Source organism: Tachyglossus aculeatus, chromosome 14 (genome assembly GCF_015852505.1).
Source record: "Tachyglossus aculeatus isolate mTacAcu1 chromosome 14, mTacAcu1.pri, whole genome shotgun sequence".
Lineage (NCBI taxonomy): Eukaryota > Metazoa > Chordata > Mammalia > Monotremata > Tachyglossidae > Tachyglossus > Tachyglossus aculeatus.
Window position 1 is genome coordinate 13,532,476 of NC_052079.1, and position 144,179 is coordinate 13,676,654.

The 144,179-nt window shown below is 48.0% G+C and overlaps 2 protein-coding genes, 1 long non-coding RNA gene and 1 other non-coding gene across 4 annotated transcripts; 1 reads left to right on the forward strand and 3 right to left on the reverse strand.

Annotated features, from left to right (window-relative positions):
- Positions 1-5,699: 5,699 nt before the first annotated feature.
- Positions 5,700-72,213, reverse strand: LOC119936526. The gene is made up of 3 exons (XR_005453794.1): positions 72,129-72,213; positions 63,485-63,583; positions 5,700-5,783 (listed from the first exon to the last, which is right to left on the reverse strand). It is a non-coding gene; the product is annotated as an uncharacterized LOC119936526 (long non-coding RNA).
- A 3,903-nt stretch (positions 72,214-76,116) lies between these two features.
- Positions 76,117-78,680, forward strand: LOC119937288 (protein FAM170B-like). Its single transcript, XM_038756976.1, has 2 exons — positions 76,117-76,170; positions 77,874-78,680. The coding sequence occupies exon 2, from the start codon at positions 77,934-77,936 to the stop codon at positions 78,678-78,680; it is 747 nt and encodes a 248-aa protein (XP_038612904.1). The 5' UTR covers positions 76,117-76,170; positions 77,874-77,933.
- Positions 78,681-116,974: 38,294 nt separating this feature from the next.
- TRNAY-GUA lies at positions 116,975-117,063 on the reverse strand. Its single transcript is given in 2 exon segments — positions 116,975-117,010; positions 117,027-117,063. It is a non-coding gene; the product is annotated as a tRNA-Tyr (tRNA).
- Positions 117,064-130,614: 13,551 nt separating this feature from the next.
- Positions 130,615-140,008, reverse strand: SPTSSA (serine palmitoyltransferase small subunit A). Its single transcript, XM_038756945.1, has 2 exons — positions 139,888-140,008; positions 130,615-131,825 (listed from the first exon to the last, which is right to left on the reverse strand). Exons 1-2 carry the CDS (start codon positions 139,988-139,990, stop codon positions 131,722-131,724), a joined length of 207 nt encoding a protein of 68 aa, XP_038612873.1. The 5' UTR covers positions 139,991-140,008; the 3' UTR covers positions 130,615-131,721.
- Positions 140,009-144,179: the final 4,171 nt, after the last annotated feature.

The following is a 144,179-nucleotide window of genomic DNA, read 5'->3' on the forward strand; positions in this document are numbered from 1 at the left end:
TCGTGACGTCACAGCGCCCTCCCCGCGGCCGCGCCCCCTCTGTGGACCACGCCGCGAGATTGTGATTGTTGCGTCACTGTGCCCACGCCCCCTCTGAGGGTCACGCTCCGGGGCGTGACGTCACCACGACCGCTCTCCCTGCGGCCACTCCCCCTCTGTGGATCACGTCACAAGATTGTGATTGCTACGTCACTGTCCCACGCCCCCTGTGCGACACGCCCCTGCTCGTGATGTCACCGCGCCCTCCCCGAGGCCACGCCCCCGAGATTGGTACATCGCTGTGCTCGCGCCCCTCTGTGGGACACGCCCCCGGGTCGTGACATCACAGCGCCCTCCCCGCGGCCGCGCCCCCTCTGTGGACCACGCCGCGAGATTGTGATTGTTACGTCACGGTGCCCACGCCCCCTGTGTGGGTCACGCCCCGGGTCGTGACGTCACCGCGACCACTCTCCCCGCGGCCACGCCCCCTTTATGGACCACGCCCCCGAGATTCGTACATCGCTGTGCTCGCGCCCCTCTGTGGGACACGCCCCCGGGTCGTGACGTCGCCACGCCCTCCCTGCGGCCACGCCCCCTCTGTGGACCACGCCGCGAGGTTGTGATTGTGACGTCACTGTGCTCACGCCCCCTGATCGTGACGTCACCGCGCCCTCCCCGAGGCCACGCCTCCGAGATTGGTACATCGCTGTGCTCGCGCCCCTCTGTGGGACACGCCCCGCGTTGTGACGTCACATCTCCCGCCCTTCGGCCACGCCCCCTCTGTGTATCACGCCACGAGATTGTTACGTCACTATGCCCACGCCCCTCTGTGGGCCACGCCCCGGGACCGTGCCTTCACCGTGCCCTCCCTGCAGCCACGCCCCCTCCGCGGACCACGCCACGAGATTGTGATTGTTACGTCACTGTGCCCACGCCCCCTCTGCGGACCACGCCCTGGTCGTGACGTCACCGCGTCCGCCCCGGCGGCCACGCCCCCTTCTTGGGCCACCCCCCCTAGATTGTTGCGTCACGGTGACCACGCCTCCTTTGTGTGTCACGCCCCCGGATCATGACGTCACCACGTCCGCCCTCCCCGCGGCCACGCCCCCACTGTGGACCATGCCACGGGATTGTTACGTCACTGTGTCCACGCCCCCTCTGTGGGTCACGCCCCCGGATCGTGACGTCACGACGGCTACACCCCTTTTGTGGGCCACGCCCCGAGATTGTTACATCACTGTGCCCACGCCCGCCCTCCCCGCGGCCACGCCCCCTCTGTGGGCCACGCCTCGGATCATCGCTTCATTGATAATAATAAATAATAATGATGGCATTTATTCATTCATTCAATCGTATTTATTGAGCTCTTACTGTGTGCAGAGCACTGTACTAAGCGCTTGGGAAGTACAAGTCGACAACATGTAGAGACGGTCCCTACCCAACAACAGGCTCACAGTCTAGAAGGGGGAGACAGACGACAAAACAAAGCACGGAGACAGGTGTCAAAACCGTCAGAATAAGTAGAATTACAGCTATATGCACATCATTAACAAAATAAATATAGTAGTAATAATAATAATAATAATGGCAGTTATTAAGTGCTTACTATGTTTAAAGAACTGTTCTAAGCACTGGAGAGGTGATCAGGTTGTCCCACGTGGGGCTCACAGTCTTAATCCCCATTTTCCAGATGAGGGAACTGAGGCACAGAAAAGTGAAGTGGCTTGCCCAAAGTCACACAGCTAAGTGGCAGAGGCGGGATTTGAACCCATGATCTCTGACTCCAAAGGCCATGCTCCTTCCACTGAGCCACGCTGCTTAAATATGTACAAGTAAAATAGAGAAATTAGACTCGTCGGTGTCCTGCAAACAGTGGACCCCGGATTTTAGAAGGAGTCTGGGAGTCGCAGAATTCACAGAGGGTTCACCTCTGCATCCTCATTTTCTCACAGAGATCCCATGATTTGAATAATTATTTTCCTGCCATATGTACATAAATGATAAAGCGGTTTGTGTTCTTCCTGTGCATTAGCTCCCCCCTATCCCCCCGCCTTACTTCCTTACCCTCCCCACAGCAACTGTATATATGCATATATGTTTGTACGTATTTATTACTCTATTTTATTTGTACATATTTATTCTATTTATTTTATTTTGTTAACATGTTTTGTTCTCTGTCTCCCCCTTCTAGACTGTGAGCCCGCTGTTGGGTAGGGACCGTCTCTATATGTTGCCAACTTGGACTTCCCAAGCGCTTAGTACAGTGCTCTGCACACAGTAAGCGCTCAATAAATACGATTGATTGATTGATTGATGCTGCCAACTTGTACTTCCCAAGTGCTCTGCACACAGTAAGCGCTCAATAAATACGATTGAATGAATGAATGAATGAATGAGCTAGTCTAGGGGCTTTGTCATCATCAGTGGCATATTCAGAGCACTTAACGTGAGCAGAGCACTGTACTAACTACCCTACAGAGAGTTGGTAGATGAATTTCCCTCCGACAAAGAGCTTTGTCGGGAGACGATGGAGAGTGTTGGTTGTGGTGTGGGGAGCTTGGGAGAGAGCACGTTGGAGTGGGAGAGAAAGAGAGAAATTGGACCTCAGAGCCTCTGTGCCAGTGACATGTTTATGTACTCATGTCGTCCCTATGCATTCCAAACTTGCCCCCCTCCATTACCGTTGCATTTTTCTTAACTGATGTTTTTATTTTTTTGTTTTACAGCTCTAGCACTGCTGGCTCCCATCGGGAACGCTGCCACTCCGTCACATCACCCCCAATCCAGCCACTTCTGTCGCTGAGGGTCCCTGCCTTCCAGGGCTGCTGCTGGGCGTGGGAGGAGGGAGAAAGACAGGAGTGGAAGTGGAGAGAGGGACTAGGGGAGAAGTCTGAGACTTTCCTCCCTGTCCCCAACCTCCCGCTGCGACCAATCTTCCTACTTGTTCTCCCCCATCCCATCCCAATCTGTCTCCAGCCCCCCAACTTTGCAGCCCCGGGAGGTGAAAATCAGTAGGCTCAGAAGGAGCCGGGGAAGCGGAAGGGCAGTGCCAGGAGCAGCGTGGTCTCTGTGGGCCCGGTGGCGTTGGACCTGTAGAAAAAGCAGTGAGGGATGTTGGAGGAGATGGGGGTGAGCTTGGGGTGCAGACGGGAGGAAGGGACAGACCTAGATTTATTGGCCCTCTCTGCTTCACTTCATTTCTGAGTTTGCCTCCTCCTTTATCAGCTAGGTAACAAGATCTCCACAGAGCAGTCGGCCTGATCAGTGCTGGCAAGTGGTGACAAGCCTATTCTGCCACCCACTCCCACCCTGTTGGGGGCCGTCTGGCCTGAGGAGCTGGCCAGTTTGGGTCAGAAGGAGTCAGGGGGGATCACCAGGCCACTGGGGTGGACTCCTCAGCAGTAGATGGGGGGCGGGTGAGTATTATAAGTCAATCGTCTCGTTGAAAATTGATCTCTGGGGCCATCGCCCCTCCGCATTGTGTGTTTTATTAAAGAAGATTTATTTGTTTCAAGGATTTAGTTTTTTATGGTATTTATTAAGCGCTTACTCTGTGCCAAGCACTGTACTAAGCACTGGATTGGGTTGGATGCAGTCCTTGTCCCACACAGGGCTCACAGTCTTACTCTCCATTTTACAGATGAGGTAACTGAGGCCCAGAAAAGTTAAGTAACTTGTCCAAAGACACGAAGCAGACAAGTGACAGAGCCGGGATTAGAACCCAGGTCCTTCTCACTCCCCAGGCCCATGCTCTACCCACTAGGCCATGCTGTTTCTCTTGATTGTGGCATTTAAGTGCTTACTTTGTACTGAGCATTGCGGAATAATAATAATAAGATACCAGACAATCAAATCGGATCCAGTCCTTGTCCCACATGAGGCCCACAGCCTAAGTAGAAGGGAGAACAGGTATTTCATCCCCATTTTACAGATAAAGAAACTGAGGCACATTAGACACTAAGTGACCTGCCCAAGGTCGCCCAGCAGGCAAATGGCAGAGCCCACCTGGATTTGAATGCAGGCCTCTTATTCCCAGGCCCGTGCCCTTTCTGATAGGCTACATTCCTTCCCCACGGGGCTGATACCCCTGCCAAGTGTCTATATTAGTCTTGCAGAATTCTTCTAATGGCCATGCAGACCTGACTAGATTCACTCTCATTCCCACGGATGGGATTTCTACGGCACGTAAGCCCCATCTTCAGCGATTCTGGGAGGGACGGGACGGTGGGGGAGCAGGGAAGCGGGGGCTGTTACTTCACAGAAATTCAGATTTCAGCTCTAGAATAAGTGAACGTTGCAGACGTGTTCAAGGGCTGGGCCCATTGTCTGTGCCTTCAGAACAGGAGTAATTAGCTTTCGCATGGCCCTGGATTTATAGTGACAACTTAAAGAGCAGCTCTTCTCTCCCTGCCTTAAATTTAACTGGAGAGAAGCCAAAAAGGGGCATAAATCACTTGTTTGATAACACCAAGGGTTAGTTTCTGACCTACAAACAAGTAGTTCCTTTCTCCAATCCCTTGTGGTTGCCCAGGCCTTTCCAGAAGACTAGCACCACGCAGACCCCGGAAGCCTGGTCAACCCAAAGCCTGGAACTCTGTGAAAAGTCTTAGGTTAACTGTTGGCCCCTGCCAACCCCCCATCCCTGTCGTCCCCCGCCCCCAACAACCTCACACCACAGAAACAGCAGCTCATTTTCATGGACTAGTCCAGGGCTTCCTGCTGTGAGGGGCTCTGAGAAAGGAGGACTCACTAGAGAAAGTCCCCTTCCCCTGGGGGAGTATGGCTGCCTGCCCCTCCCGGGCCAGATCCGATGGGGAGGGCAGAAGGAGCCAGCCAACTTTCAGACCCCATTCCCCTCCGGTCTTTTTTGAGCGTGCACAGACATTGGCACAATCCACTCTGAAAACTCAGAGGCATTAGATATATCCTTGAATTCCAGGGGAACTGATGGGCTGTTTCCCAGGTCGACTCGAGTGCGGGGACAGAAAGGTTCTCAGAACACTCCGCCGATGAGATTTTTTCCACCTCAAAGGTCGAGGCAGATCATGAAACTACAACAGCACCACATTTTAAAACGTGAGTTATAAAGGAGGCACTTTAGCATCGTATTTGAAATATCCTTTGCCAGCTTCCCCGCTAATCAAACTTGGAATAAAAGTGGTCAAAAGTCAGATTAGCTCCTCGTTCATGGGTGGAAGACAAGCCCAAATTGGATTTGCCAGAGAAAACCCCATCCCAAACACTGTATGACTGCTAATCTCAGTCCAGGAAATGAAGACCTTATAGTTGAGGAATGCAGTGGTGATATTTATTATAATAATGGTATTTATGAAGTGCTTACTATGTGCCTAGAACTGGGATAAATGCCAAATAAGCAGATCAGACCGAGTTCCTGTCCCACAACGAGACTCACAGATTAAGGGGGAGGGAGAACAGGTATTTAACCCAATTTTACAGATGAGGACACTGAGGCACAACGCTGTTAAGGTAGGAGACAAGTGGTAGGAATGGGACTAAAACTCCCAACTCCCAGGCCCACGCACTTTCCACTAGGCCATTGGATTGCCTCCTCATGAACAGGGAATTTCAGGACTGCACTGGAAGTCCACTGGTGGGGGAGGGCGGGGCGGAGGGTGTTCTAAGATCCTGGGTTTTGTTCAGCGTCCAGTTGTTTTGCTGCTGTCCCCATTAGGATGCTTCATGGAAATCACTAACCTGCGGCAAGTAGGTGTGGGCTATGTGGACTTTTCTTCTGGCCAGGGTGAAATCTGTCTCCAACAGGCACCCTTTTACCCAACGGGACACTGCAAAGGTAATGGAGGGGAGAGGAGGTCACTTTGGCACTTCTTATACACACGATCATAATTCTGTTCTACCCAGCCATCCAACCATCTGTTTTCAATCAATCAGCTTCCTTGAAACCCAGAGTCCAGCCTGGGCGGGTTGTAAATACCAGTTAACTTGAGATCTGTTTACAGAGTGTCATTCTGCTCCTGTGGTTCTGTAGGCTCCTGAGAATTCCAGTTTCCAGGGTAGTCTTTGGGGTGGGGAAGGGCACGTCAGAAGGTGCAGCCGTCTACAGAAACTTCTTCAGTACCATTGGTTCAGCCTACGCCTACTTAATCCCCAGTTTGCTCTGGGATGCAGCAGGCAAAACATTTGGCTCGTGATGTGAAATCAGACCGCCACCCATTGGGGAAAGATAAACTTCCTCTTCCAGAGCAGCTGGAACGTTTTCGCTTTAATTCTAGGTTTAGATTTCTTCGGAACTCGTAAAAGCGTTTGCCACTTAATCCGACATGCTATCCGGTCTCTGTGGGGAGAACCGCCTAATGGAAGGTAAAAAAACAGCGGCTAAGAGATTTGTTTTTAACAAGTCTACCGGCCCTGACAAAATGACCCTTTTGCTGCCAAAAAAGCTGATTGAAAATCCTGCTCTCAGCTTACCTGGCCTGAGGGGACATGAGGGTTCAAAGTCAGGTTGGAAGGGGGTGACAAAGAAGCCAGAAAAGAGGGGAAGGGGTGCAGACAGGAAGTAGGGCTTTAGAAACATAAAAACCATGGCCTCCCTCAATCGAACGATCCATAGTATTTATTTAGTGAGTTTTTAGTGTGTGCATAGCACTGTACTAAAGTAGTAAAGGAGCGTTTACTATTCCTACTCCTATTCCAATGCACTGTAACTCGATCTTGTCTATCTTACCACTGAACCTTTACCCACATCCTGTCTTTGACCTGGGACTCCCTCTTCACATCTGACAGACTATCACTCTCCCCACCTTCAAAGCCTTATTAAAATCATATCCCCTCCAAGAGGCCTTCCCCAACTAAACCCTCATTTCTTCTAATTCCTCTCCAATTCTGCCTAAGCTACGCACTTGGGTACTTGATCTCCAACCCATCCTCAGCTCCGCAGCATTTACAGACACATCCGTAATTTATTTATTGGCATTAATGTCTGTTTCCTCTGTGGACTGTAAAGTCCTTCTGGGCAGAGAATGTGTCTTCCAACTCTGTTATATTGTAGTCTCTCCCAAGCCAACTGTACTCTCCCATTGCTGAATGGGCTGTTGGGGTTTGGGTACCAGCCTGTGGTAGGGCGTGCGGATGGAAAATAAAATACCCATCAGGGCGCAGCCAGGATCAGGTTCACCCATATCAATCAATCAATCACTGGATAGTATTTATTGAGCCCTTATTGTAATTAGAGCACCGTATTAAGTGCTTGGGAGAGTTCAATGCAAAAGTTTTTGGGGGTTTTTTTAATGGTATTTCCATTAGCACATCCGCCAAGCTAGCTCTCTTCCTCCCTTCAAAGCCCTACTGAGAGCTCACCTCCTCCAGGAGGTCTTCCCAGACTGAGCCCTCTCCTTCCTCTCTCCCCCCACCCCCCCGCCTTACCTCCTTCCCCTCCCCACAGCACCTGTATATATGTTTGTACATATATATTTTACATGTACATATTTACTATTCCATTTATTTTATTTTGTTAATATGTTTTGTTTTGTTGTCCGTCTCCCCCTTCTAGACTGTGAGCCCTCTGTTGGGTAGGGACCGTCTCTATATGTTGCCAACTCGTACTCCCCAAGCGCTTAGTACAGTGCTCTGCACATAGTAAGCGCTCAATAAATACGATTGATTGATTGATTGATTAGTCCAGTTCTCTGCACACAGTAAGCGCTCAATAAATACGATTGAATGAATGAATGACTGTGTCAGGAGTGTTTTAAGCTTGGACACAGTCCCTGTCCCACATGGGGCTCATGTTCTTAATTCCTATTTTACAGATAAGGGAATTGAGGCACAGAGAAGTGAAGTGCCCCGCGCAAGGTCGCACAGTAGAAGGGTGGCAGAGCTGGGATTAGAATGCAGGTCCTTCAGACTCACAGGTTCATGCTCTACCCACTAAGTTGGTAGACATTATCCCTGCCCACTGCGAGTTTACAATCTAGCGTCTCATTTTCAGGAGCACTCTCCTCTCAGCCCAGCCTGATTCTCCCACCATCTGTAAATTCTCTGTTTCTGTCTCTCCCATTAGAGTTTAAGCACTTATGTACATATCTGTAATTTATTTATTTGTAGTAGTGCCTTCCCCCTCCTCCCTGGGCCCCCCGGTCTAGACTGTAAGCTCATCGTGGGCAGGGAATGTGTCTGTTCATTGTTGTATTGTACTCTCCTAAGCATTTAGTACAGAGTCCTGCGCACAATAAGTGCTCAATAAATCCGATTGAATGAATAATGAATGAATAAGCTCCTTGAGTACAGGGACCGTGTCTTTTTGCCTTGGGTACACTCTCAGGTGCTTAGGAGAGTGTTCTGCAAGAGGAGTGGAGTGGGTGTGAGTGGTTGGGGGAAAGAGTGGGAGAGGCCATGGAGCCTGAGTGGGACAGGGAGCAGGAGGAGTTTTATTCTTAATTAGGTGATTTTTGTGGTGTGCCAGTTCTAAAGCAGTTTTGTAGACACACACAATATTGCTGGTATTTTTGAAGTGCTCACTATGTACCAAACCCTGGGACAGGTACAAAGTAATAGGATCGGACACAGTCCCTGCCCCAGACAGGATTCACAGTCTTAAAAACAGGAGGAACCAGGTATTTTATCCCTTTTTTTCATGTGAGGAAATTGAAGCACATAAAAATGAAGTGACTTGACCAAGGTCGTTCACCGGGCAAATGGCAGAGACAAGAGTAGAACCCAGGTCTCCTGACTCTAAACTCTGAGCTCTTTCCACTAGGCCAAGCTGCTTCTACACATCTGTTTTAGGGCGCCTAAAATGAGCACAAGTAGCCTGGTGCTACAGCTGTGGTTTAGTCCCGGTCTCCACCCTTGTCTTTTAAATAAATCTTTGGTCACCTCCTTTTGATTCCTTTTTTGGACATCCTCTATTTCCTGACCCCTCCATATCCATGCTGAAGATTTCAGTTGTGATGAAGCCATGAATTCGGGTGTGTGCGTGTCTGTGTCTGTTTTGTTTTGTTGTCTGTCTCCCCCTTCTAGACTGTGAGCCCGTTGTTGGGTAGGGACCGTCTCTATACGTTGCCAACTTGGACTTCCCAAGCACTTAGTACAGTACTCTGCACACAGTAAGCGCTTAATAAATACTATTGAATGAATTGAATGAATGAATGAACGAAGAAGTGGGAGGGGAGAGAAAGGGGAAGGGAAGGAGCATGGCTCATGGCAGGGAGAAGACCAAAGACCATGTTGGAACCAGGGAGGGGATGTTGACACAGCCACTCTGTCGAGTCACTGCCCGCCCACCCCTATGATAAAGTGGCTGCCTGTCTCGGAAAAGAGCATGTATAAGGCGTCAGCACCAACCCCTTTGCCTCCCTGCAGGCCAGATGGATTGGGGAAACTGAGACAGCAGAGCAGTCGTGCAGTCCACGGGCCACACAGTCAGCCTGTAGCTAAACTGTAAGCTCCTTGAGGGCAAATATCATACTTGTCTACTATAGCAAGCAATTTGGACGGCGCTCTGCCCAGAGCAAGTATTTAATAAATGCCACGGATTGATGGAATGTTTCCAGTGACAAGAGCTTGGCCTGCTGCCAGGGCCAGCTCCCTTCGACTGTGAGTCCCGTGTGAGACAGAGACTGTGTCTGATCTGATCATTTCGTATCTTGGCAGTGCTTAATACATAGCAAATGCTTAATTAATAACATAATTAACAAATCAAATGTTATACCGTTACTGAGTGTATAAGCATGGCCCCGGGGGGGAATCTCCACCCTGAGAGGGCGTCAATCCAACTCCTGTGCAAGCTTTCGTTCTGCTTCTCAAGCTGGCGCCCAGAACTCCAAGCAGCCCTTCCGACCCAGGGCCGGACACATTCCCTGCCCACAGCAAGCTTACAGTCTGGAGGAGGAGACAGACATTAAAATAAAAAAAGAAATGACACCTACGTACATAAGTGGTGTGGGGCTGGGATGGGGGATAAATAAAGGGAGCAAGTCAGAGCGATGCAGAAGGGAAAGGGAGAAGAGGAAAGGGGGGCTTGGTCAGGGAAGGTCTCTTGGAGGAGATGTGCCTTCAATCAATCAATCAATCAATCAATCATATTTATTGAGTGCTTACTGTGTGCAGAGCACTGTACTAAGCGCTTGGGAAGTACAAGTTGGCAACATATAGAGACGGTCCCTACCCAACAGTGGGCTCACAGTCTAGAAGGGGGAGACAGAGAACAAAACCAAACATATTAACAAAATAAAATAGACTAGATATGTACAAGTAAAATAAATAAATAAATAGAATAATAAATATGTACAAACATATATACACATATACAGGTGCTGTGGGGAAGGGAAGGAGGTAAGACGGGGTATGGAGAGGGGGATGGGGGAGAGGAAGGAGGGGGCTCAGTCTGGGAAGACCTCCTGGAGGAGGTGAGCTTGTATAGGGGATGAGCTCTCAGTCCAGAAACACCTGCCAGCTGAATCCTGTTCAACAAGCAGATGGCTGTGTTCTCGATTTTCCTATCATCAAGTCAATGCTATTAAGTTACTTATCAAATTTGATTTTTACATGCTGCTGCTATCCTGGGGAACCATGCCACCTATGGTGATATTTTGAGGTTCGTGGAAGGCACGCCCATTGCTTTTGATGACCTGGACAATTCAAATGACAAATTGGGAGCTGTTCAAACATAACTGGTCATTTCTGGCTTTCTTCTTGAGAACATGGGCTCTGGAAGACTAGCACCGACTCTGCTCAATGTCTTTTGCAGCACTTAAGCCCCTGCAGGCTGTCAGAAGGTGATGACAAATATTTTCTCCCTGCTTTCCTGAGCTAGCTCAACGGTTTTGACGTTCAGCAGGCCTTGAATCACTCATGCAGGAGCTGTTCTACACGAATTATTATGCTCTGAAAGTCCGTGCCATCATCAGTATTGTCATCAACAGCACTGACTGAGCATCTACTGAGAGCAGACCACTGTACTGGGTGCCTATTATGCGCAGATAATGTCTTTTTTTATGGTATTTGTTAAGTGCTTATTATGTACTAAGTGCTGGGGTAGCCACAATATATACAGTCAGCAGAATGCCTGTCCCACAGAATGGGTTATTCATTCATTCGATCATATTTACTGAGCACTTACTATGTGCAGAACACTGTACTAAGCGCTTGGAAAGTACAATTCAGCTACAAAGAGAGACAATCCCAGCCCACAACGGGTTCACAGTCTAGAAGGGGGGAGACAGACATCAAAACAAATAAACAGGCATCAGTAGAAAAAATATGGAACGCTCCATGAATTTGCGTGTCATTAATCCCCATTATTCAGATGAGTAAACTGAGGCCCAGAAGAGTTAAGGGAATTGACTAAGGTCACAGAGCAGGTAAGTGTCAGAGCTCGGACTACAAACCAGGGCTCCCCACTCCCAGTCCTATGTTCTTTCTACTAGGCCCCCCTGCTTCTCTAGAAGCTGGTCTGTTCAGCTCTAGGAAGCGCCTGCAGTTCTGTGACCAATTCTTGTCTGTCTTCCTCTGCCCTTGAAGATCTCCACGACAATCGCTCTGGAATTTAGAAATCATCTGGGAGATGTCTGGTCTCTAAATTTAGGGAACGTAAAGCTAATAGCCTTGGTATGTGAGGCTGTTGGGTGGGGGCAAAAAATGTTTGGACCAGGGTGGGGGTCCCTTCCCCCAATTCCACAGCCGAAGTCTGAATTACATGTTTCTCACCAGTCTGGGAACAGCTGTCCGACAGGGAAGGATAACATTGCAGCCTGGCCTCCTTAGCAAAGAAGCCAAAGCCAGGGACTGGGGGCCCATATTCTTTCCTCTAGGCCACTCTGCTTCACCTCCCTCATCAACCAATCAATAAATGGTATTTTTTGTTCACCGTGTTCAGAGTTCCTCCCTCCCAGCTCAGGCCAGAATTTTTGGGAGATGATTTGGGAGCCAAATTGGCCCCACTGATCCCGTTTTCATAGTTAGGGTTGGGCCATCCATCCATCCAACCAACACTCCTGGCTCTCCCTCCTCCCTCCCACCCTCATTTTCCCTCCCATGATCCGAGACCCCAGATGACCAGATCCACTCCTACCCCCTGGAGCTTGCTGGCATTTTCTGCCACTACAATGTCCAGAGGTCGAGACTCCAATTAGGTGTATCGCCGGCTGGGCCAAGAAAAATAGTAATGGTATTTGTTAAGCGCTTACAATGTGCCAGGTACTTTACTAAGCGCTGGGGTGGACGCAAGCAAATTGAGTTGGATACAGGAAAACAAAGAACCCAGGGCCTGGGGTCGTTGTTTTCTTCCCAGGACCCATACTTCAGGTCGTTGCTTGAATACAGACTCCCCCTGAGGGGATGTGTGCAAGCTTGTTGAGGGCAGGGAATGTGTCTGTTATTTTGTACTCTCCGAAATGCTTAGTACAGTGCTCTGAGCTCAGTAAGTGCTCAGAAAATTCGATTGACTGACGGAGAAGGTGGTATGTCACCAGGCTGGAGGAAGGGCAGCTGCCCCAGGGCCCACCCCAAGCAGGGATGAGCCTGACTGAGGACACCAGGGAGGACTACTTACCCTCCTTGGTCCCCAAGCATGGAAAGAGCACAGGTCTGGAAGAGGCTGCAGAGGATGTTGGAAGACCATGGCTCCATGCTAGATTCCTTGATCTGAACCTGAATGCCCTTGGTCATGCCTCTCTGACTCCCAAACTGATTAGCTTGTATCTGCCCCAGAGCTTAGAACAGTGCTTGACACTTAGTGCTTAACAACTAGTTGTGGACAGCGAATGCGTCTGTTTATTGTTACACTGTACTCTCCCAAGCACTTGGTAAAGTTCTTTGTACACAGTAAGCACTCAATAAATATGACTGAATGAATGATTGATCGAATGAATGGTTCCTGGCCAGAGGGACATTAATCAATTGATCGATGGCATTTATTGAGTGCTTACTATGTGCAGAGCACTGTAGTAAGCACTTGGGAGAGTTCAATACAACAGAATTAGCAGAGACGTTCCCTGTCCATAATGAGTTTACAGTCTAGAGGGTGAGACAGACATTAATATAAGTAAAGAATCTATAATACATCATCATTATAATTATCATTATGTGCCCATAATAATAATTATACCATAATAATTATTTAATTATAAATAATTATAATTATCATTATGTGCCCATAATTTAATTATATAATTATACCATAATAATAAATACCATAATAAATCTATGGTATTTATTGAGTGCTTACTATAGGCAGAGCACTGTATTAAGTGCTTGAGAGACTACAGTACAGTACAGTAGTAGACATGCACTGTGCTAAGCGCTAGGGTACATACAAGAGAATTGTAACAGACACAGTCCCTGCCCCACATGGGGCTCACAGCCTAAGTATGAGGGAGTCCAGTTATTGAATTCCCGTTTTACAGATGAGGAAACTGAGGCCCAGAGAAGTTACAATAACTTGTCCAAGTCCGTACAGCAGGCAAGTTGTGGAGCCAGGATTAAAACCCAAGTCTTCTGACTCCAAGGCCCATATTCTTTCCTCTAGGCCACTCTGCTTCACCTCCCTCATCAACCAATCAATAAATGGTATTTTTTGTTTACTGTGTTCAGAGTTCCTCCCTCCCAGCTCAGGCCAGAATTTTTGGGAGATGATTTGGGAGCCAAATTGGCCCCACTGATCCCATTTTCATGGTTAGGGTTGGGCCATCCATCCATCCAACCAACACTCCTGGCTCTCCCTCCTCCCTCCCGCCCTCATTTTCCCTCCCACGATCCGAGACCCCAGATGACCAGATCCACTCCTACCCCCTGGAGCTTGCTGGCATTTTCTGCCACTACAATGTCCAGAGGTCGAGACTCCAATTAGGTGTATCGCCGGCTGGGCCAAGAAAAATAGTAATGGTATTTGTTAAGCGCTTACAATGTGCCAGGTACTTTACTAAGCGCTGGGGTGGATGCAAGCAAATTGAGTTGGATACAGTCCCTGTCCCATGTGGGGCTCTCCATTTTACAGATGAGGTAACTGAGGCCCAGAGAAGCAAAGTGACTTGCCCAAGGTCACACAGCAGACAAGTGGCAGAACCGTGATTACAACCCATGACCATGAAGAAGTGCTTCTTCTTGTTTGTTCCGAACCTACCTCCCTCAAGCACCAACGGATCCTTCTGCATTCTGGTGTTGTGGGATTGGGACAACATTTCCATTTTCGCATCTGAACAACCTGCCTTTTCTCAGCCTGTGTCTTTCCAAACAATGGAGCCCTGACCGTCAGCCTACTTTCAACCAGAAGCTACTTCATGCTCTTGAACCTCCTTTTCTTGCAGCCCCTCAGCCCGGCTCTGAATGGCTCTTTAGGACACGATTTCTCCTCCTCTGGACCTCAGTTTCTCCTGCGGGTAAACAGTCCTGTGGATGCAGCCTTATTCAGAGAGAGTTTTGAGATGGTCTTTTAAAACTTCCAAGGTTCGTAGCAACACCATGCTCACCAGTGGGGGCTCAGTATAATTCTCCACACACCAAGGTGCCCAGTACAGTGTTCTGTACAAAGAAGATGTTCGGTACAGTGCTCGGCACACAGTTGGGGCCCAGCCACCCCTACTGATATCAGCACAGGACATCCAAATGAGAGGTTTTGCTTCGAAGAGACCTTCAGTGGGTCATGGATGGCTTGAGCGCTAACAGGACGTGATTACACGAGCCTCGTGTCCAATCTACAACCTGGCAAGGCTGACTCAGGGGCGGATGGCTGTTTGGCTGTTGTTGCAGCAAAACCTGCAAGGCTGGAGATGAGGAGATAGCGAGAGGCGGGTGGGAAGGGGCTGCATTATCTCTGCCCATTTGTTCCATGCGGGAGGAAGCTCTCGGGTCTGGCCGATAAGATGTGACAGTCCTGGCCAGCTCCATGGGGGTGACGGGGGTGGGAGCCGTGCTATCGCTTCAGTTCTGCTTGAAGTTTCCTCCTGACGGTTTTCTCCCCACAAAGAGCTAAAGTGGGGGGGGGAGGTCCCACCCACCCGCCTGCCAGCTGGACAGCCCACTAGGGGTCTGGGAAGGGAAGAATGTATGGAGAAAGGCTGGGCTGGAATCTAGCTTGACTGCCGGCCTCATGGGCTAACAATTCTCTTCCTGACCTCCCCCAATCTGGCTTCCATCCCCTTCATTCCACAAAACTGCCCTCTCAGAGATCACAAATGATCTCCTTCTTTCCAAATCTAATAGCCTCTATTCCATCTTAATCCTCCTCCACCTCTCAGCTACCCGCGACACTGTCGACCACCCCTTTTACTGGACACATTATCCAACCTCGGCTTCACTGACTCTGTCCTCTCCTAGTTCTCCTCCTATCTCTCCAGCTGCTCATTCTCAATCTCTTTTGTGCCCCCGCCTCCCACCCACTAACTGTGGGGGTCCCTGAAGGTTCAGTCAGTTCTGGGTCCCCTTCTATTCTCCATCTACATCCACTCTCCTGGAGAACTCATTCGCTCCCAAGGTTTCAACTACCACCTCTATGAGTATGATTGCCAAATCTACATCTCCAACCCTGATCTCTCTCCCTCTCTGCAGTCTTGCGTTTCCTCCTGCCTTCAAGACATCTCTACTTGGATGTCCCGCCATCACCTCAAACTTAAAATGTCCAAAACAGAACCCCTTATCTTCCCACCCAAACCCTGTCCTCCCTGTGACTTTCTCATCACTGTAGACAGCACCACCATCCCTCTTGTCTCACAAACCCATAACCTTGGTGTTATTTTTGACTCCTCTCTCTCGTTCAGCCCACACATTCAGTCTGTCACTAAATCTTGTCGGTTCAACCTAAACAACATCGCTAAAATCCATTCTTTCCGCTCCATCCAAACTACGACCATGTTAATCCAAGCACTTACTCTATCCCGCTTTGATTACTGTATCAGCCTCCTTGTTGACCTCCCTGCCTCCTGCCTCTCCCCACTCCAGTCCATACTTCACTCTGCTGCCTGGATCATTTTTCTACAAAAACCTTCAGTCTGTGCTTCTCAAGAACCTCCAGGGGTTGCCCATCCACCCCCACATCTAACGGAAACTCCTTACAATCAGCTTTAAAGCACTCAATCACCTTGCCCCCTCCTACCTCACTTCGCTACTCTCCTACTACATGCCACATCCCACAATTCGATCCTCTAGCCAACCTACTCAACGTACCTCAATCTCGTCTATCTCACTGCTGACCTCTCACCCACATCCCACCTCTGGCCTGGAAGACCCTCCCTTTTCATATCCAAAAGACAATGACTTTCCCCACCTTCAAAGTCTTACTGAAGGCACATCTCCTCCAAGAGGCCTTCCCTGACTAAGCCCTCATCTCCCTTTTGTGTCGCCCTTTAGTCACCAGCCCCTCAGCACTTATGCACATATCTATGATTTATTTATATTAATGTCTATCTCCTTCTACAGACTGTAAGCTCACAGTGGGCAGGGGATGTATGTGTTATATTGCTGTGTTATACTCTTCTAAGCAGTTAGTACAATGTCCTGCACACTATAAGTGCTCAATAAATACAATTGATCGATTGACTGATTGGATGAGGGTCAGCTCCCTACCAGGTTCAGGAACACCAAATACAGACGTGCTGTCACCGGGGTAAGGGCAACCCAGACAAACACCCCTCAGACAAGCCCATTCATTCATTCAATCATATTTATTCATTCATTCATTACATTGGATTTATTGAGCACTTACTGTGTGCAGAGCACTGTACTAAGCGCTTGGGAAGTACAAATCGGCAACATAGAGCGACGGTCCCTACCCAACAACGGGCTCACAGTCTAGAAGGGGGAGACAGACAACAAAATAAAACAAGTAGACAGGTGTCAATACCATCAGCATAAACAGAATTATAGCCAAGTACACATCATTAATAAAATTAATAAAGTAATAAATATGTGCAAATAAAATAGAGTGATAAATATGTACAAATATACACAAGTGCTGTGGGGAGGGGAAGGAGGGAGGGCAAAGAGCGGGCTGCCTGGGTCCTTGGTGGTGCCAGAGGGAGACAGCTGGGTGTGGGCTGAGCTTCTCCACACCTGCTGGCTCCCATATTGGATTTGGCTTTTGGAATCATCTGTCTCTCTCTCTCTCTCCGCCTCACTGCCCCCAGGCTTCACTCCTCACCCCTTCCCCTATATAATTAGGAACCAGGAGGTGGCTGAGGCCTTTGCCAAACGCTTATCAGTGTCCCATACACCGGAAGAAAAATCAGGAAGTGTGTGGGGATGAAGCCCCTGTTCAGCCAGCTTCGTGCCCCCAGCTTCACCGGAGTCCTGCTTGGGTCATCATCATCAATCGTATTTATTGAGCGCTTACTATGTGCAGAGCACTGTACTAAGCGCTTGGGAAGTACAAATTGGCAACACATAGAGACAGTCCCTACCCAACAGTGGGCTCACAGTCTAAAAGGGGGAGACAGAGAACAAAACCAAACATACCAACAAAATAAAATAAATAGGATAGATATGTACAAGTAAAATAAATAAATAAATAGAGTAATAAATACGTACAACCATATATACATATATACAGGTGCTGTGGGGAAGGGAAGGAGGTAAGATGGGGGAATGGAGAGGGGGACGAGGGGGAGAGGAAGGAAGGGGCTCAGTCTGGGAAGGCCTCCTGGAGGTCCTGCCTGGCTCTGAGCAAGAAGTGAATCAGGCAGAGTCCGATCCAGGTCCGGCCACTTCAGGAGACAATCTGGGGTTGGCGCCGACTCAGGCCCATCCTGTTAGGACTGGAGACTTTAGAGATCCCAGAGCAGAGTCCTGATCTCCAGAGGGGGCCAGAGATGACTTTAGCCGTTATCTCCCCAACCCTCCACCAACACTCACACACACAGCCTGGTCTGGAATCTACCTGCACCCCACCGCCCTTTACATCGCCCTGTGGCTTAGTAAATGACAATGGCCCATAAACCATTCTTTGCCAAGGACCACTGATGCAATGGTGGAGTCACCTGGGATGGGTGAATGCTAAAAGGCTCTGCCCAAGACACTCTTCCAGAAAGAAATGAGGACTGGGGCCCACTCCAGAAGTGGCTGGAGAACTAGGTACAAAGATGGAGAGTAGTGTCTGGACACTTGAGCCCACGACAGCTCCTTCGGGGTCAGGTCTGCCAGTGAGTTTTCAGGCCTCTGAGGTACAACCCCCCACCCCAGCAATGGGGAAACTAACCTGGCAGAAGGCAAATTTGAGGGCTGCATAATGACCAGGCCAACCTTGACTCCTGCAGCCTGAGCTCAGCCAAAGGCCTCCAGCTTTGATCTCTTTACACATCTCACCACACACCCAAGGGGACAGACCTGAGCTTCACCCATCCGTGCTAATGCTAACCTACTCACTGTACTTCCATCTGGTCTATCTCACCACCGACGTCTAGCCCGCGTCCTGCCCCTGGCTTGGAATGCTCTTCCTCTTCATATCTGACCGAGGATCGCTTTCACCACCTTCAAAGCTCTACTGAAGGCACATCTCCTCCAAGAGGCCTGTCCTAAGCTCTCATTTCCTCTCCCACTCCCTCCTGCATCACCCTTACACTTGGATTTGCATCCTTAATTCACCCCTTCCGCAGCCCCACGCCGCCTACGTACATATGCATAATTTATCGATTTATATTAATGTCTGTCACGCTCTCTAGACTATAAACTCACTGTGGGCAGGGAAGGTGCCTACCAACTCTGTTACACTGTGCTCTCTCCCAAGTGCTTAGAGCAGTGCTCTGCACACAGAAAGTGCTCACTGATGGTTGATTGAAGCACTAAAGGTGCTTATATTTCTAATAATAATAACAACGATGGCATTTATTAAGCACTTACTATGTGCCAAGCACTGTTCTAAACACCCGATAGCTCCACAATACTAATGATATTGATGATGATGATGACCCCACAGTCTTTAAGACTGTGAGCCCACTGTTGGGTAGGGACTGTCTCTATATGTTGCCAATTTGTACTTCCCAAGCGCTTAGTACAGTGCTCTGCACATAGTAAGTGCTCAATAAATACGATTGATGATGATAATGAAGCTGATGATGATTATCTAGGCCACCCTACAGCAGGTGCAGCAATATCGTACTCTTATCTGCTACCTCCCATGTTCCACAGAGTGAAATTGTGTGGGTTGTCAGGATTCTAGGTCCTTGATGATGACGATAACAGTAATAATAATCATAATAATTGTTAAGTGCTTACTATGTGCCAACCACAGTACTAAGTGCTGGGGTAGATACCAGGCAACGAGGTCAGACACAGTCTCTGTTCCCCATGGGGCTTACACAACCTAAGCAGGAGCAGGTATTTTAATCCCCATTTTACAGATGAGTTAGCTGAGGCAGAGAGAAGTTAGGTGACTTGCCTAAGGTCACACAGCAGACAAGTGGCAGACTCGGGATTAGAAACCAAGTCCTCTTACTCCCAGGCCCCGGTTCATTCTCGTTGTTGCTGATCCTGTTTGGCCATTTATTATGGCACAGCTCATAGGTGATGTTCACAGAGCAGTCAAGGATTCAGCATTGGGGCCCAGGCCTCTCTAAGTCTGCTGGCTCGGTCCCTGAACCTTCTTGATTTCATTTTCTACCCTCTGGCTCTCTGGGCATAACTGGATATCGCTCCGCTATCGGAGCAGCCTCGGACTTCTTGGGCTTCTTCAGGCTCGTTGTCAGTCCAGAGAACCCGGCTGTGTCTTCTGTGTTTCCTAACCGCCTTCCAGCAGCGGGCAGCCCGCTGAGTGGGGAGACCAGCACGGGCAGGGCCTCCCCTGTGCCTGTGGGATTCACCATTCCCCAAGCAGTCAAAGGTGGGCTGACTTCCCCAAAGGTTAAAGCTGAGGCTGTTTCGCTTCCCCACGCCTGCCCCGGCCTCTGACCAAGTTCCTGATTCTCACGGGGCGCTTCGTCCCCATGGGCTGGAACTACAGTCACCCTCATGGCCTGTGCAGAGGAGGATGGGTGGACGCTGTGTCACGCTGGGCTGGCTCGGAGAGGCTCTTCAGAGAGGAAGAGGCGAGCCCTACTGCTCTTGGGATCAGCTGTGTGTGTGGGTGTGTGTATGTCTGTGTAAGCCCTGCTCCACGGACAATGAGCAAGTGTTTCTGAAACACCATCCCCACCCCCACCAAAGAGGGACTAAGGATTCGGTACCAATTTTTGGTTCCACCTTGCTGCCTCTCCGTGCCTCTCCAGACCCTGAGGCTAGGCTGGTGACTGCCCAAAAGCCTTCCCCCGTGCCAGGTTTCTGAGGGCTGGGGACTAGGCCAGTTAGGGGTGAGGAACAGCCATGGGATCAGGGAGGAGCCAGGGAGCTAAAGCAAATGGGGTGCAGATCAGCCCGACTAGTCACAGGCCCTGAGTTCTAATTCTGCTCTACCACTTGCCTGCTGTGTGACCTTGGGCAAATAATAATAATAATGATAATAATGTTGTTGGTAATTGTTAAGTGCTTACTACGTGCCAAGCACTCTTCTAAGAGCTGGGGTAGACACAAGGTCATCAGGACTGTGAGCCACGTAGGGCTCACAGTCTTAATCCCCATTTCACAGACGAGGTAACTGAGGCCCAGAGAAGTTAAGTGACTTGCCCAAAGTCACACAGCTGACAAGTGGCGGAGCCGGGATTAGAACCCACGACCTCTGACTACCAAGCCCGGGCTCTTTCCACTAAGCCACGCTGCTTCCCTGTGCCTTCACTTAACTGCTCTGGGCCTCAGTTCCCTCAATAGGGACTCAATATCTGTTCTTCTTCCTACCTTGACCAGGAGCTCCATGTGACACAGGGACTATGTCTGACTTCTAGACTGCGAGCCCACTGTTGGGTAGGGACCGTCTCTATATGTTGCCAACTTGGACTTCCCAAGCGCTTAGTACAGTGCTCTGCACACAGTAAGCGCTCAATAAATACGATTGAATGAATGAATAAATGACTTGATTATCTTGTATCTACCTCAGTACTTAGTACAGGACTTAGAGAGACTCAGAGAGACCCAGCAAGACTCAGGCTCCAAGGGTGGCTGCCACTTCTGCCACCCCCTAGAATGCCAGCCCAAAGCCACTGCACTGTCCAACCCCCAAGGCTACACACTACACTCACATCACATTTGTTCATTCCTCCCTATCCACCCTCCCCTCTGCATCTACTATGGACCTGCCGTGTAACTCTTAAGCACTTGATACTCACCCTAGCCCAATGACACTACTACTACTAATAAAGTTGGTATTTGTTAAGCACTTACTATTTGCCAAGCACTGGTTCTAAGCACTGGGGTAGATACAAGGTAATCAGGTTGTCCCCTGTGGGGATCACAGTCTTCATCCCTATTTTAGAGATGAGGTAACTGAGGTACAGGGAAGTTAAGTGACTTGCCTAAGATCACACAGTTAAGTGGCGGAGCTGGGATTAGAACCCATGACCTCTGACTCCCAAGCCCGGGCTCTTTCCACTAAGCCACGCTGCTTGTTAAGCACTTACTATGGGCCAAGCACTGTTCTAAGAGCTGAGGGAAATACAAGGTAATCAGGTTGACTTAAATGGAGCTCACAATCTTAATCCCCATTCCACAGATGAGGTAACTGAGGCATAGAGAATTTAAGTGGCTTGCCCAAGGTCACATAGTGGACAAGTGGCAGAGCCAGGATTAGAACCTATGTCCTCTGACTCCCAAACCCATGTTCTTTCCTCTAAGCCATGCTGCTTCTCTGTAACTCATATACTGTTTGGTTTAGTACATATACTCTGTTACTCATGTAACTATTCTTATACTCTACTATTTCTCCTAGCCCTAATCTATTTTAACGTCTGTCTCCCTCTGTAGACTGTAAACCCCATGTTGGCAGACAGTGCTCTGCACACAGTAAGCATTCAATAAATGCCGCTGACTGACTGATTGATTCATTCATTCATTTACTCATAATTTGCTTTTGTGGTTGCCAGTTGTATCTAGGTTTTCCCTTTTTCACAGCCTTTGTCTGTATATGATCTGTCTCCCTCTCTTGACTATAAGTTCCTCGAAGGCAGGGACTACATCTTCTAATCCTGGTCCTGCCACTTACCCGCTGTGTGACTTCGGGCAATCACTTAATTCTTCTGTGCCTCAGTTCTCTTATCTGAAAAATCGGGATTTAATACCTGCTCTCCCTTCAACTTAGAATGTGAGCCCCATGTGAGAATGGATTATTTTGAATCTAACCCAACGCTTAGTACGGTGATTGGAACATAGTAAATGCTTAACGAATACCACAATTATGATGATGATGATGATGATGATTATCACATTTTTCTTGCACAGTCCCAAGCATCCAGTACAGCACACTGCACACAGCCATGCCCAATAGACTGATCTGCATAGAGGTGGAATCCAGTACAGTGCTTTTCACAGATGGTGCCCAAGACAGCATTCTGCATCTACTACGCACACAATAGAACACTTTACATATAGTAGACCCCCAGTACTAACGTCTGAAAATACTAGGTGCCCAGTAAATTGCCAGGCACCCAGTAGGCACCCAGTACAGCTCTCTTCACAGTCAGTGCTCAAGAAATAAAGTGCCCATCCCTGTTTTCCTACTCCTTACACTGAGGGGTAGGGATGAGTTAGGCAGGGCCAGATCCAGGAGAACCAGTGGACTGTATGGCTGGCTCTAGAAAGGAGTCAAGTTGCCCCAGTGCTTCCAGTTCAGGTGGTGTAGCAGGGGCTGCACAGTCCGGTGGTTCCAACCTTCATGCCCATTTTGCTTGCCATCCAAGACCCCTGCTCTTAGGCCTCTTGCCTAGGACATTAAAGCCCCTGAGCCAGCAAGACAGCAAACACCTACCTGATCGAGACAGACCAGGACAAAATCAGGCTGTGGACATACAGGAAATTAGGCAGTGGCCCCAGTCATGTCTAAAAGGTCTTCCCCTCCCTCGCCACTTGATAGCCAGCTCTCTTGCCTCCCAGTTCTCCTTTCCCTGGCCCTGTCCAGGGTCCTCGGTGCTCCTCTGCCCTCCCGGGAAAGCCCACAGCTAGGTCACAGACCTCGTAATTGATGGAAAGCTTTCCTCTTTTCCTCCGCTGTTCTCCTGCAATATTTTCGGGGTTCCCAAGGGACTTTATGTTGATGACAGAAATCTGCGGGGATCTGACTCCAGCAGGAGGAAGGGGTGAGGGCTGGGCCAGAGGCAATGTGGTGGGCTACAAAAAACCCGCAAGTCCTCTGGGCTTCCATCTTCAGGGAAATCTACCTCTCCAGTGTTGTAAAGGGCAGCAAGGTGAGGCCAGCAGTGCCCCAGCGGTGCCCAAATGGCTCATGCTCACCAGAGACCAGCCTGCCTCCTGACTACCTAGTTTCATCTTTTCTTCCCTGGGAATCAAAGGAGCATGACCCCAAATGTCTGGAGAAAAGCCGTGGATGTACCTGGCATGGCCCCGGCTTTGGGAACCATCCTGGGAAACTCAGTGGCAAGTGGGTCCTGGAGCCCTTAATCTCCCCAGGAGCTAGTTCCTGGAGTGTGGACGTGTGAAACTGCCATCCTTCTGCTCACTGTTACCTAACAGCCACCACTGGTCCCACCCGCCTCTTCCCCCTGCAAGTTCCAGTTTCACACCGGGCAGCACTTGGCCCTGAAGAGAAAGGAGGAAGTGTTAACCTGGGACATGATTTCCCAACTGTGTGGGAGTTTCTTTCTTCACAGGCATTTTGTAACGTCTCATGGTAAAGGAGGCCAGGCTGCGGCCCTGAACTTAGTTCCTCCGGTCTGGGGTGGAGGCCCCTTGGGTGATAGGTCTGGGATGGTAGATTTGGGTGTGCTGGGTTTGGGGTGCTAGGCCTTGTGGATGGTAGATTTGGGGATGATGGGCCTGGGATGGTAATAGGGCTGTGGGGTACTGGGCCTGGGATACTATCCCTGGGGTGGTAGACCTGGAGACTTGGGGGCTGGGGCGCTGGGTCATTTCAGTAAGGTCATCACCCCAAAAAGATCCATATTTTCCAGTCAGCATCCTCAGGGAGGGGCTGCTCTGGGCCTGGAGCGGGTTCTGTGGCTGACCCCACTGCGACGGGACTGGAAAACCCCATCGGGGTACACAGGTGCTAATCCTGGCACTGACTCTCCAGAGCTGGCTCCGACCCTGGGTTCTGAGTCAAGGTAGTCGAACGCTGGGGACAGACCCCCCTTCCTCCCCGAAGTGTGCTAGTTGACAGTGCTAGGCACACAGTAAGCGCTCGATAAATATGACTGACTGATTGATTGATTGATTGAGGGATGACTGACCCCTTGGGCTAAGGGCCCTTCTTCCTGGCACCGTCTTATGTGGTCTCAGCTGCCCTACTCTGCTTCCTTGTCTATAGGGAGAGCAGCTGAATGGGTAAACACTATCCTGCACGGTTGACAGCTGCTTGATGTGAACAGTACCCTCCTCCAGCTCTGCCTGACAACCTGGAGTGAAGTCCATCCCCCACAGCACAGGAGTTGGACCTGCAGTGAAGTCCATCCCCCACAGCACAGGAGTTGGCAGAAAAGGTGGTTTGTATTTTATTCTTATTATTAATAATAAGAATTGTAGCAAGCATTGGGAAAGATACAATACACTCTGATCAGATCCGATGCAGTCCCTCTCCTACACTGAGCTCGCATTCTAAAGGGAAGAGAGAATAGGTTTTGAATCCTAATTTTACAGAAGAGAAAACTAAGGCACAGAGAAAAGCTTGCCCAAGATCACACAGCAGGCAAGTGGCAGAGCCAGAATGAGAACCCAGGGGTTCTGACTCCCAATCCCGTGAATTTTCCGCTAGGCATTTTCCCCTCACGCTGCTTCTCGTGAGTGGGAATGAATGGGGAGAAAGGCGGTGGTCTTCAGTGTAAGCAAATGCAAGGAAATGAGTCTCGGAAAAAATAATCCAAACTTCAACTACAAAGGGTCAGGCGTGATTTAGAAAAGAAGTCTTGGATCATGATGGTATGGATTTTCAAACTGCTGCTCAGGACATGGTGGCAACCTAAAAGCCAACAAAATACTTGGCCCCATTAGGAACAAACAGCATCACATAATATTGCTAAGACAGAAACCAGGAGGTGCCCACAGGTGGAATGTCATGAGCTGTTCTAGTTTTCATCTGTTTTAGGAAGGACATAAAACAGCTGGATAAAGTGCAGAGAAGGGCAACAAAGATGATCAGGGAAGGTCTCTAGACCAGGTTCCAATTTAGGGTGCAGGTGACCCAGAACTGCTGAAGTGATGAGGGTGGGACAGTCAATTAGGGAAGGCCTCGGGAAGGAGATGACATTTTGGAAGGGCTTGGAAGATGGGGAGAGCAGTGGTCTGCCAGATGTGAGGGGGGAGGGAGGAAGAGAAATGAGAAAGATAGTGTGATGAGGAAATTGGTATGTGTAGCATATTGCTAAGACAACCTCTCTCCAATAATCTGAAGCTCTGCCCCCAGGGAGGCCCCCACCCCCTTCTCCACTCCCTGTCAAGCTGCAGCTTAGGTCTCACTCTGCCCCGCAGCTGCTGAGCGCAACCCCCGAGCAGAGGCAAGACGGTTGCCACGCACTCCCTGCAGAGCAGCATCGGTAGTGAGACAGCAATCATGGGACCAACTAGGGATTCCAACCTCGTGGTCCTCCGGGGAAGGGGAAGAGAGCCTGGTCTCCATCACCCTCTGAGACGCTGGACTGAAATGAGAAGAAAAAATAAGAACTTGGTCCTCAAGAGCATTTTAGATTTAGGCCTTGAGGGGCAGGGGTGGAACGGTGTTCCAAATCAAAACAGACGAGGGCCCTGGAGAAAGCTCTCAACACCTGTGCAGAACTCACTTTTGACAAATTCAGGGAATCAGGCCATGCTAAAGCAAGCCACAATTCTGGGCCAGGTGGCAGAAATTGCTAAGGTTTGGGTTCGGCTGTCCCAAGTGGGAGCAGAGCTGCGCCCAAAGTGCTTGATTCCACTGATTTTTGTGTTTGAAAAGTAGAATTTTCTGGAAGGGTCTTTTCTAAGCGTGTCCCATGACATCTGGCCGGTTGCCATTTGTGGGGGAAAGGATGGGGGTGGGAAAGCAGGGGGAGGTGTATTTTGGTACCCAGAGGCTGAAAATGTCCTGCTCCTAAAGAAGGAACCTAGAGCTGGTTCTTTTCACCGACACAATGGCTGCCCCATCCCTGATTGCAAAGGCATCGGATTTTACCATCCATTGTAGTCCCACGCTGACTGCCCAGAGCAGCCCATGTTGTCCAGAAAAACCCTGAAAGAACTTCTGGGAAAGGGACAGTTTGCCCATCGCATTCCCCCAAGCCCAACCCGCTTGTGCCATGGTGGGGGGGAAAATTGACCATGAATTGTTGAGTTTCCATTCTCTCTTGCTATTTTATTAGCACACAAATCTGCCTTCGTCGAGGTGGATAAAAACTGCCCTGACTGATTTGGAATTGCAGCGATGGCCAATTCTTTGCTAGAAGAAGCATTAACCATGACCGAAAATGTGAATAGCTGGGGTCTGAGCCGTTTGCATGCTTTCTGTTGCTAGGGGAAGCCTCGCTCGGTCTCGGAGGGAGGCAGGACAGGCTCTCACATGTGTTGACTGCCGAAAAGGGAGGGAGTGGAAAACGAGGGCCCGCACAACATGGGGGAGATGCCAGTCCCCATCCTGCTGACCCAGAAATGCCAGTCAGCGGCACGGAATTCTCTCCGAAGTTCCAACTGCTCTAAAATCCCCTGGCTCCTGCCTATCCTCAAGCAGATCTGGGACACACAGAGCACAGGGAACAAAAGTGAGAAGCAGCGTGGTCTAGTAGAAAGAACACGGGTTTGGGAGTCAGAGGACCTGGATTCTAACTCTGCCACTTGCCTTCTGGGTGACCTGGGGTAAGTCACTTAACTTCTCTGTGCCTCAGTTACCTCATCTGTAAAATGGGGATTAAAGCTGGGAACTCCACGTGGAACGTGGACTTTGTCCAACCTGATTAGCTTATATCTACTCTGGCTCTTAGCACAGATACTTTAAAAGTATAATTTTTAAGAAAAAGACGAAGAAGAGGCAAAGGGTCAAGTTGGTGGAAAGGAACTTGGTTTGAGAAAGTTCCTTGGACCTGAAATACCCCGCTGCGACTTTAAAGGCACAATCCAAGCTTGCTTAGGTGCCACTGTTTTCATCCCGCAGGTGCCCATCCAATGCCCCGTGCCCACTCGCGATCTGTGTTAGCGCTGCTTCCTTAGAGTGACCCAGAATCTAATGCATTCCCTTATCTCCAGGGCTGGTTATAGTTTTCCCTCCACAGGAAGGTGATTTACACTTAGAAAACTCCTGGGCTGCTCAAGATTGATTTGAGATCATTGTTTTTCCTTCTGTTTTTTTCATAATGAGATATTAAAAAAATCATTTGGCCCCTGACTAGCATCAATTGAATTCCGAGGCCAAATGATGTTTATTAATATTGCATTATGAAAAAAAATCCAAGGAGAGCTAGCTGATTGTTTAGAAATAATTGATTAATTGTGGTATTTGTTAAGCACTTGCTATGTTCCAAGTACTGTACTAAGTGCTGGGGTGGATACAGATAAACCAGGTTGGCACAGTCCCTGTCCCACAGAGGGCTCACAGTCTTAATCCCCATTTCACATATGAGGTAACTGAGGTACAGAGAAGTGAAGCGACTTGCCCAGGGTCACACAGCAGACAAGTGGAGGAGTCAGGATTAGAACCCAGGTCCTTCTGATTCCCAGGCCCGTGAGAAGGACCATTTCTAAAAGGACTAGAAGGAAAAATGATGCTCACCCTCCTCTGCAAACCGAAGCAGTGAAGGACGCTACCATCCTCCAAAACTGAAACCAAGTTCAGGGTGGGGTGGGGTGATGCGCATGTAGAAGTGTTACCCCTCATCATGTGGGGTCCCTGAGGGCAAGAAGTGGAAAAGAGCATGGGATGTGAAACCTGATCCATGAGTCCTGGGATGAAAGAGACGATTTCCTGGTAAACAGAATGAGAGGACGGTTGCGGAGCAGGAGAGGCTGACTTGTGTGTCAATTATCATGCTACTTTCGTGCCCCAAGTCTTCTGCATGTTGGTGTCTGCTTGCCAAAGCACTAATAAAAGGAACGTGAGAAACCGCGTCAACCTTTGAAGTTCTGCTGCAATTGCAGGGATGTTCTGAAAATCGTTTCCCAGTTGCAGCACTGAAAGGCATGGAGCGTTTTAAGTGGCTGGCCCTCCGTGAAGGCTCCCATACAGAATAGAATCCAAGGTGATTGTCAGTTTCTTAATAATAATAATCGTAAATTGCCCTTAGATGGGTTTTCCAAACTAGGTATCCATGAATGGGCCATTGGCTTTGATCCACCCAGCAAGCTGTGAATATTTTCCATCACAGGGTTTTATGAGGGGAAGTGCTTCCCTAGCAACCTGCATCAGTGAGAGTCAGAGGACAAGGGTTCTAATCCTAGCTCCACCACTTGCCTTCTGGGCGACCTCAGGCAAGTCTCTTAACTGCTCCATGCCTGAATTTCCTGTGGGTGGAAATCAGAGAAAAGCAAACTACAAATAAACTCCCTGGGCCAGAGCAATAGAAGTCTTAGAGAAACTGCAGGGAAATTGGGGGAACTGACGGGAGATATTTCAGACCCAGGATCCTTCATTCAGGGATGATGGCAATAGTTGACTAAGGTGACAGACAGTGAGGTTTCCCTGGGGGCCCACATTTTCTTTTAATGGTATTTGTTAACTGCTTACTTTGTGCCAGACACTGCACTAAACGCTAGAGTAGATAAGAGCTAATGACATTGAACACAGTCAATGGCCCACATTGGGCTCACAGTCACAGTCACAGTCATTTTAACAGATGAGGTGACCGAGGTAGCTGAGGCACAGAGAAGTTAAGTGGCTTTCCCAAGGGTGCACAGCAGGCAAGTGGTGGAGCTAGGATTAGAACCCAGGTCTTTCTGCTCGATCCCTTAGGCCATGCTGCTTCTCATACATGCAGACTCATTAGTTCTGACCAGCTACACTTACAGAGAAGAGATGGGCAATCCTCGGAGCTAGAGATGTTCGATCACTCAATCAATCAATGGTATTTACTGAGCACTTACTGTCCGCAGAGCGCTTCATGAAGGGCTTGGGAGAAAGCCGTAGATTTAGTAGATTCAAACAGCCCAGCTCTGAAGACAGACACCAAAATCAACTTCAGGAAGGAGAAGCAACTGAATTTAAAGATAGGAATGTAAATGCTGTGGGGGTTGGGGGGTGGGGTGAGTATCTACGTGCTCCAGTACATGGGTGACACAGTAGGGAGGGAAATAGGGTGGGGAGATGAGAGATTAGTCAGGGAAGGCTTCCTGGAGGAAAGGTGACTTTAGAAAGGTTTTGAAGATGCCAAATGTGTTGGGGGAGTGAGTTCCAGGACACTACAGTTTTAATAAGCTCTTGAGAGTCGGCTGAACCCATGAAATATTTAGGGTTCACAGTACTCATCAATACATCAGTTTGGACATGTATTGTGTAAAAAACTCTTCCACCCAAATTCCCCTTCCCTATAATCAATCAATTAATCAATCAATGGTATTCACTGAGCACCAACCATGTACTGAACATTGTACTAGGTGCTTGGGAAAAGTTCAACCAGAGCAAAAAGATACAGTCTGCCCTGGAAGAGCTTCCAATCTAACGGGGAAGACTTGCAGACATAAATTATCTACAAATAATGGGAGCAGGAAGAAGAACAAGGGTATAATATGTTCAAGCATGCATGTATTAGAATGAACTAGAAATATGATCAAAAGTACCACTGAATAGACATATGTTGCCAATTTGTACTTCCCAAGCGCTTAGTACAGTGCTCTGCACACAGTAAGCACTCAATAAATACGATTGATGATATGTACTGAAAATGGGTATAGATACACGTGTGCTAAGGGTGGCTGTAAGGTTGATGTGAAACAGCTTCAGGAGTTAATTGGGGGGAAGGCTTTTTGGAGGAGGTGGGATTTTAGGAGAATTTTGAAAATGGGGAGCTCTGTGGTCAGGGTCATTTGAACAGGTAGGAACAGTGTGAGCAAGAAGTCAACAACAGGGCCCTGTCAGAAACTGATCGATGTAGGAGCAGCTGATGAAGACAGCCGATACACAAGATCAAGACAGGACCCGGAAACCAGTGGTAAGGAGATTCTGCTTGAGGAGAGGGAGATGGGACACCACTGGAGTTCTTGAGGGGTGGACCACTGAACCACTGTAGCTGAACCACTGTAGGAAGATGATCCGGACAGCAGTGGGTACCTAAGACCGAAGAGACGGGGAGACCAGGGAGGAGGCTGACACTTCGGTAGTCATACTGAGATGACAGGGCTTGAATGAGGGTGGTGGCTGCTTGGGTGGAGAGGGAAGGGTGGCTCTGGGAAATATTGTGATGGAAGACCAGAAGGATTTGGCAGTTGATCGCCTGTGGGTGTTGAAAGGCCAAGATTTGTTGAGTTCAATTTGAGCATGTGGGTGGAAAGGAGGGTGGGGATTTTAGTGAGGATGAGGATCGGAAAGGGCAGGCTTCAAAATGTTAAGAGACTGGAAAACCACCGTTTGGGGTCTTTTCAGCCCTGCTCGGAAACTTTCAAAACCCTATGTGGATGATCACCCTCTGGCCTCTGGGGAATTGGGTACCCGAGGTCCAGGATGGTCACAAATGTTTCTGGGACAGAGAAGATGAGATAAGAGAGTGGGGAGGAGGAGTGGGCTAAGGAGGGAAGATGGAGAACTTCAATTTCAGAAATGATGGTGGGATCTCAAATGGAGATGTCCCAGTAGCAAGAGGAAGTGCTAAATTGAATAGCTGGAGAGAGGCTGGGGCTAAATACCATTTGGGAGTCATCGCGTGGAGGTGGGAGCTGAAGCCACTCTGCAGACATGCTAAAACACTCACTGCCACCATTCCCCTGGGCTGGGACTGCAGGACTCAGTGTGGGGTTGGAGAAGCTCAGTGGATGACCAATTTGGTACCTGATGTGATCGGCCAAAGACATGTGGAACCCCCTGTAGACCTCCCTACTGACTTGTTTGCTGTCTGCCTAGCCCGGAGTGGTTTTTGTTTTCACTTGGCTGACTTGTAGTGCTCTGAGCAAGGCCTGTGGACCAGAAAGGAAATGATAAAGTCAGGCAGGTCCCAGGCCCAAATCTGGGGCTACTGGCCCAGCCCAAAGACTGGCCACCTGCCCTGCTCTCTCTGGCTGACACTGATGGTTTGGGGTGGAGGGGTGCCCTAGGCAGCTCACGCCAAATGTCCTGGGCTCTGGCTCCATTTCCTTGGCTGAGAAACAGAGATAATAACGCTTCCTGGCCCCAGGGAGAGTTGGCAAGATGAAATCCCATCTGTATAGGGCTGGGGAGCCACTGGGTAAAGAAAAGGAGTGCTGAGCGCAGGCGCACAGTGGGATGGCTGCATGATTATACGCTAGCAAGGAGCAGGAAGGAGAAGGAAAACCCCTCCCCCTTAGGATAACCCCCAGGAACATCAAAGGCCGTGCTGGGGTGGAGGAACCAGTCCGCTCACAGGCAGAGAGCAGAGCGAGCCACCTGCCCACCTGATAACTGGAACAAGGCCCCAGCTGTCCCAGACGGAGTTTGCTCCTTCACCACAGATAATAATAATAATAATCCTCATTTTCCAGATGAGGTAACTGAGGCACAGAGAAGTGAAGTGACTTGCCCAAAGTCACACAGCTGACAAGCGGTGGAGCTGGGATTTGAACCCATGACCTCTGACTCCCAAGCATGGCGTCTGTTGCCTTTCTGGGCCCAGCTGTTTGATCAGGCCCATTGTGATCTCTTGGATCCCAAGGATCTCTCCTGAGTCGGCCCAGACTGACCTAATTGGGCTTCCCCAGCCTGATCACTGTGGCCACCCTGTCACCACCATTTCCTGGGCAACAGGGTATGAAGCACGTCAAGTCCCTTAGGCTGAGCCCTGTGTATCCGTTCTGTGTCTGCTCTTATCTTATGGTATCAAAAGTACCTCACAAATGGGAAGCAGCATGGTCCTGGGAGTCAGAAGACCTGGGTTCTAATCCCAGCTCTGCCACTGGTCTGCTGTGTGGCCTTGACTTCCCTGTACCTCAGTTTCCTTATTTGTAAAATGGGGATTAAATTCTAGTTCGTCCGACTGTGAGCATCATGTGGGACAGGGACTGTGCCCGGTCTGAGACACACTCCCTTCAGGCCCCTCATCACACTATTACTGATGGTTGTGGAGGGGGGGGGCCAGGCCTACATACAGGACCACAGCCACCCTGTCCCTGGATCTCTACTGTCTCCTGCCAGGGCTCTCCTGCCATGGTTACTTTCACTTGCCCTCCACTTCGTGCCACTATGGGGGGCTTCAACACCCTTCCTCTCGGTGCCCACAAGAACTGCAGGCAGATCAACCTTGGCTTATTTGGGCCTGGATAACTCCATGCTACTTCAGCCTGAGGCACACACAAACACACACACGCACACATATTGTGTGTGCATGCCCCCCGTTTTGAACCTTTGGCCCTGTTCCCCCAGGTGGTTGGTCAGCCTGCAGGAGATGTGGACAGCTGCAGGAAGGTCCTGGGCCTGGGGCAGCCCGGCGGGTCAAGTGGGCCTGGTGGAGTTCACGGCTGTGAGGCCACTGGCTCTTACTCCTCCTCCAAAAGAGAGAGCGGGAGTTCAGTGGCTGCAGAGGTACGAGAACTGGATTTCCTGTTTTCCAGCCCTTGGGTCTGCAGAGATGACATCTCAGCAGTGCAGCCTGGAAAGAAGTACTTTTGAGAAGCTTGTCTTGGTGGCCAAGTGTCCCCAGTGCTCATGAAGCGAGCGGCCAGCCTCCCATTCCACGTTTGATTTGACCGGGCATTCATGGCCTGCCCTGTCCTCATGTCTAATGCTGGGGCTCCTCTAGAGCAGCGGCCACTGCGGTGGGAGAGCTGGGGCAGGGGCTGGGGAGGGGAATCACAGGGGAAGCTCAGTCCCCACTCCTGGCTGGGTCCACGAAGGATCCCAGCAGGCCCCACCCCTTCCCAGCCTCCAGGAAAGCTCGGAGCCCAAACAGAAGTGGGTGGTAAGCTGACCTCCCTGGAATTCCCAGAGAACTGCCCCACCCTGGCGCCGGATCCCAAGCTTCTCAGATCTGGTGACACCTCCTGCGTTTTCTGCTCTGCCCAGATGGAAGGCCCAGAGCTGCGGGGGCACTGGGGAGAGGGGGGAGCAAAGAGCAGGCTGCCCACAAACAAGGCTGGAGCCTTCTGCTCTTCCTCTGGGCAGGCGGCAGCAGCCCAGAGTCCCGGTGGATGCCTTGGGAGGCTCAGCCTGGGAAACTCAGCATAATCAGTACGACCCGGATCAAACCCTAATCACCTTGCACTCCAACCCTCCTCTATCCCTTCCCCCAAAATACCTTCCTACCCAGCGCTGGAAGCCCCTCCCCTCCAACCCTCCTCATTCTTGCCTGTCCCCACTGTCTGGTTCCACGCTCAGCCTCTCCCTTCATATCAGACAGACCATAGCTCTTCTCCCCACCTCCAAAGCCCTAATCTCCCTTCTCCCCAGGTTCTACTCCCACCAACTGCCACTTCGATATCACAACAAGAATTCTCAGCCTCCTGGAGCGTGAATTTATAAACATCTCCTGTGTTCTTTCTCCCCGCATCTGCAATTTATTTTAGGGTCTGCCTCCCCAACTAGAAGTAAGCTCTAGGTCACTGGCTTTCCAAGTGGATCTGGGAGGGGGTCAGAGTGAGGCTCCCTTCTTGCTGACAGTCACAAATGGAACTACCCAGCCCAGAGGGTGCCCTTTTCCAAGGCAAAGTGGAGGTGGCAGAGTTGGGGTGCTTGGGCTCTTTCCATTAGGCCATGCTATCTACAAGCCAGGTCCCCAACCCCTTGGGGCCTGCTACTTCTGGGCCCTCTGGGTTTCCCTAGACTGTAAGTTTACAGGATATGTTGTATTCTCCCAAGCACAAAATCCAGAGCTCTGCATAAAGCAGGTGCTCCACATATATTAGGATTACTACGGGTAAGGAAAATGAGGAGTAAGCTCTCTTAGGGAGCTGGAAGCTTGGCTTTGGGTTCCACGGTCTGCCCAGCCCCAGAGGCCAGAAGGGCTAGCAGAGAGAGTTGGGGTCTTGGGCTTCCAGGAAGGCCTAAGGCTGGGCAACCCTCATCCTGCCTCCCACCAGCACTGGAGACCAACCTCTTCCACCCCATCACTGCTGGGTGGATTGATTGATTGATTGATTAATGGCATTTATTAAGCGCTTACTATGTGCAAAGCACTGTTCTAAGCGCTGGGGGGGGAATATAAGGTGATCAGGTTGCCCCACGTGGGGCTCACAGTCTTAATCCCCATTTTCCAGATGAGGTAACAGGCCCAGAGAAGTTAAGCGACTTGCCCAAAGTCACACAGCTGACAAGTGGCGGAGCCGGGATTTGAACCCACGACCTGTGACTCCAAAGTCCCCACTCTTTCCACTGAGCCACAGCACACGATGGGCAGAAGACCCCGTCCAATACAATAATAAATATTTTATGATGTTACTATTAATAATAATAATAATAATAATGACATTTGTTAAGCACTTACTACGTGCCAAACACTGTACTAAGCACTGCATAGATATAAGATAATCAAGTCCCACATAGGGCTCCCAGTCTAAACAGGAGGGAGAACAGGGATTGAATCCCTATTTTACAGATAAGGGAATTGAAGCACAAGAAGTTAAGTGACTTGCCCAAGGTCATGCAGCAAGTACATGGCAGAGCCGGGATTAGAACCCAGGTCCTCTGTCTCCCAGGTCCACAGGGATGATGAGGACAGGCAGAGATTTCTCCAAGAGGGCAGCTGGCAAGGGGCCCGCGGACTGCCCTGTCCCAAGCCATTTTCAACTTATGTCTTTGGCACCGCGCAGTTTTGCCTCACTCTGTATGTAGTCTGGATGATTTTTTGGTTCTTGGAGCCCAACCTCTGCAGATCAGACTGAGCCACATGGGACAGGGTGATAGCAGGTCAGAACCGAGTTCCGGGTTGTGAACCCAGAGTTTCGCCCAGTGCTTTGCACTCCGGAGGGACCCCACAGGGTCTACCAATTGACTGTTTGATTCAGCGACTGGGGTGACGCCCTGTCCCCAGCTTGGGGCTCTGCCCATCGGACACCGTCTGTGAGTGCCACAGGCAAGGCCATCAGCCTGATTAGCTCAATTACGATCCGGGAGAATCTTGCCGGGCCAAGAAAGCCAGCAAACGTGCCCTGCAGCAGCTTCCGGGAGAGAAGATCCTTCCCTGCTCGGGCTGTGGCTTCACAGGGAGGCTGGGCTCCACTAGCCGGGCAGAGAGGGGAGGTATGAGGGCCTACGTGAGTCTGAGCACACACTCCCAAGCAAACACGCGCCTCTATTCATCCAGTGTCAGCCTGATAAAGGAACGCTGCGGGCTTGGGGACTGGGCTCCCGGCCTACCAGCAGGCTGCCAAGCTGTTCCTGGCCCCAGGGGCGGGGAGGTCGGGGGAGGGCGGGGGGAGACAGGGAAGGGGGGGAGCCCTGGGGCCCCACACAAGGGCGGTCATTCTTCTCTAGGCCTGCCGCCTCAGTTGACGAGGGCTGGGGACCCTGGGACTGCTTCCAGGAAGCTGGGACTATGCTGGAACACGACTGCGAGGCAGTCAACAATCTCTTGGATCGCTTGTGGCAGTGAGGTCGGCCGGCCTGGGCCTGGCCCGTGCCCCCGCTCTCCCCTCGCAGGTGTCCCAGAGGAGCTGGAGTCCAATCGGAGGGCACCTGGCACCTCCTCAGGGCACCTCCGCAGCTCCAACCTAGTTGCCTTCCCACCACTGAGCTGGCTCTGCTGGAACCATGGGGAAGAGGGGAAGGAGGCCAGGTCAAATCCCCTTCGCCAGTGCTTCCGGGGGGCCTCCCTGCCAGGGCCCTAAGTTGGCCGGGGCGGGGGGGTGGGGCAGGGAGAGGGGGGCACTGGAGCTGAGGGCCGTGGCTCTCTGCCCAGCTGGAGCGCGAGTTCTTCCCCCAGTTTCCCAGTTTCCATGGGGAATGGGTAGAGAAGTAAAACAGCTAGGAAGGGAGTGAAGGCCAAGTTCCATTTTCCCACTCCCTCAGGGGTAGGGAAAGGGAGAAGGGACATTTCCCCCTCCCAATGCCCCTCCTCCCCCAACAGGGCCAGGTCCAAGTGGCCTAGTGGAAACACCACAGGACTGGGAGTCAGGAGCCCTGGGTTCTCATTCCAGCTCCACCATTTGCCTTGGCCAAGCCATTTAATTTCCCTGTGCCTCACTTTCCTCATCTGTAAAATGGGGATCTAATACCAGTTCTCCCTCCCCCTTAGGCTGCGAGACCTATATCGGGCTAGGACTGTGTCTGTTTTGATAAGCTAGTTTCTACTTGAAGCTTAGAACAGTGCTTGACATATAGCAAGTGCTCAACAAATACTTCTCTTCCTCTTCTTCTCCTCCTTCCTCTGTCTCTTCTTCTTACTATTATGAGGGCCAGAAGGGGATGTCAAGGTTAAAGAAAGGGAGAACGGGGACACCAATCTAGGGAGCAAAGCAACAGCTTCGGGCTCCTTCCAGACCCAAACCCAAGGATGAGTCACACCTGCCATCCCTGCAATCCTTTCCCAGACCTGCCCAGCTCAGTGCCCCGGTCCTCCCAAAGCCTGGTTCACACGGAGAAAGGCGGGGGCTTGGATGAAAGGCGGCCCCAGGGAGGCCACTGTCCTGCAGGTCAAAAATGGGTGGGGAAGGGTCCCAGTTCTGGAGGCCTGGCCCACTGCATCGGGGCATTAGAAATGAGCCTGTTCAGGCTGAGCCCCTAACCACCCCCTTCCCTGCCCATTCTCTCCCCTGGGGAACAGCTTGCTTCAATCCTGGGGAGGAACCACCCAACATGCCAAACGCAGCTCCAGGGAGTCAGTGCCCAGTGCTAGGGCCTGTGTGCCCAGCTGGAGTTCTCCAGTCCCAGCGACAGGGCAATAAGTAGTCTCAGGAGACTCTCCGGGTGTTGTTGAAGGGGGATTTTCTCGCTGAGCTTGACATTACAGCATTCAAGGGCCATGCCTCAAAGTCAAAGGTACCTGTGGGAAAATCTCTCTCCAGTCAACTAGGGTTTAACCCCTAGACAGATCAATCAATCAATCAATCGTATTTATTGAGCGCTTACTGTGTGCAGAGCACTGTACTAAGTGCTTGGGAAGTACAAGTCGGCAACACATAGAGACAGTCCCTACCCAACAGTGGGCTCACAGTCTAGAAGGGGGAAATTTAGGAAAAGATCCTGAATTTGACTCCAGCAATGCCATCCTATATGCTGCCCCATCAACCCATTCCCCTGTCCTTGAATGGGGTCCCTATCTTGAAATCTATCCCAGAAGGCACTGGTTGACATATTGGCATGGGAGGTTTTTTGTTTGTGGTTTCTTTGTTGTTGTTTTTCAGTGGTATTTATCAAGTGTTTACTATATGCCGGGCACTGTACTAAGCCCTGGAGTAGATACAAGCTAATCAGGTTGGACATAGTCCATGGCCCACCTGGGGTTTACAGTCTTAATCCCCATTTTAGATATGAGGTAACTGAGGCAGAGAGAAGTTAAGTGACTGCCCCAAGGTCACACAGCACATATAAGTAGCAAAGCCAGAATTAGAACACCGGTCCTCTGATTCCCAGACCCGTACTCTATCCAATAGGCAACACTGCACGTCGGGAGTTATGGGTGGGTGCTTCACTGATGTCAGAAGACTCTTCCACATCGCACGAGGACCCTATGGCCAGATGGATGCCAGAGGGAGGCTGAGGAACAGAGACGGTGAAGGAGTAAGCAAAAACCTAAGGATCCATAAATTAAAACGTGATTGCAACCGGCAACAGTGAAAGCCATTTTTCTCCCTCCTGCCATGCCACATCCTCACCTCCCCCCCCACTCCCCAACCACCCACCCTCTCTCTTGCTCTCTTTGGGAACAGATTAAGGACAAGGGTATGAGACAGGATGACAAGAAAATGAAAAGATAGCTAGGGGATGGTGGGCGTTTATGATGGCAGTTCTCCTAGTTGCCTAAATAAGAAATGATAAAAAAAAACCCAGATTGCTCCATGGAAAGTAGGAGGAGAAGAGGGTTGTTAGGGGGTGGTGAACTGAGATCATTAGAGGGAAAACGGAAGAGGAACCTATTTCCAGAAGGAAAAGGAAACATTAAGGACTCCTACCAGCTGAGAAGAATACAACAACAGGCTCAGGCGATGACAATCTGGAAACAACAGGACACAGGAAGATGAGTGAGGATGTCCCATACTGGGCTGCAGCACCAGCAAAGCGTGAAGAATAAGGGTAGCACACAAAGGAGGACCAGCTACATCAGCGACAGTAGAAGACAGCAGAAAAGGCTAATTCATTAAAACTGTTTAAAATACTTAAATTGTTTATTCATTTTTGAATACCTGCTATATGTGACTAGATCGCTAATAGAGTGATAGAAATATCTTGGTGACACAATCCAATTGAATTTCATTCATCATTTTTTCAGTGGGCCTATTGCAGCTACAAAAATATCAATGTTTTCTGCCATTGGCACAGGTTTGGTTACTACACTCTAGACTGTAAACTGTTGTGGGCAAGGAATGTGACTGCCAACTCTGTTGTACTGTACTTTCCCAAGCACTTAGAACAGTGCTCTGCACACAGTAAGTGCTCAACAAATACCATGGATGATTGGTGATACATTTAAGTGAGTGGTAGCCCATTCAGACTTGGAAAAGCAGCAGGACCTATTGAGAAGAGCTCAGGATTAGGTTCTAATCCCAGCTTTGCCACTTGACTGCTGTGTGACTTTTGACAAGTTCCTTATCTTCATCTGTAACATGGAGATTCAAGACCTGCTCTCCCTTCCAAAAACTAAACGTTAAACTCTTTCTCCATTGAGTTTAGATATCTCAAGTGTTGGACTTAAGTATGTATAGACCATTGATGTCCACTCTAACTTGCTTTTCTGCATCTGCTGAGACTTAATGTCAAAATACCACAACTTTGGTGTCTTCAATAAACAATTTCCAACTGTCCAACTCTTTAAGTTGACAATTCCTTCCAAGAGCCCTCCACATGTTTGTTTTTTCAGTAAAGACTTTATTTGACTCATTTCTACTGTCAGATTTGGACTTTACCTTCCAAGGTACGGAAGCAGCGTCCTAATGGAAAGAACCCAGGCCTGGAAATCAGAGGACCTGGCTTTGAATCCCAGCTCCGCCACTTACTTGTCTGCTGTGTGACCTTGGGCAAGTCACTTAACTTTTCTGTGCCTCAGTTATCTTACCTGTCAAATGGGGATTAACACTGTGACAGGGACTGTGTAAAACCTGATTATTTTTATTTATTCCAGCACTTAGTACAGTGCCTGGCACATAGTAAGCTCTTAACAAATACCATAAAAAGCGCTAAAAATGTCAAATGCCTTCTGTTAACATAGTTTTGTCTTTGGAACACTTGGGTTTACAATGACCTGGATTCCATTTTTGTCTACTGCTACACCATCCAGAAACAATTTTTTTCCCCTAAACATGAAATTTCTTTCAATCTACATTTTCACTTTACTTTGATTCAACTTTGTGCCACCTTCCACTTGAATCAATTTTGGTTCAACTGGATTATCGTATTCGTCTGGCAATGTCCCATAAATCCATATACTGCTGGCATCACCCAGTTGGGTTTAAAATCTAAATTATCCACTAGATTGTAAACTCCTTGAGGTCAGGGACCTTGTCTACTAACTATTGTACTCTCCGAAGTGCTCAGTACCGTGCTTGGCACAGAAGAACTCCTTCTAATTTTTCCCTTCATGGTAATGGTACAATCCTTGCATTAAATATACAATACATATCACCAATTGATTGAATGATTGATTGATTAATAGTCATGGAGATTGGGAATGCTCTCTTTTTCAAGCGCGATTATATAGTTGCTGTGTAGGGCAGAGATCACATCTACCAACTCTATCGTACTGTACTGTATTGTAATGTTTACTACAGTGCTCAATTCACTGATTGATTGATTGATTGATTGATACCTCTGATTGATTGCCTGATAGCTTTATTGAGCCTTCTAAAGTCCCTGCTTTGCTAGCCTACCTTCAACATCTGTGGTACCTTTATCTGGCTATAAATGCCCTCTTTTAATGAAGTCAAGGGTTAAACATATTTGGCACCCCTAAGTTGCCACTGAATTTTCCTTAACAACAATGTTCTACACTGGACAGCGTCCTTCTTGTCTTTAGATCACTTGGGAATATTACAAGAAAAAACAAAAAAATCCCAGGTTGCAATATCCTTTCTACTGTGTGATCTAAGAATTACCTCTGAACTTGCATAGTGTGCTAATTTAATTTTTAACATGGAGAAAATCCACTGTGGAGAATGGAGATTGGCAACAGCCTGTAGTCACCAGCACCGCCTTCCGCCTGCCAAATAAAAATTTGCCTCGGTTGCGTTCGAGGTCGAAATGACGGCATTTCCCGTATTACATCACCACCTGACAGTGGACACGATCGTCGCAGCCGTGTGAGCTAGCGATGCCGATGTCCGAGACCCTCTGAGCTGGCGCTAGCCTCCTGGGCCAACGAAGCAGCCTGAGGTCGAGCTCACAGAGCAGGAATACCCGGACAGGCCCCCCGACGGGGTCCCACTGGGACGAGGAACCTCAGCTCCGAGTCCGGACGTGAGTGGCCGGCAGGAACTCCTCTGAGACACTGACTATCAGGCAGCCATCGAGGCTGTGGGGATGACAAGGGCCCCACCAAGATCGGGTTGATGGCGATGACTCAGATTAAAGTACTACTTACAGCTGCAGAGCCAAAAATGCAACATCAACCCCGTTCAGCTTCTCATAACCACAACAAATTGGAGCCAGCAAACCCCAGGGGCCAGGTGGACCCACACTTGGGGCTAAGGAACACACCTGAACTGGTACCTGTCCACCAACCCAAGGACTTTTCCACCACCTAAAGGGGCCCGGTGACCCCAGAAGCTAGTCAAGCAGTCTGTCAGGCAATTGTATTTATTGAGCACTTACTGTGCGCAGAGCACTGTACTAAGTGCTTGGGAGAGTACGGTATAACAATATAGCAGACACATTCCCTGTCCACAACCAGCTTTTGGCCTCGAGGCTAGACTAGATGTTAGGTGCATCCTCTCTCATCCCAGACAGAGAGGGAATCTCACCAAGGAGACGTGACAAGCTCCCTGTTCCCACTCCCCTCATCTTCACCAAACCAAGGGCCTCCTCCTTCCTCCATGGCCCACTAAAAAGCCAACTCCTCCAGGAGTCTTTCCCTGACTAACCTCCCTGACACCATCCCATCAGTGGCCCTGGAGACTTTTAAGCCTCAGTGAGAGACACCCTCACCCCCATCCCGGTTTTGTGGGATTTGTTGAACAGTTATCTGTCCACTCTGGTGCCTCCTTTCTTGATTTTGTAAAATTTGATCATTTTCCACCTTAACCTTTGCATGTCTAGATGGAAGATAGCTATTTTTTTCAGTCTGTCTTCATTCAGAAGCTCCCCATGTCCATGAGCATGTTAGTTGCCCTTCTTTCTACCTTCTTCTCCTAAATTCTGTTTTGGGCAACTCTGCTTCTGATTTAATAATGATGGTATCATTAAGCATTTACTCTGTGCCAAGTCTTGTTCTAAGCGCTAGGTAAAATACAAGATAATCAGTTCAGACACAATGCCCATCCCACTTGGGGCTCACAGTTGAAGAGGGAGGGAGAATAGGTATTGTACTACTGAGGAAACTGAGGCTCAGAGAGGTGAAGCGACTTGCCCTAGGTCACCCAACAGGCAAATGGCAGAGATGACACTAGAACCCGTATTTCCAGATTCCCAGTCCTGCGTTCTTTTTCCAGGAGGCCAGGCTGTCTAAAGGAGCAGTTGACAATGACTCCAAGACCTATGAATATGATTTTCCCTTTCTGAATTCAGATAGTCTTTCCTCCAACTGGTATAAAAGTGAGACATACCACTCTAAAATTCCCAGGATTTTGCCACTGCAACCAAATGAAAGATGCTGTGATGGCAATCTGCTAGTTCTTTGCAACAGTAGCCACTTGTAACAGTAGGTTACACACTCATTCTAGGTGTTTCAACAACTTCCCCCAATGAGCCTCTTCAGATTATAGGGCAGTATTATCAGGTCTGGTTATTTGGTCCAAAACATCCTGTGTGACTATCATAATTTGATTCAGTTTCTTTAACTTGCCACTTAACAATTTTAACCTGATTGGCATGTAATTATTATGTCTTCTTTTTTCTCCTTTTTAAAGATGGGAGCAGCATTTGCCCTTTTCAAATCCCCTGGGACCTCTCAAAAAAACTAGTAACTAATAATAATAATAATAATAATAATAGTTGTGGTACTTGTTAAGCTCATACTATGTGCCAAGCACAGTGCTGAACTCAGGGATAGAAACACTCAGAGGAGACACAGTCCCCATGCCACATGGTGCTCACAGTCTTAGGGAGAAGGAGACCATGTATTTTATCCCCATTTCACAGATGAGGAACTGAGACACAGAGAAGTTAAGTGAATTGCCCAAGGTCATATAGCAGACAAATGGCTGACCATCCATCAATTCCTAAACGCTCCAGCATCTGTGACAATAGATCCTGCTGATGAATTTAGGTTGTTTCTTCTTTCTTCTTTTTTTTTTTTTAATGCCTTGTTCCTTCCTCTACTATAGTTTTTCAGCTTTCTTACCTTGAGTGGGGCTTTCCCTGCAGGTTGCTCATGTTTAATCTTCAATAAGATAGAAATGAAAAACATTGAAAAGCACTTGCCTATTCACAGTTATCAGCTTTCTCTTCCTGTCTACGAAAGAGTGATTTCCTTTGCTTTTCCTATTTTACATACTGTAACTGAAGAATGTTAGTCACCTTTTACTTTTCTTGCTTTGTCCTTGCATAATTGGGCTATTCTTTGGTTCTCTTCTTTAATGATTCGGACTTTTTTTCAATTGATCTTTCATGAGGTTTTGGTTGTTAGATAAAAAGTACCCCTGAAAAGAAATGTTCTCATTGGGCCGTGATCATGACATTTCTTCTCATGCCGTTCCTACTGCCTGAAATTCCCTCCCTCTCTAAATCTGAGAGGCCCTAGTTCTCCCCATCTTCAAAGCCCCCCTGAAATCGTATTTTTAAAAAAGGTATATATTTTTAATCATATTTTTTTAAAATGGTATATACTAAGTGCATAGTCCATGTCCCAACTACTCACAGTCTTAATCCCCATTTTAGAGATGAAGCAACTGAGGTAACTGTTTGCCCACACAGCAAACAAGTGGCAGAGCCAGGATTAGAACCCAGGTCCTTCTGGCTCCTAGGCCCATGTTCTATCCACTGGGCCATGCTGCTTCTACAAGAATAACAATAATTGTTGCATTTTTTAAGCACTTACTATATGCTAACCATTGGGGTAGATACAAGACAAGATTTCTATCTAAATCCAAGGGAGAAGGATTTAATCCCCATTTTACAGATGAAGAAACTGAGGCACAGGGAAGTGCAGTGACTTGCCCAGGGTCATACAGCAGACAAGTGGCCAAGCTGGGATTAGAATCCAGGTCCTCTTAGTCCCAGGCCAGTGCCCTTCGGTGCCCTCTGAGTTGCATAGACCAGGCTGCTTCACCAGAACGGCCTCAGCCTTCGGCTCTGGTTAAGAGCCCACACAGAGTGACTGACACAGGGTGCAACTCCAGAGGGGGCAGAGTGGGAGCAGAAACACGGAACTAATAATAATGATGATGATGGTATTTGTTAAGCGCTTACTATGTGCTGAGCACTGTTCTAAAGGAAGAGGGTCCTGGGATTCCTCTCCAAGACGGCAGCAGCAGGGTTCTGTGACACGTGAGAGGGAAGAAATCCATCCACAAGCGGCGGAGGAGTCAGGGTCTTGGGACCAAGCTGGCCGGGGTGGTGGTGGGAAGGGGGAAGGCTGTGATGGACCTCCACAAAATGCTGCATCCGACCTCACGTAATGGACTAGGTACCCAGTGTCTGAAGCCGGTCCTGGGTCTGACCGGGCTTCACCGGAGCCCGGAGCTGGGCAGGTCCTGACCCCAAGTCGCTGGGTGTGGAAATAACAAATCCTCCGCCCCCCGGGTGGTGGGTGTGGCAGACCAGCAGCAGAGGGGTTAAACCGAACCCACATGGAGGAGCTGACTGAGAACCTGATGTGGCTGCGGCTAAGGAACGCTCTCACCCACCGACTCCGTCACCCCCTCACCCCACTGAGGCAGCTGAGGCAATCCTAGCTCTGCGGATTAACGGTCCCGATAAAGCCGCCCTCATAAAGCCATAAAGGGGATCAAAATCTGAGCTGGCACTGCTGCCTCATGGCCTGCAGATGGAGGCCAGGCTGGTGGGGAGGAAGTCGGGCCTCCATCCTCCCCCGCAGGAGTCGAGGGAGCCTGAGCCGAGCGGCAGCCCCACCTGCTCCAGGCCCGAGCCTGGGGGACGGAGGGGCCCCTCCGTCCCCGTCCTACCGGCAAGCCCGGGCCCACCCTCGCAGTGCACGTAGTGCTCTCCATGAGTCAGCAGCTCAGCCCTGGCTGCCAGCGGACCCAAGAGGTACTCAGGCCAGCCGGAGCCTCGTGCACACATCAGCCTGCAACTAGGGCCATTTATCAGACCAGCGATGAACACCCTTCTCTGGGGTCACCTCTACCGCCTCCCAGATGCTCCCTGTGCTGCCCAGCTCACCCTCCTCCTCCACCCATGGAGTCCAGGGTTTGGGAAGGAAACCTGGGCAGTGGGGTGGCCACTGCCAACCCTCCCGATTACCAGTCTCCCGGGATGTCTTATGTGTCACGCCAGGTATGCAGTATAACATCATGGGCCAGGCCACCTGAACCCAGAGGTTTCTCTGGGAGGACTCTGCCCTCCTTGCAGCTACTTCCAGAACCACTGGTTCACTGAGCCAAAATCTTTCTGAACTCAGGCACCACCTCCTAGCCGGAGAGCTCGGTAGTAGGGGCGGAGAGGAGGGATGCTTGGCGCTGAATTACAGGGGCCTGGACATGAAGGCATCTGGTGCCGAATCAACACTGGGCAGCAGACAGACAAGCTGAAGGACCACTCTGCCAGGAGTCTCCCCGTCACACTGTCCTTTCAGGCCCCACTGGAGCTGGAATCAAAGAGTGGCCAACAAGGCCCCAGGCCAGGCCTCCTGCCTGACTCCGAGGGGTCACCGATGCCGAGGACCAGGCTGCCTGCCTCAGAATGGTAGTGCTCCACTCCCGCTTCACTGGTCTCACCACTGCTGAGGGGTATGGCTGCCCGCCCTGTCCCGAGCGGGGCCAAAGTGTGGGCCAAGCTGGGGGTGAGCATGAGGATACCACAAACACCAACTCCCACGGATGCCAACCCCCTTTGGACACTAACTTCAACAGATACCAACTCCCACAGGTGCCAACACCCTCGGACACTAACTTCCCCAAACGCCAACTCTCAAGAGACTCTCCTAACTGCACCACACTCTTCACTCCCCTATATCTGGCCCAAGATTCACTCTTTTCCCCTGCACCTGGAACTCCCCTCTCCTCAAATAAACCAGACCCCAGATCCCCCATCTTCTTAGCCCTCCTAAAAACCCTCCTCCCGAAGGGTTTAGCCCTTCTCTGGCTAAAATCCACCTTCCTGGTTAGTCCTTGCCATCATGGATCTTAACAAAGAAATAAAGCAAGAACTAGTCTCCTTTATTCCTCCTTTATTTCCTTGATTAATTTTGTTTTTATCATTTGAATCTGTGCTTTCACTGTAGTGTCCAATTTGGGGATTTGCACCTTTCATTCACACCACCCTCGCTCCCACAACACTTACGCACATATCCATAATTTATTTATTAACGTCTGTCTCCCCCTCTAGACTGTAAGCACTTTGTAGGCAGGGAATGTTCCTACTAATTCTGTTGTACTGTAATCTCCCAACCACTTAGCACAGAGGTCTGCACACAGTAAACACTCAATAAATACGACTGATTGGTTATTATTTTTTTATGGTATTTGTTAAGGGCTTACTATGTGCCAGGCACTGTTCTAAGCACAGAAGGAGATAAAAGGTAATCAGGTTGGACAGTCCATCCACATGGGACTCGCAGTCTTAATCCCCATTTTACGGATGAGGAAACTGAGGCACAAAGAAGTGAAGTGACTTGCCCAAGATCACACAGCAGAGAAGTGGCCAATGCTCTACCCATTAGGCTACGCTGCTTCTCAATTGATTGATTGATCTGGACCTGCCCCAGTTGTCATATTGGGCTTCTAGACCAGTTCTACCAAAGCTACTTGGACATCCTACTGAACAAGCACGGCAAGACACAATCTCAGGCGGCGAGGTCCCGGAACGCTTGTCGGGCCACGGCAGTGAAGCCACACTCCTCAAATCACATCTATGCTGGGCAGGAACAGGAGGAAAATGGAGGGTGGGTTAGCCTGTTAGGCCCCCTGGCTAACCCACCCAATAATTATAATTAATAATCATATATGTAATAATAATCATTAATAATCATTATATGTATATATGTTTGTACATATTTATTACTCTATTTATTTATTTATTTATTTATTTTGCTTGTACATATCTATATTATTTATTTTATTTTGTTAGCATGTTTGGTTTTGTTCTCTGTCTCCCCCTTAAGACTGTGAGCCCACTGTTGGGTAGGGACTGTCTCTATATGTTGCCAACTTGTACTTCCCAAGTGCTTAGTACAGTGCTCTGCACACAGTAAGTGCTCAATAAATACGATTGATTGATTGATTGATTGAGGGTGGCAGGATACCCAAACGCGGCACTAAAGCATAGAGCCCATAACGGCTCTAGATCGTAAACTCATTTGGTATAAGGAACACCTCTACCAACTCCGTTATAACTATACTCTCCCAAACGCTTAATACAGTGCTCTGCACACAGTAAGTGCTCGATAAATACCATTGATTGATTGATTACAGTGAGCTACAACTGGGTAAGCCTAAAAGGCATTCATAGGCACAACAAAGCAACCCATTGAACGTTGGGGCCTAGCCGGGAAGAGACGGGAGACAGCAATAGAAGGCAGTCCAATTTCCCGGGCAGCAATCAAAAATGAGTGACTGGAAGCAAAGGCTTCCAGAATATCAGGACCCCAAAAGCGAGGAGCCAAAACAGCACCGGACATGTTGGTTAACAATTGCGATAGCATATCAGGAGGACCAACTTTCCAAGGACAAACAATGCGGAAGAGGCTGTCAGTCATCACTGGTCTTATCAGCCAAGCCCACCTCCCCTCCTCCTGGCCCTGCCCCGACACAAAGATAAAAAACCTTGCCAATAGCTTCATCTTGGAATTTGAAGGACAGCTAGATGGGTGTGTGTGCTAGTACACTCCCATATTTTGATAATGTTCACTGACCTTTACTCCCTTCAATCAATCAACAATATATATTGAGTGTTTCCTCTATGCTGAGCACAATAAAAGAGCTTGGGAGAGGACAAAAGACTTAGTAGATTCAATCCCTGCCATCAAGGAGCTTTCAGTCTAAGAGTGGGAGACAGACCCCACATAAATTACAGGTAACCGGGAGCAGAACCTCTCAGACCCCTCAGCACAAGTGAGATACCTTCTTTACCAGATTCAATATTTCCCAGAACCTCTTCACTACCATTTTTGTTTTTCCACTTACAGTGCTGACTTTTCAGGCAGTATTTCCCCTGTGTCTGGAAGGGGAGAAGGAGGAGGAGGAGGGAAAAGATGGAGGAGAAGAAAGAGGTGAAGAAGGAAGAGGAGAAGGAAAGACCCAAACGGATGAAGAGGAAATGAACTGAGCTAAATCACACAGGAAGCCAAAGAGGAGGCTTGGGACAGGGGCCCCGTTTCAAGTCCAAGGCTTTCTCCAGGATTTTCTCATTTTTGAGTGCATTTCAGTCTCCCATGTGGGAAGAGGGAGAACTGCCCAACCCCAATCAATCAATCAATCAATCAATCATATTTATTGAGTGCTTACTATGTGCAGAGCACTGTACTAAGCGCTTGGGAAGTACAAATTGGCAACATATAGAGACAGTACCTACCCAACATTGGGCTCACGGTCTAAAAGGGGGAGACAGAGAAAAAAAAACACCAAACATACTAACAAAATAAAATAAATAGAATAGATATGTACAAGTAAAATAAATAAATAAATAGAGTAATAAATATGTACAAGCATATATACATATATACAGGTGCTGTGGGGAAGGGAAGAAGGTAAGATGGGGGGATGGAGAGGGGGACGAGGGGGAGAGGAAGGAAGGGGCTCAGTCTGGGAAGGCCTCCTGGAGGAGGTGAGCTCTCAGCAGGGCCTTGAAGGGAGGAAGAGAGCTAGCTTGGCGGATGGGCAGAGGGAGGGCATTCCAGGCCCGGGGGAGGACATGAGCCGGGGGTCGATGGCGGGACAGGCGAGAACGAGGTACGGTGAGGAGATTAGCGGCGGAGGAGCGGAGGGTGCGGGCTGGGCTGGAGAAGGAGAGAAGGGAGGTGAGGTAGGAGGGGGCGGGCGAGGTGATGGACAGCCTTGAAGCCCAGGGTGAGGAGTTTCTACCTGATGCGCAGATTGATTGGTAGCCACTGGAGATTATTGAGGAGGGGAGTAATATGCCCAGAGCGTTTCTGGACAAAGATAATCCGGGCAGCAGCATGAAGTATGGATTGAACCCCAAGAGATTCAGTGCGGGGCAGGGTATCTGGGGAGTGTCCAAGCATGGCAAAGGCCGGCCCATGTAGCCTAAGAGCATTCGGGGTGGGGCTAAGGGAGACCTGGGCAGGATGCGTGTACACAAGTCACACATTGGGCAGCTCCTCTCACCAGCAGCCCACCCTCACAAGGCTGAAGGAGTCTCTCCAAGGGGCAGAGGCAGAGATAGAGTCTCCTCTAGAGCTGCAAAGGGAAAACTCAAGAGCTCGGGTCCCAACTCCCATCCCACTGACCTTGCCACCAGGCCACGCTGTTTCTCAACTCCTGCCTGCTCCCTGGACTCACCCAGCTTGGAAGACCCGGGGTTCAAGGGCCAGGAAGGGAGAGAGGAGGGTCAGGGAAAAGTTGAGAGTGCCAGCCACCTCCCCAGAGGCCAGAATGACAAAGCACCCTTTACTGCAGGATGCCTGACAGCAAATGCAGCATAGGGGAGAATGCAAGGGTCTCAGTGACGAAAATCCTTCCTTCATGTCAGCCTCCTTGCCTGCCCCTCCCTGCCTGCTTGTCTGCCTGGGACCTGGATAAACCCGGAATTCGCTGACATCAAGTGCCTAATGAGCCTGAGGAGGAGGACCTGTGAGTCCCCATCCCAGCCTGCACGCACTCCCGCTTTACAAACCCAGTTATACAGACATACACAGACACAGGATCAAAAACACACACACACACACACACACACACACACACACACACAGATACACATACAGGTACCTGCATGCAACACAACACAGGCCCAGGCATACAGGCACATGCAGGGCCCATAACAGCCAAACACGCTCATGTGCACATAAACACACAGGTATAATAATAATAATGATGATGGTATTTGTTAAGCACTTACTATGTGCAAAGCACTGTTCTAAGCGCTGGGGGGGATACAAGGTGATCAGGTTGTCCCACGTGCAGCTCACAGTCTTCATCCCCTTTTGACAGATGAGGTAACTGAGGCCCAGAGAAGTTAAGTGGCTTGCCCAAGGTCACACAACTAACAATTGGCAGAGCCGGAATTCGAACCCATGACCTCTGACTCCCAAGCCCGCGCTCTTTCAACTGAGCCACACTACCCACAGGGCCAGAAAGAGACACACTCATACACACATATCCAAAGACACACATGAGGTCAGACACGCACACATGTCCACAGGGTTGGAAAGACAGACAGACACACACACACACACACACACACAGATACACATACAGGTACCTGCATGCAGCACAACACAGGCCCAGACAAACAGGTACACAAAGGCACACACAGGGCCCAAAACAGCCACACACACTCACACACATATAAACACACAGATATAATAATAATAATGGTGATGATGGTATTTGTTAAGTGCCTACTATGTGCAAAGCAGTGTTCTAAGCGCTGGTGCGGGGGGGGATACAAAGTGATCAGGTTGTCCCACGTGCAGCTCACAGTCTTCATCCCCATTTGACAGATGAGGTAACTGAGGCCCAGAGAAGTTAAGTGGCTTGCCCAAGGTCACACAGCTAACAATTGGCAGAGCCGGGATTCGAACCCATGACCTCTGACTCCCAAGCCTGCGTTCTTTCCACTGAGCCACGCTACCCACAAGGCCAGAAAGAGACACACTCACACACACATATCCAAAGACACACATGAGGTCAGACACGTACACACGTCCACAGGGTTGGAAAGACAGACACACACACACATGCACACGTGCACACGCACACAGAGACAGACACATGCAGGATCAGAAATACACGCACACTCACACATACACAGGATCAGAAATACACGCACGCACACAGCTCCATTTCCTTCTCTTATCTTCGAAAGCGGTGGCAGCAGCAGTAGCCAAAATGGTTCGAACAGCTGGTTCCCGCCGGAGGTTTCCGTTGTGGATGTTGTTCCAGTCGGAAACCCCCAGATCAACAGCACGTGGCCTAGTGGAAAGGGCCCGGCCCTGGGACTCGGAGGACCAGGGTTCTCGTCCCGGCTCCTCCACTTGTCTGCTGGATGACCTCAGGCAAAGTCTCTTAGCTTCTCTGAAGCAGCGTGGCTCAGTGGAAAGAGCCCGGGCTTTGGAGTCAGAGGTCATGGGTTCAAATCCCAGCTCTGCCCCTTGTCAGCTCTGTGACTTTGGGCCAGTCACTTCACTTCTCTGCGCCTCGGTTACCTCATCTGGAAAATGGGGATTAAGACTGTGAGCCCCACGTGGGACAATCCATCCAATCGTTCCCCTCTCCATCCCCCCATCTTACCTCCTTCCCTTCCCCACAGCACCTGTATATATGTTTGTACATATTTATTGCTCTATTTATTTATTTATTTATTTATTTTACTTGTACATATCTATTCTATTTATTTTATTTTGTTAATATGTTTGGTTTTGTTCTCTGTGTCCCCCTTCTAGACTGTGAGCCCACTGTTGGGTAGGGACTGTCTCTATATGTTGCCAACTTGTACTTCCCAAGCGCTTAGTACAGTGCTCTGCACACAGTAAGCACTCAATAAATACGATTGATTGATTGACTGATTGATTAACAATCTGATCACCCTGTATCCTCCCCAGCACTTAGAACAGTGCTTTGCACATAGTATGTGCCTAACAAATGCCATCATTATTATTATTATTATTATTATTTGCACATAGTAAGTGCTTAATAAATGCCATTATTATTATTATTATTATTATTATTATTCTCTGTGCCTCAGTTACCTCATCTGTAAAATGGGAATTGAAACTGTGAGAACCACGTGGGATGTGGTCTGTGTCCAACCCGTTTAGCTTGTATCTACCCCAGCGCTCAGTAGAGTGCCTGACACATAGAACGCCCTTAACAAATAACATTTTTTTTAAAAGTTGGAGAGGTAGCACTACAACTGTGGAGCAGGTGCCTTCATCCATTCAGCAATATTGACTGAGAACCTACTGTGCCAACAGCACCACACTGGTGGTCCACGGTGAACAGGGCACAGAACTGAAAGCCGAGGAAAGGTGGAGAATAATCCAGGCCCAGGCTCTGACCCACAGTGTCATGGTCCCAGAACAGGGGCCAGAGGGAACTAGTGTTTGAGCCGTAAAGAAAAACGGAAATGATAAGGCCGCAGGACAGGCTCATTAAAGAAGAAGGGGCAACAATAAACCCCAGGAGAGCAGCAGCAGAAGTGGCAGCGGGAGGAGGAAGGCCTCTTGAAGGAGGTAGACCTTTGGTAAGGCTTGCAAGGTGGGAGAGTAGTTCATTCATTCATTCAATCAATCATATTTATTGAGTGCTTACTGTGTGCAGAGCACTGGACTAAGCGCTTGGGAAGTACAAGTTGGCAACATATAGAGACGATCCCTACCCAACAGTGGGCTCACAGTCTAGAAGGGGGAAGTTGTCTGTCAGAAGGCAGCGTGGCCCGGTGGAAAGAGCCCGGGCTTTGGAGTCAGAGGGCAGCGGTTCAAATCCCGGCTTCCCCACTTGTCAGCTGTGTGACTGTGGGCAAGTCACTTTACTTCTCTGGGCCTCAGTTACCTCATCTGTAAAATGGGGATTAAGACTGTGAGCCCCCCATGGGACAACCTGAACACCTTATAACCTTCCCAATGCTTAGAACAGTGCTTTGCACATAGTAAGCACTTACTAAATGCCATTATTATTATTATTATTATATGAAAAGGGAGAGCATCCCAGGACAGAGGAAGGACACGGGTGAGAGGTCAGTGGCGAGATAGATGAGATCGAGGTACAGTCAGTACGTTGGCATTTGAGTAGTTAAATGTATAGGCTGGGTTGTAGTGGGAGAGTAGTGAGATGAGGAAGGAGGGGGCAAGGTGCTTTAAAGTGCTTTAAAGCCCATGATAAGGAGTTTCTGTTTGATGCAGAGGTGGATGGGCAATCACTGATGATGATGATGATGGCATTTATTAAGCGCTTACTATGTGCAAAGTACTGTTCTAAGCGCTGGGGAGGATACAAGGTGATCAGGTTGTCCCACGTGGGGCTCACAGTCTTAATCCCCATTTTACAGACGGGGTAACTGAGGCACAGAGAAGCTAAGTGGCTTGCCCAAGGTCACACAGCTGACAATTGGCGGAGCCGGGATTTGAACCCATGACCTTTGACTCCCAAGCCTGGGCTCTTTCCACTGAGCCATGCTGCTTCTCAACTGGAGGTTCTTGAGGAGTGGGGCAACATGGAGTCAGTGTTAGAAAAATGAACCGGGCAGCAGAGTGTAGTATGGACTGGAGTGGGGAGAGACAGGAGGCAGGAAGGTCAGCAAGAAGGCCGATATAGTAATCAAGGCAGGACAGGATAAGTGCCTAACATAGTAGCAGTTTGAATGGAGAGGAAAGGGCGGATTTTAGGGATGTTGGTAAGGTTGAACCAACAGGATTTAGTGATAGATGACTGAATATGTGGGTTGAATGAGAGACAGGAGTCAAGGATAAAGCCAAGGTTATGGGCTTGTGAGGCCGAAAGGATAGTGTTGCTGTCTACAGTGATGGAAAAGTCAGGGGGAGGTCAGGGTTTGGGTGGGAAGATGAGGAGTTCCGTTTTGGACATTTTAAGTTTGAGGTAGAGATGTCCAAGTAGAGACGTCTTGAAGGCAGGAGGAAACGCAAGATTGCAGAGAGGACAAGAGATCAGGGCTGGAGATGTAGATTTGGGAATCATCAGCATAGAGGTGGGAGTTGAAGCCATGGGAGTGAATGAGTTCTCCAAGGGAGTGGGTGTAGATGGAGAATAGAAGGGGATTCAGAACTGAACCTTGAGGGACCCCCAAAGCTAGGGGGTGGGAGGTAGAGGAGAAGCCAGGCCTCAGTGACTGACTGCTGCTGGAGGAAGAGATGGCTGATAAAACCACACATGTTTAACCTAAGCGATACTCCCTATCCCTGCCCAGAACACACTTTTGTGCAAAAACACCAATGGCTCCTTCCAAAACAGATCAAAGAGGCGTGCATGACTCACGCCTTAAATAAACACTGACTCCACATGGCAGTAATTCAGCTATTTATATTTCTAGCTTGATTAACCAGGGGCATTCCTGTAATAAGATCAGAAGCACGGGCTGTTTGCTGGGAAAAGCAGAAACGCCAGGGCTTCTGGTCAGGGCAGTCTCCTAACAGGCTGGCCGGTTGGCACAAGCACCCAGCATCAAGCTAATTAGCTTCTGTACCGGATTTCATAAAGGGAGGAGCTGAAACTCAGGTTAGCCTCCGAACGGTCAGGAGGGAAGGGACGTGATTCCAGTCATCTCCATTCCAGCAATTAACCGATCAAATCTGTACTATTTTTTTGAGTGGTTTCTCAGTGCTAAACAGTCTAATAAGCGCTTGGAAGAGATCAGTAGGGTGAGTAGACACTATCTCTGCCCTCAAGGAGCTATTTAGCAGGGGAGATAGACACTACAATAAATGATGGGCAGGGAAAACAACCAGGGTAAAAGGATATAGAAGTGCTGTGAGGATGAAGCTGGAGTGGATATTTAAGTGCTTAGGTGATACAGACTCAAGTGCATAAGTGTCGCAGTAAGGAGGGATATGGGGTTATGGGATGAAAAATGAATCTAAGAAGGCTTCCTGGAGGAGAAGTGGTTTCAGGAAGGCTTTAGAGATGGGGAGAGCAGTGACCTGCTGGAGGAATCAGTGGAAACACGAATGAGAGATAAGGTGGTCTTATTGGAAATGGGAACGTTGCACCAACAACCGACTGATTTTAGGAAAGGGCTGATCTCAGGAAAGAGGAGGAGGAGAATGAGGAGGAGGAAGAGCAACAGTTGAGTGGCAAGAGTGGGTGCCTTCTTCCGAAATGCCAGTTCCAAGAGGTGAAATTGTCTGCAGACGTCCACCTGCCCATTCGCATACCACCCTGACAGATGGGCTGGCAGGCAGACCGAGCTCAGGTGGGTCAAGGCCAGGGATGGGCAAGCTGGGATACACGCGATTTCATGGCCTGTGTCTTCCCACTCTGCTAGCTAAGCTCTTGGGAGAGTACAAGAGTTGGTAGGCATGTTCCCTGCCCACAATGAGCTTACAGTCTACAGGGGAGACAGACATTAATATAAATGAATAATTCGTAATATATAATTAAAACTATGTACGTAAGTGCTTTGGGGATGAGGGCGAGGCAATTACAAAAAGTCCAAAGGTCACAGATCCAAGTGCCTAGATGATGCAGAAGGGAGAGAGAGTTGGGGAAAAGCTCACTGTGGGCAGAGAATGCGTCTACCGACTCTGTTGAAGTATACTCTCCCAAGCGCTTAGTACAGTGCTCTGCAAACAAAAAACACTCAATAAATACCGATGAAGATGGCGATGATGAAAAAAAGAGGGTAAATCAGGGAAAGGCTACAGACTGGCTCGTCCTAGGGTGGAGAGCTGAGAACGGGAAGCCTCCCCAGAAGCTGTGTGGTAAATGGTGGGTAAGCTAGCAATGAGCAGCTATGCTGCTTGTCCTGTTATCTGTCCTGGATTTGTGAGGATACAAAGATCCCTCTGTATCAATCAACCGTTTTTACTGATCGCTTACTGGGTGTTTACTGAGTGCTTGGGAGAGGACAATATAAGAATATAACAGACACATTCCCTGCCCACAACAAGCTCACAGGCTAGACTTGGAGGAGCTGAAAGCACCAGTCACTTGAGCCTGACAGCAGAACAGTTCACAGCTAAAAACCACCAACCCACTCATTTTACTTCGATCTCGTCTATCTCGCCACATAGCCCTCGCCCACGTCCTGTCTCTGGCCTGGAACTCCCTCCCCTTCATATCTGACAGATGATCCCCCTCCCCACCTTCAAAGTCTCACTGAAGATGCATCTCCTCCAAAAGGCCTTCCCTGACTAAACCCTCATTTCCTCAATTCCCTCTCCCTTCTCCCTTCCACCTTTTATCACCCCGCCCTCAGCCCCATAGCACTATCTGAAGTGCGTGAAAAGACTAAAATAGAACATGATGGTCTATAGATTTCAGCACAACTCTGCACTAAAAAAGCACCAGGCCTGGAGAGATTGAAACTCAGTGTAAAAGATCAAGTCAGAGGACCTGGGCTCTAATCCCGGCTCTGCCACTTCGCTGCATGATCTTGTGAAGCCACTTCACTTCCTGTGCCTCAGTTCCCTCATCTGCAAAATGGGAATTAAATACCTCTTCTCCCTCCTACTTAAGACTGTGAGCCCTATGTGGGACTTAATGATCTTGTATCTACCCTAGAACTTAGTACAATACTTGGCATATAGTAAATGCTTAATAAATACCACGATTTTTAAAATTATTATTATTATAATAAATATAAAAATGAATGGAAACAGTCCAAGCTGGAGTATAACACTAACATATTAATGAAATAAAAGTGGAGCTTTTGCCAAAATAAATACTCCACATCAACTTGACAATAAGGTTAAAAATTAAAATTAAACCAGAATTGAATACCTTTTGGTCATTGGTCATTCTGGAAAGACTGATCCAAGTCTGGGTTCTTAACTAAGACAGAAATTACAAAATGCATTCTTAGTAAAGGAACTCAGGGGGCAATTTAGGGACTGCAAACATGTTTAACATTCAGAGTAAATTAAATGAACGGGTAACATGCCTTGGATGGGGAGACCGAATGAAGATAGCTACCAATGGTACTGGAAGGCCCAAGAAAGGCTCAAAACAGCTATAAACTTGAATTTAGGAGTGAGATTACATTCTGGTATATCATGCTCCCAGAAATGTGCCACTAACTTTAAGGGAAGAATTCCAAACTGAACTTACAAGAAATAAAAGAGAAAGTAGACAGACCTCCAGAGATGGAACGGTCATTAGTGACCGCATATGTGTATTTATATAGGGCTGTCTGAGTTTGAAGATGAATGGATGGTGAGATTTTTATCAGTATGGGTGGGTGCGGCTGATAAGAGCAATGAGTGATGGAAGGTGTATTGTGTGCCCACCCATAGAGATCGCTCCCTGCTGTATTTGTTACCCAGGGTGCCTGGCACCATTTCGTTTCTTGATATCCCAGCCTTGCCAAGCCTCAGTCACCAGGAGAGCTTGTTCGATGGCTGCCCACCAAGCTGATCGGTCTGCTGTTGCTGTCTCACAGCTGATCCTCACCCTGCCCCATCGTTCGAGGTTTGGCTACTTTGGCTCTTTAAAGTGTTTCTTCTGTCCACCCGCACTCCTCATTTTGGCTCCCTAAGGAGCACATATCAATCAATCATTGGTATTCCTTGAGCGCTTATTGTGTACAGAGCACTTTATTGAACACTTGGGAAAATGCAATATAATCGGTAGACACATTCGCTGCCCACAAAGAATTAACAGTCTAGCAGGGAAGACAGACATTAAAGTAAATTATGGATATGTACAATAGTGCTATCGTCCTGAGAAGGGGGAAATACTACATGCTTAAAGGGTACACACATCCCTCCCAGAGAAGCTGTGCTAAGCTCCTCAAGAGCGGGGATTGTATCTAAACCATATCGAACTCTCCCGGGAGTTCTGCCCACAGTGAGCACTCAGTAAATAGCCCTGATGGATTGACTGAGGAGATCACATCCCTCGGATGCTGGTGGTCTGACCACATTCCAGGACCTCACTACCGGGGGTGCCGTCTTGCCGCTTGATATGGCATCCATCCCATGGGTGGCATTACTGGAACTGCTCTACAGGTAGATATGGCATTCGCAGTTGCCCTGGCTTTTACAACCACAAAGAAGGTTAGATGATTTAATGTTCTGAACACTTTCACTTTGGTTTGAATTCCAGAAGGCATTGGGCTTCTGTTACTTGGTCAAAGAAGCCACAAAACTTGCCCCTCTTGGATTTTTTTTTAATGGTATTTGTTAAGCATTTACAGTGTGCCAGGCACTGTACTAAGTGCTGGGGAAGATACAAGCTAATCAGGTTGGACACAGTCCATGTCACATATGGGGATCACGGTCTTATTCACCATAGTACAGTACTTGGAAAATAATAATTAATAATAATAATACTTATGGTATTTGTTAAGCACTTACTATGTGTCAGGCTCTGTTCGAAGTAATCAGTCAATCAATCAATCATATTTATTGAGCGCTTACTGTGTGCAGAGCACTGTACTAAGCACTTGGGAAGTACAAGTTGGCAACATATAGAGACAGTCCCTACCCAACAGTGGGCTCACAGTCTAGAAGGGGGAGACAGAGAACAAAACCAAACATATTAACAATATAAAATAAATATGTACAAGTACAATAAATAAATAAATAAATAGAGTAATAAATATGTACAAACATATATACATATATACAGGTGCTGTGGGGAAGGGAAGGAGGTAAGACGGGGGGATGGAGAGGGGAACGAGGGGAAGAGGAAGGAGGGGGCTCAGTCTGGGAAGGCCTCCTGGAGGAGGTGAGCTCTCAGTAGGGCCTTGAAGGGAGGAAGAGAGCTAGCTTGGCGGATGGGCAGAGGGAGGGCATTCCAGGTCAGGGGGATGACGTGGGCAGGGGGTCGATACAAGTTAATCAGGTTGGACACAGTCTCTGTCCTATATGAGGCCCACACTCTTAAACCCCATTATTTACATGAGGTAACTGAGGTCCAGAAAAGTTAAGTGACTTACCCAAGGTCATGCAGCAGGCATTTGGCTGGGCCAGGATAAAAATAATAATAATAATCATGGTATCAGAACCCAGGTCCTTCTGGCTCCTAGGCCCATGCTTTATCCACTAAACCACGCTGTAATAATAACAATAATAATAATCCCTAGCTGGAATATAGTGGTTGGCAGTGTGGATCCATGGCCTATGTAAGTACTGTCATTTATTTTTCTGTATACCCTTGCTTCCTGCCTACAAAATTTCTCTGGGGCGGGGGTTGGAAACCTAGGGCTTATGAGCCAGAACTGGCTCTTGGAATCAAATGAGGCTCTTGAGCATAGACACCCCACCCACAGACTCAGTACCATGAGGGTGACACCACTAGCTTTAGCCCCACAGGAGAAGGCTGGGCAGGAAGTCGCCGGGCCAGAAAGAGGCCGAAGGGAAGCCAAGTTGGCGGGCTGGCAGGGGAGCTCAAGCTGCTCGTGCCCCTTCTTTAGAACCTCCTCCTGCCCACTAGATGCCACCTGGCATCAGAAAGCAGCAGCAGCAGTGTGGAGGCAGGGCGGGCATACCGGGCACAGCAGGAGGCAGCTCTAGTCCAACATACCTGGGGCGGGCCAGAGCAACACTTCTCCTGGTTTCCCAACGGGAACAGGGTTGAGCCGGGGCATGGCAAGAGTTCAGAAGGTCATGATTCCCCCACATGGTTAGCCTGTGAGCTCATTATTCTGTGCTTATCGGAGGATCTGATAGAAACGGACTTTGCCACCTATGGACTTCCAGAGGCGTTGGGGCCAGTGAGCCTTGGAGGCAGATAGTGCTGAAGAAACACTCTGGGTTCTACTGAATATCTCTTCTACTTAAGCTCATTGTGGGCAGGGAATATGTTTTACTGTTATAATTTACTCTCCCAAGCCCTAATGACAGTGTTCTGCATACAGTAGGTGCTCAAGAAATATTACTGATTGACCGAATGACTGATTCCTACCCGCCTTGAAAATCCTTGCTGACTGCAAATGTAATGGCCCATCCACCAGCCTCCGTCCCCATGGTCCAGACTGACCCTACCCAGACCCCCTCACCTCTGAGCCTGACTCCAGGTCATGGTAACCCTGGAGAATTTCCACACATCAGACAGGGGTCAAGCCCAGGGGCAGGGCTGGAATCCGGGATGGCCTCCCTACTTCATATCCCCTTCCTGCAGGTTGAGCAGCCGCTCTGCAGAGCGGCAAAAAGGCTGTTTTCTGTCTCCACTCATTCCTTTTAGTTTAATCAATGACAATAATAATAATTGTGGTATTTGTTAAGCAAGCATTGACTATGTGCCAGGCACCGAACTAAGCGCTGGGGTAGATAAAAGCTAATTGGGTCTCACAAGGGATTACAGTCTTAATCCCCATTTTACAGATTCATTCATTCAATCATATTTATTGAGCACTTACTGTGTGGTATAGATGAGGTAACTGAGGCCCAGAGAAGTGAAATGACTTGCCAAGGTCACACACCAGGCAAGTGGTGGAGCAGGGATTAGAACCCAGGTCCTCCTGACTCCCAAGCACATGCTCTAACCACTAGGCCACATTAAGACTGCAAGCTCCTTTCAACAGGGTCCAGCCAGGCCTCGGCATCCTGTAGGTGCCCAGAAGAGTGTGTGCACATAGTAGGTGCCCAACACAATTCCCAGAGCGAGAGACAGACAGCAATAGAGAGACACAGAGGGAGAATGGGGGGCCGTGAAAATGAGAGAGATAGGGAAACAAGAGAAGTGAGAAGAGACACACTTACAAAGAGAAACAGAGAAAAAGAGATCCTGTCCAAGACGGAAGAAAAAGATAGACAGAGATAGGAGAAAGACTCATAGAGTCAGAAAGAGAAAGTAAAACAGAGAGAGAAGCACATAGAGAGAGTGAAAGAGAGAGTGAAAGACTGAGGGAGAGAGCAGAGAGAGAGGGTGAGGGAGAGAGAGGAAGAGAGGACGAGAAAAGGTGAGAAAGAGAGAGAAGCAACAAGAAGCAGTATGGCTTAGTGGATAGAGCACCAACCTGTAAGTCAGAATGACCTCTGTTCTAATCTTAGGTCTGCCACTTGTCTACTCTGTTTGAAGTTGTGCAACTCACTTAAGTTTTCTGGGCCTCCATCACATCATCTTTAAAATAGGGATTAAGACTGTGAGTCCAACGTGGGAAGCGGACTGTGTCCAACCTGATCAACTTGTATCAGTTGATCGATCAATCAGTGGTACTTATTGAGCACTTACAATGTGCAGGACATTGTACTAAGCGCTTGGGAGAGTAAAATACAACAGAATCAGCAGATACATTCCCTGCCCATAACATATCCACCCCAGTGCTTAGGACAGTGTTGGCACATAATAAGTGCCTGAAAAACACCATATATGTTTTTAATGGAGAGAAAGGCAGTTTCTCTCCATTAAGTCAGGGTTGGCTTTTCATCTCTCAAATATTGGTGGCCATTTTCACCAGTTACATCAGTTTTCTGCAGAGCAGGTTACCAGGGCAAAGGTGATTTCTGACTTAAGTTTTCAAAGTCTGTATGTGCTTTTTGGTGGGAGGAACATTTTAGAGCACACATATGGAACACCAAGGAGCTGGCACCAGCCCTCAAAGATGCCAGTGTCATCATCATCTTTAAGAAGAAAGGCAAGGGAGCAGAAAACAGTAGCTAGTATCACATCTCTCTGCTTTCTGTTGCGGGCAATATCTAACTACATTCCTTGTGGACCGATTACTGAAGGATGTTGCTAATTGTGAAATCCCAAAACCACAGCTGGCATCAGTCCACAGCAAATACAATCCCGTCAGCAGCAGGAGAAGGTCAGGGAGCAATGCCCAGATTGCTAGTCTGTATCTGCAGGCTTTACAAAAAATACTGGACATCAGAAGATCTGAGCTCTGGCACCTACACAGTCACTCCAGAAAGTTCATCAAGATTCAGAGGTCGCATCACGATGGTATAACTGGTTGTGTAAGAGTTGACAATGCCACCATTACTAACAGGGCAAAGCGAAGCAACTTGGTCGCCTGACCCTATTCTTCACCAAGATGTTGGAGAATGAAAGAAGGGATGCTTGCGGTTTGCTAGAATATTTTTCCAGTCTCCCAGGGAAACTTCCAGTTCAACAAGCTTTGCATGATTCTGAAAATCCTCAGAGCGCTAAATATGGACGGCTGCATCCTAGAGGCACTCATTCAAGGAATCAGGACCCGGGTTCTAATCCTGGCTCCACCACTTTACTATTCTGTGACCTTGGTCAAGTCACTTCACTTATCTGTGCCTCAGTTACCTCATCTTTAAAATGGGGATTAAGACTGTTAGCCCCATGTGGGTCATGGACTGTGTCCAACCTGATTAGTTTTTATCTATCCCAGCACTTTACAGTGACAAACACATAGTAAGCGCTTAACAAATGCCACAAAAAATCATGCAAGTCATTATACATTACTCTGCAGAGTTGTCCAATGTTTTACGTCATTTATTTTAACGGTAATCATCAAGTGATAACTCTCCTCCTCCCCATCCCCCCGGCCCTACCTCCTTCCCCTCCCCACAGCACTTGTAAATATATTTGTACAGAATTATTACTCTATTTATTTTACCTGTACATATTTACTATTCTATTTATTTTGTTAATGATGTGCATTTAGCTTTAATTCTATTTGTTCTGACGACTTTGACACCTGTCTACGTGTTTTGTTGCCTGTCTCCCCCTTCTAGACCGTGAGCCCGTTGTTGGGTAGGGACCGTCTCTATATATTGCCAACTTGTCCTTCTCAAGCACTTACTACAGTGCTCTGCACACAGAAAGCGCTCAATAAATATGATTGAATGTGCCAGAGGCTGTACTAAGTGCTGCAGTAGATACAGGAAAATCAGGTTGGACACAGTCTAGGTCTCACGGGGCTCACGAACTCAATCCCCTTGGCTCACAGTAAGCGCTTAACAAATACAATAATAATAATAAGGATGAGGTAACCGAGGCCCAGAGAAGTGAAGTGACTGGCCCAGGGTCACACAGCAGACAAGTGGCAGAGCCTGGATTAACACCCATGACTTTGTTACCTCCAGGCTCGTACTCTATCCACTGTGCCATGCTGCTTGCCAGCTAAGTAAAGGGGGAAAGAGGTGGCTGTGAGAGAAGCCCATGAGACCATGAGGTGCCCGATGTTACACACTCAAACATAAGTAGCAGAACAAAGCGTGTTCGTGTGTGTGTGTGTGCACACATGCATGCACGTGAGTCTGAACAACGTAGCCGGGATTCTCGCTCCCACATCAAAGATTTCAGCCACACCACAGACAAATTTCACCACAGCTGGCATCACCTTTCACCCGAAAGGACAACCGTTCAGAGAGGAGGAAGGAACTGCTAATTCCTGATGCCTCCCACTGCTAATTGTATAGGGGGACTCGCTTACACGTTCAATCTTACAACACTTCTCCCGGAACTTGGACCCCAGTGACATTTTCTCTCCCTCCTATTTATGTCCTCTGCAGGGCCATTTTAAGACTAGAGTTAAGTCCCTGGCTGGAGGCCACATCAAAGCCCTTGGTTATTATCTGGAAAATGAGAACAGCCTTTTCCATTGGCCACTCTCCTAGGGCCAGGTGAATGAAAGGGCATTTCAACACGTCGCTGGTGAAACCGGTCAGCTACCGGACCCGGGACTCTGCTCGGAATGACCTCGCCGCATGCTGAGAATGATAGCTCCATCCCCCTTGTCTGCTGGCTGTGTGACTTTGGGCAAGTCACTTAACTTCCCTGTGCCTCAGTTCCTTCATTTGAGAATAGAGGATCAATACCTGTTTCCCCCTACTCTCAGGTTGGGAGCCCCAAGTCAGTCAGACTGTGTCTGGTCTGATTGGGGATATCAGCCCCAGTACAACAATAATTAAATTGTTATCATTATCATTATTATTACATCCAGGCCCCCATTTCCTCCACTAGCAGGGCTTATCTTCATCTCCCATTATCCTCATATTGAACATCACTGCTGGACTGTTACTAACCCTGGCCCCTGCTTGCTGCCAGAGGGGTGGGAATTTTCCACCCTGCTAGTGTAAATGGCATCCCTGTGAGCTAGGGAGAAGCAGGTAGCATTATCCCCATTCTACAGGTGAGGAAATAGAGACCCCAAGAGGGGATGTGATGTGCCCAAGCTTCCACAGCTGTCCAGGGGTAGAACTGGGGTCTACACCTCAGGTCTCCCGGCTCCAAGCACCCCACCCTTTCCATTAGAACATACCTGACCAGCTGCATGGTGGAAGGAACGATGACTTCATCATTCCATTATCATTTCCTCTTGCTGTTCCCAACCTGGTGAATACACGGGCAGCGGCTTGTTCTGAAATGTTAGGACACAGTTCCAACCTTCTGAGAACAACTAATCAATTAATGATATTTACTGAGCACTTGCTCTGTGCAGAGCACTGTACTAAGAGCTTGGGAGAGTACTGTACAACAGAGTTGATAGACGTTCCTTGCCCTCAAGGAGCTGACAATCTACAGAGGGAGGGAGACATTAATGTAAATAAATTAATTTCAGGTATGTAAATAATAATAATAATAATAATGGTGCTTGTTAGCACTTACTATGTACCAAACACTGTTCTAAGCGCTGAGGTAGATACAAGTGAGTCAGGTTGAACATAGTCCTTGTCCCACAAATCTTCATTATACAGATGAGGTAACTGAGGCCCAGAGAAGAGAAATGATTTGCTCAAGGTCATTCATTCATTTATTCATTCATTCAATCATATTTACTGAGTGCTTACTGTGTGCAGAGCACTGTACTAAGCACTTGGGAAGTACAAGTCGGCAACACGTAGAAACGGTCCTTACCCAACAACAGCCTCACAGTCTGAAAAGGGGAGACAGACAACAAAACAAAACATGTAGACAGGTGTCAAAATAGGCAGAACAATTAGAATTAAAGGTCACACAACACACACGTGGCAGAGCTTGGATTAGAACCCATGTCCTTCTGACCCCCAGGCCCAAGCTCTGTCCACTAAGCCACACTGCTTCTCCCAGTACATAATTGTTTCTCCAAGTACCTAAGTGCTGTGAGGCTGAGGCAGGTGAATATCAAGTCCTTAAAGGGCACAAGGGAGAAAATGCCTCAGTTCCAGCCGAGAACCGTCCAGACAAGTCCCGAAGGAAGTGCCTTAGCCTGTCTTCCGGCCCACCACAAAGCAACCCCAGACTAAGGCCACACAGGGAAGATGCTCCAGGAAGCAAACTCATCTTGGCCAAAGCTGAGTTGGCTGCAAAGGAAGGGCAGATCCCGAGTCTGGCCTGAGTAGCCTCGACCAGGCCTTGCAGGATAACCATTTGTGAAACTGGGTCTGTGCAAAGCAAACCAGTCATGGGCCAACTCCAAGAGGCCAAGGCTGGGGCAGGGTCTGGGGGCCGAAGGATGACCCGGGCCGGCCCAAAGTCGGCAACTCCCCACCTGTTGGCACTGGCAAACTCAGGCCCGGGTGTTTGTTCAGAAACGACCCCTGGGGAAAAATGCCCTTCGAGCAGAATTTCCATTTCTCAGTGGGGTCGAAGGCAGGCTAGGCTGGGAGCTCCGAGGCGGAGGGGAGCAATCTGCTGAAGATGCTATGTTCCATGGCCACCCAGGTGGAAATGTAATCAGCATAATGAGGATAATGAGAGTGTACATTAGTTGCTTGCATCTAAGCATTAGAAGCGATACTTTCAGATCAGACACCAACCCTGTTGCACACGGAGTTCATGGTCTAAGTGGGAGGGAAGACAGGTATTTTATCTCCATTTTAAAGATGAGGAAACTGAAGCACAGAGAAGTTGTGACTTTCCCAAGGTCTCACAGCTGGCAAGTGGCAGAGCCAGGATTTGTACCATGATCTCCTGGCTCCCAGACCAATGCTGCCTCTTTCCATTGGAGGAGGGTGTGGTAATGATTGATAAATTAATGGTATTTTTTGGGCACCTAGACTATGAGCCCCTTGTAGACAGGGACTGAGTCCAACCTGATTATCTTGTACCTGCCACAGCACTTAGTACAGTCCTTGACACTTAGTAAACACTCAATGCCACCGTTATTATTACGGAGTGCAGGGCACTGTACTAAGCCCTTGGGAGAAAACACCAGAAGCCCAAGGCACAGTCCCTGACAAAGATGGACTTATGATCTACAATCTAACGGGGCAGTCCATCGGACACAAGTCACTTACAAAGAGTGGGAAGAAGAGGAAGAACAAGGATAGATGCCCAACCATCTCAGAATGAAATGGTTGAATAAATAATTGAAAATACAATGAAATATACATCTACATAAGTACTGAGGGTGGGTATAGAGACACAAGGGCTAAGGGTGACAGTTGGGTTGACACAATTTGGGGTATGGGAAATTAATCAGGGAATGCTTCTTGGAGAAGGTGGGAGTTTTTTTGGAGGGTTCTGAAGGTGAGAAGAGGGAATGATTGTGGTGCAGGAGTTGAGCAGGAATATTGGTTTGTGAAATGGTCCTGGTGTATTTGTGCTCCAAGGTGGCTAACAAAAATTTTCTGCATTTCCCAAGACTCTGTCCCAGGTGCATGGCACCGTTATCTCCGGATCTTCAAAATAAAGTCATGATCCCTGACTGCCCCCTGCACCCTGACTAACCCCTTCTCCTTAGAAGCAGCCAGGCTGGACCACAAAACTTCCCTAGAGTCCTGAATTGAGCACAAGGGGACTTAAAGGCAGATGGGGCTGGAGCCCAGGCCTTGGAGGAGGTCTCTGATCTGTATATTTGATTTCTCGCAAGTGTGTCCTCAATGTTCAGGCCACCTGCCACTCACCTAAATAAATTACTGGGGCAGTGGCCGAGTGGAAAGATCACACCCTCGGGAGTTGGAGGACCTGGGTTCTAGTCACAGCTCTGCCATTGTCTGCTGTGTGACCTAGTCACTGTCTGTGCCTCAGTTACCTCATCTGTAAAATGGAGATTCGATACTTATTCTCTCGCCTCTTTAGACTGTGAGCCCCACGTGGGACAGTGACCATGTGTTCAACCTGGTTATCTTGTCTCTACCCTAGTGCTTAGCACAGAACATAGCACATAGTAAGTGCTAAACAGATATTACAGTTATTATTATTACTATTATTCCATGTGTCGGGGGCAGGCCAGTTTTGGGGACTGGGGACCTCAACAAGAAATACAGTCTCTCCCCTCTATTACCCTGATGCCTCTCCCACCACCGGCCTGCTACTTCCACACAGTGGCCCAGTGGAGCCTGGGTTGTGCTGTTGGCTGATGATAACCATTCCAACACTTCCAATCAAAAGACAGTGCCATGTTTCCCTCCACCAGTGTGCTGCCAGCCTCCCTCCTGGAATCAAAACCTTCCTCCCTGAGGGAACAATTATTTTTCTTCCCGAAACCGAGGATTGGGACACACCCGAACGAGCCTGGGAAACGCCTAGAACCCTCTGAGCCAATCTAGTGTGGAAAGACAGGTATTATAGGCCTGGGTTCTTATCCCAGCTCCGCCACTTGTCTGTTGTGAGACTTTGGGCAAGTCACTTCACTTCTCTGTGCCTCAGTTCCCTCATCTGCAAAAGGAAGATTTAATACCTGTTCTCCTTCCTACTTAGATAGTGAACCCCATGTGGGACCTGATTATCTTATATCTACTCCAGCACTTAGTACAGTGCTTGACACACAGTAAGCACTTAACAAATATAATAATAATAACAACAATAGCATGGCTTTATTTTGCAATTGCTATGTGTTAAGTGGTGGGGCTAGATTTGTGGTTATGGGATTGGACAGAGTCCCTGTCCCATGTAAGGGTCACAGTCTATCATATCCCCATTGTACAAATGAACAAAGTGAGACCCAAAAAGATTAAGTGATTTGTCTAAGGTCACATAGAAGTCTAGTGGCAGAGCTGGGACACCTTACAAATAGGAGGAAGTGTCAAGGAGTACAACATGGATGAACTAGATGTACAAAAGTGCAATGGGAAGTAGTGAGTATGAAAGCACTCAGATGACACTAGAGAGGATGGGAACTGGGGAGGAGAAAAATCAGGGGGAAAGGTTTCCTGAAGGAGGTGGGTTCTTAGCAGGGCTCTGAAGATGGGGAGAGCTGTGGTCTGTCAGATTTTGAAATGGGAAGGGGTTGTAGGCTGAAGGGAGGGTGTGGGTGTAGGGTCAGAGATGGGAGAGATGAAAGAGGGGCAGAAATGACTTTGGGGGCAAGGAGGAGGCTGACCTCCATCCCCCATGGAGTTGGGGTTGAGGAACTGTGAGAAGGGGACACAGAAGTGACTGGGTCAGTTCCAGGTCAAGGATCAAGAGGAGTTTGCCCAAGATGGAGCAGGGTTTCACAGGCTGCATCTAGATGAGGTTTCTGGGTGAGGTATGGGATTGGGCTGATGGAGCGTGATGCTGGGGATGGCTGGCTTGGGACAGTGATGAGAATGAATGTGGGTGGGGGGGGGGAGACAGAGAATGGGGATGGGGGGGTGGCGGGAATGAGGTCACAGTGACATCCTGGATCCCGAGTGGCTGCAGAGTCGGCTGGATAAATCACAGATGATGGTCAAGGATGGCTACAAGAGCACATAGATGGCACATCTCCAATAATAATAATAATAATAATAATAACAATGGCATTTGTTAAGCGCTTACTATGTGCAAAGCACTGTTCTGAGTGCTGGGCCTCCCCTCACTAAGCCCTCCTTTCTTTTCCCCCTACCTTCTGTTTCACCCTGCCTTACTCCCTTCATAACTTGTACTTCCCAAGTGCTTAATACAGTGCTCTGCACACAGTAAGCGCTCAATAAATACGATTGATGATGATGATGATCTCCCTTCCCAGCTCCACAGCACTTATGAACATATCTGTCATGTATTTATTTCTATTAATGCCTGTCTCCCCTTCTAGACTGTAAGCTCATTGTGGGCAGGGAATGTGTCTGTTTTATTGTTATACTGTACTCTCCCAAGTGTTCCCCCAAGCACACAGTAAGTGCTCAATAAATACGATCGACTGAGTGACTGAGGGTTGAGGTTAGGGAATGATCCGTTCCTACCATAAGGGTGGGGTCCAGGAAAGTAGCCATCAACCGCTTCCTCCAAGCGTCATGGTGCCCGATTGCCAGGCCGATTGGCCGGATGGGTGGCGGGTAGCAGGACTGGCCCAGGATGGGGTTGTGTGTGAACTGATGAAAGGAGTCTACAGCTCTCACCCAAGATGGGCTTCAGCTGAAGAGATTCCTCCATGAGATTCTCCTCCATCCCCGGGTATTGAATGCCCCCACGTTGCTCTCGGAAACCAACTCGGTGTAAGTAGAACCTGGCTCTGCCCCAGGCCTGGAGTGAAGAAACAGTTTGGGGTCCTCGGGCCAGCAAGAAAAAGCCAGAGAGACAAAATGCCCAAAGCATCATCGGCGCTTTTTTCTACCTCTGTGTTCTGACAACATGTGGTTTCCATCATTTGCATTCTTTTCTGGCTCTGTGGGGCAGCTCAGGTTTTCATTCAAAACAAACAGTTCCAGGAAAACTTGCGAAGAGAAATATATCTCATCCTCCTTCGTACTTGGAGACGGAGCCACGGAAGAGGAAGTTGACTAGGGATGTATTTACGTGTATGTGCTTAGTTGGGAGGTACTGTGGGTCCCATATTGGCCTTTTCTTGTGCGTGCTTGCCACGTCCCCTCCCAGCCCCACCCCTGGAACACACGTACACAAAATGTCCCTTACTGGGCTCTCATTTCTGTGTTTGCTGACACCTAGGGCTGTTTTCACTTTTGCCTCCTCGCCTCCCAATCCTCTCAGAGAAGAATAAAAGTTCAATTTAAAGCCAGATAATAAATCAAAGGGGGTGCACTGCCTGTCCTCAGTTTTCAACCAGGGCCGGGGCTCCCCCATTATCAGGGACGACTCCTCAGCAGCAGAGAGGACACACAGACACCTGGCTGGGCATTCTTCCAACTACACGGAAGCAGGCCCAACAGGAAGGTGGACGGGCTTAAAAACCGCAGAGTAACGCGCTAAGCCACAGGGTGAAAAGTGAGCTGAGAGGGAGGACCGACCGGAACAGGTGAAATCAGAAAGCCCCATGCACTGAACTGCTCGTGTGAAGATTATGCAGGTAGCTAAAGCTAATGAAAGTCAGAAAGGCCTAGGATTAGGATGTCTATGCTGGGGTTTCTGGGTTCATTGGTGGGGTGCCTGTAACAACCCTCTCCCATTGGGGCCGTAATATGATGTTGGAGGCAGGAATGAAGCAAGGTGGGGATGGGAGAATGAGAAAACCTGGACAGACAGGACTGTATCTGATCAGGAAGTCAAGAAATAACTTCAGGAGCTACTCAACAATTAAGGCCAGGGCTCTGACTTCGATCAGACCCTCTGGGATGTAGGCCAGGAATTGGTCACTTACTTGTTTGGTGCTTCCTGGGCATTTATTTCAGTGTATTGCACCAGTGGGAGCTCAATCAATGTTTTAATTACCACCACCGCTACTACTTAAGACAACTGGGAGAGCCACGGCTAGGTGTTTCCTGAAAATAGCACCCCAGTCAGAAGAAACGCCTTTATTTATTATGTCTGGAATGCCTATTGCCACATAATGCAGCAAAAGTGTAGCTCAATTTCAGGCTTCCCAGACATCTGCAAATTAATAATGTCCAGTTGGCAATAAGAGCAACTCTCATTGGATTAGAAACATAGATATAGAGAGATGGCAAGAATCCTGCAGGAAGATTTATCAGTAATAGGTAGAGTAATGATATTTACTAGAATCAGCCTGGCCTAGTGGAAAGAGCACAGGCCTGGGGGTCAGAGGACCTGGGTTCTAATCCTGGCTCCACCACTTGTCTGCTGTGTGACCTTAGGTAAGTCACTTATATCAATCAATCAATCGTATTTATTGAGCACTTACTGTGTGCAGAGCACTGTACTAAGCACTTAAATTATCTGTGCCTCAGTTACCTCATCTGCAAAATGGAGATTAAGACTGTATGTCCTATGTAGAACCTGATTATCTTCTATCTGCCCCAGTGCTTAGTACACTGCCTGGCACATAGTAAGCACTTAACAAATATCACAATTATTGTTATTATTGGTTATCTTGTATCTACCCCCAGTGCTTAGTATAGTGCTTGGCACATAAGTGCTCAACAAATACCACAATTATTATTTATTGAGTAAAATTCACTGTGGTACGAGCTTGAGAAGCTACAACAGAAATAACAGAAGCAGAAGGCACATTCCATGCCCACAAGCAGCCACCATGTTGTCACTGATCTCTGTGGCAAAACTATTAGACTCATAACATGAACCCAAATACATTCATTCAGTCGTATTTATTGAGCACTTACTGTGTGCAAAGCACTGTACTAAGCACTTGGAATGACCAACACGGGAAATTCTTCAGCATTATAAATGAAGAAAATCTCATCGACCTTGAAATGATGAAGCACTGACAGGGAGAGGGGAAGGATGTGGAGCTGGGTTCAGTAGATAGGGCCGGGAGGCGGTGAAAGGGATTTAGCATCTGCTGTGGGGATGGATGCTGAAGAATCCAGGTGGAGTAGGTGGAGGGGGCAGATTCCAGGGGTAAGTCTGAAGGTGAGGAGGTTATGTCGGAAGGAGTCCTCCGAGGAGGCAGGGAGGGACTCAGACCCAGGCCTTGCTCCCCGGTTTGACGATGGGGAAAGAGGCACCGTAAGAGGTGAGAGATTTTCCCAGGGAGTCAGGGGAAGAGCTGGGGCTCAGACACAGAATACTTGATAAGTCAATCAATGATATTTATTGAGTGCTTATTGTGGGCAGGGCATTATACTGAGTGCCTGGGAGAATCCAAATTAACAGTTGGGAAGCCCAATTCCCCGACAGTCACAGTCCACAACCTTGATCCTTTTGGGCAGGGAATGCATTTCCCAACTAACTCTGTTATATTATTCTCCCCACAAGTGCAGACTACAGTGCTCTGCACAAGTACATGCCCAATAAATATAAATTATTGATTGATTGACTGTACAGGTTCATAGCTTTGATTGACCTCCTCCCCGCCACCCAGGGCTCTTTCTGGTCAAAGGTGCCACCCAGGCCAAACAACTCCCGCCATTCTCAGTTCTCTGGATGTGATGCAGCCTTTCGAGGGGCCTGACCCTACAGTGAGTCTCACAGGTGACCAGGGATATATTTTTCTTCGCAAAGTCCCACGGGGTCCCCCACCCCTGACTCACTCCACCTTCACCTCCCACCTCCAATAGGCTGCCTTTCTCACCAACCACCCCAGCTGGTATCTCAATGGCTCTGGCTGGCAGGGTCGCCGCCTGCCCACTGACGGAGCAGAAACCTGACTCCATGCCAGCCCCAAACCGAGGGTTTCGCCGACGATGGGAACAACCTCCAAGCCCACGTTTCCGTGCCAGCGCGTGTGTACGTGAGTCCCGGCTCCCACGCCTGCTATTTCCAGCCTGAGCAGCTGCCAAGCCTCTGGGAGCCGTGCTGGCAGAGGGAGCTGTGGCCTTGCCCGGCTGGTCAGACAGGCAAGGTGGAGAGAGTGCGCATGAGGGTCAGAGGGACGGGCCGTTCGGCGATCGGGCAGGGGTTATGGCTTTCTGTGGCCTGCCCCACTTCCCTGTGCCTCTGCCCCCCTCCACTCTCTTTTGAGAATTCCCACACGAGACTGCCACATGTCCCTCTGAGGCACAAATTTGGGGCTCCACCCTTTGGGTGACCCCAAAGCGGCACGATTTCCTCAGTGGTGCTAAGTGACCTCCTCGCGTTTGGTCCAGGACCAGTCCAGGAGGTACAAGCTCTGCTTCCAGCCTCCCGTGTGGCCTCGAGCGTTTCCCTCCCGGAAGTGGGAAAGAACTGGAAAGCCACTGGGTTAGAGACGTCAAGAAGAGACCCACCTACTGCTCCCTCGTCTTCTGCAGCCGACAAGCTCAGGTGGGAGCTCCCCAGCTAACCTGCCCCTGACTGGGCGAACCAAGACCCTGCTCGGGAGACTCTGCCCAGTGACCCCGGCTGGGAGGCGCCTCGACTCAGTTGACCAATCCACCCCTGCTCCACTCCAAGCCTGAGTGAGGTCACAAGGCTCAGAACAGCTCTTGCTTGCCAGCAGAACCCTGAGACTCTTGTTCGGCCATGCAGAAACCCTGCTCCGAGGGAGTGGGAACCTCCCAAACCATTTATCCCCCTAGACTGTAAGCTCACTGTGGGCAAGTAACGTGTCTACCAACTCTGTTATAGTGTACATTCCAAGCGCTTAGTACAGCGCTCTGCACACAGAAAACGCTCAGTAAATACCACTGGAGGCCCTGGACGATACCGGACAAGGAGGTGCCTGTGACATCAATCCATCAATGTTACCTACTGAGCCGGCGCAGAGCACTGTACTAAGTGCTTGGGAGAGCACAATGTAACAGAATTAGCAGACCCACATCTGGAACATGTCAAGGCTGCCCATGTCCAGAACATGTCAACAGTGGGGACCATGAACTCCCCGCCACTTTGCGCTGGCCTCCCCAGTCCCTCTGACTAAGGGTGCCACCTCCAGACCATGGAACTTGGTGGATGAGCCAAGGCAGAGGGAAACTGGAAATGAAAATAAAAATACCAGACCTAAAGAAGACTGGTGCCTTACCCATACACGACAGGGGAAAGACCAGCTGAAAAATGGGCTGGAATAATAATAATAATAATGGTATTTATTAAGGGCTTATTATGTGCCAAGCACTGTTCTAAGCACTGGATAAACCTGGGGGACTGGCCACTCTAGGGCTTTCATGGGTGGAGCATGTGAGCAGGTACACGTGAGGCTGCGTTCATGGGAAAGAGCACACATGCCGAGAAGTGTATGCGCATGGCTGTGGCATGCGTGCGTGCATTTGTGTGTGAGTGCGTGTGTGCGTATGGGAGTGAATATGTGCGTACGTGCCCGGGCAGGACTGGGTTGGGTTGCCCTTGGCGAAGGCGACTGGGCTGCCCCCGCCCGCGGGCAGCTCCTTCCCTGCACCTTGAGTCTAGCCGGGTGCCCGCCCAGGGTTTCCCATGAGATTTCTGGCTCGTAGGCCCCCAGAGCTTAGGAAACTCCCTGAGCATTTCAGGCCCACGCCCGGGACTCTTTGCAAGGGAACCTGAGAGCAATCAATGTTCCTTCCAATTAAAATCAGGTCCAATTTGCTCAGAGCACTCGACAGAGATTTAACTCCAGGATCCTCCCTGGAACCCATTTTACAGATGAGGAAACTGAGGGGCGTGAAGGATCACTCACAAGTCAGTGGGCTCAAAGGGGAGTGGATGCAGGTGACCTGTACCCCGGCTAAGGTCGGCCCCTCTCCCAAGCAGCAGGCCGCCTCTCGGCATCTCCATGCACGCTGCAGAGGGCTCAGGTTTCACGATGGATTAATTTTTCAAAATAACCCCTTGGGAAGAGGAGGGAGTTTGAGCTGCTGCACCAGCCTTGGCAGATGCCCAGACTGCACCCTAACCTTTGATTGGCACCCCCATCATCATCATCAATCGTATTTATTGAGCGCTTACTATGTGCAGAGCACTGTACTAAGCGCTTGGAAAGTACAAATTGGCAACATATAGAGACAGTCCCTACCCAACAGTGGGCTCACAGTCTAACAGGTACAGCATTTACAGCTAGAATGCCTAAGGCTTTCCCTGGGGTTTGATCCGCGGGACAGTCCAGAAATTGGGAGAACTGTCTTGCAGCAGAGGAAATCCACGGAGGCTTAAGTCAGCCAACGAAGAAACAGAGGCTGGCTCATTCATCCAGAACCCCTCCCAGAGGACGGGGCTGACCACCTCCGAGCAGTCCTTAGGGCCATGACCTCGCAACTCAGCTCTGTGGTGCTATTGAGGCCAACAGCTCATGATTGTTGCCAACTTGTACTTCCCAAGTGCTTAGTACAGTGCTCTGCACACAGTAAGCGCTCAATAAATATGATTGATTGATTGATTGTACAGAAGGTGGAGGCTCTGACCCCTGGGCCGTGGCAGGTCTGCTTCTGGCTCAGGATCCCTCTAGCCCAGCCTCCCTCCAGCCAGGCCTTGGGAAGTGGGGCTCTTGATACTCAAGGCTAGAATGCCAGCCATCATGGTCCCATCACATCGCACGCTCAATAAATACAACTCAGTGATCGATGGATCGATTGATTTGGGGCTGATGGCCTACCAGTATTGGGCAGTTTGTCCTTTCTGGACCTCCTTGTCATCTCCCACTCACCTAGATCCATCCATGAGCTTTTTCACTGGCCTCCCTGCCTCCAGCCTCTCCTCCCGCTTCGTCCCACACTCCATGCTGCAGCCTGAATCATCCTCCCAAAATATCACTTTGTCATTCATTCATATTTATTGAGCACTTACTTTGTGCACAGCACTGTACTAAGCGCTGGGGAGAGTACAATATAATAATAAACAGACACATTCCCTGTCTACAACAAGCTTACAGTCTAGAGACAAACATTAATATAAATAAGTAAATTACTTGGGCACCTGCCTTTCCCTTCTTCAGTGACCTTCAATGGTTACTCATTTCCCTCTGCATCAGGTAGAAACTCCTGACCATCGGCTATGGGGCTGTCTTCCTCATCACCACATTTTCAAGGCACAAAAGCTCACTGTATCATGGGATACACCTGTGGGCAAACAAATACCGGGAAGCTAAGGATTGGAATGAAACCTCTACGTGTCGGGGGTGGAGTTGGGCTGATGCGAGCAGGCTGAGCAAGCTGACAGAACATCACTAGTGCACTCTACCAAAGGCCCTGTCTCCATTCCTTCACTTTCATCCACTCAGCCCCTCACCGCTCTGGTGACCGCTTTCACCGGGAACATTTTCAGATTGTCACTACAGGGCTCCCCTCCTTCCAAGTCGTGAGTCTCCAGTCCTGCTTAGACAAGCAAAGGGGCCTAGTAGAGACAGCCCAGCCCGGAGAGTCAGGAGACCTGGATTCTAATCCTGGTTCCATCACTTGCCTGCTGAGTGACCTCGGCCAAGTCACTTATCTTCTCTGGCCTCCTTTTCCTCATCTGGGATTCAATAATCGTTCTCCCTTCTATTTAGTATTTCTATTTAGTCAGAAAGCCCCAATGTGGGACTGGGTTTGTGTCCAATCCAACTATCATGTGTCTACCCCAGGGCTTGGCATAAAGCCAGAGCTTAACAAATACCTCACTCATTATTTCACTTGTCCTCTCCTGAGCTAACTTTGTTAGATATTTAAATGCACCTCACACCTATTTGTCTTCTAAGTGAATATTTTTCTCCCTACTCAGGTCCTGGGAAGGAGCACTTAGAAAGAGACTAGATTTGCTTGTAAGACGGAGCAGAAACTTGGAGTGTTTTCGGTGGATCATGAGCCTTTGTCCGTTCAGCCATTGGTTTTCCTTATAGGGCAGCAATGTGCGCAACAGATTGTTCCATTTCAAAGTTGAATGGTACCTAAGCCCGGAAAACAGTTACTCTCTGGCCATTCCTGGGATGGCTCAGTGCAGAATTGAGCCTCTGTTCATCTGGGGCCATTTTCCCATGAGCTGTTGTAGCTAAAAAGAGGTGAACTCTAGGCGGGAATGAAAACCTCCTGCACCTGTCCCCGGGCTAGACGCATGCTTCCACAGCCCACCAACAGGATCACAGAACATTATGATGTCACTGAGGTCAGAGTCCGGTTGCCCCGAGGACCAAGCTATCACAGCTGCTTCACGTCACAGTTATTGAGCTCCCAAATGGCTTTGTCCATCTGGAGGTTCTCTGCTGACTGAAAGATTGGAGATTGGATTTGTCGGACCAAGGATAGGATCCAAATAGTGTCCCCAAGACAAATTCTCACCGGTGTTCAATCCGGTCTGGACCCGACCCCATTGCTGGGGCGGGAGATAGTAAGGTCCCTGACCCAGTGACCTAGGAGCTCGACGACCAGTCCTGGAACCTGCATATAGGTATGGGAGAAGGAGCCTCATTCCCTCACCTTCCTCCACCCCAACTCCTCTCCCCTCTTTCCCGCCATCCTCTTTAAAAAAAAAGGTACCTGCTAAGCACTTACTCTGTGCCAGGCACTGTACTAAGTGCAGGGGTAGATACAAGATATTCAGGTTGGACATAGGCCATGTCCCACCTGCGGCTCAAAGCCTTAATCCCCATTTTATAGATGAGATAATTGAGGCCCAGAGAAGTTATGTGACTTGCCCAAGGCCAAGACACAGCTCCTTCCATTTTGCTCTCTCACTGCCCCCTCTCCCTTCTGGCCTGGGGCCACTGTGCCCCATGAACTGTTGTAGCCAAAAGGAGATGGACACTGGGCCAGTAGAGAAAAAGAGGTGAACATTGGGTCAGCAGAGAGACCTGCTGCCCTGTCCCCAGGCTATACGTATGCTGCTGGAATCCATCAATGGGATCACAGAACTTGATCCCATGACCTCGTTCTGGTCCTACCCCTATTTTAGCCCTGCCCTCTGCCCCAGTCCCCTTGAGCTGGAACTGGAAGTTTCATCCCTCAGGGCCACGATGGAAAGTGGTACTTCAGCAGAGGCCCGGAAGGGGTAGGATTTTGAGAAATGCATCCTCAAGGGCTCACTCCCCTTGAGCAGGTCAGGAGTGGGAAGGGGAGTTCTCATCCTGGGATGTGTCTGGATCCACTGATTGTGTCGGCCAAGACTGACTGTGGGGTTCAGGTTGGCTCACCGGACTGTGAAAAAAAAATGGCCTGGATCCTGTCCTTTTGGCAGAGGGATGGAAATGATCCATTAGAGGAACAATTCTGCAAAATCCAGGACCTTGGCTTTTGGGAAATGTATGTCCCAGGCAGGAGATGCTGCAAGATTTCTCATCCTCTTCTGTCCTTTAATCTCAGTTCCCCCTGCAATGGAGCCAAAACTCGGTCACCACCGGGTTCTACGATCATTATGGTATTTGTAAGACAAGTTCAGTTACTATGTGCCAAGCCCAGGGCTAAATTCAATATAGACACCCCTGTCCCACATGGGGCTTGCAGCCTGAGTGGCAGGAAGAAAAGGCATTGAATCCCCATTGTACAGATACGGAAACAGAGGCACTGAGAAGTTAAGTGACTTGCCCAGTGTTACCTGGTAGGCAAAAGGCCAAGCTACGATTATAACTAGGTCTCTTGTCTCCCAGCCCTGGCTCTTTCCATGCTGCTTCGGTGTCAGCAGCAGGAATTTCAAGGGGAAGCAAAAGCCCAGGATGGCCACAACTCACCCGTTCAACTTGCTATTTCTGACTCCCCGTCTGTCCTGTCCATGACAGAGTGTGTGATGGATGAGAAATCTTGCTCAGTGGGACCCTCAGGCTCCCAGGGCAGTGGCTCTGCAGGAGGCAGCGAAAGACACTGTCCCTAAGTCTGAGATGGAAAGGCATGGGGACACCGGGGTGGGGGGCCCAGATCCAAATGGGTTCCAAGAGTCTTGCCACGGGACCAGGAACAGATCAAGCACCGTAAGCACCTTTCGGGGGACGGTCCAGAGAGTCCCTGCTCTTGATCATAATCTCCTCTACCCATGAGGCAGTGGGTGAGAAAGGGTGGGAAAGGACCCCTTCCCCACCCGAGCTTGTCTTTTTGGGCAGGAGATGAGTGGTGGGAAGGGGAGAACGAGGTAGACACGGGTGTTTTCCCTCTGTGCTTCAGGTTTGGAGAGCGGTAAGGAGTCGTTCATCTGTCCTGGTGTCCCCGGAGTAGGGCTGCGAGATGACCCCCATGACCTTGGAGGAAGAGCAGGCCCAGGAGGCTAGGAGTGAGGCTCCTTCTCTTACCTATTACTACACCTGCCCCTCCAACTCCTTCTCCCACTCTGATTACCACACTGGCTTCTTGACCCAGCCCCTTCACGCATCTGGGGAGAAGACGGAGGAAGAGGCGGAACAAGAAACGAGGTACGCTTACTACACCTGCGTGAAGACCGTGACCGGCGTGGCCATCGCCTGGGAGACCAAGGCTGGATTCTGCCCGGTCCGCAATAGGCCTCAAGTGTTCGAGATGGAATTCACCGCGAGGAAGAGAGCTAGGAAGGAGAACGACAAGGAGAAAAGCCCCAAGAGGAGAAAAATGAGCAGAAACTCGAGCAACAACAGTGACGAGCCCTGGCTGGATTCCCCCTGGGAAGATCACGAGGCTGACACACCCGAACCCCTGCGAGACACCGAGGAGAGACGGGACGCTCCCGAACCGCTGGACATGCCCACAACATCTGAGGCCTGCGAGGAGAACCGGAAGACCCCAGAGTGGCTCTCGACCAACGCTAGAGGCTTCCGCTGCATGGCCTGCTGCAGGGTATTTCCCTCCATGAAAGCCTTCAGGCAGCATGTCATGCACGGAGAAAAAGAGGGCTTCACCTGCCACATTTTCCACAAGAAGATGAGGGAAAGCAGAAGGGTTTCACAACGGTCCTCACGTAAGGTCTGGAACCTCTGTGGCTGCCGATTAAGGAAAAAATAAGATGCAAGGCCACCTGATGTCCCCAGGCTTCAGGCCGAGAAACCACTGAGGGTGGCGGGTGACCTGGGATGGGGTGTTGAAGGCTTTTCCATTCTATGGCAGCCTTAGTCAACCCATCTTAGCTACACACAGCAGCCCAGACCCCAAGTCGCATCACCACATGCCATGCTTGTGGGTCCAAAGGAAAGAGCGTTGCTCTCACAATCTTCAGGCCTGGCTTCTTCCTAGGCCTGGCTCTGCCTCCTGGGGCTCTACCATCAGTGGTAGTGGCGTCCGTCCAAACCAATCTCTTGAGCCTCACCCATGATGGGTGGGCCTGGCAGGAGTCCCACACAACAGCTGGCCAACGTGGGCAACCAAGACCGGCCGGGACCTGGGCGCATCCGTTGTTTCTGATGGAAGGCTCCATCCCTCTGTCCATACGGGGAGCATCCGCTGCTCGGAGAAAATCAGGGACCCGCACTTCAGAGAGGAGGTCATCCCTCATGTCCAAAGGCTGACTGGCTCTCAGAGGGCCAGCTCCACCAGCCCTGAAACTGAAACAGCACTAATGCAAGGCCAGGTGTAGCACCAGTGGCAGAAGAAAGTTGCAGTTGAGAGAAGAGAAGTAGAAGATGAAAGGAAAGAGAGCAGAATGGGTGGGAGGAGAACAGAGGAAGGAATAGCCCACAGACTGTCTGTAGCAGCTACTTTCCACCTCTTCTCTTCCGAAGTTGGATAGAGCAAAATGGACAGAGCTGGACTCGCTCCTGATGCGAACCAAGGGTAGACAGGTAGGTGGATGGGCCCTTGGGGAGAGGGAGAAGGGAGGAATCAAGAAGGGGCTTGGGAAATCTGCAGACTAGTTCCTCAATCTCTAAATAACCAGATATGCCTTTTTTACTGTAGACAGCCTTACCATACTCTCTGTCTCACAAGCCCATAACCTTGGACTCATCTCTCTCATTCAACCCACATACTCAATCAGTCACCAAATCCTGTAAGTTCTACATTCACATCACTAACATCCACCCGTTCCTCCCCATCCAAACTGTTACACTGATCCAAGCACTTATCCTGTCCTGCCTCGACTACTGTCTCCTTGATGACCTCCCTCACCTCTTCCCACTCCAGTTCATACCTCAGTTTGCTGCCTGAATTATTTTTCTAAAAAACAGTTCAATCCATGTCTCCCTACTGCTCAAGAACCTCCTGTGGTTGCTCATCCACTTCCACATCAAACGGATTGACTTTAAAGCACTCAATCACCTTGCCTCCCCCATCTTACCTCCCTGATTTCCCACTACAACACAGCTCACACACTTCGCTAGTGCTTGCCACATAGTAAGTGCTTAACAAATACCATCACTATTATTCTCCAATGCCAACCTACACCTGTACCTCACTCTCTGTCTCACTACCGAACCCTGCCTCTGGCCTGGAACCTCCCCCTTCATTTCTGACACCATCACTCTCGCCATTTTTAAGCCCTTATTAAAATCACATCTCCTTCAAGAAGTCTTCCCTGACTAAGCCCTCTTTTCCCTTACTCCTTCTCCCTTCCTACATTGCCTTCGTACTTCAATTTGCACCCTTTATTCACCCCACCCTCAGCCCCACAGCACTGATATACGTATCCATAGTTTATTTATTTACATTAACGTCTGTCTCCCTGTCTTGGACTGTAAACTCCTTGTGAGCAGGAATTGTGGCTGCCAACCTCATTATAGTGGATTCGCCCAAGCACTTAGTACAGTGCTCTGCACACGGTAAGCGCTCACCAAATACCACTGATAGATTTTCATTTGGATTTCAGGACTCTGAATCCCATTCGCTTCCCCACCTACTTACCCTAGTAAGAAGGAGACTAGATCAGTGACACATAAACACAAGAAGAGCAGCATGGCCTAATAGGAGCAGCATGGCCTAGTGGCAGGAGCACAAGCTTGGGAGTCAGAGGTCATGGGTTCAAATCCCGGTTTCACCACTAGTCTGCTGTGTGACCTTGGGCAAATCACTTAGCTTCTCTGTGTCTCAGTTACCTCAACTGTAAAATCGGGATTGAAACTGTAAGCCCTACGTGGGACAATCTGATTACCTTGTATTTATCCCAGTGCTTAGAACAGTGCTTGGCACATGGTAAGTGCTTAACAAATACTATTATTATTATTATTTATTATTATTTATTTTACTAAGAAGACAGAAGACAAAAGAAAGAGAAATGGGAACTGAAGAGGAGAGGACCAATGAAAATTGGAAAAGTGGGAGAGAAGAAAAATGGAAGTGAAGATTCCTGAGACGAAATGAAGAGAATAGAAGATATGAGAAAAAAGGAAAAAGCCAAGAATTCAGGAGACAGAAAGAAGGATATGACTAGAAGAGAAAACAGAAAAACAGAGAGACTGAAGGCAAGAAGATGGGAGTTGAGAAAGTAGACAAGAGACATGGAGGAGATTGAAGACAAGAGAGAAAATGGAAGAGAAAATAGGCAAGGAAAAAAGAAAATAAAAGACAGTAACAGAAAGGATCAAATAAGAGAAAATGATAGAAAGATAGAAGGTGACAGATAAGCTGGAAGATTGAACTGAATAGAGAAGATGAAAGATGAAAGCCAAGAGAGAATTTAGAAAAGAGATAGCAGAAAAAAAGATAACCGACTAATAGATTGTAGAGGAAATAGAAGATAGCAGAGAAGACACAAGAGGAAACAGAGGAGAAAGGAAAACATGTAAATTAAAATTCTACTTTGTTGCAAATGACTAATACTGCTAATGTTTCACAGGACAGCACCCTGTAGGGGAGGAAGAAGAGGAGAGGGGGGTGGAGCTCAGAACTGGAAGGGAGGGGGGTCTGCAGGAGGCTTGGTCCCTGGAGTGCCTCTGTCATGATCACTCATCCAGAATTCACCTGCCAGTGTAGTGCTGGGTGGAGGATGTTCCTGACTGGCCTTCTGAATTCCTTCCTTGGGCCTTGCCCAAGGCAGCTCAAGGAGGTGAGCCAGTGCCAATCAATCAATCAATCAATCAATCATATTTATTGAGCGCTTACTGTGTGCAGAGCACTGTACTAAGCGCTTGGGAAGTACAAGCTGGCAACATATAGAGACAGTCCCTACCCAACAGTGGGCTCACAGTCTAGAAGGGGGAGACAGAGAACAAAACCAAACATACTAACAAAATAAAATAAATAGAATAGATAGGTACAAGTAAAATAAATAGAGTAATAAATATGAACAGTACTTTGGGGGCTGGGGGAAGGGGATGAGAGGGCTGGGAAGAGATCCCCTTGATTTCCCCATTTTAGGGGAAATGGCCCCAGACTCCAGCCAGGCAGCCCAGATGAGCCCCACCAATTAGTGGTGGAGAAGGGGGCTGGGGACAGGAGGGGGACTAACAGGAAGGCAAAGCAGCTGGGTGAATGTAAATGGGCAGGAGAAATCAATCTGGGCCTGACAGACCAGGAGAAAGGCAGGTTGACCTGGGCGGGGGGGGGGGTACGGGGAACGACATGACCGTGACTGTGGATGTGACTGTTGGACTCAGCCACCAGAAACCCAGAATGCTGCTCTTCTAGCCACAGTCCCCTACTGTATTTATTTCTTTATTTTGTGCTTGTCTTTTATGTTGTTTGCGTGTTCTTCTTGTTTTATCTTTCCTCAGGCGCCTGTCACCAGTCCCGTTTCCCCATTTATTCTTTGTTTTATTCTTAGAATGTGAACCTCTCGAGGGTCAGGAACCATATGTAATTCTCACCCATACATTCATTCCCAGCAATTAGTACAGTGCATTGTACATACTAAGCACTTGATAAATACTACTGTGGCTATTACTACCTCTCCCAAGCTTTTAGAACAGGGCTCTGCCCAGGGTAAGTGCTCATAAATACCATTGATTAATTAACTGGCGAATATGTGCGAGTGTGCGTCTTTTTCTTTATGTCTGTGTTTGCCTGTGTTTCTGGGTGTGTGTTCACACATCTGTATGTCAGACTGTGACTGTGTCTGTGCCTGTGAACTGGGCTGGGCAGGGCTAGGGAGAGAGAATGTAGAAAATATGAGGGAGGTTTTTCTCCTAACTGGGAAGGTGAAAGGGGGTATGAAGGTAACAGTGTGAGGGTGAGAAGCTTGTATATTGGGCTGTGTTTGGAGAGAAGTTACAGGCATCCCCTCCACCGTCAGCTATTAGGAAACCCTCATTGCCTCTTTAAACCTTCCCTCAGCCCTCGCAACCAGAAGGTTGTGGCTCCTGGCCCCTGGCCTTACCCTCTCTCCCACCCCAGCCTCCAACCTTTTCCGCTCTCAGGCTCTAACTCTCTTTTTAATTCTCCAAAATAGGGGCCCCTCCTGTCCTGATCCTTCAAGGCTGAGGTGAGGTGAGGCCCATGAAGGGAGCTGGTTCAGGGAGAGTGTGCCTGTATGCATGTGTGGCTGTGGTGGTTTCCTCCCAGCTGTGTTTCCTGTGGGAGGGATTCAGAGAAGAGGTCCCAGGACCCCCAGGCGGAGGCTTGGACTGAGGAGGAGTGAAAAATTCAATTGAGATGTGTCACAAAGAGAAATGTTATCCTATCGGGGATTTAGTCATGAATTAGGCAGAAGAGATGGATTACTTTGCAAAAGTACTACCCTGATATGTGCATTTTTGCACGAATGCACTGAGGAATGGAGAAATGTAAGAAAGGAACAAGAGAAAAGAAGACACAAAAATAATGATCTAGAAAAAACATTTAAACAACACGTAGGCCTTTGTTATAAAGAGGAAGCTGCTGGGATGGTATCCCTTTGGAAAGGACACTTCCTTAGAGGGAAAGGAATTGCTAACATTTCTGTCTCTGCCACAGTGAGTTATACTGGATTTAACCAATTAGCTGTAGTTAGTAATAAATAATTTATTTTATTTTACATTCTTGGGGTTTAGAAATCGTTAACTCAAAACACAGATTTAGATTAAATAATTTGAAAATGTGTCCCAAGATGTTCCAGAAAAGTTTGGGGAGCAGAACACAGTTCTTGAATGACCCCTTTCCCTACTTATTCAATCACTAAATCAATCAGTCCAACCCTCTGGCACTTAGGTAAGGATTTTAACTGGGTTGTTCTCACTTACCTGTGATTTATTTTAATATCTGTCCCCCCCAGCTAGACTGTAAGTGCCTTGAGGGCAAGGATCTTGTCTACTAAATCTACTGGAGTCTCCCAAGTGCTTAGTGCTGGGCCCTGCACAGCCTAAGCACTCAACAAATAACAATAAATACCATTCCGAACAAATGAGAAAGGAAACACTTCTTTCCCCAGTAAGTGATAAGTACATGAAATCCTTTTCCGCTGAAATTGTGCAAATGGAAACACCTGCAGGGTCCAGAGGGATTTGGATAGATCCACGAATGAATGGGGGTGAGGAGGGGGGTTGTCCATCCTAAAGGAATGACAGGGGTGGAGAGGGGAGAATTAGGGGTATTGTATGGTCCATCCCTAGGGCTGAAACCATCACCCAGTTCATTCATTCATTCAATCGTATTTATTGAGCATTTACTGTGTGCAGCACACTATATTAAGTGATTGGGAAAGTACAATACAGCAATAAAGAGAGACAATCTCAGCCCACAATGAGCTAGGATCCTTGCCCGTGATCTGACGCACCCTTCCCTGATGCTGCTGGGGCTATTTTGTGTCCAGATCAGTGGCCACCCCTCAAGAGTGTGACAGCAGGAGTGGTTATTGTGTGCCCTCTGTTATTCCTTTTTGGCTCAGTGGTTAGCTTGCCCCAGCCTGGGGTTTGCTAAGATTCCTACAACAATCTGGCCCCCTAGAAGAATCAATTAATCAACCAGTGACATTTACTGAACACTTGCTGTGTGCAGAGGACTGTACTAAGCACTTGGGGGAGTCCAATGTAACAGAGTTAGTAGACATACTTCATTCCCTCAAGCAGCTTTCAGACTAGAGAAAGGGCTTCTGGACTCTTTCTATAGAAGCACAGAGTCTGTGTGAGCTGACTGGGGTCTCCCACCCCTACTGGCCCCCGGGAGGGAGTATAAGTCGAGACACATCCCTGGCAGGGAGGGCAACTCGGATTTTCCTGATCCCGGAAAAGGCTCAGCAATGACCTTGGGTAACGGTTCCCTCAGATTTTCCAAGGCCCCTTCGCACTCTTAGACTGTGAACCGCTTCAGGGCCAGGGACTGAGTCTACTTCTCCCCTGTACCTTTTCCCAGCACCAGATTTTGCACCCAGGAGATGCTGAAAAAAACCTATTACTACTACTTGGTTTGGGCAAATATCCATGCCACAGACAGATGGGAGAAGTCAGGTCTCTGAGAGCTGCTTCACTCATTCCTGGGGGGACAATGGGTTGGTGTGGGAATGGGAGGGGAGGGGAGAGGGAGGGACAGGGAAGGATGGGGAGAAGGAACAGAAGCAATATCTTGTTCACCTGTACTGGGCCATAAGCATGGGAAATGACCAGCGGAAAGCATTCTGTTGGGCGACATGAAAGAGAATTGAATCAATAAGTGAGGAGGATACAGGAAGCCCCATTTTGAGAAGTTCTGGCCTGGGGACCCCTGAATCTTGGCCAACAGTATCTGCCCCCAGGTCTCTTGGGCCCCTGTAAGAAGCTCCAACAGCGATAGCAGTAAGAGTATTTATTAAGCACTTACTGGGTGCAGAGCACCATACTAAGTAATAATAATAATGATGGCATTTGTTAAGCGCGTACTATGTGCAAAGCACAGTTCTAAGCGCTGGGGAGGATACAAGGTGATCAGGTTGTCCCACGTGGGGCTCACAGTCTTCATTCCCATTTTACAGATGAGGGAACTGAGGCCCAGAGAAGTTAAGTGACTTGCCCAAAGTCACACAGCTGACAAGTGGCGGAGTGGGGAAATACTGGGAAATAATTTATAGGTGAGAATTAGGGTCCCTAACTTCCAAGGGGACTGCAATCTAAGAAGAAGAGGGTGGGCAACGGACACGTAAAGTGGAAAATAAAACTATAAAACCATAAAATCATCATCATAACTCTGTTTCCAGACTCCGACGGAAGGAAAGTCCGCCAGGTGAACTGAGTCTTAAACGACATTGGTGGATGTGAAGGGCCAGCAGCGCTGGGCCCCACAGGCCAATTGGACGAGGGATGTGTTTTCTCTTGGTTTTGTCATTAGTCACTGGGGTCTGGATAATAAGCCTTCCGCTCCAGCCTTCTCCCTACACCCCAGGGTCAGTGAGAGGCCCCAGATTTCCTTTCCCTGCCCTTCTGCCTTAAGGAAGGATTTGGATGGACTGTTAAGAGCCCCAGGTCAAACCCATTAACACTGCCAGGAATGTTTTTTCCAAGCTGTGAGCACCAAGGGCAGGGACGGCTTAGTAGGGTTCATCTGAGGTTGGCGAGAGTGTTTAGTGTTTGGTGACCTCTCGTCCTTCCTTTATGAGCCCGGATAGGCCAGATTTAATTAAGCAGAAATGGCATGAGATGAGTGTGCAGGGAAGTGGTGCAGAAGACTAGAGCTGCCTAAGATGCACCAGCTCAAGGAAGACTTTCGCAGTCGGAGCCCTCTGAGGGCAGATTCAGCTTGGGCTTGGAACAGTGATCTCCGGGAAACTTAGTCCCCCCCGCCATGAAACGGCTCCCTGGGGAGAGATGGCCAACCATCAACCAACCCAACCATCGATAGTATTCGTTGGGCACCACCGTGTGCGGAGCCTTGGACTAAACACTGAAGTGGGTACCAAAGGGTGAGAAGACACAATCCCTGCCCTCACTGGGTTTGCAGTCTAGCGGGGACAGCACACTTAAATAAGTTACCGATGGAAGGGGCGATAGCGTACAGAAGAGCTGGGATTAAGAGTGTGAGCCCAATGTGGGACAGGGACTGTGTCTAATCTGATCAATTTGTATCTACCCTAATGTTTAGAACATTCATTCAATCAATCATATTTATTATTAATAATAATAACGATGATGTTGGTATTTGTTAAGCGCTTACTATGTGCCAAGCACTGTTCTAAGCAGTGGGGTAGATACAAGGTGATCAGGTTGTCCCACGGGGGGCTCACAGTCTTACTCCCCATTTTCTGGATGAGGTAACTGAGGCACAGAGAAGTTAAGCGACTTGTCCAAAATCACACAGCTAAGAATTGGCAGAGCCGGGGTTTGAACCCATGACCTCTGACTCCAAAGCCCGTGCTCTTTCCACTGAGCCACACTGTGCAGAGCACTGTACAAAGCGTTTGGGAAGTAAAAATCGGCAACATATAGAGACGGTCCCTACCCAACAACGGGCTCACAGTCTAGAACAGTGCTTGGCACATAGTAAGCACCTAAAAAGTACTGTAATAATAATTATTACTATCATTCCGATTGATTCATTGGGAATTTCTCCAGAAAGGGGATGTGATCTCGAGCTTTGAGGATGGAGAGAGCTGTGCCCACCACCTTCTCTGACCCTGGCACTTCCCTGGGTTTTCTCTCTGAGCACTAGCTCAAGCTATCCGGAGGAAGCACGAGCTCGCTCGGGGCCTGGAAACTCCCAGCACACCAGGAAACCCTGCAGCCCCAAGCGTCCAGGCCTCTGATGGTCCAGCCTTCTCGAGCTGGAATTCCGCCAAGACTTCACTCCTGGCTGGCCAGGGTCACCGACTCGTGACTTCTCCAGAAGCGGTGAGGAGTGAGGGCTCATTGTTCCCTTGCAGGAGTTGAAGGGCCCGTGAGAGCAGGAAACACAAATCCATGTCCCCTGGGCCCGTGAAAAGGTCTCTGACGCACCTGCCCAGGCTCCGGCTTAAAACTTCCATTCCCGCTCAGCCTGGCTGCCCCACTTCTGACCCCATCCCCTCACGTCTCTCACAGGGGGCTGGCCCAGGCAGCGGACGTTACCATTCCCGGAGGGCGTGGGACTCGGAGAGAAGGGCCCCTTCCCAAAGGAGCGGGGGGCCAGGGATGTAGATCCCACACCCAACAGCTGGTCAAGCCTGCCTGGCAAGGGGCAAGATTGCTCGACCACCAGCTCTTCTGCTGACGGTTCACGGGTATGGGATGGGCATTTCCAGGTATTCAAGTAGACTCCAGAGAGAGGTCAGTTTGAGGGATGAGCCGAACCTCAAAACCATGTCACCCCAGAAGGCCAAGACCATCCATAACTGTGGGTACCACCGGGGCGGCTGGGATCGGGGCCTCTGACCAGGCTTTTCTTTAGCCCCGGTCTAGGAATCCTGTGGGGGAAATGGTATTGCTTTGAAAGACATTCAGTGGGCCTGCAGAAACGCTTCCCTATGCCCACATCCGTGCTTAGGATGGCCACTGAGAGCAGTAAAATATCAGACCCAGAGATTCCCCTGTGCATCCAATGTGTTTTACCGGGCACACGGACTGGCAAAGTAACATCATATGGGCCATCTCGTAGAAATACATTGAGCTCACCTCAAGCCAGAGGACTCTCTAGCGGGCTTCCGACGCCCGTCACTTACACCAGAGCCTTTGTGTTCCCCTCTCAGGCCGAGGCCTAGTGGAAAGAGCAGGGGCCCAGGAGTCAGCAGGTCTGGGTTCTGATTCCGGCTATGCCACTTGCCCGTTGTGTGACTTGGAGCAAGTCACTTGACTTCTCTGAGTCTCCGTTTCTTCATCTGTAAAATGGGGATAAGATCCCTGCTCTCCCTCTCCCTTAAACTGTATACACCCCAGGGCTTAATGCAAGGACCTGGAACATAGTAAGCCCTGAACAAATACCACAGTCACTGTTGTTTTCCATCATCGATGGGAATCCCCTACCTAGCGTGTGCCTCTGCCAATCAGTCTGGGATAGGGAACTTGGGGAGGGCCGGGACCCTGTCTCCATGGGCTGGTCTTTGAACTACATCAACCCAGGGCCAGTTGGCTTCGACAGGCCAAATACCAGAGCTTAGATCTCCACTGTCCCCATTGACATCTGACCCACTCCTGGGACCATGAGCTTCCTCAGCAGAGCAGAGAGTCGAGCAGTTCCTGCTTTCACTGCTTCAGTTCTCGGTTTATTCCTTATTTAGGGCAGAAGAGGGTGAACTTCCCAGAAGTAAATTCTCTGTGAAGGAATTAAAACCCAGCCTGTTTTCTCAACTCTGGCCAATAAAAGCATCGCCTTTCAAAATCTCTAATGGCAAACTGAATTTCTTCCTGGACTTGTGCCTTGCCCTTCGACACTTCTGTTCCCTGGTTATAAATTCCTCCTCAGTGTTAACACCACATACAACCAGTCTGTGATTTCTCTCCTTCTGCCTCACTGGTGAGATAGATCCCTATTCACTTAAGTGCACAAGGGGGTAAAGGGTCTCAGAGGCTTGAACATACCTAAGGGCTAAGGGCTCGTTTAAATAGCTCTCCTCATGCTCCACTACCTCTGCTGAGGGGAGTAAATATCTGCTAAAGGGGAAGACTGTGTCCTAGTTACAGCACAGTGCAGAGTGCAGACCGCAGCCCCGTACGACAGAATCAGATTTTGACTGCAATCTTGAGGTCAGGCAGCAAACGACACTGAAAAGCAGCCCTTGGAGTGGCCAAGAGAAGCAGAGAAATGACTTGAATCCAAGTGCAGCCTCTCTCACTGGACATTGACGGAAATACCAATTTCTTTTAGAAATTGGAAGCAACTGAATTATTTCCACAGTTTTACGAAAGCTTTTAAATTTCCAGTGGATAAATTGGGTTTTCTTTCCCCTCACTGAGCCGAGATTCTTCAGCCCTCTGGGAAATGAGGAGCCGTAGATAAACGGAGCAGCATTACTGACAATCTAAGGGCTCTTTTCAATAACTACTCAAACCCACACCTGGCCTGTATCCAACACTGCCCAGTAATGAATGTCCAAACCTTTCCAAGAAATAGGGAAGGCATTTGATTGACAGAAGCTTGGCCTGGAACTTTGAAAAACGCCGGGCCCCATTACAGGGAGAGTTCTTCATTGGCGGGGAATATGTCTCTTCTTTTTGCTAGACATTCCCAAACACTTTATACAGTGTGTGGCACCTGATGGGTGCTCAATAAACACAGTTATTACTAAATTGCTGCTACTACTACTACCGCAGCATTTCAGGCCTTAGCAACATCTCCAGCAGTTGTGTACTTATTTTTATCCATCCTTTGCACGTACATAAACATCATCATCATCAATCGTATTTATAGAGCGCTTACTGTGTGCACAGCACTGTACTAAGCGCTTGGCAAGTACAGTTGGCAACATATAGAGACAGTCCCTACCCAACAGTGGGCTCACAGTCTAAAAGGGGGAGAGAGAACAAAACCAAACATACTAACAAAATAAAATAAATAGAATAGATATGTACAAGTAAAATAAATATGTTTATTGAATATGTTTATAAAATAAACATGTTTATTCAACTGTACATTCACAGCAGTGTGGCCTAGTAGAAAGAGCATGGGTCTGGGTTCTAATCCTGACTCCACCGCCTATTTGCTGGGTGACCTGGGGCAAATCACTCATCTTCCCTGTGCCTCAGTTCCCTCATCTGCAAAATGGGGATTCAATACCTGTCCCCCCTCTTACTTACACTGTGGGTCCTGATTATCTCCTATCTGTCCCAGTGTCTAGTGCAGTGCTTGGCATTCAGATTCAATTCCAACTTCTCTGCCAGAGAACTGAGAAACTGAGAACTGTGGCCTCACTGGACAGAGGGAAACGAGGCTTTTGGTCCTCAACCTTGCCTGGCCTCTGTGCCCGGGGGCTTTTCCACCCTCCCTCGTTCTGTTTGTGGATCGATTTCATAGTTCAGTTCATCTACCTCACCGCCGACCTCTCGCCCACGTCCTGCCTCTGGCCTGGAATACCCTCCCTCTTCACATCCAACAGACAATTACTTTCCCCACCTTTGAAGCCTTATTGAAAGTACATCTCCTCCCAGAAGCCTTCCCTCCCTAAGCACTCATTTCCTCTTCTCCCAATCCCTTCTGTGTTGCCCTTGTACCTGCATTTGCTAGCTTTATTCACCCCTCCCTCAGCCCCACGACACTCATGTCCACATCCGTAATTTACTTATATTAATGTCTGTCTACCCCTCTAGACTGTAAACTCCTTGTGAGCAGGGAATGTGTCTACCAACTCAGTTATATTGTTATATTGTACTCTCCCAAGCACTTAGTACGGTGCTCTGCACACAGTAAGCATTAAATATGATCGATTGTTGTCTGAACTTCACTGGGGGCAGGAGAAGCATAAGTGGCCAGGGGGGTCCATTTCCCACCTGCCATCCCTAATAACTCAAATAGGGCGGTAAAGAAAATGGTCTGTAAACTGGCAGTAAAATCCAAATAAATAATAAAACCCATCAGTATAAAATAACATTGTAAAAATATTCTTCACCTTCATGGTTCAACTGTTGGGGGATAAGTGTGGGTGTGTGATATGGATAATAATAATAATAATGGCATTTATTAAGCACTTACTATGTGCAAAGCACTGTAGAGAAGCAGTGTGGCTCAGTGGAAAGAGCCCGGGCTTTGGAGTCAGAGGTCATGGGTTCAACTCCCGGCTCTGCCAACTGTCAGCTGTGTGACTTTGGGCAAGTCACTTCACTTCTCTGGGCCTCAATTACCTCATCTGTAAAATGGGGATTAAGGCTGTGAGCCCCCCATGGGACAACCTGATCACCTTGCATCCTCCCCAGCACTTAGAACAGTGCTTTGCACATAGTAAGCGCCTAACAAATGCCATCATTATTATTATTATTATCTGTAAAATGGGGATTAAGACTGTGAGCCCCCTTTGGGACAACCTGATCACCTTGTAACCTCCCCAGCGCTTAGAACAGTGCTTTGCACCTAGTAAGCGCTTAATAAATGCCATTATTATTATTATTATATGGATGCCTACAGACTCACAGCTGCACAGTGACTGGGGGAGGAAAGCCAGGCTGGTGGATTGAGTTTGAGCCCTCCTCTGTCTGGGAAAGTTATGCATAACCTGATCCATGAAAACATGTTTATTCACTCCAGGCCTGGGGCCTGAGAGTCCCAGCCCATCCTCCAGATCCCCATCTCCCCAGACCTCCCCACTAGGACCCTCCCGCTCTCTCGACCTCTCCCCAGGATCCCCCAGCTCCTCGGCCTCCCCCCGGATGCCCCCGTCCTCCGGGGGTCAGCTCTCATATTAGGGGCTACTCCAGGGGCCAGGGTCTCGGGGGAACTGATATCCTCCGAGCCCAGCAGCCTCAGCCCACATGTGAGCAGGGAGCGGCCCCACGTTTCCCTGAAAGTGATGATTCCCTGGAACAGGACGCAGGGGGTGCTTGGGTGGGGGCCGTGTCCGGCCCATTGTTCGGGCCAGGTGGATGAGGAGAGGGACTGGGGCTTCCCCAACTTCCCTCCCCACCCTTGCTGGCTTGGGCTGATCTCTGTCCCAGCACGGAGGCCTCAAGCCCTCTGGACCAGAGACTCCCACAGCCACCCCCTGGGAGGGACACGGACAGGGACAGACGGTTCACGGTATCCAAGTTCACCCACTCAGAAACCAACCCAGCCAGAGTCTTGGAATGGAAAAGGGGTGCCATACCCTCTGGACCCCTTCCTGGTGCCAATCAATCTGCGCATCAGGCAGAAACTCCTCACCCTGGGCTTCCAGGCCGTCCATCCATCCCCTCGCCCCCTCCTACCTCACCTCCCTTCTCTCCTTCTCCAGCCCAGCCCGCACCCTCCACTCCTCCGCCGCTAATCTCCTCACTGTACCTCGTTCTCGCCTGTCCCGCCATCGACCCCCGGCCCACGTCATCCCCCGGGCCTGGAATGCCCTCCCTCTGCCCATCCGCCAAGCTCGCTCTCTTCTTCCCTTCAAGGCCCTACTGAGAGCTCACCTCCTCCAGGAGGCCTTCCCAAACTGAGCCCCTTCCTTCCTCTCCCCCTCGTCCCCCTCTCCATCCCCCCCCAATCTTACCTCCTTCCCTTCCCCACAGCACCTGTACATATGTATATATGTAACATATTTGTTACTCTATTTATTTATTTTACTTGTACATATCTATTCTATTTATTTTATTTTGTTAGTATGTTTGGTTTTGTTCTCCATCTCCCCCTTTTAGACTGTGAGCCCACTGTTGGGTAGGGACTGTCTCTATATGTTGCCAACTTGTATTTCCCAAGCGCTTAGTACAGTGCTCTGCACACAGTAAGCGCTCAATAAATACGATTGATGATGATGATGATGGTGCCTGGCACATAATAATAATAATAATAATAATGGCATTTGTTCATTCATTCAATCATATGTACTGAGAGCTTACTGTGTGCAGAGCACTGTAGAAGTACAACACAGCAGTAAAGAGAGACAATCCCTTCCCACAACTACATTTGTCAAGCACTTATTATGTGCCAGGCACTGTACTAAGTGCTGGGGTAGATACAAGCAAATCGGGCTAGACCCAGTCCCTGTCCCACATGGAGCTCACAGTCTCAATCCCCATTCTACAGATGAGGGAACTGAGGCACAGAAGAAGTGAAGTGATTGCCCATGGCCACACGGCAGACAAGTGGCAGAACCGGAATTAGATCCCATGACCTTGGGATTCCCAGGCCCGTGCTCTATAGCGTGGCTCAGTGGAAAAGAGCCCGGGCTTTGGAGTCAGAGGTCGTGGGTTCAAATCCCAGCTCCACCAATTAGCTGTGTGACTTTGGGCAAGTCACTTAACTTCTCTGGGCCTCAGTTACCTCATCTGTAAAATGGGGATTAAGACTGTGAGTCCCCCGTGAGACAACCTGATCACTTCGTAACCTCCCCAGCGCTTAGAACAGTGCTTTGCACGTAGTAAGCGCTTAATAAATGCCATTATTATTATTATTATTATTACACCATTCATTCATTCATTCATTCAATCGTATTTATTTGTACATATCTATTCTATTTATTTTATTTTGTTAATATGTTTGGTTTTGTTCTCTGTCTCCCCCTTCTAGACTGTGAGCCCACTGTTGGGTAGGGACTGTCTCTATACGTTGCCAACTTGGACTTCCCAAGCACTCAGTACAGTGCTCAGCACACAGTAAGCTCTCAATAAATACGATTGATTGATTGATCACTGTGCGCAGAGCTTGGGAAGTACCAGTTGGCAACGTAACCTGGTTGGCAACACCAGGTAAGTGCTTAACAAATACCATTATTGCTATTATTATTGTTGTTGCTCTTGTTATTATTATTATAGACTTTTATTATATTTATTTTTATTATTATTTATATTAATATATAATATAAATTATTTATTACAGACTATTATTATAGACTTTTACACTGTGAGCTGTTGCTATTATTATTATAGACTTTTAGACTGTGAGCCCACTGTTGGGTAGGGACTGTCTCTATATGTTGCCAACTTGCACTTGCCAAGCGCTTAGTCCAGTGCTCTGCACACAGTAAGCGCTCAATAAATACGATTGATGATGATTATCCCACCCGGTGGTACCCTCAAGTCCCCTGCTTGGCACCCATCTGGGGTGCCCTCCCACCCCCTTTCGGGCCCTCACCCATCCTGTGGCATCCCCTATCCCCCGCCTGGCATACACCCTCAAACACTCCCTGGGGTAATCTGAGGGAGCCCAGCAAGCACCCAATCCAACCACATCTGGTCTTCAAGAGCCCCGGTGTCACAACCTGCAAATGTACCTGCTCATTATCATTTTCTATGCCTGAGGGAGCTACCCGCCAGAACTCCTGCGGACATTCCCTGCTTGCTTTGGCAGGTACAGGACGGTTGCCAGTGGTTCAAGCAAATTTATTTAGTCTGGCTTCGTCTCTTAAGGGCTGCCCATTCGAATCTACTTTCTGTAACTCACTGTCATCTCTTCAGTTTTGTCCTCCTCTCTGGCAGACCACTTCCTCGCACTGTCCAGGCCCTTCTGAAGTCACCTCTCCTCCGGGAGGCCTTCCCTGATTAATCTCTCATCTCCTCTAGACTATAAGCTTGTTGTGGGGCAGGGAGCGTGGCTCTGTTATGTTGTATTCTACCAAGCACTTAGCACAGTGTTCTGCCCGCAATAGCCACTCAATAAATACTATTGATTGATCTCCCTACTCTATTTCCCCCATCCGTAACACTTCGACATTGCTGCATTACCTAAGAATTTGGATACTCACATACAAACACACACATACACACACACACACATACACAAACACACACACCCTGCAGCACCTAGGCACATGTCTTTCCACTCTTTTGCTTCCTTTATTTATAATTTCTTTTATAAATTATATAAATATTCTTGATTGTATCGCTAGACTGTGAGCCCACTGTTGGGTAGGGACTGTCTCTACATGTTGCCAACTTGGACTTCCCAAGCGCTTAGTACAGTGCTCTGCACACAGTAAGCGCTCAATAAATACGATTGATTGATTGATTGATTGAGCCCAATGTGGGATAGGGACTGTATCCTACCTAACTGACTTGCATCTACCCCACAGCTTAGAACAGTGTTTGATGCATAGTAAGCACTTAACTAATAATAACAATAGCAGTAATAATAATAATAATGGTATTTGCTAAGTGCTTACTATGTGCCAGGCACCGTACTGAGCGCTGGGGTGGATTCAAGCAAATCGGGTTGGACGCAGTCTCTGTCCCACATGGGGCTCACAATCCCCATTTCAATAATAATAATGGTATTTATTAAGCGTTTACTATGTGCAAAGCACTGTTCTAAGCGCTGGGGAGGTTACAAAGTGATCAGGTTGTCCCAAGGGGTTCACAGTATTAATCCCCATTTTACAGATGAGGTAACGGAGGCCCAGAGAAGTTAAGTGACTTGCCCAAAGTCACACAGCTGGCAAGTGGCGGAGCTAGGATTTGAACCCCCGACCTCCGACTCCAAAGCCCGGGCTCTTTCCACTGAGCCACGCTGCTTCTCCTCATTTTACAGATGAGGTAACTGAGGCACAGAAAAGTGAAGTGACTTGCCCAAGGTCACACGGCAGACAAGCGGCGAAGCTGGGATGAGAACCCAGAACCCGTGATTCCCAGGCCCGTGCTCTGTCCACGATGCCATGCTGCTTCACATACATCATTAAAAAAACAACAAATATCATTAAAAAAAAAAAATTGAACTGAGGTTTGTGTCAGAGAGGAGTAATAAGCAGTCCCTTACCTGAAGTAGGGTCCTTTTCCATCGCTCTGGGCACTGGCCCATAGTTCTAGGGAAAGGGAGAGATGAGAGGAGAGGGTCATTTCAGCAAGATTGTTCAATCTGGAGGCATGTAGTGTGGAGATAAGCTTTCTGTGGGCAGGGAATTGTCTACCAACTCTTACATTTCACTCTCCCAAGTGCTTAGTGCAGTACTAGACTGGGAAACAGGAGTCCTGGAAACCACTGACCTGCTGGGTGACTCTGCCCTCTCTGGACTTCAGCTTCCCCCATGGAAAATAGGGAGAATACCAGCCACTTCCCCCCCATCCACCAGGAGTGGGATGATGGAGTGGGATGAGATCACTGATGGGAAAATTAAAGTGCTAATCCCAGCACGATTCATATTTATGTTGATTATCTCCATGCCCCCTTCTTTCCATCACAAGATACGGAGGAAAATAGAGGGGAAAGTGTCCTCCCATTCTCATTTGGGAAGGGAAATCACAGAGTCCTGGAAACGAGTCATCTCTCTACCACTGGCCTGCTGGGTGACTCTGCCCTCTCTGGACTTCAGCTTCCCCCATGGAAAATAGGGAGAATACCAGCCACCTCCCCCCCATCCGCCAGGAGTGGGATGACGGAGTGGGATGAGATCACTGATGGGAAAATTAAAGTGCTAATCCCAGCACGATTCATATTTATGTTGATTATCTCCACGCCCCCTTCTTTCCATCACAAGATATGGAGGAAAATAGAGGGGAAAGTGTCCTCCCATTCTCATTTGGGAAGGGAAATCACGGAGTCCTGGAAACTAGTCTTCTCTCTACCACCGGCCTGCTGGGTGACTCTGCCCTCTCTGGACTTCAGCTTCCCCCATGGAAAATAGGGAGAATACCAGCCACTTCCCCCCACCCACCAGGAGTGGGATGAGATCACTGATGGGAAAATTAAAGTGCTAATCCCAGCACGATTCATATTTATGTTGATTATCTCCACGCCCCCTTCTTTCCATCACAAGATATGGAGGAAAATAGGGGGGAAAGTGTCCTCCCATTCTCATTTGGGAAGGGAAATCATGTGGAAATGATCTAAGGTCTGAAGTCACGTCCCCCACGTTGGGACAGCTGCCACTCTTCCCCCGCCCCCCACCCCACCAACTGGGAGATGGGAGAGAGAGAGGGAGAGATGGAGAGAGCACAGGTGTCTCCCGGAGAGCCTGGTGGCCCCAGATGGGAGAAACGATTGGGAGAACAGGAAATGTGGCTTTGCTCAGCTGCCACACGCGGTGACAGATTGATCACTGTGCTGTTTTCATGGAAGCCCCAAGGTCACGATTCAAAGGATGGAAACCATTGTTCACAAAGGCACGTGGACAAACGCAAGCCCTCCTCGCCGGCCCGTTTAAATTTATCCCAGAACAAAGCTGTCGGCGAAGAACTGGCCAGCGTCCCCTCCACCCCTGCTCCGAGTTCCAACTTCACAGCCACTAATACCCCCCCAAACGGGGGCTGGAAAGATGCCCGCTTCCCCACCCACCATCTCCTACACTCTCAGGAGAACCATTAAAATGCCCATGTGCAAGGATGCATGGAAACCAGTGCCCGCTTGGTATTTCCAGCGTTCAAATATGCAAACCAGGGACCCCAGAGGAAGTTGTGTTCCCAGCTCCTGTCCAGGATCGGACTACCCCGGGAGAGTATTTGGAAGCGGCATGGAGGATAGGGCACAGGCCTGGGAGTTGAAAGGTCATGATTTCTAACCCCAGCTCTGCCACCTAATAATAATAATAATGATGGCATTTATTAAGCGCTTACTATGTGCGGAGACTGTGAGCCCACTGTTGAGTAGGGACTGTCTCTATATGTTGCCAACTTGTACTTCCCAAGCTCTTAGTTCAGTGCTCTGCACACAGTAAGCGCTCAATAAATACGATTGATGATGATGATGACGAAGCGCTGGGGAGGTGACAAGGAGGTCAGGTTGTCCCACAGGGGGCTCACAGTCTTAATCCCCATTTTACAGATGAAGGAATTGAGGCACAGAGAAGTTAAGTGACTTGCCCAAAGTCACACAGCTGACAGTTGGCAGAGCTGGGATTCAAACCCATGACCCCTGACTCCAAAGCCCGTGCTCTTTCCACTGAGCCACGCTGCTTCTATAATCTGCTGTGTGATCCTGGGCAAGTCACTTCACTTCAACGTGCCTCAGTTACCACATCCATAAAATGGGGATTGAGACTGTGAGCCCCACATGGGACAGGGGCAGTGTCCAACTAGATTTGCTTGAATCCACCTCAGCACTTAGTACAGTGCCTGTCACATTATAGGCGCTTAACAAATACCATTATTATTATTATTGCTAGCTCTCTTCCTCCTTTCAAGGCCCTACTGAGAGCTCACCTCCTCCAGGAGGCCTTCCCACACTGAGCCCCTTCCTTCCTTTCCCCCCTTGTCCCCCTCTCCATCCCCCCCATCTTACCTCCTTCCCTTCCCCACAGCACCTGTATATATGTATATATGTTTGTACGTATTTATTACTCTATGTATTTACTTATTTATTTTACTTGTACACATCTATTCTATTTATTTTATTTTGTTAGTACGTTTGATTTCGTTCTCTGTCTCCCCCTTCTAGACTGTGAGCCCACTGTTGGGTAGGGACCGTCTCTATATGTTGCCAACTTGTACTTCCCAAGTGCTTAGTACAGTGCTCTGCACACAGTAAGCACTCAATAAATACGATTGATTGATTGATTATAATTACTTCTATACTGTGAGCCCACTGTTGGGTAGGGACCGTCTCTATATGTTGCCAACTTGGACTTCCCAAGCGCTTAGTACAGTGCTCTGCACACAGTAAGCGCTCAATAAATACGATTGATTGATTGATTGATTGACTATTATTACTTCTAGACTGTGAGCCCACTGTTGGGTAGGGACCATCTCTATATGTTGCCAACTTGTACTTCCCAAGCGCTTAGTACAGTGCTCTGCACACAGTAAGTGCTCAATAAATACAATTAAATGACTGAATGAATTATTATCATCATCATCAATCATCATCAATCGTATTTATTGAGCGCTTACTATGTGCAGAGCACTGTACTAAGCGCTTGGGAAGTATAAATTGGCAACATATATTAATGTTATTATATAATGGACTGTGAACTCCACATGGGACATGTGTGTCCAACCTGATTAACTTGTATTTACCCCAGTGCTTAGTACAGTGTCCGGTAATAATAAGCACTTAACAAATAATATTTTACAAAAAACTAGGAAAGGAGGATAATCGGGTTTGGTCCTTATGGACTTTTAGACTGTGAGCCCACTGTTGGGTAGGGACTGTTTCTATATGTTGCCAACTTGTACTTCCCAAGCGCTTAGTACAGTGCTCTGCACACAGTAAGCGCTCAATAAATAAGATTGATTGATTGATAGTAGGGAAGATGGACTCCACTCCCTGCCTCCTGGGGTGTCCCAGCCTCCGGAACCAGGACACCTGACCACACTCCCGCCCGTCTTGGTTGGGCTCCTCCAGCCCAGGTACGACCAGCATCCGTTGACAATTAACCCAGAAAAGGAAGTCAAGGCACCCCTTTGGCCCAGGAACCACCCGACCTTGGATGACCCCATCATTCTGTTCCACGGGATCAACTTGAAAAACAAACGATTGTATAGGCACCTGGCTCATTATGCATCACAAATTAAATCTCCATTTATCTCTGTGCTCCAAACGGCGCCTATCCATCGCCTTCACTTAAAAACACATTGCCCTTCTTTCCAGTCTTGTTAATTTCCAGATGCTAATTAAATTTATACTCATAAAAGTATCTGTTTAGCATGCATGACTAGTCCATCCTTCAGTATCCATTATCCATTCCACATTCCAACATGTTTACCTACTATTTATGTCATTCGTGTCTGTTGCCTCTGATTTGAAGGTATGGGCTGGGGATTCAGCCCGGACCACTTTTTATCTGACCTCTTGAGTTCTCTTCAAGTTGTCTCTTGTAGTAATAATAATAATGTTGGTATTTGTTAAGTGCTTATTGTATGCCCACCACTGTAAGGAAGCACTGGGGTAGATACAAGATATTCAGGTCCCTGTCCCACATGGGGCTCGCCCCCTTCTAGACTGTGAGCCCACTGTTGGGTAGGGACCGTCTCTATATGTTGCCAACTTGGACTTCCCAAGCGCTTAGTGCAGTGCTCTGCACACAGTAAGTGCTCAATAAATACGATTGAATGAATGAATGAATAAATGGGAGAGAGATTGAATCCCCATTTTACAGATGAAGAAACTGAGGCACAGAGAAGTTAAGTGATTCACCCAAGAGTATAGAGCAGGCAAACAGCGATGCCAGGATTAGAAGTCAGGCTGTCTGATTCCCGGCCCGTGCTCCTTCCACTAGGCCGTGCTGCTTCTTCTGAAAAGCGTTTTGGTAAGCCATTTTCTTTCAAATTAATCCATAATGGAATGATAGCCCAATAGAAGCACTAAAATATGGAGCATATGGAGTCCAGCCTCAACTCTTGTGCGCATATATGTATTCAACTGTACATTCCACTTATTTCTTCTTAACTCATTTCTTGTGAATATTTCTATGACCACTGTGAAGGTCCCTAATGAATGCCGCGGATGAATATTAAAGCCACACCCCGCTTTCCATCCGGCCTTGACACCCTCTGGGCAGAGAGGGTGCCCGGTGGAATGATGTGGGCAGGGCACACGGGAGGCGATGTACCAGCTTCAGACGCTGTGAATAAGCACACAGCGGGGCACAGAAGTACTTTATGTCCTGGGACCGAGTAAAGAGGGCCGCTACCCTTGGGGAGTTTCCTGTCTAACAAGACAGAAGAAGGGGCACTGTGGAAGCACAGAGTGCTCTGTGTTCATCCCTTTCTTTTCAGGCCATCCCTCCTGGGCTCTTTAGCCTCTGGGCCCTGTCGATTGCCCCGTAACAGGAGAACTACAAGTACTGCTGAGGGTGCAAACTTCCCGAACTTCAGGCCTAGTGAATTTCACCACAGACAACTTTGCCCACATTCTCCCTCTGGCCTGGAACTATCTTCCCCTTCACCCAAGAGACCACCACTCTCTCCACCTTCAAAGCCTTATTCAATTCACATCTCCTCCAAGAGGCCTTTCGTCTATTTATTCTTACCATTTTGACACCCGTCCACATGTTTTGTTTTGTTGTCTGTCTCCCCCTTCTATCAATCAATCAATCAATCAATCGTATTTATTGAGCGCTTACTATGTGCAGAGCACTGTACTAAGCGCTTGGGAAGTACAAATTGGCATCACATAGAGACAGTCCCTACCCAACAGTGGGCTCACAGTCTAAAAGGGGGAGACAGAGAACAGAACCAAACATACCAACAAAATAAAATAAGTAGGATAGAAATGTACAAGTAAAATAAATAAATAAATAAATAAATAAATAGAGTAATAAATATGTACAACCATACAACTTCTAGACTGTGAGCCTGTTGTTGGGTAGGGACCCTCTCTATATGTTGCTAACTTGTACTTCCCAAGCGCTTAGTCCAGTGCTCTGCACACAGTAAGCGCTCAGTAAATACAATTGAATGAATGAATGAATAGAGCACAGGCCTGAGAGTCAGACAGACTGAGTTCTAATCCCAACTCCGCCACTTGTCTGCTATGTGACCTTGGGCAAGTCACTTAACTTCTCTGTGCCTCAGTTCCCTCATCTGCAAAATAAGATTAAGGCTGCGAGCCCTATGTGGGCCAGGAACTGTGTCCAACCCGATTGTCTTGTAGCTACAGTGCCTAGCACATAATAAGCGCTTAACAAATACCACAATTTAAATTATTATCTTAAGCGAACAAAAGTAACTCCGGTGACTAAATTTCCTGGGAGTCGTAGGATACCACAGGGTGGAATGAGGCAGGTCTTTAGGCCTGGACTCCATTTTGCCTGGCCAAGCCACCATTTACTCAAGGTGGGAACATCACGTATCCTCCCCTACTTTGTTCATCCTGTCCAGATGTCTGCCTTATCGGGGAGCTTGGCGGGTCGAAGTGAAGACGGAACGGAGCTTTTCCTCCCTTAGCGAGGTCAGGACCCCTGGTCGGCTTATCAGTGGGATTTTCCCACCTGGCCTCTATAATGAGGACGGAAAGGCAGAGCCCAGCAATAACCCCAAGTAGAAATTTACTGCTGCCTGTCTTAGAGTACATATCATGTATCATGCTCTGCAATCATGTGCAAAGCTTGGATGTTGTTTCTAAACCCCTGGCGTCTCCCGTTTGTCCTAATGGCTTTGGTCTGCCAACATCATCTCCAATAGGCTGGAGATTTTGCCTGGAAGGAGATCGGTGGCTCCCACAGAAATAAAATGGAATAAGATCCATAAAATGCGCCAACCCTGAGGACCTTCTCATGGACTTGGGGCTAGGGCGGGGAAAAATCGCATTCAAAGAGAAAAACTAGAAAAGTTGGTTTGTTAGGGTATTTGTAGTTATTAGTTATTAATAATAAAAAAGATGGTGCTTATTAAGTGCTACTGTGGGCCAAGATAATCACATCAGATGCAGATGTGGGACTCATTATCGAAAATGAAGGCAACTGAGGCCCAAAGAGGTGAAGTGGCTCTCCCAGAGTCACACAGCAGGCAAGGGACCAAGCAGGGACTACAATCCGGGGCTTCTGACTTCCATTTCCGTGCTCTTTCCATGAGGCCAGGCTGTCTCCCTCCTAATTAGATTGCGGTTGGGGGTCTTCCTCCGGGTGGTTTCTACTGCTCCTTGGAATGTGGGCATGGAGGGAGTCTGTGGAGTGTCAATGGGAAGGGGGTTGAAGAGGGGAGTGGCAGAGGGGTGGATGGGGGCTTCAGTTTTGCTACGTTTATGGAAGGCTCCAACAGTTGGAGACCAAGTAGTGGTGGGGCCGAATCAGTGTGAAGGTCCAATCAATCAATCAATCAATCGTATTTATTGAGCGCTTACTGTGTGCAGAGCACTGTACTAAGCACTTGGGAAGTACAAGTTGGCAACATATAGAGACGGTCCCTACCCGACAGTGGGCTCACAGTCTAAAAGGGGGAGACAGAGAACAAAACCAAACATACTAACAAAATAAAATAAATAGAATAGATATGTACAAGTAAAATAAATAAATAAATAGAGTAATAAATATGTACAAACATATATACATATATACAGGTCCAGCCCAAAGTTCCCCAATTTGGGAATGCTCATTTGTGGCCCCTCAGGAAGATTCATGTGTATATCCGTGATTTATTTATTTATATTAATGTCTGTCTCCCCCTTTAGACCGTAAGCTCGTTCCGAGCAGCGAACGCGTCTACCAATTCTGTAATACTGCATTCTCCCAAGAGCTTAGTACAGTGCTCTGCACACAGGAAGTGCTCAATAAATGTGATGGATTGATTGATCATATGAACCAGCGTGGCCTTGTGGAAAAGACTGTGGAAAAGACTTTTAGACTGTGAGCCCACTGCTGGGTAGGGACTGTCTCTATATGTTACCAACTTGTACTTCCCAAGCGCTTAGTACGGTGTTCTGCATACAGTAAGCGCTCAATAAATACAATTGATGATGATGATGATGAAAAGATCCCAGGCCTGAGAGTCAGAGGACTTGGCTCCTATTCCCTGGCTCTGCCACTTGTCTGCTGCATGACCTTGGGCAAATCACTCAAATTCTCTGTGTTTCTTTCCTCGTCTGTAAAATGGGGATTAAATCCTACTCCTTCTTACTTAGACTGTGAGCCCCATGTGGTACAGGGATCATGTCCAACCTGAATATCTTGTATGTACCCCAGTGCGTAGTGCAGTCCTAAACACATGGTAAACACCTGACACACACAAACACTTCCACAAAGAGTAACAGCTGCACATCAGAAAGCGCTCCCCAACCCCACCCCAGCATTATCAATCAATCAATCAATCGCATTTATTGAGCGCTTACTGTGTGCGGAGCACTGTTCTAAGCGCTTGGGAAGTCCAAGTTGGCAACATATAGAGGCGGTCCCTACCCAACAGTGGGCTCACAGTCTAGAAGTGAAGACTTCTGCGCAGTTGATCCCCATCTTTGTGGCCTTTCACAGAAAACCTGAGTTCTAATCCGACCTCTGCCATTGGCCTGCTGTGTGATCTTAGACAAGCCCCTTAATAACCTCTCTGGGCTCCGGTTTCCTCCTTTGCCAAATGGAGAAAATATTCCTTTACTCGGCTTACTTCACAGAGATGCTGAGAGGATAAAATGAGAAGATGAATGTGAAAGCACTGTGCAGAAATAAAAGCGCTGGACAAATTCCAGAAATTATTGTTGTTGTCGCTCATAAGCGGGGGCCCAATCAAACCCAGTCCCCAAAGCCCCTCCCTGAGAGCTTTTCCAATACAGTAAAGCTCTGCCCAGTGGGGCAGGAAAAATCTCTGGTGAGGAATAATTGGAGGGAAAATAGAAACTGGAACCTTTAGCTAGATGGGAAAAATGGCTCTCCTTCTCCAGCTCCCTGCCCGAATCCCTGCCCTCAAGCTTGAAGGATTCCAAGCATAAATGGCTCCACTGCATCAACTTTGGAAATATGGATCGCGGGATTCTGCAAAAAACATTTATTACTCTGAACTGTGACTCGGACACTGTTGCATTTCTAAGCTTATAGATTTTCTTTCAGCTAAACAAAGGTTGTAAGTCACGGTGACAGTTGTAATGTGTGTAATACCAAAGAACCAGATTCTATTACACACATATTTTTGCTAGAGGTTTACGATGGTAAAAAATATTTCTTCTTTTTTCCAATACCTTTCCGTACCTGTTGTGTAAATATATTGGAACCTATAACCCCCAAGTCAATTTCCCGATGAAATGTGCACGCTGGAGGCAGTTTGTCCTGTCGAAGGAAGCAGCAGCAGTAGAAGGGAACGCTGCCTCCCAACTAATTATATTCCAGCCCAATATTGAATTGTAATAAAAGATGAATGAGAGAAAGTCTGTGTCATTGTGAGAAATGAGGAAGGTTACGGAAAGCTGGTCCCGGAAAGGATTTATCAAGTGGGAGGTTGCAGGCGTCAGGCTGAAGATCAGGAGACTTATCTGCAAGGTTGTTTTATGAGAAAATAGGGCCATCTGCATAGGAAAGAATTCCTGGAGATTGTTACCGCTTGTAATGGGACAGAATGAGACCGTGTGGGAGGTTTTCAAAACAAATTCAGGGAAATAATCCCTCAGACTTTAACTGTAAATTTGTTGTGGGCAGGGAATGTGTCTGTTATATCGTACTCTCCCAAGTGCTTACTTCAGGACTCTGCACACAGTAAGTGTTCGGGAGCATGCATGTGTGCATGCATGCGTGCATGCGTGTAAAAAACTAGGGGGAAGAAAGGACAGGACAGGCTTTGCTTTTATTTCCACAGTGGGAAGATGGAAGGCTAAGCTGAGAGCAGTGTGAATGCCCAAGCTACAGGAAACAATCAACCAGTGAACGCTATTTATTGTAAGCCCACTGTTGGGTAGGAACCGTCTCTATAGGTTGCCAACTTGTACTTCCCAAGCGCTTAGTACAGTGCTCCGCACACAATAAGCGCTCAATAAATACGATTGAATGAATGAATGGATTTCCACAGTGGGAAGATGGAAGGCTAAACTGAGAGCAGTATGAATGCCCAAGCTACAGGAAACAATCAATCAGTGAATGGTATTTATTGTGAGCCCACTGTTGGGTAGGGACCGTCTCTATAGGTTGCCAACTTGTACTTCCCAAGCGCTTAGTACAGTGCTCCGCACACAGTAAGTGCTCAATAAATACGATAGAATGAACGAATGAATTTCCATAGCGAGAAGATGGAAGGCTAAGCTGAGAGCAGTATGAATGCCCAAGCTACAGGAAACAATCAACCAGTGAACGTTATTTATTGTAAGCCCACTGTTGGGTAGGAACCGTCTCTATAGGTTGCCAACTTGTACTTCCCAAGCGCTTAGTACAGTGCTCTGCACACAATAAGCGCTCAATAAATACGATTGAATGAATGAATGAATTTCCACAATGGGAAGATGGAAGGCTAAACTGAGAGCAGTATGAATGCCCAAGCTACAGGAAACAATCAATCAGTGAATGGTATTTATTGTGAGCCCACTGTTGGGTAGGGACTGTCTCTATAGGTTGCCAACTTGTACTTCCCAAGCGCTTAGTACAGTGCTCCGCACACAGTAATAATAATAATGTTGGTATTTGTTAAGTGCTTACTATGTGCCAAGCACTGTTCTAAGCGCTGGGGAGGTTACAAGGTGATCAGGTTGTCCCACGGGGGCTCACACAATTTTAATCCCCATTTTCCAGATGAGGTAACTGAGGCACAGAGAAGTTAAGTGACTTGCCCAAAGTCACCCAGCTGACAATTGGCAGGGCCGGGATTTGAACCCATGACCTCTGACTCCAAAGCCCGGGCTCTTTCCACTGAGCCACGCTGCTTCTCATTAAGCGCTCAATAAATACGACTGAATGAATGAATTTATTGACCACTTAGGGACCGTCTCTATATGTTGCCAACTTGTACTTCCCAAGCCCTTAGCACAGTGCTCTGCACACAGTAAGCGCTCAATAAATACGATTGATTGATTGATTGATTGACCACTTACTCTGTGCGGAGCACTGTACTAAATGAATGGGAGAATACAATCCAACCGAGTCGGAAGCCATGAAAGCAGCCCCTGGGAAAGCCGTGCTAATCCAGAATTACCGTCAGTCTCCTGCATCTCTGTCTGTCTCCCCCTTCTCGACTGTGAGCCCGCTGTTGGGTAGTGACTGTCTCTATATGTTGCCAACTTGTACTTCCTAAGCGCTTAGTCCAGTGCTGTGCACACAGTAAGCGCTCAATAAATACGATTATTTATTGAAGGAGGCCTTCCCACACTGAGCTCCTTCCTCTCCCCCTCCTCCCCCTCTCCACCCCGCCACCTTACCTCCTTCCCTTCCCCACAGCACCTGTATAAATGTGTATATGTTTGTACATATTTATTACTCTATTTATTTATTAATTTTACTTGTACATATCTATTCTCTTTATTTTATTTTGTTAATATGTTTGGTTTTGTTCTCTGTCTCCCCCTTCTAGACTGTGCGCCCACTGTTGGGTAGGGGCTGTCTCTCTATGTTGCCAACTTGGACTTCCCAAGCGCTTAGTACAGTGCTCTGCACACAGTAAGCGCTCAATAAATATGATTGATTGATTGATTGATTGATCTGGGCCTGGGCCGTGGTGGGACCGGCTTGACCGTCCCATCCTCTGGTGGCTGGGGATAATGGCCTGTCTGCTTGAGGCCCTGCGGTGGCCGCTTTGGAGGCGAGGTTCCAGGCCCCCGGACTCGCTGCTCTCCGTGTCCCCCATCCCCAAAAGCCACACACAAACACACACAAACACACACAAAAACACAAACACACAACTCGCCTTTGTCACGCCGAAAGGGCCCAGGGCTGGGGATGCTGGAGGAGGCCGCAGAGCCCGTGGGCCGACACTGCCCCCTGCTGGCCACCAACGCTAACGTCGCCGAGGAGCCTGCAGGGATTTGGCTAAAGCTCCGGTGGTCCGAATAATGATAATAATAATAATAATAATAATAACAATAATAATAATAATGTTTGTTGAGCGCTTACTATGTGCAAAGCACTGTTCTATTTATCATTACTCTATTTATTTATATTACTCTATTCATTTATTATTGCTCAATTGATTTATTTATTATTACTCTATTGATTTATTTATTATTACTCTATTGATTTATTTATTATTTCTCTATTTATTGTTCTATTTACCATTACTGTATTTATTTATTTATATTACTCTATGTATTTATTTATATTACTCTATTGATTTATTATTACTCTATTGATTTATCTATTATTACTCTATTGATTTATTTATTATTACTGTATTTATTGTTCTATTTATCATTACTCCATATTTATTTACTTATATTACTCTATTTATTTATGTTACTCTATTTATTTATTATTACTCTATTTATTTATTATTACTCTACTGATTTATTTATTATTACTCTATTTATTGTTCCATTTATCATTACTCTATTTATTTATATTACTCTATTTATTTATATTACTCTATTTATTTATATTACTCTATTGATTATTACTCTATTGATTTATTTATTATTGCTCTATTGCTTTATTTATTATTACTCGATTTATTGTTCTATTTATCGTTACTCTATTTATTTATATTACTCTACTTATTTATATTACTCTATTTATTATTGCTCTATTGCTTTATTTATTATTACTCGATTTATTGTTCTATTATCATTACTCTATATTACTCGATTTATTTATATTACTCTATTATTACTCCATTGATTTATTATTATTCTATTTATTGTTCTATTTATCATTACTCTATTCATTTATTTATATTACTCTATTTATTTATATTACTCTATTATTACTCTATTATTACTCGATTTATTTATTATTACTCTATTTATTGTTCTATTTATCATTACTCCATTTATTTATAGTACTCTATTTATTCACTTATATTACTGTTTATTTATTATTACTCTATTGATTTATTTATTATTACTCTATTTATTGTTCTATTTATCATTACTCTATTTATTCTTATTACTCTATTTATTTATATTGTTCTATTCATTTATTTATTATTACTCGATTTATTTATTATTACTCGATTTATTTATTATTACTCTATTTATTGTTCTATTTATCATTAGTCTATTTATATTACTCCATTTATATTACTCTATTTATTATTACTCTATTGATTTATTTATTATTACTCTATTGATTTATTTGTTATTACTCTATTGTTCTAAAAAATAGAGTATCATTACTCTATTAATTTATATTACTCTATTGATTTTTTATGTTACTCTATTGATTTATTATTACTCTTGATTGATTTATTATTACTCGATTGATTTATCATTACTCTATTGCTCTATTTATATTACTGTGCTTATTTATATTACTCTATTGATTTTTTATATTACTCTATTGATTTATTTATTATTACCCTATTTATTTATTTATTTATTACATAGCATTTATTAAGCGCTTACTATGTGCAAAGCACTGTTCTAAGCACTGGGGAGGTTACAAGGTGATCAGGGTGTCCCACTGGGGGGCTCACAGTTTTAATCCCCATTTTACAGATGAGGTCACTGAGGCACCGAGAAGTGAAGTGCCTTGCCCAAAGTCACCCAGATGACAGTTGGTGGAGCCGGGATTTGAACCCATGACCTCTGACTCCAAAGCCCGGGCTCTTTCCACTGAGTCACGCTGCTTTATTATTGCTCTATTGATTTATTTATTTATTACTCTATTTTATTTGTGCATATTTATTCTATTTATTTTATTTTGTTAATATGTTTTGTTCTCTGTCTCCCCCTTCTAGACTGTGAGCCCACTGTTGGGTTGGGACCGTCTTTATATGTTGCCAACTTGGACTTCCCAAGCGCTTGGTACAGTGCTCTGCACACAGTAAGCGCTCAATAAATACGATTGAATGAATGAATGAATGACTCTGCCTGTCTATTTATTTATTTATTTATTTATTTATTTTACTTGTACATATCTATTCTATTTATTTTATTTTGTTAGTATGTTTGGTTTTGGTCTCTGTCTCCCCCTTTTAGGCTGTGAGCCCACTGTTGGGTAGGGACTGTCTCTATATGTTGCCAACTTGTACTTCCCAAGCACTTAGTGCAGTGCTCTGCACACAGTAAGCACTCAATAAATACGATTGATTGATTGATTGATTGATTAATAATTGTCTCTGCCAAGTATGTCCCATCTTTGCCCTGAGACCCACCACGCCACCCTAAAGCCACGACCAAGGCACCGGAGCAGGCCTCAAAACCAAGAGCCGACAAGACCAGCCAGCCCAGCTCCCATCCCCGCCTAGGGCATACTCTCCTTGAGGGCAGGAACCTCGTCTTCACCTGCATTGCACTCTCCTAAGCATCTGAAACAGTGCTCTGCACACAGTAGGTGCTCAATAAATACAAACTGATCCATTGATTGATTGATTATGGAGTCATTTTACCAACATCCCAACCCAAAGACGCTTACTGATCAGGAAAAGATGGATGAGGGGCTTATGTTTGGTCTCTCCTGGGGCTGGCATCTCTGTGGCGTCTCATTTCGGAGGCGATGCCCACAGCGTGGTCTCGGTGAAAATCCAATCCCGTAAAACAGTGCCTCAACACCTAACAACCATCCACTTTCCCAGGGATCCCTAGTCCCAGGAACAAAAAAAAAAACCCAAATTTGCACAAATCTTAGTTCATTTTCTATTCAGGAAATGTGGAACAGGTGTAATTAAAATAACCCTTTTTTTAATTAAGTGACCCCCTCTTGACCAACCATCTGTGAATTATTCAGATTTTCTTCCCATTACTGTAAAATTAAAGCTAGGTCACACAAACACTGCAATCCTCTCTATCTTTCCACCCAGCTATATATATTTTTTTTCCACCAGTTAAAATCCTTAATGATACCCTAAACCCGTCAAGCATAACTCCCCCAGTTCATTTGCCGAAACCATCAATATTTTATCGTGCACTTGCAGTTGGCTTTAATTTAACAGTCCAGGTTGCTAATCGAACAAAACACCCAAGTCATTAAAAGTTAGTGTGCCATTTACAAAGTGCATTTCACGTTTATTAAAATATCTTTCACACAGCCATTAGCAGGCTAATTTTAATTACAATCAGATATTTGGTTCTCCTCCAGTTATGCGTGTGGCGTGCTGGGGAGACTTTTTTTTGATTAATCTGCGGGACCGAGTTCATCCTTTCCTTTGAACTTTTTCACACTTCACCCTCCCACCACCGCCATACCTGGGGAAGGGAGGTCTGGAGCGTCTTTGGGAAACGTCCGGAGAGAGTTTCCATTATTCATCAATCGTCATCAATCGTATTTATTGAGCGCTTACTGTGTGCAGAGCACTGTATTATTCCACTTCCATTATTCCACTTCAAGTGCCGCTTCTCCTCTCCTGGGGGCCCGGCACTTGAGGGGAACTTGAGGGAACACCTCGTCTTCCCTGTCGACTTCCACTATCTTTCCCTGACAGTGGGAAGACCCAGCAGATGATCAGGTACCTTCTTGACAAGCAGATCCCGCCTAGGTGGGAAATCCTGAATCGATCAGTGGTATTTATTGAGCACTGTACTAAGTGCTTGGGAAACTACACTGCAGTAGACATAGTAGATATGGTCCCTACCCTGATCCCTACCCTGGTCCCTACCCTGCTTAAGAGAAGCAGCGTGGCTCAGTGGAAAGAGACCGGGCTTTGGAGTCAGTGGTCGTGGGTTCAAATCCCGACTCTGCCAATTGTCAGCTGTGTGACCTTGGGCAAGTCACTTAACTTCTCTGGCCTCAGTTCCCTCATCTGTAAAGTAGGGGTTGACTGTGAGCCCCCCGTGGGACAACCTGATCACCTTGTAACCCCCCAGCACTTAGAACAGTGCTTTGCACATAGTAAGTGCTTAATAAATGCCATTATTATTATTATTATTATTATTATTATTATTATTATTATTACCCTCAAGGATTTACAAACCTCCTCCCCTCTGCTCCCACCAAATTCTCTGCTTGCAACACCAGTCCAAAGCCTTCTGCTTCACCCTGTCCCCGACATGGCAGCTCACCAGAAGAAACAGAATCGTTTTTCACAATGATGATGGCGTTCGTTAAGTGCTAACTCTGCCAATTACTGGGACTAAGCACTCCCTCTCCCTCACCCCCTAGACTGTAAACTCACTGTGGGCAGGGATCCTATTTACCACCTCGACTGTACCCATCAATTGCATTTACTGAGTGCCTACCGCTGTGTGCCTCAGTTACCTCATCTGTAAAATGGGGATAAAGATTGTGAACCCAATGTGGGACAGCCTGATTACCTTGTATCTACCCCAGCACTTAGAACAGTGCTTGGTACCTAGTAAGCGCTTAATAAATACTATAATTATTATTATTATTAGGTGCTTGGGAGAGTACAGTATAACAGAGTTGGTAGACATGTTCCCTGTCCACAAGGAGCTTACGGTCTAGAGGGGGATTGTTTTCTCCCATGTGCTTAGCACAGCGCTCTGCATACAGTAAGCGCTCAGTAAATACCATTGATTGATTGCTTATTCTGACTGCAGTGGTTCAGGCAGGGTAATTAAGGGGGTGGGTCACCCTTCTCCCTTTCCCATCCCCCTGGGGTACCAGGAAAATTGTGCCTCAAAGCCAAATGGGCACAGCCTCAGGGGGTTGCATGGGGCAGACATTTCTGCTGTGGGCTTTTTTTTTACCGCCCATCCTTTTTTTTTTTGCCTTTCCCCACATATCAGCTAGCTCTCTTCCTCCATTCAAGGCCCTGCTGAGAGCTCACCTCCTTCAGGAGGCCTTCCCAGACTGAGCCCCTTCCTTCCCCTCCCCCTCGTCCCCCTCTCCATCCCCCCATCTTACCTCCTTCCCTTCCCCACAGCACCTGTATATATGTATAAATGTTTGTACATATTTATTACTCTATTTATTTTACTTGTACATATCTATCCTATTTATTTTATTTTGTTAGTATGTTTGGTTTTGTTCTCTGTCTCCCCCTTTTAGACTGTGAGCCCACTGTTGGGTAGGGACTGTATATGTTGTCAATTTGTACTTCCCAAGCGCTTAGTACAGTGCTCTGCACATAATAAGCGCTCAATAAATACGATTGATGATGATATCATCTATTCTCCATGTTCTGGTCCTTCCAAGCACATGTAAAGTGCACGTCGCTACTGTTTCCCGGTGTCCCTGCAGTGTGTTCAAATGCCCGTTTCCACTGAATTCAGCAAGAAAACAAGTCACCCCTCCCAGGACCGTTTATTCAGCTCCCCTCTGGGCCTCCCTGAACACCGGCACGCTGTCCGGATGAAGCTGGACACAGACTCTGCTCTCGGGCAGCCCCCGCTGTCGCCTGACCGGCCGCCTGACCTCGCTGCTACTGATCAACGGGGACCAGGCTGGAAAAAGTGTGAGGGGCTCGCTGCAAGCTGTTCCCTCTGCTGGAAAAGCCTATGGAATAATAATAATGATGATGATGCTGACATTTATTAAGCGCTTACTATGTGCAAAGCACTGTTCTAAGCGCTGGGGAGGTTACAAGGTGATCAGGTTGTCCCACGTGGGGCTCACAGTCTTCATCCCAGTCTTCAGGGTGAGAGGCTCACAGTCTTCAGGGTGAGGAGTTTCAGGCAGAAACTCCTCACCCTGGGCTTCAAGGCTGTCCATCCATCCCCTCGCCCCCTCCTCCCTCACCTCCCTTCTGTCCTTCTCTAGCTCAGCCCGCACCCTCCGCTCCTCCGCCGCTAATCTCCTCACCGTACCTCGCTCTCGCCTGTCCTGCCATCGACCCCCGGCCCACGTCCTCCCCCGGGCCTGGAATGCCCAATCCCTCTGCCCATCTGCCAAGTTCGCTCTCTTCCTCCCTTCAAGGCCCTGCTGAGAGCTCACCTCCTCCAGGAGGCCTTCCCAGACTGAGCCCCTTCCTTCCTCTCCCCCTCGTCCCCCTCTCCATCCCCCCCATCTTACCTCCTTCCCTTCCCCACAGCACCTGTATATATGTATATATGGTTGTACATATTTATTATTCTATTTATTTATTTATTTATTTATTTTACTTGTACATTTCTATCCTATTTATTTTATTTGGTTGGTATGTTTGGTTCTGTTCTCTGTCTCCCCCTTTTAGACTGTGAGCCCACTGTTGGGTACGGACTGTCTCTATGTGTTGCCAATTTGTACTTCCCAAGCGCTTAGTACAGTGCTCTGCACATAGTAAGCACTCAATAAATACGATTGATTGATTGATTGATTGATCCCCCTTTTCCAGATGAGGTCACTGAGGCCCAGAGAAGTGACTTGCCCAGAGTCACCCAGCTGACAATTGGCGGAGCCGGGATTTGAACCCATCACCTCTGACTCCAAAGCCTGGGCTCTTTCCATTGAGCCACGCTGTTTGTGGAATGTGGGGGCACTAATATGGTTGAGAGGCAGGGAGGGTGTGGGGTCAACCAGGGACTCCAGCGGGAGCCTCTCAGCTAGCGCTTTGAAATCCTTGACGCTCCATGCCACCCGGCTGTGACCTCCCTGGGGTCTCCCCAATCCATGTTTCTGGGGGGAAGCCCTGCCCAGGGGAGGCCCAGGAGGGGTGGGCTCAGCAGGGCCTGGGAAGGCCCGGTCCAGGGCACCATCCTATATGGTGCCCGCCAGTAGAGAGACCATGCCAGGAGGGAATGCCCCTGCTGCAGTTTGGGGGCCTGCCCACGAACAAATCCCGGAGGCAAAGGTCCCCGTTTGGGGCCTGACTCCTCTCTGACCTCCTGCACTTTTCAAAGATCCCTCACAGCAGCCCAACCCCACCTCACCCCTTCTTCCACTCTCATAATAATAATAATGATGGCATTTATTAAGCACTTACTACGTGCAAAGCACTGTTCTAAGCGCTGGGGAGGTTACAAGGTGATCAGGTTGTCCCACGGGGGGCTCACGGCCTTCATCCCCATTTTACAGATGAGGGAACTGAGGCCCAGAGAAGTTAAGTGACTTGCCCAAAGTCACACAGCTGGCAATTGGAGGAGCCGGGATTTGAACCCCATGACCTCTAACTCTAAAGCCCGGTCTCTTTCTACTGAGCCACGCTGCTTCTCGTCCTTTTCTCATCCTTCTCTCAAGGAGATATCTCCTGCCCGAGTTGAAATTCTCTTAACTGGGCCATCCCAGATACCCTTTCCCCATTCCTTTTCATCTCCTGAAAACACTCCAATCAATCAATCAATCAATCACATTTATTGAGTGCTTACTGTGTGCAGAGCACTGTACTAAGCGCTTGGAAAGTACAAGTTGGCAACATATAGAGACGGTCCCTACCCAACAGTGGGCTCAACCTACTATTCTTCCCTCTCTGTCACCCAAAGCAGCGTGGCTCAATGGAAAGGGCACGGGCTTTGGAGTCAGAGGTCATGGGTTCAAATCCCGGCTCCACCAAATAGCTGTGTGACTTTGGGCAAGTCACTTCACTTCTCTGGGCCTCCGTTACCTCATCAGTAAAATGGGGATTGAGACTGTGAGCCCCCTGTGGGATAATCTGATCACCTTGTAACCTCCCCAGTGCTTAGAACAGTGCTTTGCACATAGTAAGCACTTAATAAATAGCATTATTATTATTATTATTATTACTCTCTGGTAGCCATCAAACATCTGCATATCTCCCCAATCCTTTTTAAAAAGTAAGCAAAAAAAAATGTTCTGGATCCCTTTGCATCCTTCAGCCATCACCCCATTTCCCTCCTCTCATTCATGTCCAAACTCCTCCAACAAGTTTAATCCACCCACTGCCTCCACTTCCTCCCACCCTTTACAATGGAGCTACTGCCATCTTTACTCCACGGAGTGACGAGCCCTCTCCAAGGTCACCAATGACTTCCCGCTTAGAACAGTGCTCCAGCACTTAGAACAGTGCTTTGCACATAGTAAGCGCTTAATAAATGCCATTATTATTATTATTATTATTCCCTTATGATAAGTCTAATGGACTCTACTCCACCCTAATCCTCCTCCACCTCTCCGTTGCCTTCAACAATGTGGACCACTCCTGTCACTCTAGACTGTGAGCTCATTGTGGGCAGGGAATGTCGCTGTTTATTGTTGTAGTGTACTTTCCCAAGCTTTTAGTGCAGTGCTCGGCACACAGTAAGCGCTCGATAAATATGACTGACTGAATGAATGAAAGCACTATCTAGCCTCAAGTTCTGCTGGTAGAATTCTCCCCTCCTGCTTCTCCTCCAAGCCCTTATCCCTTAATCTCTTTCACCAGTTCTTCCTTTAATAATAATTAATAATTATAGTATTTACTAAGTGTCAAGCCCTGGGGTAGATGTATGATAATCAGGTCGGAAAGAGTCCCTGCCCCTCATGGGGCTCACGAGAACAGGATTTGAACCCCATTTTACAGTTGAGGAAACCAGTTAAAGTGACCCAAGGTCACAAAGCAGGCAAGTGGCAGAATCGGAATTAGAACCCAGATCCTTTGACTCCTAAGCCCATGCTCCTTCCACTAGGCACACTGCTACTCTAACCTGCTTCCTTTTCCTTTGCCTCCCAACGCTTAACTGTAAAAGGTCCGCAAGGCTTTCTTTGATCTAAAATCCCTTATCTTTTCATTTTTCATTTTTCACTCATCTCTTGACTCTCATCTCCATTTGGATGATGCCTAAATCTGTCTCCAACCTCTACAATCCTGCAACTCTTGCAATATCCTTTAGGACTTCTACACTGTGAGCCCACTGTTGGGTAGGAACCGTCTCTATATGTTGCCAACTTGGACTTCCCAAGCGCTTAGTACAGTGCTCTGTACACAGTAAGCGCTCAATAAATACGACTGATCGATTGATTGACTCCTCTAGAAGCAGTGTGGCTCAGTGGAAAGAGCCCGGGCTTGGGAGTCAGAGGTCAGGGGTTCTAATCCCAGGTCTGTCACTGATCAGCTGTGTGACTTAGGGCAAGTCACTTGATGTCTCGGTGCCTAAATTATTTCATCTCTAAAATTTGGATCTCATTTGGGACAGGGATTAGGTCCAACCTGACTGTAGAAACAGCATGGCCTAGCGGAAAGAGCACAGATTTGGGAGTCAGAGATCATGGGTTCTAATCCTGCCTCCACCACTGATTAGCTGTGTGACCTTGGGCAAGTCACTTCACTTCTCTGGGCCTCAGCTTCCTCATCTGTAAAATGGGGATTGAGGCTGGAAGCCCCATGTGGGGCAGGGACTGTGTCCAAATCGATTTGCTTGTATCCACCCTAGTGCTTAGTATGGTGCCTGGCACACAGTAAGTGATTAACAGATACCACGATTGTTATAATTATTATTATTATTGGATAGAGCAAGGGCATGGGAGTCACAGGGACCTGGATTCCAGTCCCGCCTCTGACTTTGGGCAAGTCACTTAACTTCTTTGTGCCTCAGTAACCTCATCTATAAAATGGGGATTATGACTCAGCCCCATGTGGGACATGAACTGTGTCCAACCTGATTACCTTGTATCTACCCCAGTGCTTACAACAGCGCTTAACAAATACCATAATAATAATAATAATAATAATAATAATGGCATTTATAAAGCGCTTACTACATGCAAAGCACTGTTCTAAGCGCTGAAAGCCGAGTCCTTCGAGCCGGATTCGAACCAGCGACCTAAGGATGACTAACTATTCAGCTCTACAGTCCTCTGCTCTACCAACTGAGCTATCGAAAAAATAGAAAAGTGTGTCCAACCTGATTAGTTTGTATCTATCCCAGGATTTAGTACAGAGCTTGGCACATTGTAAGTGTTTAATAAATAATAATAATAATAATAATGGCATTTATTAAGCACTTACTATGTGCAAAGCACTGTTCAAAGCGCTGATATCATCAAAGAATAAAATGGGGATAGTTCTGCTCAGGAACTTTGTGTTTCTAGGTGATGGGTGTGGATATGTGGTGGGAGGGGAGGCTGATGGGAGGAACATTTGCTTGTGTGAGTAGATGTGCCTGGGGCCAGGACAGGAGGTGTGGATAAGGTGGGGGAGAGGTGGGAAGGTGAAACAAAGGTTTTAGACCCTAAATGAGCAAAGGATAAGAACATACCTACTTCTCCAGATCAGAGATCATCATCACCATCATCAATCGTATTTATTGAGCGCTTACTATGTGCAGAGCACTGTACTAAGCGCTTGGGAAGTACAAATTGGCAACATCTAGAGACAGTCCCTACCCAACAGTGGGCTCACAGTCTAAAAGGGGGAGACAGAGAACAAAACCAAACATACTAACAAAATAAAATAAATAGGATAGATATGTACAAGTAAAATAAATAGAGTAATAAATATGTACAAACATATATACATATATACAGGTGCTGTGGGGAAGGGAAGGAGGTAAGATGGGGGGATGGAGAGGGGGACGAGGGGGAGAGGAAGGAAGGGGCTCAGTCTGGGAAGGCCTCCTGGAGGAGGTGAGCTCTCAGCAGGGCCTTGAAGGGAGGAAGACAGCTAGCTTGGCGGATGGGCAGAGGGAGGGCATTCCAGGCCCGGGGGATGACGTGGGCCGGGGGTCGATGGCGGGACAGGCGAGAACGAGGCCTAACGGTGAGGAGATTAGCGGCGGAGGAGCGGAGGGTGCGGGCTGGGCTGGAGAAGGAGAGAAGGGAGGTGAGGTAGGAGGGGGCGAGGGGATGGACAGCCTTGAAGCCCAGGGTGAGGAGTTTCTGCCTGATGCGCAGATTGATCGGTAGCCACTGGAGATTTTTGAGGAGGGGAATAATATGTCCAGAGCGTTTCTGGACAAAGATAATCCGGGCAGCAGCATGAAGTATGGATTGAAGTGGAGAGAGACACGAGGATGGGAGATCAGAGAGAAGGCTGGTGCAGTAGTCCAGACGGGATAGGATGAGAGCTTTAATGAGCAGGGTAGCGGTATGGATGGAGACGAAAGGGCGGATCTTGGCAATGTTGTGGAGCTGAGACCGGAAGGATTTGGTGACGGCTTGGATGTGAGGGGTGAATGAGAGAGCGGAGTCGAGGATGACACCAAGGTTGCGGGCTTGTGAGACGGGAAGGATGGTAGTGCCGTCAACAGAGATGGGAAAGTCAGGGAGAGGACAAGGTTTGGGAGGGAAGACAAGGAGTTCAGTCTTCGACATGTTGAGCTTTAGGTGGCGGGCGGACATCCAGATGGAGATGTCCTGAAGGCAGGAGGAGATGCGAGCCTGGAGAGAGGGGGAGAGAGCAGGGGCAGAGATGGAGATCTGGGTGTCATCAGCGTAGAGATAGACAGACAACAGTCCCACCCAGGCACGCCTTGGGCACTCTCACATCCACACAACCTTCCCCACATTTAACCGCTTCTTTCTCTCTCAACCAGAACTACAGCTCTGCTCTCTGCTCTCCCTCCATTCCCACTCCGTTTGGCACCTCTCTGCTCCCTCCAACTGCTCTAAAGCGACGTTGGCCTCAAGAGATGGGATAATTTTTTCCCCATCCTTTCTTCCCCAACCTCTGCCATCCCAACTGCTCCTGGGAGAGGGAAGAGAAGAGAAAAGGGACATGGAGGGAAGAAAAGGATGATGGTAATTTCCCGATTGGAGGGCAATTATCAAGAGGGAACTAGGCAAATGAATACTGAACCATCAAATCTATGAGTGCCTCGAAGGTAGGGAGTAGGTCTGTGGGGTTTATTGTCTGTTCTCCAAACTCCCAGTACAGTGTCCTGCACACACTAGGTGCCCTGTAAATAACAGGTGCTTAGTCAATGCCAGTGAGGCTCGCCATGACAAAATGTTACAGGGGAAAGGGCAGGAAGGAGTTTGGGGATAAGAAAAAGGTGAAAACAACATGTGAAATAGAGGCAGAGAAAGAAACAAAGGGGAAGGAAATGGATAAAGAAGGGAGCACAGAGAGGCATGACCACTTTGACTAGGAAAATCTAGACCTGGGGACAACACAATAATAATAATAATAATAATAATAATAATAATAATAATAATAATAATAATAATAATATAATAATAATAATGGTGTTTGTTAAGTGCTTACTATGTGCAAAGCACTGTTCTAAGCGCTGGCGAAGTAACAAGGTGATCAGGATGTCCCACGGCGGGCTCACAGTTTTAATCCCCATTGTACAGACGAGGTCACTGAGGCACAGAGTAGTTAAGTGACTTGCCCAAAGTCACACAGCAGACAAGAGTCAGAGCCAGGATTAGAACCCATGACCTTCTGACTTCCAGGCACAGGCTCTACCCACTAGGCCTTACTGCTTCTCATAGCGGATACATGTGTGTACATACTTTGAATGATCACTTAATCTAAATGCTTGTTGAGTATTTTAGAGGGTCTTCCGTGCAGTTTGTTTTCTAGCTGGACCCAGAAATCTCTTCCTTCCAAGTATGCAAAATGTACCAAGTGCTCAGTCCAGCGCTCTGCACACAGTGAGCGCTCAATAAATAGGACTGATTGTGACGAATTCTGATACCATCGATTAATTGATGGATTTTGTCGGCGCTGACCTTTAGGAAACGGGTGACTTGCCCTTCAGCCACCTCTGTTCTGTCTTGTAGGGCTAGCCTGGGGTCTCTCAGGGGCCTAGAACTGCCTAGGCAAGGCATCCTTATATTCATTTTATTAGGATAGCACTGTAACAGACACATTCCCTGCTTGGTACCCTCTCCTCAGAGCTGCTTCTTTGGGGAGCCCAGGATGGAGCGGTCACCCCTTCTTACTGCCCACCACTCCCGGCCCCTGGCTGGCCGCAGCCTCGCTTAAGCCCTTGCGGCTGCTCCGTTCAGCTGACTGAGCACAAGACGGTTGTTGGAGCCGGGCAGCGGAGGGCGGAAACCATGGTTGCTGTTTACTTTCAGCTTCTCAAACCAGTTCAACCGACGCTCGCTTGGCGTGTGGCTTTGAGCGAAGAAGAGGCGGGGGCCTGGGGAGGGGGAGGAAGAGGAGGAGAAGGGGCCCTCTGTTCGGCGGTGACATAGACACCACTTTGGGAAACAAAGAGTCCTTTGTGCATTGGTATCAGAAAACTTGAGTGACCTAGCTTGGCAGCCCAATTGCCTGCAGAGGCTACTGATCCCTGTACAGACAGATGGGCATGGGCAGCTCTGGATTCTGAATCCCACCAGCCTTCCTAAGTGGGCATTTACTCAAAGCGGACACCCGACGTGGGCCTTGGACACTCAGGCTTGGCTCACGGGGGATCTGATACTGCCCGATCGTCCGTTGGTTTCTAGTGCCCACAGTGGGCAGAGCCTGGAGAGATTCAGCGACCACTGGGTCGTTGCCTGCAGGGGGGCTTGCACTCTTAAGGGAATAAGGCAACTGGTCCCAGGAGAAATTTCTCAAGCTTGCACTGAACTTTTTCTGGGATGTTTGTGCAGATGGTGCAAGTGCTGGGCAATGCTAGTTTCAGACATTAGCCCTCCCTGAGGTGGGGAAGAAACTGTCATCCCCTCCCAACCCGTTACATTTCACACTATGTGCAGCCTGGGTAACGTTCATTCATTCAATCTTATTTATTGAGCACTTACTGTGTGCAGAGCACTGTACTAAGCGTTTGGGAAGTACAAATTGGCAACATATAGAGGCGGTCCCTACCCGACAACGGGCTCACAGTCTAGAAGGGGGAGACAGGCAACAAAACAAACCAAGTAGACGGGTGTCATTATCATCAGAATAAATAGAATTATAGCTATATACACATCATTATTCATTCATTTCATTCAATCGTATTTATTGAGCGCTTACTGTGTGCAGAGCACTGTATTAAGCACTTGGGAAGTACAAGTTGGCGTAAATCATTAATAAAATAGAGTAATAAATATGTACAAATATACACAAGTGCAGTGGGGAGGGGAGGGGGATAGGGCTGGGGGGCGATGGGGAAAGGAGGAGGAGAGGAAAAGGGGGGGCACTCAGTCTGGGAAGGCCTACTGGAGGCGGTGAGCTCTCAGTAGGGCTTTGGCACAATGTATGCTGTGGGCAGGGACTGTGTCTAACAACTCTGTTGTATCATACTTTCCCCTGCACTCAGGACAGGGCTCTGCACGCAGTAAGCGCTCAAAAAAAACCCATTAAAGTGCAACGTTTTGTGGAAATCTGTCCAAAGAGTGCTCCTCTGCCGCCACTACCCCCCAATCAGGCATTTTCATTCTGAGACACGAGACCGTGTGTGCGCACAAACACACACACATACCATTTCGCTTACCAGCTGAACCCGGCGGGGGCCCTTTCCCCTCTCTCCCGACCCGAATTAAACAGGAAACCATCACTGAGAAGGGACTCAGCACAAGGGCCACCCACTGCAATTTTTAAGGTGGCAGGTTTAGAATAAACCCCAGCTGGTGTCGGTGTATGGAATTTACTCCCACCAGAAGTTGGGCAAGAGGGTCACCAAAACCTGGCCCAAAAGCTAATCTCACCAATGTAAAACATCAAGGAAGGATTACATTCTGACTCTTGTCTGTCACTTCTGTTATAATCCTCATCTCCATCAGAAGTTACCGATCCCCTTCTGCATGCAGGGCACTGGAAAGACGCGGTCCCTGCTCTCAGGGAGTTTACAATCTAATGGGAGAGTCAGAGAAGGGTATTCTGAATATAGTGGGGACGAAGAGAAAAACAAATGCCAGTGGTAAGGGCAAAATTAAGCTGGCATGGTTCCCGAAGTGCCAGAAAGTTCCAGGAAGAGAGAACACAGTGGGTGAGGGGCACACATACCTCACGGAGGGAGAGAGAGCAGAAGAAAGGGGAAAAGGGAGAGGAGGGAGGAGAGTTTCTCCTGTTTGAATTTCTAGCTGCCCAGAATCCTTTACCTCCTTTTCCCACTGGATCCTACTAGTGAAATGTGCTACTTCGTTTCCCTCGCATTGATTATTTTTATCTTGTTGCCATAGCTATGGCTTTTATTAAGTGCTTACCATGTGCTAAGTGCTGGACTAGGCACCAGGCAATGAAATTACGTAAGTCCCTGTAAATGAATCAACGGCATTTGAGTGCTGCGTGCCAAGCAATCAATGGCATTTATTGAGCACTTACTATGTGCAGAGCACCGTACTAAGCTCTTGGGAGAGTACAGTACAACAGAATTAGCAGACCTGTTCCTTGCCTATAACGGCCTGTCCACAGGACTCTCAACCTATCTTATCTCCATTTTACGGATGAGGGAACTGAGGCAAAGAGATTGCTTAGTCCTTCCCTCTAAAGGGGAAGGACTAAGCCAAAGAGATTATTCAAGAGATTACAGTGCCCTTGGTTCACAAAGAGCAGCGTGGCTCAGTGGAAAGAATGTGGGCTTTGGAGTCAGAAATCATGGGTTCAAATCCCGACTCCACCAATTGTCAGCTGTGTGACTTTGGGCAAGTTACTTCACTTCTCTGTGCCTCAGTTACCTCATCTGTAAAATAGGGATGAAGACTGTGAGCCCCTGAAGGGACAACCTGTATGCTTAGAACAGTGCTTTGCACATAGTAAGCGCTTAACAAATGCCATCATCATTATTATTATAGAGCTTCTCAATTTAAAAGAATTTACTCTTCAGGATGCTTGGTTTCCAGCTGAGGAAACGAGCCCCAGAAAGGTGCAAGTTGCCAGCCAGTGGCAGAGCAGGATTAGAATTCACAGGCCCCTCATTTCCATGTTTTGGCATCACCCACTGAGTCACGGGCCATCCCAGCTGGGGCTTTTGAAAGAGCTCATTGCAGGCCTCGTACATCCAATTTCAGCACAAGCTCTGGGCGGGCGCCGGGCAAGTCCCAGCCCGGCAGCAGCCTCAAGCAGAAACTCACCTGTTTCTTATGCCTAAGACCGTCTCTCTGAAATCGCTCTCAGAAGTCAGGGGAAAAGCCCGTGTTCCCTTGCTGAACTCTTCAAACCACTGGGAATCAAAGTTGTCAACTCTTCACGGAGTGCTGAGGAGGGGAGGGGGGCGGCAGATGTTTTCCGAGAGGAAACAGTGGGGCGAGTGGGGGTGGGTGGACTTCAAAGAGTTAACTGTCCAAAAAGGTGCCATTTTGAGGCTTTCCAGCCCCAACAGGAAACTCTCGGGTCACGTCAGAGATCGGAGATATATGAGGCTGGGAGTCCCCAGCCCAGAAGATTGTGGGGGGGCCCTGCCTGCATCGAGTCATCAGTACAGATAAGTGCACGGTGAGCTGATGAGAGTCACTAGGTCCAAATGAAAGCCTCAGCTTTTAACCTGCAATATCTCTGAATTCATTATGGGCAGGGAATGTGCGGCTGGCTAATTGTTGTACGTGCCCTCCCAAGCACTTGGTACAGTGGTCCGCACATAGTAAGCACTCAAATACCATTGGCTGATTTAAAGCCAACTTTCCCCCAAACTTAATATTACTATTAATTGTGGTTTTGTATAGGCTCTTAATTTGTGCTTAGTGCTGGGGTAGATCAGATGGAACAAGAGTGTCTATCCCTCCTGGGGCTCAATAAGGGGGAGGGAGTACAAACTTTTAATCCCCTTTTTACGGATGAGAAAAATGAGGCAGTGACCAGTCGAGGGACTTACCCAGGGTCACGCAGCAGGCAAGTGGCAAAATCTGAATTTGAACCCTGGTTCTGAGTTCTTTCCACTAGGCCACATTACTCTTACAAAAGTATTTACTTTGTGATGCACCGACTAGATCCCAAACTCACTGATCAGTTTAGACATTTGGCCACGCTTGTCCATCTACACCGGGAAATTAGAGTACAAACCTCACTCTTCCAGAACGGAGGGAGCTGACTGGAAACCTAGGACATAAGTCTGCATATTCCAGCTAAGGATATGGGAAAGGCAGGAACGAAAATCTCCCACGGGTAACCTTATTTGAATGTACCGATAAACCTGCTGAATGATTGCACCACGGCTTTGAAATCGTAACACTGGGGATTATGTGACATTGGGAAGGGTTCACCAGTACAGTCTCAGTGTGTGTCATGGTCTCTGAACCAAAGCCAACACCCCTATTACCACACCGCTGAGAAATGGAATCCGAATCACCCAAGACCCAGTTTGAGCCACTAGTTTTTACCCTCAGCCACATCAAAAATTGACAGGTCCCCCTGACGAGCTGACCACCCTCTTTGCCCTCACACAGAGGGGCAGGCAAGCTGTGAAATGGCCAGAAAGAGGTAGAAAGGTCTGGTTTAGACCTCAAAGAGCTGGCTGCCAGTGGAATCAATCAATCAATCAATCAATCGTATTTATTGAAGAAAAGCCTTTGGTAAATTCGATATTTAGTTTTAAGAAAGCAGATTATTCAAGTGGTGGTTTTAATAAATAATTACCGTGATTATTATTATCCAAACTGAGGCTTGTTAACAAAAAAGTTCAAATTGTACAATGAAATTGTCCCACACCTGTTGGAGAGCCCTAGCCAATTATGTTATCTAAACTCCTGATTCTGACTCACACTGCCTCAGTTCAGTTCATTTGGTTTCTACTGGGAAGGCAGGGTGGCCTGATGGAAAGAGCACTGAACAGTCAGGAGACCTGGATCCTAGTCCCAGCTTTGACGCACGTTACTGCGTGACCCTCTAGACTGTAAGCTCGTTGTGGACAGGGAATGTGCCTGTTTATTGTTGTACACTCCAAAGCGTTTAGAACAGTGCTCTGCACATGGCAAGCACTCGACAAATTTTATTCTGATGACACCTGACCGCATGTTTTGTTTAGTTGTCTGTCTCCCCCTTCTAGCCTGTGAGCCCGCTGTTGGGTAGGGACCGTCTCTATATGTTGCCAACTTGTACTTCCCAAGCGCTTAGTACAGTGCTCTGCACACAGTAAGCGCTCAATAAATACGATTGAATGAATGAATGAATGATAAATATGACAATGAATGAGTAAATGAATGACTCTGGGCAAGTCACTTAATCTTTCTGGGCCTCAGTGACCTCACCTGTAAAAAATGAATACGATTGAATATGACCTCTGTGTCGGACTATAATAAAATATAATAAAAATAATATTATAATAATATATATAATATATTATATAAGGAGCTCCCAGTCTCAATCCTTTGGGGAAGCGTGGCTCAGTGGAAAGAGTGTGGGCTTATTATAATATAAAAATATTATAATAAAATATAATTAAAAGTTGTGGTATTTGTTAAGCACTTACTAGGTGCCAAGCACTGAACTAAGCACCGTGTATACAAACTATATGCAGATCAGACAAAGTCCCTGTACCACAATGGACTCACAGGATAAGGGGGAGGGATAATAGTTTATCAAGCATATAAAGTACCTATTATATCCCCATTTTACAGGTGAGGAAACAGACACAGAGATGTTGAACGACTTGTCCATGGTCATACAGCGGCAAATGGTGGACCCAAGAGCAGAACCCAGGTCTCCTGATTCCCATGTTGATGCTCTTTCCCATAGGCTAAGCTGCTTCTGATCTCATAACCTCTAAGAGCTTAATAAATGACATATTAATAATAATACTGGAATCTCTATATGGTGCAGCCTTTTCAGTAGATTTTAAAAAATGCTTTTCTTCATTACCCCCAGCCCAACCGCTCCATTAGTCTTCTCTTCCTAGGCCTTCCCTCCAATCCAAAAGATAGCCCTTTCTGATGTGAAGAATGTCTTGTCTTGCCCCTGTGATGGCCTAGATGGGGGTGGACAAAAGCCAAGGAAGAAATAGAACTTGATCCCAGATGCTGATCAATGAACCTTTGAGGTGTTTACAGACTAATGAGGGAGACGTAAATTGTGTGTGCATTTAACGGAAGTAGGAGGTACTATGAGGTTTTTAGTTGTTTGAAGGGTTTATGAAATACTACTATCTTCAGTTGGCCAGGCAATACAATAACAGGCAATCACAGCTTAAGGGGAAGGCAAGCTTTCCCTGATTAACCTTACCCATTCTCCTGGAAGTAAGTCTGTTCTTTAAAGAATAACTTCTAGCACCTTTAAGTGGTGCTTTGCACTTTGAGGCGCATCAATCAGTAAATACTTGTGATTCATGATATGATCCTGGAGTTTAGCAAATATACCATAAAACTTCGCCCACAGAGCACATCAGACATTTTTGTGTGGTGCAAATGGCTTTACTGCCCTATTAAATTGAAGAAGCCCCATCCATTTAAAAGCAAAAGATACTTTATCTACCCTAAAGAAAGGATAGTTGAATGAATTACCGTTCCCTCTGCACATTCTACTCCAGCCCTAGGGGTTTCTAGACTGACTGGTCACTACTGACTTTTGGGATGGCCAGTGATGACGCTCAAAGGAACCAGACCACAAGAGGTGCAGGATGGCACCTGTGACAAGCACTGTGTGCAGTGCTCTGTGGTAGCTCTCAAAAACTAGCATTGCTCGGTTGTTTTGTTCTGCTGACAAGCAGCATTCATTCAATCATATTTATTGAGCACTTACTGTGTGCAGAGCACACGTAACGGTAATCAATCAGTGGTATTTACTGAGCACTTATCGTGTGTGGTGTGCTAAGCACTTAGGGAGAGAACAATACAACAAAGTTGGTAGACATATTCCCTGCCCACAAGGAGCTTACATGATGACATCATGTGGATGCCGCTTTAGACTGTTAGCCTGCTCTTCTAGACTGTGAGCCCACTGGTGGGTAGGGACTGTCTCTATACGTTGCCAACTTGTACTTCCCAAGCGCTTAGTACAGCGCTCTGCACTCAGCAAGCGCTCAATAAATACGATTGATTGATCGAGGCCATTTTAATGTAATCTCTCCAGCACAGTACATAGTCAATAACTTACTGAATTAATATTTCCTATTTTTAATGTTGCCCGGTTAGGGTAATTTGGATTTAATGAGCATTTGCCACTCTCAAATACATTTGGGAACATCTTTCAGGGTCGGATTTGAATGGACTTCATTTACATAATTGTAACTTGTATAAAACTCAAGTAACATCCTATATACTTCTCCTGGCTCTGAAGGACCAATGGAACAAGATGAGAACATAGTTCCCTGGTGAAACCATTATGTGGAAGAATTGAGTTTTCACTCTAACGCAGTGAGGCAGGACTTTAGCCACTGATTTAGAAAGCTCGTCATGGGCAGGGAACACGTCTACCAACTCGGCTGTATTGTACTCTCCCCAGCGCAGTTCAGTGCTCTGCACATTGTAAGCGTTCAATAAATCCCTGACCTTAAGTTTCTCCATTTTAAAAATGGAACTCTTGCATACTTATCATCTATCATAAAAGGATGGCTTAGAGGGTGATGTTATATTTCTGGTATCCCAAATGAGCCTCTTCCCCATAATGGAATTTCTCATGATCAAATTGCAGGTTCTTAATAATAATCATTTGTAAAAATAATAGTTAATAATGGTATTTGTTAAGTGCTTAATATGTGCCATGCCGAGGGTCATGCTAAGTGTTGGAAGATGGCTCGGTGGAAAGAGTGTGGGCTTGGGAGTCAGAGGTCATGGGTTCTAATCCCGGCTCTGTCACTTATCAGCTGTGTGACCGGGCAAGTTACTTAACTTCTCTGTGCCTCAGTTATCTCATCTGGAAAATGGGGATTAAGACTGTGAGCCCCATGTGGGACAACCTGATGACCTTGTATCTCCCCAGTGCTTAGAATAGTGCTTGGCACAGTAAACACTTAAATACCAAAATTATTATTATTATTATTATTATTATTATTATCATCAGACGGTCCTTTTCTCACATGGGATTCACAATACTAATAATAATAATGGCATTTATTAAGCACTTACTATGTGCAAAGCACTGTTCTAAGCACTGGGGGGATACAAGGTGATTAGGTTGTCCCACGTGGGGCTCACAGTCTTAATCCCATTTTACAGATGAGGTAACTGAGGCACAGAGAAGTTAAGTGGCTTGCCCAAGGTCCCACAGCTGACAAGTGGCGGAGCTGGGATTCAAACCCATGACCTCTGACTCCAAAGCCCGGGCTCTTTCCACTGAGCCACGCTGCTTCTCCATCTATCTATCTAAGAGGTCTGGGAAGCAGTGTGGCCTCGAGGAAAGAGCAAAGGCCTGGGATTTAGAAGGACCTGAGTTCTAATCATCCTCTCAGGATCGCACCTGGAGAGTTTCCAGTCCTCTACCAGTCTCGGTTACGGGACGGAGACTCAAGCAGAAGCATACTACCCGTTTCATTCCTAGCTTGGGTAGTGGCTAGCGAGTGGCGGGAAATCTGCGACAAGGCAAAACTTCCCTGTGCTGGGCAGCAGTGACATGGGAGAGTGTCGAGGGCGGAGATTCAGGTTTACTGTGCGGAAGGAATCACTTCTGTATTTTTACCAAGAAAACTCTATGGATACATTACCAGAATGATTGCAGATGGAGGTGGAGTGTTCTCGGAAAGATGCGTCCATGGAGTCAGTAGGGGTCAAAAACGACCCAACAGCATAAGACAAGAGTTCTAATCCCAGCTCCACCACCTGTCTGCTCTATGACGTTGGGCAGGCCATTTAAGTTCTCTGTGCCTCAATTACCTCATCTGTAAAATGGGGATTAAGACTGAGAGCCCCATGTGGATTACGTAATGTGTCCAACCCAATTTTCTTGTATCCATCCCAGTGCTTAGTACAGTGCCTGGCACCTAGAAAACGCTTTAACAAATACCATAAAACAAACAAAAAAACTGGCATTTTATCCCCATTTTACGGATGAAGAAACTGAAGCCCCAAGAAGTCAGGTGATTTTTCCAAGGTGACACAGCAAGCAAGTGAAAGAGCTGGGAATAGATCCAAAGTTTCCTGATTCCCGGGCCCATGCTCTTTCCACTAAGCAGACTACAGAAAGCAAAATCAAACTGTTGTGGGTAAAGTAATTGATCCCCACAATCAAATCTTCTGCCACTCTACCATCCTTTGCCTCCTTATAGCCTGAAAAAAACTTAAATGAGTTTTTAGTAAGCTACAAGAACTAGTTGAGAAGATAAGGGTGTGGGTGTTCTGGCAATAATAATAAATAATAAACTGGACATTAAGAGTTTATTACATGCTAAGGTCTGGGAGAAATACAAGTTTATGACATCAGACATAGTCCCTGCCCCACACCGGGCTCACAAGCTCTTTTATCCCCATTTTATAGATGAGGAAATTGAGAACCAGAGGGGTTAAGCGACTTGCCCAAAGTCACACAGAAGGCCAGTAGCCAAACTGGGGCTTGAACCTATATTTCCTGACTCCTGGTCATCAATACTTCTGATTAATCTAACTTCAGTGCTCTACCAAATGTAGGAAGTTTAAGCTAGCTAGCAGCTAGTTCAAACACGAGTTACTTAAAACCTGAATACTCCAAAGGGAATGATCACATGATCATTCTCATGTCTGTTCCCAGATTGCCCTCAGGACTTGGCCCTGCCAAACACAAAGGGCTGTTGAGAAATAGAAAGCTCTGCTTTTCAATCAATCAATCATATTTTTTGAGCGCTTACTGTGTGCACAGCACCGTACTAAGCGCTTGGGAAGTACAAGTTGGCAACTTTCAAACAATATAAACCGACTATGAGCCTGAAGAAAACCAACCACAGGCCAGCACTAAGGGTACCCAGGGGAAGAAGAGCCCTCAGGACCAGGGGACAGGAACGAAAGAGGGGAGAGAAGTGGCAGGGAGGGAATTATAATGTAATCTTTACTTACGCAGGGCCGGGTCATCATGTCAGGCTGCGTCAGGCTGCTTCTGGAGGGTAGCCTAACGAATTGCACGGAAGTCTGCGGGGAAATATACCCCATAATACAGCTGCTCACAATTCACCCACATCAAGTTGTAGACTGGGATACGCCTGGAATAGATCATAGATTTACGGGTCCTAGTGGGAGCTGGAATCCCCAGGATCCAGAACTCCATCCCTGTTGCCCAGGGCAGTCTCCCTTATCCCTCACCACCCGTCACAGGAATGGAAAAAGGACATTCAAGCCAGAAACTCACAGCCCATAGCCCTCCATGGGTCCCCACATTAGAAACCTTCTCATGCCAGCGGGGCAAGCTCCCGGGCCTGCCCCCTGCCCCCTAATACACCAAACCTTCTTCCATCCTCAGGAGCGAAATGTGGGCAGAAGTCACCTTCAACTTCTAAAACTTGGAGGAGGTTGTGGTTGTTTGACGCGGAGGACTGTTCGGCTTTGAGCGGAGAGTTGGTAACTGAAGCCCTGTGTCCCGCTCACGGTCCTGCTCACTGATCATGCTTCGCAGAATCTGCACTAGCAGGCCATAACGGGAGTTTATTTTTTAAAAAAACTAGTTTATTAAAGGAGACCTAGTTTCAATATGAACTAAGAGGAAAAAAAAGTTAACCTCACACCTTCAATAGAGCTGTTTTTATTTCATACTTTTGATTTCGATAAGTTTCCATTTCAGAAAATTAGGTAGTCATCCTTTACATTTCAGGAATATAAATCTTTTAAAAAAAACCACACACATTACAAAGAGTGGCGGGATTAACCAAGCTTGAGCTCCTCATTATTAAAGTTTGAATTTCTGTCCACACTTCTCACCACCATATTGCAAGAATGTGAAGGTGTGCACATGACGCCAGCCGCTACCAAGAAATTATAAAATTTAAGGAATTAACTGTTAGCATCAGCATCAGGGAAAAGCCCCAACCCACGTTTTCCCAAACCACTCCTTGTTACGAGCATTATGTACAACAATAATGCTAATTAATCGGATTTAAAGGCCTTTTAATCACAGAAATCCATCTTCAACCTCTTCTGTCACTGAAAAATCCACAAATAAGTTAGGTATTAGAAGGCTAACTGCTCCTTTAATTAACTTCAGAAGGATGCCTCCGCTGTTTCATGTGCTGATATTTTGACTTCAGCCCAGCAAAATGGACGCGTTACACATTGAGAAAACTTTGAATCAGCAAAAATCATGAGTCCGGTCTTACGAAGTCTTCTGTAAGAAATGCTCGATGAAAATATCTCACCCCTCTCATCTTGGTGTCATTTCTTACAAAACTCTGGTTAATAATAGAAATACACCCAGGCAGATGTACAGCATTTGCTATACAGTAGCAAAAGAAATAAGCCCAAAGTAATAATTTCTGATTTAAAAAATAGACGGTAATTAAAATGTAATCAAAGTTATATTAAGAAAAGCTTTCACAGTGCAATATTGAAACGGTCACAAGGGTTAAGAAAATACTGATATCAAAGTACAATCACAATGTTAAAATAGACAAAACTACTGTACAAGAGCATCTTTTACAACTAAAAAGAACGAGCACGCTATACGAGCCAGGGTTGCTTCCCGGATCTCCTCATCTGGATTTCTTGTCCTTATATTCATCCTTGGGTTGCCTAGCTTGACATCCGACATCAGACTTTGTTGAAGTCCTTCTCGGGAGGTCTCGGAGGTGGGGGTCCTTCCCCGTACTCTGGTCCCAGTAATTCCTGGGCACATTTCGGTCACTGCACAATTTCAAAGTAATACAATATTGCCATGATGTGTTGAGGCATGAACACATAACCGGTGTATAATGCCATTCCAACAATGGAAACCAGCATTGAATCTGAGCGGTAGTTAAGGAAATCTGAGATTTGCTTAGCTCAAAAACAACTCCATTACAAAACACGACCACAGAAACGAATTCTAAACCACGTTCTGCTCTACGGATCACAATCGGTCTAAAAACAATAAAGCTGGTGAGAATACTTCCCACAACCTTATATTATTTGGCGCTACAGCAATGTACGCAGAGGGTCGGCAGGATACCAGGGTGCTAATAAACGTTTAAAGACACAGTGTACCCAGAACGTTGTTCACAGTAAATTGAAGGCAGCAGTAAAGTAACGCTGCTCATCCATGGAAACAGAAACGAAAAGGCGGAGTAACATTCTGTGTGTTCAGTCACTTGCAAAATATCCACTTTTTTTTTGGTTTCAAGTTAGAGCTCTGAAGAAAGATCAAGGACTGTAGGGTTCTTAGAAGTGACAGTAAACAATCACGATTGATCTCCTAAACACCTACTATATTTCTTAGCAGATTCTGAGTATTTGAGCCTTTTTTATTTAAAGACCATAAGCTCCTGAAACAGATCCCTCAACCACGGTCGCCAACTGGGGAGAAACACCTTTACAAACAGTATGAATAAAAAAGTACTGATTTTCATGTTTTTATTGACAGATCAAAAACTATGGACAGTAGCCAACCGGAATCCGGACAACCGCTGCTTGTAAAAAAAAAAAAAAAGAAAAAAAAATCACTCAGCATTTGGCAATCTTGAACCAAGCCTACCCACCTTATTCCATTACGCCCTACCCTCTTAACCGGTCCTCGAGCTTCCCTCATCTCCTCCTCACCATCAATGATATTCATTGAGTTCTTACTATGTGAGCCTACTGTTGGGTAGGGGCCATCTCTATATGTTGCCAACTTGGACTTCCCAAGTGCTTAGTACAGTGCTCTGCACACAGTAAGCGCTCAATAAATACGATTGAATGAATGAATGAATGCACAGCACTGTATTAAGCACTTAGGAGAGCAGCGTGGTCCAGTGGCTAGAGCCCAGGCCTGGGAATCATAAGGACCTGGGTTCTTATTCCAGCTCTGCCACTTGTCTGTCACTTGTGTGACCTTGGACAAGTCACTTCACTTTCTGAGCCTCAGTTACCTCATCTGTAAAATGGGGATTAAGACTGTGAGCCCCATGTGGGACAGGGACTACGTCCAACCCGATTTGCTTGTATCCAACCCAGAGCTTAGCACTGTGTCCCTGGCACACAGCAAGTGCTTAACAAATACCGGAGTTACTATTAATATTATTACAATAAAGCAAAGTTGGCAGACTATGTACAGAGTCTGGAACATACTAAGCGCTTTACAAATACCAGTTATTATTATTATTACAATACAACAAAGTTGGCAGGCTATGTGGAGAGCGCTGTACTAAGCGCTTGGGAGAGTACAATATAACAGAGTTGGTAGACACGTTCCCTGCCCACGACGAGCTTACAATCAATCAATCAATCGTATTTATTGAGCGCTTACTGTGTGCAGAGCACTGTACTAAGCGCTTGGGAAGTACAAGTTGACAGTCTAGAGGGGGAGATGGATATTGGTTAAATCACAGCTCTGTACTTAAGTGCTACTGGGCCTAGGAAGGGGTGAATAAACAGCGGAAATCCTAGTACAGGGGCGACAACAGGAGGGAGTTGGGGAAGACAAAATGAGGGCTTAGTTGGCGAAGGCCTCTTGGAGCAGATGGGCTTTTAATACCACTTTGAAGATAGGGAGAGTGAACGTCTGTCGGATATGAAGAGGGAGAGAGTTCCAGGCCAGAGGCAGAATGTGGGCAAGGGATCGGCGGAGAAATAGATGAGATCGAGGTACAGTGAATAGGGCAGTGTCAAGAGGAGCGAAGTGAACGTGCTGGGTTGTAGCAGGAAATCGGGGAAGTAAGAAAGTAAGATTGGAGGGGGCACAGGGATTAAGTGCTTTAAAGCCTATGGTAAGGAGTTCCTATTTGATGCAGAGGCGGGTGGGTAACCACTGGAGTTTCCTGAGGAGTGAGGAAACAGGGACGGAAAAGTTTTGAAGAAAAATGATCTAGGCAGCAGAGTGAAGTATGGGCTGAAGTTGGGAGAAACAGGAGTGGGGGGGGGCGGGGTCAGCAAGGAGGCTGATGCAGTAATAATCGCAGGACAGGATAAGTGCTTGGATTAATGTGGTAGCAGTTTGGATGGAGGGGAAAGGGAGGATTTAGCGAAGCTATGACGGTTGAACCGACAGGATTTGGTGACAGATTGAATATCTGGGTGGAAGGAAATGAGTCAAGGATAACACCGAGGTTACGAGCTTGTGAAACAGGGAGGATGGAAGTGCTGTCTACAGTCATGGGAAATTCAGGGGGGAGACAGGGCGTGAGAGGGAATATCAGGAGTTCATTTTAGGAAATAGAAAGGCAGGTCAGAGTCGGCGCTCCTCCCAACTTCAAACGGAACTAACCCTTTACAGGATTAACATCATCCATAGCATGTTGTGCCTAGGACGCTGACATTTTCACCGATACTCTAGTGTTGCAATCAATCCAACACGATGATACAGATTGTACCTGAACCTTTAATACTGCGGAGGCCACTAAAACTCAGTGAGAAGAAACCCTGATTACAAACAAGTTTCTACGTGGAGAAGAGATTCAGTACGATATAGGTTTTAGGATGGTGAAAGCCTAGGACCACAGGCTTCAGATTCCATCGCTAGCTCCACGGTCCACGTACAATGCCACTGTGAGACTGTCCATCCCCTTAGCAGCCTATTCATACCGCTTGGGGCTATTCCGAAGAGTATTTGCCAAAGTATCCCGAGATCAAATCATCAGATACTATCAAGTTCAGGTCCAGTTCTGGACAATGAAGAGATTTTAGTTCCTTGCTCCAAACAGCATGATCCTTATCACCTTAGAAGCTAAATATTTATCAGCCACTTAAATAGATTTCCTGACTTCCCAGAAGGTTAAAGGAAGTGTCATACACAATGCCATAAAATGAGGTTAAGAAAATTATCCATTCCCAAATTCTGACTTCAATCAATCAATAGTATTTATTGAGTGCTTAGTCATTGCCTCCCGTGGGACAACCTGATCACTCTGTAACCTCCCCAGGGTTTAGAACAGTGCTTTGCACAGAGTAAGCGCTTAATAAATGCCATCATCATCATTATTATTATTATTATTATTCATTCAATCACATTTATTGAGCGCTTACTGTGGGCAGAGCACTGTACTAAGCACAGAGGAAGATACAAAAGAATTAACACACAGGATCCTTGACTTAAAGCTTACAATCTAGCTGCGGGGACAGATACTACAATAAATTCAAGGGACAGAGCAATATAGTATAAAATTATGTATGAAACTTTTAGAGGGCAGGGGTCGGGTGAACTGTTCAACTGGCAGGAGGGGTGGGAAAATAAGGTAGGCAAGTGAGAGGTTAACCAGGGAAGGCCTCCTGGAGGAGATGTGATTTCAGAAGGGCCATGAAGATGGGGAGAGCAGCGGTCTGGTGGATATTATGAAGGTGGTGGGAGGTCCAGGCAGAAGTGAGGGTCTGAAAAAGAGGTGAATGGCAAGAGAGATGAGAACGAGGCACAGCGAGTACGTTAGTTTGGGAGAAGTGAAGCATGTGAGCTGGGATGTAGTTGGGGGGTGGGGGGGGGAGGGTAAACCATTCCTCAATCCTCCATCCCTGTTGGCTATCCCTCCAGCTTCCTTGCAGAATCTCCCCCTTCCAACTTTAATTCCAGCTGAATTTGACCTCAGAGAATCAAATGACACTGACAACAAGTAGCCAAGATACTAAATCACTGCTCAATCTTCTCTATCCCAACGCAATAAACTTTTCCATTTCTTTTCAAAGCCTCTATTTAATTCTCAACATGGATTTGATGACATCCAGTGATTCAGGGGGCCTTCCCACTGGAAATCTAACCCCTAAAGGAGACTACTTAAGAGAAGCCAGCAATAAATGGAAGGAAGTGACTGATCTGATTATCTTATACATACCCCAATGCTTAACGGTGATTAACAAATATCCCAGTAATCATCATCATCAATCGTATTTATTGAGCGCTGTGTGCAGAGCACTGTACTAAGCGCTTCGGAAGTACAAATTGGCAACATATAGAGACAGTCCCTACCCAACAGTGGGCTCACAGTCTAAAAGGGGGAGACAAAACCAAACATACTAACAAAATAAAATAAATAGAATAGATATGTACAAGTAAAATAAATAGAGTAATAAACATGTACAAACATATATACACATATATACAGGTGCTGTGGGGAAGGGAATCATTACCGCCACAATCGTTACCGCCATTAATTTCTATTTTATAAACTATTACTATGATTATTATGTGTAATAATATCACTAAGGTGTGATATTTGTGACTTGAATTTTGAATTAACAAGAAAGTATTTTTAATTCTCCACCCACCCACCATTGACACAGTTCCACATTATTATTTCAACCATGCACTCCGGGGCGCGTCTCCTGCTGGGTGTCACTAATTTTCGGGGGTTGCGACATAAAGCCAAACATGATATCCCTAACACAACACACCCTATTGCACCATATTTCTGAATGCCTCTATTAACGCTCTAGAGGGTGAAAACAGATATTCATAGATAATGGGGGTGGGGGAGAGGAAAGTATCTGCTTTCTTAACACCCAGTTTCAATCACAAACAAGAACACTTCACTGGTGTCTTACCCAGCCTGCCTTCAAGACCAACACTGTAAACGACCTTCTACAATTAACAGATCAGAACGCAAAGTTAAGGTTGCAGAAAATCTTCCTTCACATTCTTAAGCAACTTATTATAGTAGCTGCTGACACGGGAACAAAATAGAGTTTCAAATGCCGTTAAGCCGCCTTAAAAGTCCCTTTTATTTTCGTTTCGGCCCTCAGGCGGGTCTAAGGAATAAACAGGGCTTGAAAATGCATCACCACCAAAATGACCACGAAGGGTAGGATCGAGACCGTTTTACTAAAATTGTGAAAATATACATATTCAATCGTATTTATTGAGCGCTTACTGTGTGCACAGCGCTAAGTTGGAGCGGGTTTTACCCCTATTCATTTACAACCAAGGACAGGAAAAAAAGACATACTTAAAAGGTCACCGACAATTCATGCAAGCAGAAGTTATTACTTCACAGTACTGAACTCCCATTGTTTAAGTAAAATAAGACTTCCCCTTAAGCTAATGAGGAGCCACAGGGGAAGAGGTGGGGCCCGGCCTACCCTCTCTAGATTGTAAGGGTGGAGATAAATGGGTTAGAGATCGCCTTTAGAGATTGCCAACAAAAAGCAACTGTTCTTAAACCAATTTTTTTTTTTTTATGGTCGTTGTTAAGGACTTACTGTGTGCCCGGCACTGTACTATGTGCTGGGGCAGATACCAGATAGTCAGGTTGGACACGGTCACGGTCTAAATCCCCACTTTACGGAGGAGGTGACTGAGTCACAGAGAAATTTAAGAGACTTGCCCAGAGTCCCACGGCGGACGAGGGATGGAGGAGGCAGGATTAGAACTCGGGTCCTCCGACTCCCAGGGCCCGAGTTCTTACCACTGGGCGACAGTGCTAGCCAAAACGGATGGGCTTTTTATTTAAAAGGCAAAAAACCCGAATGACGTTAAAGATTCAAATATCAGGCCGGGTCCCCTCTGCCCTGGGCTGCCCCCCACCCTCCTGGCTCAGTGGAAAAGAGCCCGGGCTTGGGAGTCAGAGGTCATGGGTTCCAATCCCGGCTCCGCCAATTGCCAGCTGTGTGACTTTGGGCCAGTCACTTCACTTCTCTGGGCCTCAGTTCCCTCATCTGTCAAAAGGGGATGAAGACTGGGAGACCCCCCGTGGGCCAACCTGATCACCTTGTAACCTCCCCGGCGCTTAGAACAGTGCTTGGCACATAGTAAGTGCTTAATAAATGCCATCATCATTATTATTGCTCTCTGGGCCTCAGTGACCTCATCTGTCAAATGGGGATGAAGACTGAGTGCTCCCCGTGGGACAACCTGATCACCTTGTAACCTCCCCAGCGCTTAGAATAGTGCTTGGCACATAGTAAGCGCTTAATAAATGCCATCATCATTATTATTATTGCTCTCTGGGCCTCAGTGACCTCATCTGTCAAATGGGGATGAAGACTGTGGGACAACCCCCCAGCGCTTGGAACAGTGCTTGGCACCTAGTAAGCACTTAATAAATGTCATCATCATTATTATTATTACTCTCTGGACCTCAGTGACCTCATCTGTCAAATGGGGATGATGACTGTGGGACAACACCCCAGCGCTTAGAACAGTGCTTGGCACCTAGTAAGCACTTAATAAATGTCATCATCATCATTATTATTATTACTCTCTGGACCTCAGTGAACTCATCTGTCAAATGGGGATGAAGACTGTGGGGCAACCCCCCAGCGCTTAGAACTGTGCTTGGCACCTAGTAAGCGCTTAATAAATGTCATCATCATTATTATTATTATTACTCTCTGGACCTCAGTGAACTCATCTGTCAAATGGGGATGAGGACTGTGGGACAACCCCCCCAGTGCTTAGAACAGTGCTTGGCACCTAGTAAGCGCTTGATAAATGCCATCATCATTATTATTACTACTCTCTGGACCTCAGTGAACTCATCTGTCAAATGGGGATGAGGACTGTGGGACAACCCCCCTAGTGCTTAGAACAGTGCTTGGCACCTAGTAAGCGCTTGATAAATGCCATCATCACTATTATTATTACTCTCTGGTCCTCAGTGAACTCATCTGTCAAATGGGGATGAAGACTGGGAGCCCCCCGTGGAACAACCTGATCACCTTGTAACCTCCCCGGCGCTTAGAACAGTGCTTTGCGCATAGTAAGCGCTTAATAAATGCTATCATCATTATTATTATTATTACTATTATTCTACCACCACTCTCCCCTCGCCCCCTCCTTTCTGCCCCCCGAGTGTGCCCCCACCCCTCTCCCTCCCTCCCGGCCCCGGCTGACCCCGGCCTCTCCCGCTCCCCCGACCCCCCCAATCCTCTGCCCACCCCCAGACCCCCCATCCTCTCCGACCCCCAGACCCTACCAACCCCTTTCCTCTGCCGCTCCCCCAGACCCTGCCACCCCCGCACCCCAGATCCTGCCCACCCCCAGACCCTGCCCACCTCCAGACCCTGCCACCCCCCGCACCGGATCCTGCCGCCCCCCACTCCAGACCCTGCCACCCCCGACTCCCCACCCTGCTCACCTCTAGACCCTGCCCCCCCCACTCTCCACCCTGCCCACCTCCAGACCCTGCCACTCCCCACCCTGCACACCCCCAGACCCTGCCACCCCCCACCCCAGGCCCTGCCCCTCTAGACCCTGCCACTCCCCACCCTGCCCACCCCCAGGCCCTGCCACCCCCCACTCCAGACCCTGCCCACCTTTGGCCCCTGCCACCCCCCGCACCAGATCCTGCCGCCCCCCACTCCAGACCCTGCCACCCCCGACTCCCCACCCTGCTCACCTCTAGACCCTGCCCACCTCCAGACCCTGCCACTCCCCACCCTGCACATCCCCAGACCCTGCCACCCCCCACCCCAGGCCCTGCCCACCCCCAGGCCCTGCCACCCCCCACTCCAGACCCTGCCACCTCTAGACCCTGCCACCCCCTGCACCAGATCCTGCCGCCCCCCACTCCAGACCCTGCCACCCCCGACTCCCCACCCTGCCCACCTCCAGACCCTGCCACCCCCCACTCTCCACCCTGCCCACCGCCAGACCCTGCCACTCCCCACCCTGCACACCCCCAGACCCTGCCACCCCCCACCCCAGGCCCTGCCCACCTCCAGACCCTGCCACCCCCTGCACCAGACCCTGCCCACCTCTAGACCCTGCCACTCCCCACCCTGCCCACCCCCAGGCCCTGCCACCCCCCACTCCCCACCCTGCCCACCTCCAGACCCTGCCACTCCCCACCCTGCCCACCCCCAGGCCCTGCCACCCCCCACCCCAGGCCCTGCCCACCCCCGGGCCCTGCCCCCCTCCAGCCCCTGCCCCCCACCCCCCGTGTTCCCGCGGAGTAGGGGTGAGGATACTGAAGACGGTCCTCTCCCAGGGCTCCAGCATGTAGAGCGCGGTGACGAGCAGGTACTGATAGTAGATCCAGGACATCTGGTTCCAGGCCCGGGCGAGCGCCATGCCGCCCGCCAGCCCGGCCATCGGGGCCGCGCACGCCCTCCCCCCACCTCCTCCTCCGCCCGCCGCCCGCCGCCAACTGACCGCCCGCGCGCCCGGACACGCCCCCGAGACACGCCCCCCGACGCCCATTGGCCGGACCGACACTCCTGCCGTGCCTCGCCGCCTCCCATTGGCCGGCCCGCCCCTCCCCTCGTGACGTCACCCACCGCGGCCCCGCCTCCCTCCCTCCCTCATTCATTCATTCATTCAATCGCATTGATCGAGGGCGGACTGGGTGCGGAGCCCTGCACTGAGCGCTTGATAATAATGATGGCGTTTATGAAGCGCTTACTCACTGTTCTAAGCGCTGGGGACGTTACAAGGTGATCAGGTGGCCCCACAGGGGGGCTCACGGTCTTCATCCCCATTTGACAGATGGAGGTCACTGAAGCCCAGAGAGTAATAATAATAATGGTGATGGCATTTATTAAGCACTTACTAGGTGCCAAGCACTGTTCTAAGCGCTGGGGGGTTGTCCCACAGTCTTCATCCCCGTTTGACAGATGAGATCACTGAAGCCCAGAGAATAATAATAATAATGATGGTGATGGCATTTATTAAGCGCTTATTAGGTGCCAAGCACTATTCTAAGCGCTGATCAGGTTGTCCCACAGGGGGGCTCACAGTCTTCATCCCCATTTGACAGATGGAGGTCACTGAAGCCCAGACAGTAATAATAATAATAATAATAATGATGGCATTTATTAAGCGCTTACTAGGTGCCAAGCACTGTTCTAAGCGCTGGGGACGTTACAAGGTGATCAGGTTGCCCCACAGGGGGGCTCACGGTCTTCATCCCCATTTGACAGATGAGGTCACCGAGGCCCAGGGAGTAATAATAATAATGATGGTGATGGCATTTATTAAGCGCTTAGTAGGTACCAAGTACTGTTCTAAGCGCTGGGGACGTTACAAGGTGATCAGGTTGCCCCACGGGGGGGCTCACAGTCTTCATCCCCATTTGACAGATGGAGGTCACTGAAGCCCAGAGAGTAATAATAGTAATTATGGTGATGGCATTTATTAAGCGCTTAGTAGGTGCCAAGCACTGTTCTAAGCGCTGGGGAGGTTACAAGGTGATCGGGTTGTCCCACAGTCTTCATCCCCATTTGACAGATGGAGGTCACTGAAACCCAGAGAGTAATAATAATAATAATGGTGATGGCATTTCTTAAGCGCTTACTAGCTGCCAAGCACCGTTCTAAGCGCTGGGGGGTTGTCCCACAGTCTTCATCCCCATTTGACAGATGAGGTCACTGAAGCCCAGAGAGTAATAATAATAATGATGGTGATGGCATTTATTAAGCGCTTAGTAGGTGCCAAGCACTGTTCTAAGCGCTGGGGAGGTTACAAGGTGATCAGGTGGCCCCACAGGGGGGCTCACGGTCTTCATCCCCATTTGACAGATGAGGTCACTGAAGCCCAGGGAGTAATAATAATAATGATGGTGATGGCATTTATTAAGCGCTTAGTAGGTGCCAAGCACTGTTCTAAGCGCTGGGGAGGTTACAAGGTGATCAGGTTGCCCCACAGGAGGGCTCACGGTCTTCATCCCCATTTGACAGATGAGGTCAATGAAGCCCAGAGAGTAATAATAATAATAATGAGCCCACTGTTGGGTAGGGACGGTCTCCATATGCTGCCAACTTGTACTTCCCAAGCGCTTAGTACAGTGCTCTGCACACAGTAAGCGCTCAATAAATACGATTGAATGAATGAATGAATAATGATGATGGCATTTATTAAGCGCTTACTAGGTGCCAAGCACTGTTCTAAGTGCTGGAGAGGTTACAAGGTGATCGGGTTGTCCCACAGTCTTCATCCCCATTTGACAGATGGACGTCACTGAAGCCCAGAGAGTACTAATAATAATGATGATGATGGCATTTATTAAGCGCTTACTAGGTGCCAAGCACCGTTCTAAGCACTGGGGGGTTGTCCCACAGTCTTCATCCCCATTTGACAGATGAGGTCACTGAAGCCCAGAGAGTAATAATAATAATAATGGTGATGGCATTTATTAAGCGCTTACTAGGTGCCAAGCACCGTTCTAAGCGCTGGGGGGTTGTCCCACAGTCTTCATCCCCATTTGACAGATGAGGTCACTGAAGCCCAGAGAGTAATAATAATAACGATGATGGCATTTATTAAGCGCTTACTAGGTGCCAAGCACTGTTCTAAGCACTGGGGGGTTGTCCCACAGTCTTCATCCCCATTTGACAGATGAGGTCACCCAAGCCCAGAGAGTAATAATTATAATGGTGATAGCATTTATTAAGCGCTTACTAGGTGCCAAGCACTGTTCTAAGCGCTGGAGACATTATGAGGTGATCAGGTTGTCCCACAGGGGGGCTCACAGTCTTCATCCCCATTTGACAGATGAGGTCACTGAGGCCCAGAGAAGTGAAGTGACTGGCCCAAAGTCACACAGCTGGCAATTGGCGGAGTCGGGATTTGAACCCACAACCTCTGACTCCAAAGCCCGAGCTCTTTCCACTGAGCCACGCTGCTTTATTGAGCGCTGACTGTGTGCAGAGCACTGGACTAGGCGCTTGGGAAGTCCAAGTCGGCAACAGAGACGGTCCCTCCCCAACAGCAGGCTCCCAGGCTAGAATGGGGAGACCAACAACAAAACAAAACATGGAGACAGTTGTCAAAACCGTCAGAAAAAAATACTATTACAGCTACTCATTCAATCGTATTTATTGAGCGCTTACTGTGTGCAGAGCACTAGACTAGGCGCTTGGGAAGTCCAAGTCGGCAACAGATAGAGGCGGTCCCTACCCAACAACGGGTTCACAGTCTAGAAGACTCCCTCGGCAGCCCCGCAAACGTTGGCTGACCCCCGGGGCCAGCCGGGACTCAGAGGTCCTGGGTTCTAATCCCGCTCCGCCACTGGTCAGCTGTGTGATCTTCGGCAAGTCACTTCACTGGGCCTCAGTGACCTCATCTGTAAAATGGGGATTAAGACTGTGAGCCCCACGTGGGGCAACCTGGTCACCCCACATCCCCCCACACCCCCCAGCACTTAAAACAGTGCTTTGCACCTACTAAGCGCTTAACAAATGCCATCATTATTATTATTATTAGCCCAATTTGCTGGTATCCACTCCAGCATTTAGTACAGTGCTTTGCACATAGTAAGCGCTTAACAAATACCATAATTATTGTTCAAGGTCACAAAGCAAAGAAGTGGTGGAGCCAGGATTAAAACCTATGACTTTTGGACTCCTGGGCCCATGCTCTATCCACTGTGCCACGCTGTGTAGACATGGCCCCGGAGACTGGCCCACCTGAGGACCCCTCCTGACCCAATTAATCCGAGACACTTACTGAGCACTTACTTTCATTCATTCAATCGTATTTGAGCACTTACTGTGTGCAGAGCACTGTACTAAGTGCACTAAGAGCCCCACGTGGGACAACCTGATCACCTTGTATCTCCCCAGGGCTTAAAACAGTGCTGCGCACATAGTAAGAGCTTCACAAATACCATTATTATTATTATTTGGGAAAGAACAACACGGCAATAAATAGAGAGAATCCCTGCCTACAATAAGCTCACATTCTTGAAACATCCATCAATGCAAGTGAACAGACATCAATAAAAATAAATAAAATTACTCTGTGTAGATCACTTGGGAGAGTGCATCACCATGGAGTTGGAGACACATTCCCGGTCCACAAGGAGCTTAAAGTCTAGACTGTGAGCTCATTATAGGCTGGGATTGTCACTCCTTATTGCTGTATTGTACTTTCCCAAGCGGCTAGTACAGTGCTCTGCACACAGTAAGCGCTCAATAAATATGATTGAATGAATGAATGAATAAAGAGGAGTTACCCAGAGCTCCCCTCAATTGGACCGGAATGGATCGATGACGGGCCACCACATAACGTCTCACCTGGTCACACTCTGAATCCGCCTGGCCAGGATCCGCGTCCTAAATCAACCGTGGTTGGGACATCCCAGGAAGGTGCCCCAGCACCTCCAAGAAGGGATGTTGAGGATTATTCATTCATTCATTCGATCGTATTTATTGAGCGCTTACTGTGTGCAGAGCACTGTACTAAGCGCTTGGGAAGTACAAGTTGGCAACATAGAGAGACAGTCCCAACCCAACAACGGACTCAGAGTCTAGGAGGGGGAGAC

Coding starts and splice junctions, on each gene's coding strand:
- LOC119937288 (XM_038756976.1), top strand. CDS start 77,934: ATGACCCCCATGACCTTGGAGGAAGAGCAGGCCCAGGAGGCTAGGAGT.
- SPTSSA (XM_038756945.1), bottom strand. CDS start 139,990: ATGGCGCTCGCCCGGGCCTGGAACCAGATGTCCTGGATCTACTATCAG. Junction 131,826..139,887: donor CTGGGAGAGGACCGTCTTCA/GTATCCTCACCC, acceptor ACTACCGCTCAG/ATTCAATGCTGGTTTCCATT.